The following is a 106,855-nucleotide window of genomic DNA, read 5'->3' as shown; positions in this document are numbered from 1 at the left end:
GGCCAGCACCAGACATCCCACAGAACTTTCAGGGAAGTGGTTACGGCTCCAAGAGCAGCTTTATTGAGGCTGATGCACACAGCTTGGCCGCGGGGCTGTGCTGCAGCTCCAGCCAGCTCCCATGCTATTGACCGACCGAGGATTCAGGGTGGTTTGAACAGGGATGGACATGGGGGTTCCTGGGATGCTGCAGACACCTTGTTGGGGCTGCAGTCAGAGGGTCCTGCAGAGAAATCTCAGAGGAACTTTATCTAGCCTGAAAACCCTGAAAGACAGGGTCAGAGCTGAAGGGCAGTGAGTTTCTCACCACTCATGTGGGGCAGACATGAGTGCTTCTGCAAACTCATGTCTGCCCCACACAACTCTTAGTCACTTCTGTTGCCCCCCCCCATTCAGTCCCTTCATGCCAGACCCACAGTTTCCCCCAGCAGTCGCCTCTTCCATCTGCATCTCTCAGTCACTTCGTCCCTAACGGGCTCCCCTGTCACTTGCAGTTGAAGACAACGAGGAGGGCTGCGAGGTGAACGGACGGGTCTATCGAGACGGGGAGGTTTTCCAGCCCAGCTGCAAACTCCAGTGCCGCTGCCTGGATGGGGGCTTCACATGTGTCCCGCTCTGCCAGGAGGATGTCCGGCTGCCCACCCCAGACTGTCCCTACCCACGGCGCGTGGAGGTCCCAGGGAAGTGCTGCCCTGAGTGGATCTGTGAAGCTCGGGACCAGCACCTCCTCCGGGATGCTGGGGCAGGTAAGATGCAGGACATGCCAGTGAGGGGGTGCCTACACAGGGCATCCATCTGGGGATGGTCCCTTCATCCCAGACCGTGAACATCAGCAGGAGACACCTCACTGCACATTTCTGTGCTGTTCAGGGCTATGCCCGCAGCACCTGCAGGGCACGCTGTACAGCGCCTGGCTCCAACCACCCTTTTTCCCCTCATCTCTTTTCATCCAGCCCCCAGGGCAGCATCCCCACCACTGCCATACCCCTGCCAGGAGTGGAGCACGGAGTGGAGCGCCTGCTCGGTCACCTGTGGCTTGGGCTTTTCTGCCCGTGTCTCCAACCAGAACCGCTACTGCAGGCTGGAGACTCAGAAGCGGCTCTGTATGGCCAGGCCCTGCCCGGCTCTGCCGGCGGCATCCCCGGTGGTAAGTGAGGGCCTCAGTGAAGCTGTGCCTCTGGGCAACAAGTTTGACCAAGAAAGAGAAATGCCAGCCAATGTGAGCCATGGGACCCCCGATTACCTGTGGGCACCCCATCAGCCCTCCTCAGCCATGTGCTGACCATGTCTCAGGGACAGATAAATCATCTCCTGAAGCTTCACTTTGGAAAACAGCTGATGGAAGGTGCAGACCTGAATTTTGGGGTCTCTGGATGTCTGAATCCAAGAGCACTGTGGATTCCACATAACCCTGAGCCACACAGGTGAGCTCAACCTGCCCCTATGGCCAGAGATGCATTTGCAGCTCCTGCCTGGCTCCCTGCGTACACTGGGAGGGGGCTCTGACACCCCCTTCATTACCTAGGTATGGCCCCAGTGCAGGCAGAGTGCATACAGCCGGCCCTTTCTGGAGCCAGGCACTTGCACTGCCACATGCTCCTGCTCCCTAGACATGGGGGACATGCCACCACCCTGCTCCATCTCCTCATCACTCTCTGCTCTGCCTTTCCAGAGGGGAAGAGGAGGTCGCTTGTAGCTGTGCCCACCCCGGTTGCATTCCGGAGCCAACGCCTCATCCCGGCAAAGAGTCTGGCACAAGCCCACAGCACTGTGGTTTTGGTGGAGATGGAGGATGTGTCCCCTGGGAAACTGGGGAAGAACTGATGGACTTTGGCTGCAAAGGAGGGTAGAATGATCCCCGTGTCACCCAGCACCTGCCCCAGGGTTACTGGGCAGCACTCCCAAGTTTCTTAGGCTGAATGAAATGGGGAAGCCCTGCCTCGAGCATGAATCCCCCCGAGAATTGGTCCTTTCCTGGATCAGTGAGGCTTTTGGAGAGGTGATGCTGCTCCTCCACCATGTCACACATGCAGCTCTGCTCTGCGGGGACTGCAAAAGAGACCATCTCCGGCACCTGGAAGCCCAAATGGCCAGGGGGAACTCTCACGTCCTGGCCCCTGGAGAAGGAGCAGGTACATCATGCATGAACTCAGCCATGCCATGATATCCACCCCACAATCCAGCAGCCGCCTTCCTGGGCATGGGCAGAGACATCCTCCTGATGGCAGCTCTAATTCACCTTCCCCGCATCTCTCCAGAATAAACACGAACCTTCCTGCTCTGCCTGGCCTCCTCCTCTCCAAAGCGCTGGCGGTTTGGCAGGGCTTCGGCGAGCCAGGAGCTCAGACGCAGGAGACACCGTTCTACAGCACCAGACATACTGCCTGCCATCCAAGCACATACCCCATGACCCAAGGCCAAAAGAAAAGCAGGAAAAAGAGAAAACAAATTTCAAAGATGAGTCGGGGCCGTCTCCCGACAGGCTGGAGCTGCTCCAGCTATGCAAGAGTTGGCACAGGAGAGCTTCTCAGCAGCTCTGCCTTTACTTTCTCACAGCGATAATCCTTCTGGGTGACTGAAAAATGAAACCCAAATGCCCTCTAATGGCCTCACACAAGTGTGCAGAAGGGATGTGCATTCCACAGTGGGGCGAGAAGGGCAGCTGGAAAGGAGCAGCAGTTTAGGTGACGTGTCCAGGTGAGATATGGACAGTTTAGATGTGTATTTGTGGAACTGAAAATAAAGATGTGCTCGTCTAGGTGTGGAGCTTGTCTGGGCCTGTTTGTGTGGGGTGAGTCCCGCTCCGGTGAGCCCTCAGGAGTCCTGCTGCTCAGGGCCTGCTCAGCTGCTGCAGGAAAGCCCTGACCCAGGATGGGGCAGCTTGGAGGCAGCTTAATTCAGGCTGCTTAGAATAAAAAAAAAAAGGGAAAATAAAGTGAATCAAAGCACTGAAAACATTATTATAGTATATTATATCCTGGGTTAAATTCTACCCCTCTGCTTTTGCCCAGCTGTAAGCTCCATCAGCTCTGCTGATGGGTCCAACCCTGGCCGTGGCGGTGCCCGGGTCTCCATGCACTGCCAGGGCGTGTGGCAGAGCACAGCATGGTGCTGGCTGTGTTACTGCTGCTCTACAGCCCCAGGCACAGACCAGGACATGCCTCTTCTCAGCCTCCCAAAAAACAAAGCCCAAACTCTTCCCCCTGTGATGCATCTCTCTTCCAGCCACCCGACACCTCCTCCACTCACCCTGGACCACGATGTCCCTGGCATCATGCCACCATTGTCACCAGCTGATTGTCCTCCTGACCCAGGCTAATGTGGTACCGGGGCAGATTTGGGGTTTCAGGGGCAAAAGACTGAATGGCAGAGGGAGATCCCCTCTCCTGTCTGGGGAAAATTCTCCCTACAAGCAGCAGGAAAGGCAGCAGGGCCAAGGCAGCTGCTCACCTGTGCCCCGACCCCTGCAAGTGCTGAAAATAAAATTAAAGTCAAGGATTCTTTTCAGTCACCTCTTGGGGGGGAAAAATAAAATAAAAAAGAACTTACTGCCCATGCAGTAAAACATTGTTACAAAGAAAATTATTTACTGACATCATCTGGTGCTCTGCCCAAATACAACTCATTAATTCAGTTTGATACAGGGGCCGTGGTGAACCTCTGGCAGGTGGCAGATTGCAGAATGAACGTGGCCTGGGCTGCAACTTTTGTTGACTGTCTTCACTTCTGCGACGGCCATGCCAAAAAAGCAGTGACATGAGGCTCATGTAGACTTTTAAAACCACAATGTTCCTCGACTGACAGGGATTAGACATGTTCTGTGTACTGAAAATCCTGCTTTAAAGCCAGTTCTTGTTTGAGCATGCTGGGACACGGCCACCAAGGCCATGTGAGCTGCCGGCAGGGAGTGCTGCCACAACTCTCATCCCCTCCCAAATCCTGCCCAGCCACCTCTGGGTGATGGTAAAAATCAAAAGGTCACTTTTTAAGAAGCAACCTGCAATTCTCATCTCAAACAGTAATGACTCAACGCTATAATTTACCTTTTTTTTTCTTTTTTTTTCTGCAAAATGTCATTTCTCCCTGATTCACCAAGCAGAAAACATCTAAATAATTAATTAATTAATCCAAATAAATCAGAATGATTTTTCCCTAAGAACACAGGGAACTCAACTCTTGCAATTTGATGGCCAGTCTCATGATATTTGCTGTTCCCTCTAAAGCCCTGCTACCCTGGAAACACGTGGTTGTTTGAGGATCACGTTTATTGCAGCCCCTGATGCAGCAGGTCCTGGGCTCTGCCTGCTCCCGTCGGGCAGTAGTGTGTGTGCCATCCACAGATTATCTGTAAAGATTAAAAAAACCCCAAACCAGAAGACAACCCACCCCTGTCCTCAAGGCATACTGCCACATCTGCACACATAAATGGCATGGGATTTGACAGCCATATGAACCAGTGGTGAGCAACAGATCATTTCAGCGCAACCGCACGCAGCAGCTGAAGGAGAACCTGTGTACTACTGCATGAGTAAACAACACACATCAGAACTTTTTTCCAAGCCATTCTCATGACTGATGATTTTTAAATGCATGGAGTTGGCTGAGAAAGGGCTGGACGAGTCCCTCATTAAAGCTATACATTTTCAGATACCTCCCTGAGCACAGGAGCGCAGTGCTCAATTAAAAAATAGTAGACCAAGGCCTTTTTTTGCTGTTGGTGAAGAGACTTGAACTGGTTCCCTGAAAGCCCATCTCTCAGGTTATGTGCTTGCTACCCTCAGGAGCAATCCCAGCCCTGTGCTCTCGCACTGCCCTGGACGTGCTGGCAGCAGTAACGCTGCCGGGTGCTGGAGCCAGGCACTGGAGGGGAGCATCCTGATACAGGATTCTTGGGCAGAGCTGGGTGGTAGCACCTCTATTGCGAGTGAAATCATGGATCAAGTGAACACCTTGAACACACATGAGGCAGGAACGGAAGGAGAGCCATGATGTTCTGTGTGTGCCTCCAGCAGGTCCAGGGAGCAGGAGATATGGAGGCCATGGGGCTGCAGGCAGGCATGGACACTGCTCCCTGTGCCCTCTGCTCCTGTCTTCCTGTGGCAGGAGGCACGCAGACCCAAGCCTTCATCCTGGGGACAAAGAAAGTTTTGCCCACACTGCTGAGAGCAGCTTGTGACCCTTCCCATGATTACAGCAGTCCTCCCAGCTAGCTGCTGTCTCTGCCTCAGTTTCCCCAATGGTTGATGCTCTGGGACAAAGGGCACCACTCTCAGCTTGTTTCTCATTTCACTGCACATCTGCCCCTCCATAAAGTTGCTTGGCAGCTGCTTTCCTGAGGGGTGAATCCCCATGGACCCCCTCCTCTGCTGCTGCTGGTACTCCAGGAGCACAAACCCACCAGAGCCTCAAAAAAGCCACATCCTTACCCCACGGAAACAGCTTTTAAGTTTCAATTCTCAGGGCACAGCTGTGGTGATTTTATCACCTAGGGGGGAAATAACATAGAGCCTTTCCCATCACTTATCTGCTCCAGCAAGCACTTTTTGGAGTCAACACACTGATATTCACAACAAGCAGCTACCAGCACCCCATGTGTCTGACCTGAGGTGCCCGAGCATAGTCCAGCTGAGATGTCTGATTGCTCCCAAGGAATAAAGGGCAGTCGGGATGGCTCAGCAGGACTCCCCCCGCCATTCCCTGGTGGCAGATGAGATACCATTCTTTTCCCACTCCCTGCCCTAGATCAAGTTCCAGGAGAGCAGTTGGCCATTGCCCTTTCTGGGCCCAGCCCTTCACCTGAAGTTGTTTTGCCAAGGTCGTTTCTCTATGGCTTGCCAGGGTAAACCTTCTCTCTTCTGATTGCTGGCCTGTTTACTCCTGTGCCTGGAGATGAAGTTATTTCTGGCCTCGTTTATGTAGCAGCAGCTGCTCAGCAATGCACACGGGCTGGCTTTCCTTGGGGGTCCTCTTTGGGATTGCAGTTTTAGCTCTTGCCCCAATCTCACAGTATCTGGGTGTCTTCTGCATGACATCCCCTGGGACAGGGAAGGTAGGAGAGGAGGGTCACAGCCTGTCTCGCATTTCCTCCCCACATGGGTCAAAGCCTCTCAAAGGAGGAGGAGGAGGAGGAGGAAAGAGGATTTCTTTATTCAGGGAGGGACATAGAAGGAAGCAGGGAGCGCAGGTCATCGCTGTGTGCTGTAGGGAAGGTGCAGTGGTTCGCGGGGAGCGGGGCTGCCTGCGCTGGGGGCTGCCAGCCTGGCAGGCCTGGGCCCGCTGGCACTGTCTGCGGCACCGCTGCCTGCTCCCAGGGCTGGCAGCACGGCCCCGTGGCATGCTGCGGGGCTCTGCCTTACTCTGCTCCCAGCGCTGCTGGGTGGACAGCACAGTGTGCGCAGTGCAGCCAGGAGAAAGGCCGGCAGGACTGGGAGTGAGGGGCAGCTCATGGGGTGCAGGCTTCCAGCCCCTGCTCTGGAGGGATGGGGGGCTTCTCACCCCGAGTGGGACAGAACAGAAGCAGGCTGAAAGCTTTGGCCGCCGTCATCAGACATCTTCCACCCACTCCGAGGCAGAGCCCCTCTTTCGCCTCCCTGCTCCCTTCCTCCCGCTCCCTCCAGGCACGCACAGTGTCTGAAATAGCCGGGGCCCTGCGTGTCCCCGGCGCCTGGCTCAAAATATCTCAAGTGGGCTGGCAGCAGGCGCCGAGGGAGCAGCAGAAGCCGCCGGACACCAAGGCTCTCCGCTGAGGCGGCCCTCGACACATCCTCCCCACACTCTGGGGGAGACCCTCGCACCCCAAACCCCCCGGCCGGGGCCCGGCCGGAGCAGGGAGGTGAGGGCAGCCCCAGCCTGTGCCGGGACACGTGGCGGCTGCCGGGGCCGGCTCTGGGCACGGTGCTGCCGCCCCGCCCCTGCCACCGGCGACAGCCACCACTTTGCCCGGCAGCGGCACCTCCGAGCACGGCCACGACCAGCACCGCCCCGGGAGCAGCCACCCCGCCGTGGGCAGGGCTGCTGCAGCACCCCATGGCCATGGAGATTCTTGGCCCACGGCCCGGCAATGGCAGCGGGGCGCTGTGCCCCGTGGACGACGCCTTCACCCAGCGCTTCTTGCCCGCTGTCTACCTGGCGGTGATCCCCCTGGGGCTGGTGGGGAACGGGCTGGGGCTGTGGCACCTCTGCACCGGGCCCCGGCGGGGCGCCCGCCATCCCCTTGGCTTGCTGGTAGGCAACCTGAGCCTGGCCGACCTGCTGTACGTCAGCACGCTGCCCTTCCTTGTCAGCTACTACCTGCGGGGCAGAGTCTGGCTCTTCGGGCACAGCTGGTGCCGGATCACCCGGGGCCTCTTCCACCTCAACCTCTATGCCAGCATCGGCTTCCTCACCTGCATCAGCGTCCTCCGCTACCTGGGCATCGTGCACCCGCTGAGGGCATGGGGCAGGTACCAGGGGACAACCTCTTCGGTGTGGCTCAGCGTGATGGTCTGGGTATGGGTCATTGCGCAGGTAGCTCCCGATTTCGCCTTCAGCAAGATGGATGATATGGGGACACGGTGCCACGACACGACGGGGCATGAGAACCTGGCTGCTTACTTGCCATACACTGCAGCAATCACTGTGACTGGGTTCATCATCCCATTCCTCATCATCATCGGATGCTACTGCCATGTCGTGGTGGTGCTCTGCAGGAATCACACCATGGACCTCAGTCTCAGGAGAAGAAGCATCAGACTGGTGATTCTTGTGATGGTCCTCTTCTCCATCTGCTTCCTTCCCTACCACATCTTCAGAAACCTCAACTTGTTATCTCGAGGCTGGCAGCTGCAAGGGTCCTGCACACAGGCTTTAAAGAACATCTACATTTCCTACCAGGTGACCCGGGGCCTGGCCAGCTTCAACAGCGCTCTCAACCCCCTGCTCTATGTGATGACCAGTGAAGACTGCATGGCACGTATGAGGACCATTCGCCAAAGAGCCAGCCAGTCCCTGCAGTCCACCTCTTGTAAGGCGGATGAGAAGAAGGTGAGCATCATTCTTCGTGAGGAGGAAGCTTCTGATGAGCTTTGAGGTACTCAACACCCCCTCCAAATGCATCATTTCAGTTTGCATTTGGTCCCTTCTTGGGAGCAGCCCCCCTACCTTGATGCCTGGTTTGCAGAGGGATGGTGACTGCAGCATCACTGGCTCCAATCTCACACAAGACAGACAGGACTGCCTGCATCACAGAACAAACTGGGACCAGGTTTTAGAGCAAAGCTACTCAACCCAACCATTTTGCCTACAGTATGGCTGGAGATGGAAAGAGAAGAACATTGTGTTAACTCCAGTCCTGAAGTATTTCTCAGCCTTTCAATGCAGTGGTCTGAGCAGGTTAACATCCCGCTGGCTCCCTGGCTGCTCACTGAGCTCCTCAATGAGTGAGGGATGGGAGTGAATGATGTCTTGTTCCCCCCTGTTGCATCCCCTCTTCCCCACTGGACATGGGTTTGAGACAGGATTCCCTCCTTCACCTAAGGAGAGGGCATCAGTAATTAACTACCTGCATAGCAGGACAGCTGAGAGGGTGAATTTTTGCAGGGGGGGGAAGTGCTTTGGAAATGGAAATCTTTAAAACCTGATATTTTTATGAATATATGACTAAGCTGTGCTAGTTCCTGGGTTAGTTGTTCCTGGGTGACTGAGCTGCTTCAGGCTCTGTGTTATCCTCTACTGCCCACCTCCTTCACAGAAGAAGAAAGAATTTCAGCATTACTCACTCTCTTTTGGAAGAGCATATAGCAGACAACAACAAATTGGCATTTTAAAGTTTCTGGAGGCTGGCTGGGTTTTTTTTTGCAAGGCAAATGACTGCAGTAGCCTGGACCGCTGCTTTCAGCAGGTAAATCCTAGGAGAGTTTTGAAATCTTCAGGTGGGTGGCTGCATCTTACTCTTGCATCCAGCCTTGTGAAGGCATTAGACATGTCTATTAAAAATAAGACATGCAAAAAAAGAGAAGCAATGCTGTTTTGAAAGCTTGTAAAGGCAAGATTCAGTAGTGAGGGCAGTCCACCTGTTGTCACCGGGGGGACCGTGGGGATCTCTGCTTCAGGGGGAGCAGAGACTCCCGTGTGGCATTTTGGTTTTTGCTTTTCGTGATCCCCACCATGAACAGCTTGAACGTTTTGGTTCTTGTGAAAGGAGCAATGTGATTTGTAACAGCAGAGCTTGCAGCTCCGCTGAAGGAAGTGGATCGTGATTTAAAATCAGCCCGGTCTGGGAAAGCGCTGACCCACGGACGCTGCGCACTTTGGACCAAAGCCTGATGTTTATCACATTCAGCTGCTGCTTGCATGGACCCACCTTTGCTGCTGCGGGGTGGGAGCCGCGGCTGGATTTCAGACGGGGTTAATGTATCTAAAGTACAAATAAACACCTAATGCTTTCACTTGTGAGTCGTCTGGCTTCTGTTAAAGCTTTATAGGAACGCAGGAGCCAGCTGGCCTGCGGGCTGGAGCAGGGGCCCGCCTGCTGCAGGGAGTGGTGACAAGATTCCCAGGGCTCTGCAGACAGGGAGCTGCCGGGAGCGCTGCCTGCCTGCGTGGCGAGACTGCAGGCAGCTGGGACAGGGCATCGCTGGGCCAGGCGTGCGCTTCGGTGGGTCCCCAGAGTCTGCCCAGCACCTGGCAGCGATCCAGAAAAGCCCTGAAACTTTCAGTTCCCACCTCATCCAGAGGAAACCCAAAGACAAAGCTTAAATTCCCAAATAAGACTTTCTGTCTCTGTAGTATAAAAGATTTTTGAGACGTTAGAAGCAGGTCCAGCCTCTGCTGCTTGCACACACTCCCCAGATCTGGGCTTCTCCAGCGTTCTGAACTCTTCTCCTTTCCTGAAAAAATACCCATACCTCCAAAAGCTGCTCAGCTGTGTTCATACATGGATCCCATCCGAGGCGCTGCAGCTCTCCACAGAACCATCTTTGGCTCCCCAGAGCCCATGGGAGATGGTTTGAAATAAAGCATCACTGCCCCCCGGGGGAGGGAGTGCTGTGTAGGAAGTGCCAGCAAACTCTGCTCACCCCCTGCATCGCTGTGCCCAACTCTGTCTTCTCCAGTGCCCCCTCATGTCATAGATAATGATGATTTAAAGATCTGTATCCTGAGAAGCATCTCTGAGCCCCGGGGACAGTTGCAGCCATAAATCTGCTCATTTTTCTGTGTTCTGCATCTGTCAAATCAGCAAAAGCCATTAAGGATCTGTTGTGTTGGGTTGATGCCCCTGAGATACTGGGGTTGTTTTGTTGGGATTTTTTTTGTATCTCTTGCTTTGCAGCCCCCTTGATTCTCAAACAATAGTGCTTTCCCCCTATGCATTAAAGGGATGAGCTCCTTCCCTTTATTAGCCATATGTGTAATTAAAGGCCCATTACTGGCACATGAGCCTCCTTGGTTGGCTTTTGCAGCAAAGCAGCCTCCTCCCTCCAGTCCTTGCTGCCAAGAGAGGCTCCTTTCCTTCCACAGAGTAGCCTCTGCTCTCTGCGGACACTGCAGGTGCATGGTCACTGCTGGGGACCTGCTCAAAATGTGTGGGCACTGCTGACCCCTCAAAACCTCCCCAGTGCTCCTTATCCCCTGGGACCAGAGGGGTGGGATTGTCCCTGGAGCAACCAGCCCGGGCAGCTCTTCCTCTGTGCCAGTCCCCACTTGTGGCACGGGGAGGAGAGGACACAGGGCACGTTTGCGAGTGGGTGAGGGGTCAGGGAAGGTGGGGAGCTGCCATATTCCTTCTTCCCCTTCTCCCAGAAGCTCTGCCAGCCGTTGGCAGGGCCATGCACAACCATTTGCTGCTGGCAGGAGGGGGTCAGTGCCCACCAGAGCTGCTGTGCTGTTGCACCCTGAACCAGGCGTCAGCCTCAGCTCCTGGCTGGCAGCAGCACAGGGAGAAGACCCAAGTGGCAGCGGCAGTGCCTGGGTCAGCACCCACCCGCTTGAGGGCTGGCTTTGTATGAGGTCCTTTCCCTCCGCTGCAGAGACCTCCCAGCACTGTCAGGTTCCTCATCTCACGTCACAGGGTGAGGTGTCTCTGCAGGAAGAAATAAATTAGTTTCAACTCTTTCGGGCTCCTGGTTTAAGATGTTCTGAATGTTCCACTTTCCCTGCCTTGGCTAGCTGTTGCTGGACTTGAAGATGCCTAAAATCAGGTGAGAGGAATCCCACCTGTACTGTGCTTTTCCCACAGACTCTGGCACAGCGAAGCAGAGCCATTAACTTGTCTAAAAATCCAACCCAAATGAGGATTTTTAACTCCCTTACCCAGATTAGACCCAACCAACAAACCAAACATGGTGGGAACTTTCCTGCTGACATTAATAGGATTGAGATCAAAATTGTAAATTTGCCAGTGTTTCCTGCTTCATTGAATAAACTCCTCTTGGCTGAAGATTTGTTGCACACACAGTCAAGATTTGTTAAGTGAAAGAGAACTTTTGAGCTGACAGCCTAGGAAAGCCATTCAGGCAGAATTAACAGGCACACGTGCAGATGCACAGATGTAAAACACTTTCTTTTCCTAAAATGTAAAACTGTTTTTCTTGGCATGCAAAACACTCTACAAGAAGAAAATATCGCAATCTGCAGCAACTAAATGCATAGGACTCAATCTGGTTCATTCTTTATTTCACTTTGCACAGGTTTCTAAAAACAGTCACGTTTCCAGGATCTTTGTGTTTCCACGAGGCACCCAGCAAAGCGAGGGGGTGAGAGGCTCCCGTGGGGAGCAGGAGTGAACAGTGAGTGCTGCAGGACCTGCAAAGACTCTTTCAGTTCAGCAAAATGATGGCCAGGCCTTGTTTAACAGCTCTGGGCTGCAGAGATACAAGGTGTAACCCGCTGGAGCAGGAGGATTTGCCCCCAGCGGTGAACAGAGAGTTCAGGGTGTGTGATACATGGCCCCTGGCTGAAATCAGGCACTGCCCGAGCTGCCCACCTCACTTCAGGGGGGTTGGTATGCCCATTAAAGCCCTGTTTGCTGAACAAGGGTGGGTTGGCTGCCCTGTGCTGAAAACATGGGCTTACACTTTTTTATGTCAGAGATTTCCACAGCCTGAGGGAGTGGGAGCTGCTGCTCGGACAAGCCTGGGGGTGCCGGGGACATCACTGTGGGACTGAGATGGTGCACAGGGATCCGCCGTGCACACAGGGCATCTCCATAACGTGGGAGCCCCCAGGCCCAGGCCGAGGTGGCACGTGTGAAGCCGGAGGAGAAGCAGCGTGAGCAGGAGGCTCCTGCAGGTCTCGTCTCCTGTTACACTGGGCACCAGGCAGCGGGACTTTGTAGTGCATCTTTTATGGCATGGTGGGAGGCTGCAGTGCGCACACAAAAAGGGATGAGTCACTCAGGTCACTAATGAAAGGTCACAGCATCCTCAGATTCAGCGAGAGGCATTTATTTCTTCAGCAAAACAATTTCATTGCGAAAGTACCTTTGGCTACAGGGACAACAGACCTGACAGGTTATCTTATTTACCAAGGATATTGATCAGACTGGGGAAGGAATAGTAGATACAATTACTCCAGGTGACTTGAGAAAAAATGGTAAATATACCTGAGACTCGGTGCCACCGGTGAAGATTTTAAGAAAAAAGTCTGAGTCTTTGTCTATGCTATGCATAGTGGTTTGGCATTTGGGAGACCAACAGCTTGTGAAGAAGAGCAAATCACAAAAATAGAAAAACAGTTAGCGTGACTGTGTGAGGCCATCAGTCTAATATTATTTCTGCAGTGCATGCAGTTATAAATAGGTGATGCCATGTAGCGTGGGACCTGGGGAGAGCCAGAGCTAAGGAATGCACTTGCAGCTCGGCGGCAGCGACACTGCTCAGCCTGCAGCTGTAACACACATTTATATGTGCGTTACAGAGCGACTGCGGCTGCATCCTGCAGGCAGGGATTTGTCCTGGAGGACTTGGTGAGCCCAGGATTACTAGAGATGTGCCATGTTTCAGACCATCCCTCTAAATATCCCCCAGCAGCCAGCCCTCCACATACCTTGCCATCAGTTCTGCTCGTTGCTCGAGGCAGGGGTCAGCGCAGCGGGCAGAGCAGCGAGAAACCCCTGGGAGCTGCTCTGTGCACCATGACCTGCGCTGCCTTCTCAGCAACCTGCAAGGAGACTACAGTTTGAATTTTGCCCAACACATCCACTCTGCCCTGACCAGGAGATGCTCAGGTCAGATCGGGCTCCCTAAAGAGCTCTTTGTGCCAGGGCACAGCCCAGCCAGAAATTCTTCTGCTTGTTTGGGCTCATGGCCAAAACATTTACCCTAAGGAGCATCAGAAATCTCCCCAGGCTTCTCAGTAGCACCACAGCTCCTCCTTGGAGAGGCTGCTTCCATGCTGTGCAGAGTACCTCCAAGACAGGAGACAGACTGACTCCATCCTGGCTGCTTTTGCTCTGATGCGGACATGCTGCCCAGCAGAGGTGGGGAAGAAATGTGCACCACAGCTCCCAGTCAGTCCAGACCACCCTGCAACACCACTGTACCTCCGGTCCAGGCCATTTAGGGTGAGAAAGTCCCACGGCAATGGGAAGCTGCTGGCACAAAGGAGAGCTCAGGGGTAATTTTGTTGGTGGTGATACCAAGAGCCAGGCACTCTCACTGAATGAAGTGTTATTTGGTTGTGGAGGCAAAATCTCCTAAAAAAGAGTGTGCAATGCTGGGATGGCAATGCAGTGCTGTGCTGAGAGCCCAGAAGAGCTGGGGATGCAGAGAACCCTTGGGATGCAGCTCATCTGGGTGCCTGGGGCTGTCCAAGACCCCAGTGGGTCTGCAGTACCCAGCAGGAGATGCTGCAGCCTCCCCAGGGCTGCTGGGAGAAAGCATCTTTCTGTGTGCAAAGCAGAACCAACAGTCCCATCACCACAGCCACCACCCCACTGCACTGAGCTGGAAGTTAGGGAAGAGCTCTGGCAGGTTTGCTCCAGGGCCAGCTGCAGAAGAGAGACCAGCAGCACAAGGTGCTGAGTGAAGGAGAGGGGCCCTGTGAGCTGGAATATTAGGGAGAAGTCTGTTTTAACCCAACTGTCCATAAGGATGAGCAGGAGCCATCTCTCCATGCCTGGATTTTGTGGCCACAGCTGGTGATGGGTCTGTGCCTCTTCCCCCTCCTTGCCAGGTCTCCATTTCATAACTCCTCATCCCCAGATTTACTTCCAGTAGCTCTGGTTAGCTCCAATGGGAGCAAACCCAGCAGCACAGAAGGCAAGAGAAGGGTTTATTTTCCTTTCCAGTGCCGCATGGGTGAGGAGCAGAGGGTGGTTCAGAGCTCAGCCTGGCAGTACGGGGCAGCATCCTTTCCCAAAGGCGCAGCACGGGGATGAGTGATGGACTTGCAGTGGCACCAGCACCTGCAGATCCCAGGCTGGGGGCCAGCACGCAGCCCTCAATCATCCTACAGAAAGGGGACCTGTCACATGTGGTTCCCAAGCCAGAAGCCCCAAAATGGCCATGCTCTGGGTCTGTCTCCTGGCCATGTGAGGTGCCCTGGGGGGATACCCAGATAAGCATGACCTCAGCACCACAGTTCCCACCCCAAGACACTCAAACAAAGGACCTAAAAGTTAACTAAATATTTCAGAACCCAGAGAAGCCTCTGTTTTATTTTCCCATTTAGCTCAGGTGGTTTGCCTGCCTCCAGAAAAGCCTAATGTTAATTTGATTCCCTAGAACTGATTCATGGCAGATCTGGCATCCTGATGCCCGGAACAGCTGTGACTCCTGTGCTGCCATTTGCTTTGCCCCAGGGACATCACACAGCCCCCGAGCATGGCTGGAAAGAGGGGGCCAGCGCTGGAGCAGAGGACAAACAGCTGGGCCGGGCGCACACAGGAACATCTTTGCATTTGCAATTCAGAGAGGATGTGTCTCATCTCCCCAATTAATCCTTCCAGAGAAAAGCCTGGAGAGAAGCAGCTGGAAAATCTCTGCATATAAACAAGACTTAGTAAAATCTGCAATTTTGAGGTGGAGGAAGAAATATGTCCTCAACATGGTGCTTTCACCACAAGAGAAAACAAATATTTTCATTTTGTTATAATCATACCCCACCGGGAATCTGCCATGCTCTCAGGCATGGCACAGCTGGGAGCATTTTCACAGGGCATTTCACAGCTCCCTCGGCTGGGAAATCGCTTGTGGCCCCAAAGCTGGACCCGCTCCTGGCCAGTGGAGTCTGGTGGCTGGGACTAGCCTGTGCCAGCAGGGAAAGAAAAATGCATCTTGGTGAAATCAAACACTTCATTGAAATAAGTTGGTGCCTGTCTGGGAAGCTCACTCAGCATCTCAGTGCCAGTTTCCTGAGCTTCAGAGGCAGAACAGGAAAGGACGTCTTGAGTTTGACTAATAAATGCCCTTTTCCCCCGTTAAAGTGCTGGGGCCAATTTGTTTCCTACCAGGTTATTTTTAGCATCGAAACAAGCCATTTGCTGTAAACTGTCTGCCTGGGAAGAGAAGCCCTGGGGCAGCAGACAGGGCTGCTGGAGCTTCCACGCCACGAGGTCACTGTCCCGGCTGTTGGCACGGCCAAGTCTCACCAGGAGCACGGCTCAGCTGGCCGGTGGGATGGGACCCCCGCACCGTTCCTCCCTCAAGCTAGCCCAGACAGGCACATACCTCCTGCCCCCGCTGCCCCGCGGCTGCCCTGTGGGAAGGAGGGTGCCGGGGGACCCGAGGACGTGGGGAATGGACTGACCATGTGGGCAGACACCTTTGACACTGGAGTCACCCGCAGGGCTCCCGGCAGGGGCTGTGGCACTCAGCGGGTGCCACGCAAGTTATGATGTGCTGCACAGCATGCCAGAGCCTGTTGCTCACCATGGGATGTCCCACAGGAACCCTACAGCAGTTCAGGACCTTTCCTGTCCCCACCGTGCAGTGCCGCCATGGCAGGGGCTGCCCTGCAGGACAGGGGTGAAGCTGTCACCGTGGCACCCTCTGAAATTGCTTTGCATATTTGTAATTCATTCCCAGACCCTTTGGCCTCCTGCCCTTGACCTTCCTGGCAACCCCATGGGCTGTGATGCAGAAAAGGAATTTATAGCATCGCGACGCTGCCGTGGTGGGAGCAGAGGCACGCTCAGGATCAGGCCCTGCTTTCCATTTGTCCAAGGGTTTGACGTGACCGTGTTTCTATGGTGAGTCTGCGGTCATGGCCATGGCAGGTCATCTCCAGATTAACCTTCCCAGGGAGTAGGACCCTTCTCCAGACACATTCCCAAAGCCTCATCACTGGGGTCCAGTGGCTCCTCGCAGGGACCAGCCCACCCCCAGCACCAGCCACAGCACCATGGAGCCTCCCACTCCTTAGCCCCAGCCCAAACTGGTTCCAGCTCTGATTTAACAGGCTCTCAGCAAATATTTCCACAAATTATTAAGCAGTGGCATTATTATTTTATCTTATTATTATTAAAGATAAGATCCTCAAACCAAATAAATGAACCAACTAAAATGGCTCAGATCAAGAACTTGCTAAAGCAGAGCAGCACCTTTCCCGTTTGGTTGCAGTCCAGGCACTTTATGGCAGGTACTTTGTGCCTGGCTGATGTTCAACTGACAGCTTTCCAAGCGTATAAAAAACTTATTAGGCTGAAAATAGAGTTTGTGACCATAAACTGTCAAGAGCACTGTCAGCATTTCCAGCCCAGGTCTGCTTCGTGTACAACCACTGGCAGATCAGGCTGCCGGGGGGAGCAGGGGTGGGTAGAATGAGACTCTGCGGCTCCCCACAGGACCCATTTTGGGTAGGAAGGGTGACTGGGGAAGGCTCACTAATGGTCTGGGGGTATCAGGAGGAGGCATGGCCGAGGTTTATCATGACCAGTACTAGGCAAGATGGTTGAAGACATTCATACGTGGAGCTGTGACCACCTGCCCTGGGGTTGGATCCTGAAAGCCACAGCGACCACATGGAGGCAATCTGCATTTGCAACCAGTTTATATCCAGTTCTTCATTAATTCCCTTGTTGAGCTTCTAGATTACAATGCAGAGCGAAGCACCTGCAGCCGTCCAAGCTAAAAAGAGTCAGGGAGGGAGGCAGTGGGGAAATCCCAGAGCCAAGAGAAAGCCGTGAGGTTCCTGAGCCTCCAGTAACCCTGTAGGACAGACACGTTAGCTCTGGCTAGATGGAGGATATTTTACAGGAAGATTTATGGAGTCCTGGGGCAGAAGAAAATGCTGCTATGTCCAGCCTGTATTGAGTAAGGGACTCAGTGGCTGCAGGAGAGGCCATGGCCGTGGCCTGTTGCACAGAGAGGAGGGATCGCTCCCTGTGCCCGGCTCATGGTGCCGCCTGGCCTGGGACAGCCGAGCGGTCCTCGGAGTCCCATCTCATCTGCGCAGCTGCAGCTGGCTGTTATTCATATCTCAGTATCCAATCCTTTCTGGAAATTAACTAATCCGTTGCTTTAAAAATAACCCGTGGCATTGTAACGCCATAATCTTGGTATTAAATGGCACTAAAGCCAGAATAGCTGACGCTTTTACTAAGGCAAAATAAAACATCTACTTGGTCTTTAAAAATAACCAAAAGAAACAGAGCACGCCAGGACAGTCCTCAAGCCCCTGGAGAGTTGGAGCACCTCGCGGCCAAAACCCGGGGAGGGTGCTGACTCCTGCCAGTGCCTGTCCTCAGCCCTGGCTCCTCCCGTGGGTCAGTGGGCAGCGCAGCCGGAGCTGTGACAGCAGCCGGGACTGCATGTCCCACTAACGTTGTCCCCTTTTCTTGGGGACCAGGAGGTGTCTGCACAGAGCGAGGCAGTGTCAATGCCCAAAGAGGCTTAAGCAAAGCTGAGGGGATGCTCCCACCTCTCCCCACATACGTCGGGGCTGTGGGACTGACTCAGACTCACACTGCTGGTTCCTATTTAGCATCTTTTGTCTGAGACTGTTAAGCTGCTTTGCTTATTTCCATCCATTAAAACTAGAAAAGCTTTTTAATAAATTCCTCACCAGCCTGGAATTAGTAAATGTGGCCCAATTACACACATTAATTAGGCACTAGTTTAAATACAGATGAGGTTTGACTTTGTTTACCAACTCTGGAAGGCAGCAGCTTCTCAAAGTTCACCTCCAAAGGACTGAGCAAACAAGGTTCGTTCATTCCCGGTCACAAGCACCTTACAACAGAAACACATCACTTCGACTTCTATTTTATTTTCAGAGCTCTTGCTTTCTCTCTGCCTCCCCATGCAATAAAAATGAGACATTTAATCTCATAACGCAACTTCTCACTGGAAATCAATGATAAAGTACATTATCTTGCCTGGCCTAATCCTGCGGCTCCAACCTGACCTTTCTCAAGCACAGTGAAGTCGGGGGGAAAGACAAAGGTTGAACTGAGGGAGCTTCCCAGTGGGAAAGCATCAAACTTTCATCCTCTGCAGGAGGGACTGCCCTGCACAACAGTGATGTGACACAGTTCGGTCTCGCTCATGCCCCGTGCTCACTGCATGCAGGAAAAAGAAATGAGTGGGCAGTAAGACCACAGAGCAGGCTGATTTCAGCACTGCCTTAATTATGAAGCTTACGACCTCATTCAGGGCACAGGGCTGTGTGCATTACTGCTGCACAGTCCTGGTTTCATCACCACTGGATTTGCTACTGGGGTGTTTCTTATTAAGAGGTGGATCCTGCTACCCTCATTACTTTGGAGAAGCGTTTATTCCACAGGAGCCTGTGACCTGCATGAGGACAAAGCAAGCCCCAAAATGAGAGATTTATGTCCCAATCCCCCATGGGAGTGATCAGCAGTCATTTCATTGTGCCCATTGCTGAATGAGAGCCTCTTCCAACTTTGCTCTACTGATGGCATCCCTGTTTCCAGAAAAAGGATTTGTCGGAATCTCTGTAACTCCCAACGTAGCAAGGCAAGTCCATGCCGAGGTCAGACCTGTGCCACAAGACACTGCCAGGTGAGGATTCTTCTGGGATCAGCAGAGGACCCTGGAGCCAACCAAGGTCAACCCACCCCAAGACCCAAAGAGGACAGTGCGAACAGAAACCACCCTGCTAACAGAAACAACCCTGAGGAAGTGCTAGAGCTGTTCATACTGCAGGGGCAGAGATGCCCCCCTGCCCCAAACGGCCCCAGCCACAGGGAGGGTGAGATCCTATCCAGACCCCGCCCTGTGTAGGCAGAGCTTTGAGAAGGCCGTGCTCTACCATCTCTGCCCAAGCATGGCTGGCTGTTTGGAAACCAACTATGGAGGATTTAGGCAGTCCATCTCTGATGATGCTGCTAACGGAAACTGTGCAAGTAGCTTGTGCCTGTCTTCACCTGTGGCTGGAAAGCATCTCCCAGGGTTTTGCATGCTTGAACCTGCACTGGTATGGTGGCCCAATGTCTGCCCAGCACAGCTGGCTCTGGATAACATGCTCAGCATCAGCTTAATTCTCCAAATATTACCTGGGAACCCCAGAATTTGACCTGAAAAGCACTGAGGCCCCAGAACCCCTTCTAAAAGATGTGTGACAGGCACCCAGTGATGTGATGACAGTAAGATCTTCCTCTGTAATAGAACCAACTCAGTTAGCAGCACTGTGCTCAGTTAGCAGCACTGTGTACTGTCTTCAAGGTGGGATACCACTGCTGACCAGTGGAAAAAATAACCAGCAGCTGGATGGCAGCAAGTGAAGAGTATCTTCTCTAGCAGGTGGCCCCCACATCGCTCTGGGCCCAGAGGTTTGACAGCATCCCAGGCCCCATTAGAAGGGCTGAAACAACACCATGGAGAACATAAACCAGACACATTCCTCTAGTGGAGGCTTTACTCCGTGATGTAGGAGCCTGCAAGTTCTACGATGTCAAACAGCAATCCGCCGACAGCACGTGCTGCTGGTGATGGATGCTGGAGCCTGTATTTTTTCTTCAATAACAACTTTCACTAATGTTGCTGGCACAGAGGCTTGGCAAGGCGGAGGGAAGTGGCAAGTGTCCAGGGTGAAAAACAGTTCACTATTACAGTGGGAAAGGGTACTGTGTCCCTCATACTGGCCATGGAAATGCAGAGGACAGGGCTGGAAGGGGCTCCAGGAGGGCACCAAGTCAACCCTTGCTCCCGGAGAACATCAGCTGTACCCTGAACACTTTCAGCAGACATCCAGACATCTGCTTATCTTATTTTTAAACTCCTTCAGTGACAGGGCTGCCACAAGCTCCCCAAGCAATCTGTTCTGGTGTTTCAGTGTCTTCATGGTTAAAAAGTTTTTCTTATGTCCAATTCAAACCTCCTTTGCCCTAATTAAAGCCCTAAACATCTTGTCCTCTCCAGAGAGAGAAGTGAGATGGATGAAGAGGGATGTGAGCCTGCTTGTTGGTTTGTTTTCCTTGTTTGTTTTATTCCCAGTCAAAAGGAGAGTTTATTTCTTGAAGGAGATGCTATCTTCTGCAACATACAACTCAGAGTAATATCTTTCTATTTTTAAAAGTGAAACATAAGGGTTACATAAAAGCTCAGAAAACCAGCAGTGAGAAACAGGGTCTTCACTGTGAGGGCTCTGCCTCCTACCACAGCTCGTCTCCCTGCACCTTGGAGCTGACCTGGGCTGCCCACAGGCTCCGCTCGCTGCCCCCCATGCTGGCACAGGGCTGGTGGGCCCCGCACCCCCCTGCACCGGCAGCAGCTGATGAATGTGCCAGAGGAATCAGCAGAAACACTGAATCTGGTTAATTTGTTCCTTTCTGCTCTCTTAAAAGAGCACTGGATGCAACAGGCCAGACCATCCGCTCTGGTGACTGGCTGGAAATAGAGATAACACGGCACAGATAGCACGGGTAACACGGCACAGATAGCACAGATAACACGGGTAACACAGATAACACAGGTAACACAGATAACACGGGTAACACAGATAACACGGGTAACACAGCACGGGTGACACAGATAACACGGGTAACACAGACAGCACGGGTAACACAGATAACACGGGTAACACAGATAACGTGGATGATAACACAGATAACCACAGCGTGTTCCTCGCTGCCACGGGTGGGAAGCAGCACCCAGGAGGGCCAGGGCAGGGGCCCGGAGCCAGAGGGGGCAGCGGGGCGAGGGCTGCCCCCAGGGGGTGGCACCGCCGGGCTGCGGGAGCGGGGCCAGCGCGCCCGCCCCAGAGGCCCCGCTGCCGGCCCCGCCGCGGGCACGGGGAGCTGCTGCAGCCGGGGAGGGACCCGCGGCCAGGGGCGACTTCGGGGCCGTTATTAAAGTCACGGGCGCGGGATGAAGCGTGGCCTCGCCTGGGCTCGCCGGCAGGTCCGGGCAGGGCGGGCCCGGGGCGCGAAGGAGCCGGGCGGCTGCGATCGGGAACCGGTACCGGTGCCCGCAGGAGCCGGTGCCCGGGGAGCCGGTGCCCGGCGGAGTTGGCGCCCGGTGCGCAGCGCAGCCGGTGCCCGGGGAGCCGGTGCCCGGTGCCCGCAGGCGCCAGTGCGCGGAGCGGGCGGTGCGCGGGGCGCGCAGGGAGCGGGGCGCGGTGCCGGGGCGCGGGGGGGGCGGCGCGCGGGCGCGCAGGGGGCGGCGCGGCGGGCGCGGGGGATGCGCGGCGGCGCCCGCGGGGGGCGGCGGCGGGCGCGGGGCCATGCGGAGCCCGGGCTGAGGCGCCGCGGCCGCCCCTCGCCATGAAGCGGCAGAACCTGCGCACGGCCGCGCTCATCCTCTGCATCTTCTCCTACCTGCTGGTGGGCGCCGCCGTCTTCGATGCGCTGGAGTCGGAGGCGGAGAGCGGCCGCAAGCGGCTGCTGGAGCAGAAGCGCGGGGAGCTGCGGAGGAAGTACCGCTTCTCCGCCGACGACTACCGGGAGCTGGAGCGGCTGGTGCTGCAGGCCGAGCCGCACCGCGCCGGCCGGCAGTGGAAGTTCGCCGGCTCCTTCTACTTCGCCATCACGGTCATCACCACCATCGGTGAGTGCCGGCACCCCTCCGTCCCCATATCCCGGCGGCCCATCATCCCCACATCCCATCATCGTCCCGCATCCCTCCACCCCCACAACCTCCCACAGCCCCACCACCGCTGGGTGCCCCAGCACAGCCCCGGCGGGGGGGTCACCCTTGCAAAGCTGGGGCATCGCTTCAGGGCACCCTCCTGAGCTGACCCTGTGGGATCCCCAGTTCCCAGCCGTGGGAGAGGTAACCCACGGGCAGGCTGGGGGCCACCCGGTTCCGGGGGGTACCGGGGTGCTGCTATGGCCGGGGCCACAAAACGTGACGTGCACGTTGTCCCAGGGAGGCGGCAGCACGCAGAGCCTCTGCGGACACCTTTGGGGCAGGCAGCTGCAGAAGTTGATGGGGGTGTGGGAGGACAGAGGTGGGAGCCGCGTCCATCCTCTGTGCGGTGTTGTAGCTAGGCTGAAGAGCTGGGCAAGAACTGTTGGCTTCTTTGCCAGCTCAAAACTCTGGATGTTTGGCTGTGTGATATTCAGGGAGCCAAGACAGCCTCCAGACACTGAACCTTGCTCTGCCTGCACGGGAACCTGCAGAGAGATGGGTGTCAGTTAGCTTGGAGGGGAGCGATTGAATCGTGTTAAACCTCTATATAGACACACTTACCCAAACTGGAGCCCAGTGCCTTGGTTTGTCCACTTCAATTTTGCGAGAGAATGAGACTAAATTGAACGAGGGTTGCCTTAATTCTAGGTGAGATGAGTCACGTGAGAGTTGAGCATGGTTTAATTAATCCACTTTTATTAATCCACGTACCCTGAGCATCCCGTGGGGGTAGACAGGCATGGGATCCTGTGCTTGTGTCATTTCCCGTGCTGGGATTTCAGTCTGCAGGCAGGAGCCCTGAGGCCAAATCCTGCCCTCCCACAGCCAGCAGCCACCTCCTCATCTGCGGGACCGGGCTTGGCCTTAACGAGGGGCTTGAGGGGCTGAATGAATAGCCGAAAGCTTCATCCCTCAGGATGAGGGCTGGTGAGATCAACTGCGCTGCGTTACCAGGGGACAAGAGGTGGCGGAGGGGCAGATACCTTGCAGGCCCTGCCCCGGGGGGCTCCGTGTGCCCCCACAGACGTGGGGAGGGTGTTTGTGCAGTTGGCAACGCACATGGCCAGCAAAGAGCAGCGAGTTCAGGGCACAGTTAGCATCAGGCCCCAGCAGGAGGGTAGGACAAATGGCTTCAGTTATAATCTCCCTCATCTCGTGACAGGTTATAGCTTCATTTACATGATTTTTCTGTTGACTGTGACAACCAATTGCCATGCTTATCACACACTCCATGCAATAATTTCAGCCCAGGTGCTGTGTTTCTAAAACACTGACACATCACATCTCTTTATATGGGGCTGTGCTCCAAATCTGTTTTAATGTTAATGTAGCTGTGTTTATTCTTTCTAATTCGCTTTGTCATTTTGAAAGCATCAGTCAAATGTGCAGTCTCTCAGGGTACAACAACTGTTTTTCCAGTTACTGCTCTTCTGGATCATTATATTCACATCCTCATCGCTGCCACTGTATTATCTTACAGCCTAGGACCTGGTACTTGCACTCAGTTATTAAGCTTGGATCTGACTGGAGGTTTTTTGCCACTGCAGTCTCAAGTCTGTTCTGTATTCTGTGAAATGTGGCATGCAGACATTAAGTTTATAATTTTTGATTGGGTGGGTTTATGAACAGACAGAACAATTAGAAACCGGTCCTTTCCTGCCTGCTTGCAGTTTGGAGCACTGCACAGTCAAAGATAATACTGCAGGAGTTTCAAAGATAACATTGCAGGAGTATCCTGGAGCAGGAGGTGTGCTCAGAAGCCTGGGACAATGTGGTTATCACCCTCTGGTCTTCCCATCACTGCGTCCTAACACCTTCCCTAAGAGTCCTGGAAATCCACTGGCAGCAGAGGCAGAGGTGAAGCTTTGAACAAGACTGAGAAATCAGAAGGGGATTTTTTCACCCCATATCTTCATGCAAAAGTCACATGGTTACCTGGAAAAAATGAAAATATAAATAGCTGTTTGCAAACAGCCATGCAGCAGTGTGGGAAAGAGCTGGCATTGTTCTGCAGGTGCCTTCAGAAAGGGAAGTTTCCAACCCTGATAGTTTCTCACAGAAACTCAAAGAAAGGCTTGGATGCTTTTGGATGCCGTTACTCCCCACACTGCATGACTCCCTTGCACTGAGTTAGTTACTCATCCGCTTAGGTCAGAGGCCACCGATTTCCGTTAAGCTTATATAATTGAGGTGGGCGCAGAATCACTGAACTCCGGAAGATTGTGCTGAATACCTCATTACAACTCAGTATAATTGTGCGTGTCCTTGAGTCACGGCTCTGAAACTTGGAGCAAGGTGGGGAAATTAAATCTCAGAAGGCGTTCAGCGAGAACCTTGTCCTCCTTGAGCTCCTTGTCCCTGGGACAAGGGATGACACGGCTTCAGTGGCATAAATACTTCCTGCATTTAAAACAGCACAACCCCTCCAGCAGTGCTTTAGGTCTGAGTCTTAGTGGCACTGGAGTAAATCCAAAGTCGCTCTGCAGAAGTCCTCCTAGACTTAACTGCTCCTGCTGAGGCTGACCCTATAGCGCAGGGGCCCTATAGCTCCTATCCAACGGGCCACACAGCAAACGATCATACAGCCTAGAGTCAAAGACGCACGTGACGCTGGAGGGCTCAGGGGACAGGACTAGGGGACAGGAGGAGGTGGCGATGGCCCTGCAAGGGCAGTTGGACAGGACTGGCTGGGTACGTACCTTCCCGCAGGGTGCCCTGGTGCTGTTGGTCTCAGCATCCCATGGAGCCTCCATCCTCCCTCGCTGTGGGGGTTCAGGTTATGCTGCAGACCTGGCGCTGGCACAGCATCATTGCCTCTAAACTGGTCGTGAGCTGCAGAGGGCTTGCAGACCCCAGCCCAGCTCTGGGGCCCCTCTTAGCTTCCATAATGGTGTACGAGCTCAGGGGCTATCAGGAGGTACCTTCTACCTTTAGAGGCCAAATGAGGTTCTGCCCACATGATACTGTGATGTGCCATCACCCCAAAGGATGTGGCATGCCGTGGCCCCATTAGCATTGCCTGCAGATCTGTTACTGATTCATTTCCCCCCCATTCTCCTACTGGTCCTCTTGGTCCCAGGGCAGCCTTGCTGGAAACGCCAGTGAGGGCTTGATGCCTGCCTTTCCTCTTTCCTTCACAGGCTATGGGCACGCCGCCCCAGGCACAGACGCTGGCAAAGTTTTCTGCATGTTCTACGCCATCCTGGGCATCCCCCTGACACTGGTCATGTTCCAGAGTCTGGGGGAGCGCATGAACACCGTTGTGCGGCTACTGCTCAAGAAGATCAAGAAGTGTCTGGGCATGAGGACAACCAATGTCTCCATGGAGAACATGGTCCTCGTCGGCTTTCTGTCCTGCATGGGGACCCTGTGCATCGGCGCAGCAGCCTTCTCTTATTTTGAGGGCTGGACTTTCTTTCATGCCTATTACTACTGCTTCATAACCTTGACCACTATTGGCTTTGGAGACTTTGTGGCTCTGCAGAAGAATGAGGCTTTGCAAAAGAAGCCCCCGTACGTGGCTTTCAGCTTCATGTACATCCTGGTGGGCCTCACCGTCATCGGCGCCTTCCTCAACCTGGTGGTGCTGCGGTTCCTGACGATGAATTCGGAGGACGAGCGGCGGGACGCCGAAGAGCGAGCCTCACTGAGGAGAGCCCGGAACAACATCCACCTCAAGCCGAAAGAGGACAGCCAGTGCAGCAATGCCATTTTTCTCCCCGTGGAGGACAGGACGAGCCAGATGAACCTCATCCCGCTGATCCAGGAGGACGCAGAGAGGCAGCGGCGCCAGTCGGCCAACTCGGCGGCCGCAGTCCCCTCCTTCTGCACGTGTCTGTGCTACAGACCTCAGCTGTGCAGCAGCCCGGTGCCCTCCCACCCCGAGACCCTGAGCTGCCACACCAACCCTGTCTATTACAACTCCATTTCCTACAAAATCGACGAGGTCTCCCTGAGCACACGGGGTCAGACTGGCTCTTCCCCGGGGAGCACTTTATCATCCAACAGCCCTCGCTGCCGGCAACACCCCCGGCTGCGGAGGAAATCCATCTAGGAGTGCGTGCTGAGCTGTACTCAGTGCTCGAGTCTTACTATGATGATAAATTAAGAACAGAGATGTCAGGTCCTTCTTACTGCTCACATTTCTTCCATTTCTCTCCCCTTTCAGCTGGCAGCCAGCCCCACACAGGGTCCAGCAGGAACCTTTAAAACCCTGTTGAGAAATAATCTTTCCCTTTTGCAGGCACTGAATGACATTGTTAGTTTTTCTTTGCTTTTTTCCTCCCAAGTAGGTTCAAGCATTTGGGTCTGGCAAGAGACTCCCCAATGTGAAGTCCAGCAAGCTGTAGGTTTGCTCTCCCACCTCCCTGCTCCCCCAAGAGAGATATTTCTGCCCTCCCACCCTGCCTGACCTTGGCTGTGGTCACTGCCAGCACATGCCTTTTGCTACATGGGCTAGATTGCACTTGCCGAGAGCATATCAAAAGCAAAGTCCATGCTAGGGAGCCCTGCAGGGTTGGGGATCTTTAAGTTGTCCCCTGATACTGGGTGCAGGTAAGTCGGTGCCAGGCAGCAGGTTTGCAGCTGGTGGATGGGCAGGGAGAGGTGGGCAGGAGGGGACAGGCTGCGGTCCTGCTGCTCAGCACACGGGGACAGCTTCATGGCACTGCATCTCCCATGGCACTGCATCTCCCATGGCCAGCCCTCAAGGTCCCAGCTCAGGCTTGTGGCTGGCTCAGTCCTTTTGGGAGCTGGGGGTCCATACACTCCCCCACATACCCACCAGCACACCTTACCTCACTACTCATAGATCCTCCAGGCTGAGCTGGCTGGTGGGGTGCTGTGTCCCATCTGCAAGGGAAGCTGAACAGCCACAGCTCCAGCCCTCCTCTGTGATGAACCCAACCTGTGCCTAGGGCACAGCCTTGGGGAGAACCTCCCTGAACCCCACAGAGCCACCTGCAAAGGCTTTGGCCCTGATGAGATCATTAGCTAAATTCACCCTTTCCCTCACAACCTTTCTTCCAGCTGACAACCCAGCATGCATGTCTGCTCCTTGCCTCCTCCTGGTCCCTGTGAGCCCATGGGTTTGTGCCGATTGCTGCTGGGGTTATCAGAGGTGGGGTGAGCCCATCTCACTGTATCTCCCTGGGTGGGATGCGGTACCCACACAGCCCCGCCTAGGAGGCTGTTTCCAGCTGGTGTCCCTCATCCATCCTGCCTCATTTCCAAGAAAACAGGACTAGGCTCTGACAGTGGCAGCAGCTCCGTTTCACTTTTTTCCCCCAATAAAGGGACATTTCCACTCTTAGTTCTACATAAAATACCCTCTGAGGGGGTTTTCACAGAGGGAAGTCCCCTTTTCCTGGTGGGGGAGGCATGCATCAGGGTTGGGAAAGCCTCAGGGCAGGCTTTGCTCTCTCCTCTTTGTTCTGGGCAGTTTAATAAAAGGTGAATCCAGCTGGTGGCAGTCGGTTATTTGTCACGAGGGGGAGCAGAGATGTGTCTGAGCCCCAAACCCTGGCCTTGCCCCACTGCAGGGGTATGCCAGGGCTGGCTCCCCTGCCATGGGGGTGTGGGCAGTGATTATATCCAGGGATAATATCCCTGTAGATGTTTGCTGGGATATTTGGGCATCAGAGGGAGCAGGGGGCAGAGTGGCTGTCCAGAGCTGGGAAGCAGCTGGGTCTTGTTGCCCATCGTGGGATGGTGTCTTTGCCCCTGCATGGGGATACCCAGGGCTCCTCCACCCTCCCTGGCCGGTGACCTTCATTTTTCCAACCTTTCCGGGTTCTTGGGCTTCCCTGGAAGCAGCATTGGGCTTTGATGTTACCCCAGATCTGTGCAGGCTTGTTACGACTAGGACTTTCTTGTTCCAGTCTCTAAAATGGCAGGGATTTGGGCTTCCAGACAGGTCCTGCCCAAGCAGGCAAGTGCAGGGATGGGCAGGAGCTCAGATGGGAGGAACTCTGATGGCAGGGCTGGCTGGCAGAAGAGCAGAGCAGCGCTGTCAGGACAGGTCTGCAGTGGGGCTGCTGCGCTGCCTGGGTAGGTGAGGGGGGTTCCTTGCCTGGTGCCTTTATTTGGGGGATGCTCTCTGGCACAGCTGCCTGCTCTGTGCCAGGTTCTCCAGCCCACTGGAGGCAGAGGTGAGACTTTACACCCTTTCTTGGGGTGTGTCATGGCCACAATAGATCCATCCTGCCTGTCCCCAGGCAGCAGGACTCTCACACGAGATGCTCGGCCCTTCCTGGCCTCAGCCCATCCCCTCGTCCCACGTGTAGGCAGGGAAGGGACAGTGACAGAGCCAGGAGCACAGCCCTGGGCCACACAGCCTGGGAGGTTGGTGCAGGCACTGCTGGGCTGGCATGAGGGGTTTGCGAGACCTTCAGCAGGATGTACCCCAAGGCCCTTCGGGGTCTGTGGCATCTTGTGAGCGGCGGGGCAGGGGGCGGAGAGCCTCCCGCCACCAAAGTGCCCTGGCAATGCTTCCCCCCCCACCCCGTGCTCAGCAGCTGCATCACTTTGCACCAGTGGCCTCAAATCTGGACCAGCTGTCTAAGCCTTGGTTTAAATAGAAAGGGGGAGAGGGGGGGAGAAGGCAAGCTGTGAGTGTATTAAACAGACTTGAGGAGGCTTTCATTGGCTCCTCAGCTATTCAGTGGTGTCATTTAATGCTGATCCCACCAGCTCAGCCCCTTTGTTGCCGTGGCCTATCCCTCCCCAGGAGCGTCAGCCAGAGGCTTGGCTGTGCTGTGCTGCCCCTGCCATCAGAGCTGGGCAGCAGACGGACATCTCGCCCTTTTCGTGTTGAACCTGGGACACCCTCCGAGTGGCCAGGCTGGAGCCGGCACCTCTCACCCTCCATCCACCCTTGTGAAAGAAAGCAGCTCCTCAAATCCTGCACAAGTCAGAGCGCACATGGCATCACCCCGGTGAAATCCACCTGGAGCTGGAAGTGAGAGAAGAACCACAACCCAGAGGCTGAGCCAGCCTTGCGCTCTCCCTCTGGCTTCAGTGCAGTGCTGCCAGCGCTTGGTGGCTCTGTGCTTGTGCCGCAGAGCCCGCGATGCGACGGTGCAAAGGCAAAGCCCGGCAGAGGCACCAGGGCTGGTGGTGTGATGTCTGCACCATGGAGCCTTTCGCAGGCAGAGGATGGAGATGGTGATGAGCTGAGGGCACGGAAGCGGGGCACCTGCTCGGGTTTATTGCTGCTTTTGTGCAGTCTGAGCTGCTAAGCAGCGCTGCTGGGGAGTGGAGTTGCTTAGTGACTGCCTGAGCCCCATCCTGCTTTTGGAAGCTGGGGATGGTCTGAGGGTGGGAGGTGCCATTCATCCCCCAGTGCTGGGCTGGGCTCCCCCAACCTCCCAGGCGCTCATGCTGCTGGAGAGATCATACTCCTTCTCCCTCCACCACTGTAGCTGGGGTGAGTGGGTAAGGTCCTGCCCTGAAGACCTGCAGAGGGATTTGGAGGCATGAGAAAAACCTGTAAGAAATTCTCAGTGAACTGAGACTTTGTGATCCCTTGTCACTCGCATGAGAAAAGGGCTCCCCAGGGAATGGTGCCTGCGATCGCCACCTCTCCCGCAGACCCCCGCAGCAGGAGTCACACCAGAGCCCTCAAACGCTCCCCCCCCAAAGGGTCACAGCTCAAGGCCATAGAGGCCCAGGCAGTAGCTGCGCACCCAGTAACACCCATGGGCCTCCTTCCCCAGGGTCCTCCTGCACCCACACTCAGTATTCCCAACAGCCTGGGCCAGGGGTAGCTGCTTCTGCCAGCAGCATCTTCACATCTAAGGTTTCCAAATCAACCTTGAAGGGCCAGTGGTGGCCATGAAGGGTCTTGGGAGAAAGGAGTAGGAGCAGAAGGCAGCGGGGCAGTGAGCAGAGTACAGGCTGGAACCAAGCTTAGCTCTGTGCCTGGAGATGCCCACAGCCAAGTCACACCTAGAAATGGCCCAAGGAAATGCAGGTTTGAAGGTGGGGTTGATTCAGAGAGAACCCTTCCATGGAGAGCACTGGGAAGGAGCCTGGGACAGCGCTGGGACACATCAGGCTGAGCTGCTCACATTCCCTATAGGCACAAGGAGAAGGGAGGGGCCAGCTGAAATCTGTTTGAAGATAATGGTGGTGGCAACAGAAAGGGCAGACACTCCACAAAAATCCTCCAACACACCGTAGGAAAAAAAAAGGTTTTATTATCACCATTATCAACGTTTTCATTAGCTTAACACTGAATTGTAAATCACTCAATCATTACATATTGTCTGAATAAAACCTACAGACAGGAAAAAAGTATAGCAGAATCCTCTCCTGACTACAGACGAGCAGCCGGTGTCCCACCGGCGCTGCCGGGACGGCGTCCCACCTTCCACCCAAGGCAGCCCACGCACCTCACAAACAACTCGCCACAGTGGCAAGCAGGCTGCCTGGCTCCACTGCCTGTGGTCCCTCTGGCTCTGCGGAGATTACCTCTCACTGGATGATGTTAAAAACCTTCAGAAAGTTTTGGAGAGGGTTACAGAGGCCAAAAAGAGCATATCAGCTGCCCCCACTCCTACAAGAAAGGCAAGAGGAGAGGTAGCAACCATGTAGTGCTCCTGCAAAGCTATTGGGAAGCAATTAACGAAGTAAAAAGGTTTAACCCCATGAAAGCAGCTTTCCCTACGGTGGCCAGGCCCCTGGGCAGCGGGGGTACAAGGCAGAGCACCGGCACGCTGGCACGGGGGAGGCAAGAGCGTGGATGGGCTGGGGTGGCTCCATCCCTGAGCAGAGACCAGCTCTGCAGCACTGCCCTGGGGCTCCCAGGGCAGCGCGGGATGGAGGCCTCAGTGCAGAGATGCTGCGGGCAGCCTCGGTCCCCTCGGCATGGAATAAGGCCTCTACCGAGAGGGAAGGGAGAACCCATGCAGGGAGCAGCGGGCGCAGGGGAAAGCAAAGGGAACCTAGGGGAAAGCTCGCTGGGAGCTCCCCTTCTCCCTGGCCAGCACAGAGGCAGTTCCCTCCCTTCTCCCAGCTGTCTGTATGACACATCACCCTGCGAGGGCTGCCGAGCCCCTGCAGAAGACCCCCAGCTCCTACCAAGGATGGGAAAGGAAGGACCCCCTGTGGTCCGAATTCAGGACTGCCACGAAACATGGGCAGGACCCCAGCATCCCAGGTGGGTGGCAGGCCATGGCAGTGCTGTGCAGGGGGGGCTGGGGTGAGGCACTGCATCCACCGGGTGCCCTTTCCATCTGGCACAAGGAGCAGCCTGCAGCTCACTGCAAGAAGGCAAGCCCAGCACCATGAGGCTGAAGGAACGTGCCTTGGATTCACTCTCCAAATCTTGATCTTCCTTTCTCCAAACAAAGCCAAAACCAGCTCCAGGTCAAGGAGATGGAATCACCAAAGCAGAGACCAGTGAGCAGCACTGGGTAAGGAGCAACAGCCCCAGAGAAAGAAGTGCTGCAGGATTTAAAGTTCCAAGCTGGTGTTTAGGGGGATCTGGAGCCCCCGTGGGCAGCTATCCTAATCTGTAGTGCCCAAGCAATTACAAAAACCTAGCTCCTGGAAAGCTTGTGGGCATAGCTTCAGCAGAAGGTGTGTGCCTCGATTCTTTCCTTGGGCTGCTTCTCCCCCATCCCTGCCCAGCGAGCAGAGCTCACTGCTGCCCACACCCTGTGTGTGCCCACACGGCCTCTCTACAGACAAAGCCCTTTCCTTCCCACGCAGGGGGGGTGTCTCAAGCCCACACGAGGTGCCCAGCGTGCAGTGTAAATGCAAAGGCTGTCTACTGACTTGGCAGAGCGGGGTTTAACCATATAGCTTTGGTTGCCATTTTAGCTACTGGAAAGTCACGAAGGGAAAATCGTTAGGTCGTAGCCTCTGTTTGCTGGTGCTGGCTCCTTCTGTTTCAGCTGCTAAAGTGCAAAGAACCAAATGCTACAAGAAACTCTCCCCAGCTTCTCTCCTCTACCTGATGAGAGCAGTGACCACAGGGAAGGGAGGGCAGAAGGGTGTCTACACCTTGAGAGGAGCTTGAGGTTCCCCAGGAACGAGTCTGATGCTGCTGTCATGGGTGAGTGGCTGGGGCTAGGGATGGATGTGCAGCTGCTTGGTCACTGAGACGTTGGTCACCGAGCAGAGGAGTCTGGCAGTGTGAGTTTAAGATCCATTAGCCATATTTTGAGAATACCTAATCACTCACAAACTCCCCAGGGAATTACCAGGTTCACAGAGGCCCGCTGGAAATCCAGCAGACCCTCAAATACACACAGGGCACAGCAGCAGAGCAGCTCCAGGCTCTGCCATGCCAGGTCTCACAAGTGTCCCACGGACTTGGCTGCCGGTTCTTGCGTTGGCAAAGGGCTTGTAAAAGGGAACGAGACACTGACTGCAAAACCAGCCAGCCCCTTTGGAGGGATTTCTCCTCCCTAAGGGAACCTGGCATTTTCCAAAGTGTTACTGTGCGCTGTGTGCCTGCATACATGCGTACAGACACACATATGTGGACATCCACAAACATACACACCTTGGCAGGTGCACGCTGGGGTAAACATGAAAAGGCTTTGACCTATCATCCTGTTTGGCTCAAATTTGGTAGCTGCAATTTCTTTTTAGATGCTTGCTCCACGTCTCAACATGCCCTGGACTTCTCTGCTGATAGCACTTTGCATTTACACATCTCTCTCTTCTCAAAGCATATCACAAAACCCCATGAATTATTTCATCATTCACTGGGGCTCCCACCATCACTGGGCCAGTGACCTGCTGCCTGCATGGCCAGAGGACTGGCAATCTTGAGAACAACATGAAGATTTTTTTCCCATGGGAAATGCTGCGAGAAATCCACAGGCAATGAACTGGGATGCTGTTTTGAAGCTGGTTGATTTTATGCACTGCATCAATGATAGAGCTGATTTAAAATCCAATATCCTCATCTGCCACTTTGGAAAAATCTTTTGGTGAGCCCAGCATTAGCTAACTTCTGAAGAACGGCACAGAACAGCCTGTTCCCGTTTCACACGTTAGTCCCCTGTGATCCTCTGCGAAGGTGCAATTTCTCTGCCTTGGGTGGAATTTTCTAACAAAATGGACAGATACCATCTATGAAATGGACAAAATAACCCACAAAGCCTTTAAAGAAGAGCAGCTCAATCTGCCGCCCTGAAAAAAACCTTCCTTTAGCTTGCTCCTGGTATCTTGAGGAAAATAGGCAGCTGTCAGGCAGAACTCATGCAGCCCCAAAGTGCAAAGGCTTTTTTGCTTAATCAGGGCTACAGTGGCAGTGGGAACCATTCTTGTTGAGTTACAAATACTAGATAGCCTAAGAAAAACAGGGAAATTGAAACAGTCATGAAGTTTATATTGAACCTATTTTCTACCTCTGTAGTATGAATTTACCTACAGCTGTTTCATTCTTCACCTAAGAGATTTCATGTCGATGGGCACATATACTCACAGAGAAGTCTGTAGGATGAATGTATCTCACAAGGCAACAGCCCAGTCTTCGTTTTTTTACAATCAAAGTTAATATGGATCTTTTTCAAAAGTGATGTCATTGAGATTGAAGACAATTATAAACTGTATCAACAATATGTACTACAGCCTGCAAGTCACAATCTGTGCACACCAAATGGAATATATTATTGCTTGTTAGCCTATTAGACTTTCTTTATAAAAAGATTTTTATACAGAGTACAGGATTATGACAAAACTAGCTAAGTAGTTCTCATCTTGAAAATACAACATCAATTCTTTCAACAAAGGCTTGAATAGTAGCTGAGTGTTAATAAACAATAACAAATATTTACCAATAATTTTATGGCCAGTTTGAACAGAATTTCTTATAGGACTCTTCTGGTGTTTATTTACATATGCCTCTTTTCTTTTGGAAAAAAGTTGATAAAATCTAACAAGGAACATAGAAATCAAAAGAATGAGTAAACTTCATACCAAGAACATTAACCATTTTTGAAAACACTAAATTATGTTATCTGTTAAAAAACATACATCATTTTGTCCTTAAAGAAAAATATTTTTCCTGTTTTAAAATATTACCAACAGCATGTAATAAACTAACTTAAAATGAGTTTCATAAAAAAGTTGTCTTGTTGTCTAAACATGACTAAACATGCTTAGGTTGAGATTCTGTTAACTGCCTCAACATCTTAAAAATAGCTCCTTTACAGGAACTTGTGATATTCACACTCCAGAAGACCTGCAAATTTAGAACAGTACATTGATAAAGGATCTGGTAGCTAGAAACAATAAATATATTTTTTCATTCAAAGCAAATAATTCTGAAACGTCCTTTGAAACAATCCATGGCCAGGAAGTGGGGACGCACCTGGCTAAACAATAAAGTCACCTGGCCCTTACCCTGCCCATGGGCACAAACGCCCGTGTGCTCATGTCCCCAGAAGGGATGCTCCACCTGCCCACGTGGCTTCGGCTGCAGGTTGAAGACCATGGATTGAACTGCAGAGTGAGGACCCTGGCTCTGTGGCATCCCATTTGGGCAAAGGGAAAGCAACACCAGGAGACTGGGAAAATATCATGGTTTTTTGCCTGAACAAACCAGGACAACCACAGTCATGGCTGCTTTTTGCTGAGACCACAGAGAGGACAAAGCCACGTGTGAGGCACGGTTCTGATGCTCTGCTCCCCACTGTGTGCTGGGGATTCCCACTGGGGAGAGATCATTCTGCTCTCAGGGATGCTCTCAGCATCAGGATTTCACTGTTTTCCATGCTAATAGTAATGCTGGTAACATTGAGGGACTGGCTCTCCACTTTTTTTTGGCAAGCAATCCTCCCATTACCATTAAAATCGAGTATTTCATGCACAAGGAACAGGGAATCAACCCTGAGCTGGGCAGGTATTTCTGTCTCCTCAATTTCATCCCTCATCCTCACTCACAGACCAAAAGTACTATGATGCCTCTTGGTTTAAGTCTCTTGCTCTTCCTCTCTCTTCCCATCCCTGACTATAACTAACAACTAGACTCAGACACAGGTAAAAACTCAGTCAGGACTTGCAAAGGGGACCAAAGTTTAGTTTTCAGCTACTCATCACTCTAGCAAACTGCTACTTTTTCCACAACCACACTGGTAATCCCAACTGTCATATCACATCATCTTAGACAGAAACTGGAAAGTCAAATTTGAATGGAAAAAAAGATTAGGCTTTATAAAAATAAGCTATTCCAAGCCTGAGACCTGCTTTGAATGCTATACTGAGAGTCTTTAAACTGATGGATAACTAGAAGACTTCTTTTTTAACTATAATACACCACGGTCAGTGCAGGAATCACGGGCACAAGTGAAGCAAGAATTTAGACTGCAGGGTACCGTGCAGCTCTCCTGGCCTCACTCCCCACGGGCACTCCCAGAAGGGCTCCAGTGAGTCTGCTTTACCAAGGAAGATCATCTGCACCTGCCAGTTCATGTGACTTCGCTGTGCGTGGCAGCCAGGGGTTGCAACGTTGGCTTACTGGGGAGAAACAGGACTTGGAAGTGAGTATAAACAAAAGCGAGAACCACTGGACTACAATCAACTACGAAAAAAATGCAGGAGAAAACAGGACAGAGCAGACTTAAAACTGCCTCCAAATTTCAGAATCTGAGACGTTAACAAAAATAACATAACTGGAACTGTAACTTTTTTTGTTACCCTGACAGTGACCTTTTAGCATAATTAAAAACAGACGGAAGATAGTCTTCAGTGTTAAGTAGTCCTATTGTAACTAAACTGATCACCACTGAGCTTGCAGAGCTTTTGGAGGAGTAGGATACAGAGACACATCACATTTGCCAGGCATACAGGAACCGAGGTTTTCAACAGACAGTCATTAAACAAAGTTTTCCAGGGGAATATTTTTGGCATATATAGTCTCCTACTCCCCACTAAAGACTGCAAAAATGTTGCATTCATCTTACTGGACACAGGAAAACCATGATTAACTAGCTATTACTGGTAGATAATGTCCAAACTAAGTACCAATATAAAGTTTTCAGCATAACTTAAGACAGAAGCCCTGTTACTCAGCTGCCAGGTCTGGCACATACCTGGAGCTCCCCATGGTCCTTTTAAAGACATAGTTATTAAAAGATCCAGTGCTACAAACCACTAAATCTACCTAATCTATTCTAGTTCATACACATATTTTACAATATTGCCTAGTACTCACTACATACCAAGAGGAAAAGATGCTGACTTGAATTACAGTAAATGTGCTTTTTTTTAAAAATAAAAATAAAAGAGAGCGCCACAACATAGTTTGACCAGCATGCAACAAACTTTCTTCGGCTAATATATAGAAATTGTCTAATACGATTAGAAAAAATAATTAGTGAGAGGCCAGAGACGTCTTTGATCAAGGAAATTAAGAGATTTATCTGAAATGTTGAGGCTTTTGCCACTGAAGACTCAAAAAACTATTCATTCTATGTCCCTTCTCCTCCTCCCCTCTCCTTTATATGTATTTTTTTTTACAGAGATTATTGTAAGGCCTATTATTTTTGCATCTATCCTGTAATTTATCTCAAAATAATTTAAAATGCCATAGACAAGCTAGGACCAAAAGCAACTGCTTTTACCATCCACTCAACACTCATGCTTTTATTCTAACAAAGCTGAGGTCCACATGCAGAAATAAATGTTCAGTATGCCTCTACGACAGGTCAAGAATCTGCTTACTCCTAAACGTGACATGGGACCTTCACTTTTAAATCACAAAGTAAAACATCTCCAAAAGCTTATTTCTGTGACAGCAGTCATCAAATCCTCATTACGAATTACTACAAAACCTAGCCAAAACAGGCCAATCAACAGAAAATCTTTGGAGATTCTCTGTGATTCTGGAGAGTAAGTTTTTAATTGCCTGAAGGATCCAGCGCACCTCACTCCAGCATGTGACTCTGCTGACAGCACCTGCCCCAGCTCAGCAGCTCAGAGAATGTGCTTTACTGGTTTAATCTACAGACTTGTTTACAGTTAGTGTTGCGCTTTAATTAACAAAATATACATGCTGTGACCACTGCATCTTCAGATTCCTCACCCACTACCTCTCCATACTTTGGGAATTGCATCTCCTCTTTCAGGACACTTGACAATGTTTGTGTACTACTGAGACTGCCTAATGCACCCTTCTCTCCACGGGGAAGGTTACGTGTTCTCCAGCCCCTTCTCGTCAGATGACAAACTGAGGTTTCTTTCTTCTGCACTCCCAGAAACCTCAATCTCCTCTCCCGTGGAAGAATAAACAGTCCTGTTTCAGGTCAGTCCATAGCACAACGGGAAGGGCAGCATCTCCAGCAGATATGTACCAGTACAAACGAGATGGAGGAAAAGCAGGAGATAGAAGACACTGTGACTGAAGGATGCACAGCAACAAGTAAGGGAGTTGCAGAACATTGTATCTGACAATACAAAACATATCTCAAGCTGTAAGTCTGATGTTCAGCTCCCACTTCCAGTGGGTTTTCTTCTGAGCAAAATTGCAGTTAATTAGCCTGCTAAACTCAAACTCTGTTCAAACTGCCTGGTATAAGTAGGCGCTACTTATTCTCCCACCAAGTATGCTTCATCAGCAGTGTTAGACAAGTAATGCGGTAAAGACACTTGCTGGTAATTTGGCACAGTTTGAAAACACAGCAATGACAGTGTTACAGCTAACATGACTCAGTGATAGGAACTGATTCTAAAGAAAGAGTTGCAGGCTTCTTTCTTTTTCTTCCTTTCAAGAAAAAAGACCTTATAAAAAACCTAATGCTTCCTCTTGAACTTTCTGCTCCTGCTCTTTTTAGGTCAGATATTGGCCTCTGAATTTTTCAAGTACTTTCTTGTGAAAGAATACATATTAGAAATTTCTAAGACACACAGCTAAGAATAATTCTTTCCTTACTCCCCAAAATTCTTTCAAGTGCTGCAACTTTCCAGGGTTAATACTGATCTGAAACAAGGGTCTAAGAATGACAGCGAGAGAAGTGAAACAAGAGGTGTATGTCTAATTTGACAACTAGGACTCATGCCCCACGGCACCTCCTCCTTGGACGGAGAGGGCACAGCGCCCTCCCCCTCGTCTTCTGTCTAAGGTCACTGGTTTATCCTCCTCTTCCAGCTCCACAAGAACTGATTGAACATGCATTGCGCTTGAGGTCAGAGTTCCAGCAAACAAAACCTTGACAGCATGTTTAAAAAACAAAAGCAGTTCCCCCTTCCTTACTCACTAAGACCTGTCACAGCAGGGTCCCACTGTGCTCTCCAGGGAAAGCTGTGAGGACTGACGCAGGAGCGGGCCTGTAGTGGGATCTACCATCGAGGAGGTTGGGAAGAGCTTGTACCAGCCGATTGCTAACGTTGACAAATCCAGTTCTTCCAGGAGGACCCTGGCGACTCCCATGAAGTGCTTGCGCTCCATGCGTCCATAGTTTCCCCAGACTATCACCTTAGGAACAAGAGGGGGGGCACAGTTAATCCTCCAACTTGCACACTTGCTTGGGAAGCCCAAGTCTGATGAACTCTTTTTTGCTCATCCAACTTTCTGGGGCTTTACCACAGTCCGAGAAGAGCAGAAAGCTTTACACTACCAACAAGTGACTTGAAGCTCTTGATGATGATTTTACTTTGTTCGTTTAAGCACAGTTTTACAAATCCTGATGTTACTAGCCTCCCCCCCCCGGAAAGAGGTGAATGCTCATGTGGAGGAGACACTGTTCTGCTGTTCAACCTGCTGGGCAGGGGCAGCACGTGCACAAAGTATCCCTGGAACTGCAGCTCCAACACCAGCAGGTAAAAGCTGGTTTTGGCACAGTAATGGGCCTTGGACACAACAAAAGATGGCTTGGGGGAAAAGGGCAGGAAGGACTCCTGATCTGAAAAATAAACCAACAAAAAAATGGTGGGCAACAGCTTGGGTCAAAATCCAACAGTCTGAGGAAAAGAGCATGTCTTAACTTCTGCACTTGGAGCTGGTGACACAGGGCAGATGGAAACCAGGCACAGCTACTCACCTGGAGAAAGGGCAGGAGCTGAGTGTTGGCAAGAGGGACCGGTGACGCAAGGGACACACATGGAGTGGCATGCAGGGGAAGTAGAACAGGGTGTTGGGAAAGGCTTGCAGACGCTGAGGAAGGTCTAATGAGAGAGAGCTGGCAGACGAGCAGGGAAAGCTGAATCACACTTACGACACGATGGAGACCAGTGGGTGGAACAACAGATGTAGTGAGGGTCATGGGCTTAGGCATGCTGGAGGTCTGCACTTGACCAAGCGCCCTACGCAGCTCAAGACAAAGGTGACGACTGACTCCAGAGCGAGTCCATGTTCTGAAGAGAGGATGAGCACAGTGGCTTATGATGGTGAGTAGTGATCTCTGGCTAATCCTGACAGCTTCTTTCCCTAGGCTCTGAATAAGCAGAATATTGCAACTTTCTGTAAGATGAGGCAGGAGAGACAATGAGTGTTAATTAAAAGACAAAAATTAACACTCTAGGTCAACATGAGATGGAGCAAGCCACTGCAGAAAGCTGGTTTGGTGGCATGGCCATTGGCAGAGAGCCAAGCTCCTCATTTTATACTCTTGGAATAAATGCCTTTCCTGGCAGCCAGGCAGCAGGCAAGGAAACCCATGTAAGGCAAGGGCAGACCAAGCCAGGTCTCACTCCATTTCAGTCAAAAATGTGTAGTCACATTGCAACAGGGGGAAAATACAAGGTAACTGAGGAAGAGTTCACTATTGAGAAGGATCCAGCAGGTTAGCTGGCAATTCATATGCCAGTGGAAGTAAGCAATAGAAATTCACAGATTAATACATCAATATTACCAGTAGATTATAGCCAGGCTTTATTGGATAGAAATGACTTAGGTATGAATTAACAATGCAAATCACTCTTTGCTCTGGAAACATAGGCCAGAATTGAAAACAGGAGTATGGCAGAAATGTATGGCAGTAAAAACAAAGAGGCAGAAAACAGTAGGGTATGTGACTGGGTGACGGCCAAAGCAGAGTGCTCTGAATATGTACAAACACAGAAAACAACCTATGCTGCAAGACTGGTTGGCATCTGTAAGTACTACCTACCTCCTAACTGGGCAGAAAAGAAAGAATTAAAAAAATAAAAATCAACCTTCTCCTGGTAGACACTTGTGTTATCTGGCAGGGTGTCAAATAATAATCAGTTTGAGTAGGAAAAAAAGGTTTTCCTTTCCATTTGTCACATTCAGATCAAGTGCATTTGGCTCAATGAAAACACTGGCTTTTTCTCGTCTATGTTAATTGTCCAGATCCCTTGCCAGACTCAGTATCTCCCAGCAGAGGTGGAAGAGAGAGATAGGCAGACCTGAGGCTTGCTCATCTTACCTGTAATACTTTGCCCTGGGGGCTCTCAGGAAACAGTAACACCTGATTGTACAAAGGGTCTAATGATTTGCGAGCCACTTTTGTCTTCTTTTTCGCAATGCACACGCCATTCTCTAGCAGGTAAGCTTTGATGTAAGCAGCTGGAAAAAATAAGTATGGTCAAATATGAAAAAAATCTTCATGCTCACTTTAGAAAAGACAAGAGTGCCATGTCTCAGGTATTTCTAAAGAAGGCATTTACAGCAGTGAAAAGATTTGCTCAACCAGCCTTATTTTCAATACCACATACAGACTGCTTATTCCTGCAGAAGCCAAGCAGAATTAATTTTTTTTCCTATTCACAAGCATCGCAGGAGGCTGGGGCTCAGTGAATTACTTTAGGAGGTCAAAACATACCTGGCAGTGTTTTGGAGCCAGGTTTTGGTGTCAGTCCTCGAGCCTGAATGATATCCACTTCTAGCTGCCCATTTCGCTCTTGCAAGCCGATTTCCACATCCCCTAAACCAAAACGTCAAAACAGACAGAAGACTTTAAAAACAATCCATCTGTGGGCTACTAAAACATTAAAAGAAAAAAAATCTTCATGTCATGCCTGCTATGAACTGTAACAAACTGTAGGCCCTGAGTACCTGAACTCCTCCTGTGTTACTCTGGAGCAGCTCTGCAGTGATTCAAGCCCACATTTTCAAAAGCAATCTCTCCTGTCAGCCCTCTAACATGGCTTTGGTGACTCAGTCTCATACTCTTCAGGGCAGCTAGCCTCTCATCTCTCCCAAACTGGAATACCTAGAGCTGCAGGCTGCTTTGGAAAATGCACTTATGGTGGCCCATAAGAAAATCTTTAGAGCCCTGCGGGCTTTAGAGAGCAAGAAAAATCACGACGATGCACAGGATGCATTTTCAGAATTTCAGCTGTGTTTTACTTAGTCTGTGCCTTTCAGATCTGACGGAGGAAAGCACAAAGCTGGTGCTCTCTTACTAATGCCACGTTTGCAGCAATCAGCAAAACCTTTCAGCCAAGCTTACTTGATTTAACAGAGAAATGGAGCAGGAGAATGGTAGATCAGCAGATGATGAATGCATTATTAGGTGGCTTGTAGGAACGGTCTGTTCAAGATTAAATTAAAGCCACCTAACATCTTTGTGTTCCTTACCCATCGAGGTGGTGGCCAAGGTCTGACGCCCAACAAATTGTGCAGGGCCCATGCTCCCCAGGAAGTCACTAAACTGCCCAGCAGACGCCAGATGGACTCCACTGAAATTCAAGCTGCAAAAGAAACTGATTTTAGCAAGTGGTTAATTTGCACTTTAAAGCAATCCAGTAAATAAAGAACCAGATTTAATATATATCTGAAATGAATGACATCTACAGAAGACTTCTTCCCTTGCAAAACTCACTGATTTTCAAGCAGTTTAGTTATATGGAAGCCATTTAAAATCCCTTTCCTTGTACAAAAACCCAGTGATGGTTACAGTCACCAATTGGTTAATACTTGTTTAACTACAACTGCCTGTAAGGAGAAACTCTGCCATCTCAGGCTCATATGCAGCCTGTCACCTCTTCCAGGTAGCATTATAATCTAAGCAGCTTCCTAGCATAGTTTATAGGATCTCTCTTGGTAGCTGTCCCTTCCTAATCCTCATTTCTGGAGAGGAAATAATTCATCTAGAGCAGTAGTTAAAAGTGAGATGGGGGGTGCTTGCATCAATCCCCTTGGGATTCAATTCCCTATTTATTTATCACACACACACAGAGCAATGCATGTCCTTGACCAGAGGGGCCCATTACCTACTGCTCAACACCAGAAGTGTCCACATCTACTGTGTGGTTTTCATACCTGCTTCCATGACCAGGCCTGAAGCAATCATGAAAGAGGACCTGAACAGTGATGCAAGGCTAAAGGGACAACACCCTCAATCACCAGCAATGCCTCTGCCTCAGTCAGTGCAGCAAAACAAAAGCTGTCAGGGGGACATAACCCCCAGATCTACTCACCAGGCACCTGAGGCTGGTCTGTAGATGGCTACGAGTGCTGGTCACAGCACTGCACATGGGTGGAGCAACACAAAATGGCCAAACACTGTGGTACACTGATACAAACCAAGATTTACCCAACTGTACCCTGATTTATGCAGCTGTTTCAGAGGTTGTGGGAAAACTTGCTGAGAAATGGTAAGGAGGAGGCATGAAGCCACCATCTGACACCTACATTTGTCCTGCAGGCATCTGCCAAATCATGACACAGCTACTGAAACACACGTCAGGAGCTCTGTGCCGGGGTACCCACGCTACCGTGCTGGGCTTCGCACTCTGCCTCCGGGGAAGCTGCTGCACACCGGAGTCAGGCACTATTACAAACCTCCTGCACTTTTCCAAATATCCTTGCAGGGGGACAATTACCCACATAATGACACAGCTCCCTGCTGCCCCAAATTCATTTCTTAGAAAGGATGCCGCAAGGAGGCTGCGTGTTCGGCACAAGTGAAGCCAGAGAGGAACCCTGCCTGCGAGGCGGGCTGGGGACTGCAGGCTCTCACACAGCCTGAGTCAGTCACAAAGATTCATGCTTCCCCTGCAAGCCAGTTACATTTAAAAGACATTTTTTAAAAAAAAATTTTAAGCCCCATTCAGCCAGAAGAGTGTTAATTTCAGGTTGGGATTTCAGCTCTCATTAGCTATTTGCAGACCTGGTCTCAGGCCCATGAGAATATTTATTTATTTATTCAGATGAGGAATGAGGAAGCCAGCACACACACCTCAGCATCTCACCACGCATGGGACTGAAAAGGACATGTCACCAGCACGTGTCCTCATGACAAGTTCACGGGGTGGCTCAGCTCACTGAGACAGGAGCACTGAATTACATAGCCAGACTTTTCCAGAGCACTGCACCTCCCCTCTATGCTGACCTGACTCTTTGAGAAACCTGGTTATTGCTGCTACACAGGGAGCTGCTGAGCCATCAGGATGAAAAAACCTGCCCTTGAGCTCTTTACAAAAGTGACTTTTGTGAAAAGGGATGAGGGAGGAGGGTGTCTTAGCATCCTGGAAGACAGGCTTGGGAGGGGCTGTGCATGGGGTGGATTTTCCCATTTGGTGGTTATTTCACCCTGCGTCCATTGTTTGCACAAACACTCCGGGTGATATTTTGAGATACAACAGAAACAGCAGGATTTATAATGGGCATTAATTGCAGAGAAGGCTTAAGATTTTTCTCAGTTTTCAGTGTCACCGACTCCTCAGAGGTGCATCCCCAGTGCTACCGTCCATCCTGGGGCCGCACTCTGCTCCCTGTGCACCCAGCCAGCCCCAGCAGGACAGCCCTCTCCGGGGATCAGCACCCCGAGCACAGGACAACGCAACGATGCTGGATCTGTAGCCAGGCTCCTGAGGACAGACTGTGCACAGAGACATCCCCAAGGCTGGTAAATCTGCAGGGATGGGGACATGTGATAGGGAAAGCAGGAGAAGGGGGAGCCTGGAGCCAGACAGGCTTTATCAGGCTCATGATTTGCCCATACAAGGAGGGAAGAAGTGAGTCCTGGTGTACATGAGGACCTCCTTGAGGCTGCTGGCTCAGGCGTTCTGAGCTGCCCACAGAGTCAAAAAAGGATGAAAACTAGTGCTTAGAGAACCCAAAATAGTTCAAGAAAAAGGAGACCTTACAGAGGAAGACATAAGAGTCAGCAGGAGATGAATGGACCATCAGCCAGAGGTAAATGTTTTCTTTATTCTCAACTCATGGAAGATAAATGGGCCGAGCTCGGGTCTCACTTCTACCCTGGGGAGTATGTGACCTGAACGAGCACATAAATAACAAGCTGGCAAGACAACTCACAACTGTTCAGGGAAATGTTCACTGCCATGCTCAAAACAGATGCTTGGGCTCATTAGCAAGATGCCAAGGACCAGGATAGCAGAGGGGAAGCCCAAGACTGAGCGAAGCATACCCAGAACCAGGTCTTAGAGCAATCCCTCTCTGAGGTGAAGTCTGACCATGTTACTGATGCAGGGACACAAAACTGCGAGAAGGCCACCCCCAGAAACTGCACATGCTGCAGGACAGGAAAGAGACCCTTCTGGCCCCTGAATACTCAAAATGATTCGTGAAATGTGCCACAGAAGACCACTTCCCCTTACTTGCTAGGGAGAGAACTACATTGAAGGCTGGTGCCAAGTATCTGTCTGCACTTGATGCATGTGTGGAGAGAAATCACCCATGCTCTCTCAAAGCAGCTCACCCCTCCTTTGGGCAGCACTGCTCCCAAAGGCTCTGCCTGGCAGCTAGGGCAGCTCAGGACAAATAAAAGCACCTGCTAATGGAGCAGCTGATGCTGCAGACCACATTAATGATATTCTGATGTAAAGCAAAATATAATAGCAAGAAAGCATGAAGAACAGTGTTAAAAAGCACAAGAACGAGAGCTGTTGGGCTAAAGGTGAACCAACAGCAACTGGAAGTGTTTACAGCAAAGCAAATGTTGCTGTTATCTCCACACAGATGCAGAAGTCGGAAGGCTCAGGATGACCTCGAAACGATGAACACTCCTCAGTGCAAATAACAGCAAGAGAGCAGGACATTGCTGCAGGGACACCAGGGCTGTGCCACAAGTGTGGACCCTCACAAGGAGGGCAGTCAAGCTGCTGCTCGAAGGAAGCTGCTGCTGCTTTGTAGCACCGAGGCTGATCTTGAGAGGAAGGAACATCAAAAGCCCACTTAAAAACACAGGCCAAGGTCAAAGCTCCAGCAGTTTGGGTAACAGCCTCAGTTAATAGGTTTGCTAGCACTGTGTGAAACTCAGTATTAAGTTAGACAGTTAATGTTCTCCACTGTCGTTATATTGGGCTGGGAAGGGAAGATGTAGGGAATTAATTCTTTAATAGATTATGCCAATAGCTGGTGGGACTGGCTGCTATGTTGCACAGACACTGACCTTTTGCAGTGCTGCTTTCTTAGACATTATAAGCAGCAGCTCTAAATCAAGCTCCTTGGCTTTGACCAATTCCTGGACATATATTTGAGTATTGCCAATAACCCTGGAATGGAAACAATTTCTGTCTGGAAAAATCATAAGCTACCTCCAAGAAAGTCATTGCTTCTCCCTTGAGAGGAGAGGGAAAGGGAAAATAAAACTGCAGAATTTTAGTATGAATGTGAATTAAAAACAGCAGGAACCACTTAGCTGCATCGGCTAAATTTAGGATGCTCAAATCCAGCTCAGTGAGTTCTGTCTGTCAAGTGCTCAGACAGAAGCTGTGAGGGGGTCGTACGGTGTGATTCTGAGATTGGTAGGACAGACCTTCCCCACTCACTTGCTTTTCCTGCAGCTGAAGCAGGGAGAAAAACAGCTCCAGAGACCACCATGACTTCATTAAACACAACCCTGATGCACCCAAGAGCCCTCCCTTGCCACTGCCACATGCTGCACACTCAGCAGACCTCTCCTGCCTGACCTCTGAAGAAACCAAGCTGTTTCTCACCTGCCCTTGATCCAGCAACCTGCTCTCCAGCTGAACCACAACATACTGAATGTGCTGGCAGGGAGATGTGCTCCCAAAGGGATCCGCCACAGGTGACAGTGGTGGCTCCACCTTGGGTGACAGCCAGCAGATGGGTTTCACATATGCTGGAGCAACTCTGGAAAGCCCTTCCCCTCCCATTGCCAAACATCCCTTTCCCTTAAGGGGAGAAATTGCTACAACCTGGTTATCACCAATACGAAATGGGTTTTTTTATTGCAATCTAAAAAGAAATGCTAAAAATATCTGGAGGAATAAAGAAGGAGCATTTTGCAGCTGACTTGCAAATAGCAACTGTCATAACCAGCAGGGCCCTGGGGCCTGGGGCTGCGGCAGGACCATCTCGTGCTGACAAAGAGCAGCACACAGAGAAGATTACAGGTGACACTTGTCAGCCTTTTGTCTAAAGGGCACAAACCCTCCACTGAGTGAGGGCAGTGCAGCATTTTGAACAAGAAAGAAAAATTAATTATCTCTTCTCTGGCCCTCTGCTTTCACTAATCATGATTCATGGGCTCTGCTTTGCCACAGCTGAATGAGAATGATTTTAATGAAGTTAAAGATTATGGGTTTTGCTGTAGAATTGGTTGTAAATCAAATGCGACTCTGTTATTGACCTGAAGGCACAAGGAGAGCGCAGGGAGGTCAGTGACACCTCTAGGGTGTCAAGGACAAATGAAGGACATTTTGCCAGAGAACCCGTGAACAGGGCCCTAGGCTGCAGGTAAGGAGGCAGAGCAGGGGCAGCAGCAGGGTAACACTGGGGATACTATCAATCCCGGGGTCTCCGAGCCCACCAACGCAGAGCAGCACCAGCAGAAACCTGCGCAAACATTAATTTTGTTTGCACTGGTACCAGCAAAAAGTTCAGCACCGGCTGCAAACCCCATTTCAGACCATGAATAAAATAACCCTTTCTAAGCCCAAGCTGCCGCTGGCACAGCAGCCAGCTAGCCCAGATGCCTCCACACCACGCTGAGGGTATCGCAGCAGGGACATACCTCGGGACCGCAGGGGACAACTGCTCTTCTTGCAGTCGTGTGGACACCCACGAGAGGGAGACAAGACCACGCAGACACCGGCCAGCAAGGCTAGCCGGGCAGGCAGAGCCCCGAGCCAGCCCCGCATGCAATCCCCATGCAGAACGTGCACCCAATCACCCCTCCCGACTTTATGAAAAAGGCGACAGCATAAACAATTCGGGGTTTTTGTGACACGTTTATATGCGGAATAGAACAGTGCATTCACTCAACCTTAGGAACCGTGTGCTCAAACTGGGGCTGTGATTGCCTACATGTTCTTTAAAACACAGCATTCATAATCCTGATTATTTAGGAAATCTGTGCAGCAGTCTCTGAAGACTGTGCTCCTGCGTTGCACGCTGTAGGTCAGGGCGTGTGAAATCTGTCCTCTGTAGTGTAATTTAAGAGTGGCTTAAAGGCTCTTTGCCAGCAGCATCATCTCCTGACCGACCCATTGCAAAGATCTGTGCCCTTCCTCTCCGCATGCAAAGCATCATGCAGTTGATTCCATCACAGCAAGGCTGCTGCTCTTCATATATATTCAGATGTAGAACTAGCTTTTCAAAGTTTGCTTGTGAACTGATCAGAATTTGAATGCTGAGACAGACAATGCTGATTTCAATACAAAATGGTCTAAAGAAAATTCAGAGCACCTGTGCTGATCCCTCCCTTACCGCATATGTGGCTCTGCTCAGTCTCGCCTGCACCCCCACCCGTCGTTTGCTGTGCATCAGCATGCAGAGTGCATAACAGCACAGACACATTTAGGGAAAATGTATCATTAATTTCTTTTCCTGTCCATGCAGAGTTTGTCTGACCTCTTTTCTAAATCTATTTTTAAATTGCTTCTGAGATTCTGTATGCCAGGTATACCATTATGCTGCTGCAAGCGCCTGCACAATCAGCTTGTCAAAACCTTGCAAAACTCGCAGGAAATATGGTGAGAAGGCATCTCCACAGGTCAACCCATCCACACCCAGGTCTCAAGGCCAGAGCAGCTTTATATACATCATTCATGACAGCTACCTGTCTAACATGTTCTTGAAATCCCTCCCTAGATAATTTATTCCTGTGCTTTGCTTTATCTTTTTCTTCCAAATCTTTTTCCAGTCCTTCCTCTTTGCACATCAGTCCTCAACACTATTCATGAGTTACTGATTTGAAGCACAGACCAGTATATTCCCTTACTTTTACCCTCGATACAGTACTTTTCAATTCTATCTTACAAGATTTTGGGACTGGTCTTGATTGTACCAGCTTGCAACGGCCACACACTAGCTGCTGCACCTCTGCAGAGCGAGGTGTTCATCTGCTCCCTTCCCAGGCTGGGTGTAACACCCTTTTGTCAAACAGCTCTGTCAAGAGGAGGGGTATTCTGAGAAGACTTTGTGTGTTCCCCACTTGGACCAAATCCCCATTACTGCCTCTCTATTACACTTGCAAATGTTGACTTTTGCAGAGCTGCACTGCTCCGCTGCTGTGGGTTCAGCCAGGTGGGGTAGTGGTGAAGCCAGAGAGCTTCAACACAGCCACCCCCCAGCACACTCCGAGAGCAGCTATTTACAGAAAGTAACATTCTGGTTTGTGCTTTTCATGGATTTATTCATACTATCCACACAACCGCCTATTTGCCATCAATTCAAACCTTTAGAAACAATATAATCTCAAAGAGCCGCTCCACTGGGTCCAGTATATACATAGGATGCGTTTGGGCCCAGGGTTCAGAAATTACTGTTCCATTCTCAAATATTTTCTAAAAGAACTTTTTTTGTCCTCTTCAGGCATAAAGTTGCAATTAATAAGAAACTTGCCTAAACACAGCTATGCAAATGAATGGTTTGACTGGATTAACTAAGGTCTACATCTAACGCATAGGTGAAGATCTTCAGCTCTGCCTTTAAAATCCAGGGACAGCATCACATACTTCCTTCATCCAGAAGAAAGGGGGAGGGGGAATTCTCCTCTGAGACTGATAACATATTTGACAGTTATTTTATTTGAGCATAAAAAAATCCCATCAGAACTCCAATTTCAGGGAGCAGTAATGTACTGTATAACAATCACACTCATCCATATTGCATGTTAAGGTCTTTTAAATTGCATCTTATGCACAGAAGCCAAGTAGGTATCTATCAGCTAAGGAGGAAGGCAGAACTGGTTACTTTAATGTCCTCTGCCTCATCTTTAAAATATTTATGGTGCATATAAGGAATTATTAATGCAATACGCATCTGACTACATTGTCAGGGGATTGGGCACATGGGCCCTTACCCTGCTGAAGTCGATGTGAATGCTGCAGGAGCCTTCACTTCGGCTAGAAAGGATTTCTGTGAGAATCTATCCCTGCAGGACCCAAACCCAGCCTGACCCCACACCTCTCCTCTGCCAGGCAATATGCCCGTTTCTGCCTCTCAACAAGCCCCGCTTCTCTCCTGGCCACTCCACTTTCTGTAACGTTTTTAGCACTGTGACATGCTGTCTTATGTGCTGTAACATGCTGTACTCCGCTTGTGTATCCGATTCCTTCTGCTGTATGAATTCTGCCACCTAAACGGTGCTATAAAAACTATGCAGTGAATTATGTACGAAGACCTCCCCCATTCCCTTCCCCACCTTATCAGGCTAGCTCCATTTTTAGCAATTGCAAGTCATCTCAGACGCACTGAATAAAAGATAGCTACCTGCTTTCAGAGAGCAATTCTGCCTGTTCCCAAGAGGTTGCTGAAGGTGGGATTCACTCTATTTACTGCTGTAAGTACAGCTCTCAAGGTCACATCCTCTCTGAGCTGTGCTGGTCAAGCTTAACAGCACAAAAAGATGTGCTGTTGCTGAACAGGCTGACTAATTTTTTGGCGTATTGCATTCTCCACGCGTTTCCAGTCTTCAAAGGCCTTGATTTCTTACAGCCTGATCTGTATTAACAACATATATCATTATATTTTTTTAAAAGGACTTAGATAAAAGGAGAGCCCTAAAGATAATTTGCCATAAAAGAGTCTAGAAGTCCCCTGGCTTTGGGTACCAAAAAACAAGCATTCAGTGAATAGATATGACATGAATTGCTTGGATGGTGCATTTAGGAATCAAGTCTTCTGATAATTCTTGAATGATGATGGATAATTTTTGGTGAAGGAAAGTGAATTTTCACATGGCCATACAATCACAAGCCAGGCCAGTATTTTCTCCAGCTTCCTTTTAGTTACTGCTCCATAGCGAAGCAGAGAAGAGCAGGTAGCTCTCCTTGCCTAAGCCCCAGCACTGGTTCACACCAGCCCTGTATGCACAGATGGGAAAACCAGGGCAAGTCATAGTTTGCAGGAACAGCTCGAGACAGAACAAAGCCGAGAGGTGTAAGATGCCCATGCCAGTGGCATGCCCGCCAGGCTGCATTCTGCCTCCAGCCCTTGTCATGATGGTGGCTTCACATGGGACTCAGGCTTGTGCTGCCCTCATGATGGGAAAAAGATAACATGGCTAACAACAAGATCCTTCCTTGCTGGACAGGCAGACTCATCTCAGATAATACAAGAACACTCCCCTAAGTTTTGGCTAGTCATCACCTGCTGTGCTTTTCTAAGGTAAAAATCACCTTGGCTCTCCATAACTTAATCATCTCAGCAGTAGCCAACAAGAACAAAAAAGCCACGAACACCATTTATTAGGGACTACAGCAGCTAACAGTCTTTTGTTCCAGCTCCATTTTTGTCCTTCTGCTCCATTTTCGGAAAGAAAAGTGGTTGGCAGTAATAAGTTATACACAAGTCCAGAATCTATTGCTTTCTGAGTGTTGTACATGGTCTCGCGCAGCTGCAGCAAAACCCAGCCAAAACAAGATGTACGTTGTGCAAGAGCCAGGATGGAGCTGGAGATCTCTGCTATATCTCAGGGGTTTGTTTGTGAATTATTCCTATATGCAGAATTTTATGCTTGCAGTAATCTTGGTGCCCTGAGACTACCTGGTAGGCACTTGCTACAGCAGGTAACTGTCTTCTCATACAGATTTTTAAGTCCATACATAGAAGAAAATACTCCTGTAGAGATTTATAACCCATGCTAAGATTGGTCTTGATGAATTATGAATGAAAACATCTATGTGGGCAAAAGCAGAATCAATCTGTCAGCAGAAGACCTGTCCTCTGATGACAGAAGGAGGACAACAAGGTGGGAGAGCACATAATGTCCATAGCCTGTCTGAAGGCAGACTGTAGCCATAAGGATCCCGCAAATGAAGAAACAAGGAAAAAAGGTAGCAGCACTGCTTAAGATCTATGGAGGCCAAAGAAAGCAAGGCCTTGAGGTGAAAGAACACCCCATAATAACAGGGAAGTTCTAGGAAGCGTAAAAAAATCCCCCAACAGTCCAAAAGCCCGTCCGTTGTGAAGAACAACTCAGAAGACGTAGCGAGGGCTTGACAGATGGTGTCCCTGGTCCTCCCTGCTGCTCACAACCAAGCCTGGCTACAGCACCTGGATGCACAAGGCATGGTGCCTGCACGGGGCAATGAGAGCGTGAGTGAGTGAAGCCTAGAGATGCGAATGACTGAAAACACTTTTGTTTAGAATAAATATCACCTTCCCCTTCTGTAAGGTCTCACATTGGGTTTTATTATATTGATTTCCTACACTAGTGCACAACCACTGTGCACTATAAAAGCCGGGTAATATGGCTGGGGGACTTTTTTTATGACAAAAAATTAAATGGAGCAGTGTGTTGACATTGTCAGCACTTTCTGGCATGCTGTATGAGCTTAAATTCCAGGAGACACATCCTTTAGACCAGCTAATCTCCACTATACTTCATCTACTGGTAAAACCCTAAAGGGAGTATTTTCTTGAAGAAGGGTCTAGCATATCTGAGAAGTATATCCCTATATAATAAGCTTCTCCATAAAAACATCTGGATTTCATGCACTCTAGTATTCACACAAAAAGGAGCATTGCTCAAAATCATGCACTACAGAAAATTCTTCGACTGCGATACTTTGCACTGGCACAGAGCAGTGGTAGCTAGTTGCAGCCAGCTCGCCACAACAAACATAAAAGCAGTCAATCAGCATCACTTTTTAAAAGCGCAGTTGTATGACTGAGAGCAGGCATTTAAGGCCTTCTGCAGCAAAGTTTCACCAAATCTTTGATCATTTCAGTGTGCCACCTTTGGAAGTTGTCCTTTTTGTCCTTAAACTGAAGAGGATTATGAAAACATAGTGAACTTAGGAAACAAGCCCAAGCTCTTGGAAGAGGGTTTTGAATCTGTTTTCTTGCCTGTGTGAACATATCGAAGAGATGCGTGGGTAGGAAGATCTAGGGTAACCTCGTCTTGCTGAAAACTGAGTTTTTGACAGTCAGTGGTGAAAACTGTCTCCGACCTAGGAGTATCTGCAACACTCAGATGCAGATAGCTCAAGCTATCCCCAGCATTAAAAAAAGAAAACAAACTTGCCACAGCTAATGCAGTCCTATGAATCTTCGTTTTGCCTCCCTGGGAACAAAGCTACAGCCAAAAAGAGAGGTCAAGAGAAATCTGATTTAGGAGAATACATCTCTGTTCCTCAAAGCTATTCCCCAAACAATTCCTTTCTTTGCCACAGGTAAAGAAAGCAGAGAAAACCCCTCCCACCATGTTTCAAGAGAATAGAGCCCTCTTAGCTCTTTGTACTCTCAGCCCTGTTTGCTTATCACTAGCAGCTCAGACAGATAGCAGCAATTCCCACTGCCTTTCCAGAGATCAATTATCCCACCTAGGAACAAAGCATCCAGGAACCACTTATCACACTTTTCAGAGAAGTAAGAGGAGAAACCATCCCATCCCTGGCAGAGGGGCTGGCGAGGATGTTCTGCCGGCATTTGAGGCTGGAATACCAAATGTTAGACTTGTTCTAATAAAGACATTTAGATTGCAAGACAGGATTTTTCTTTCTTTGTTTAGCTGATAGCTACATGCTGTCTGTCTTCAGGGTAAAACAGCACTTGTATGGGTGCAATATTTTGTTGGCAGAAATATTCTCTCTCCAGGAAAGCCCAATCAAAGCAGCCAGGGTATGCAATGATAGGACACAGACCCTTCAAAGAATTATACCCCTTCCCAGGAGGGTAAGCTATGTAAATATAAAAAGGAAATAATTCTACTCTGCACAAAAACAGATTCTTGCCCTGCATTGCCAAGGGACTGAACTTAATCACTAATCCTCTACATCTCGTAGTGGAGGCAGAACTCCAAGCCACAGGACTATGCTGGTGTAGCAGGAATATTTCCCTGGAGACAGCAGCTCACAGAAGAGATAAGGTACATCACAGCTTTGGAGTGACAAGATTGCTATCGCAGCCTGTGCCTCATTACTATTTCCAACCTTCAGCACAGATCTATGATGCCTTTCCAGGATTAGCCTACTTCTAAAGCTAAAGAAAGTCTATCTTAATTTACAGTCTGTTTCTTATTTAACACCAGAATCACATTAATTGAGAGCGCCTTTGGACTATCCCAGCATTTTAGAGGTACAGTGTAGTTGGACTATCATGTTGGACTAGAGGGAGTGTACAGAGCAATGCCAAGGGTGGTACTTGGCTTAAGAGCACGTTTTAGGCATTTGGCCTCATACCTAGAAGCATGGAATCTGATGGTACATACTGCCTCCTTTTTTAAATACTGTTTTTTTTCACCTCCAAAGATTCCCATGAATGGTCATCTTAACAAAATTATTATAATCTCCTATATGGCTTCAAATAATGGAAATATAAAAAACAGAACTGAAAACAAGTCAGGCCCTAAAGTTCTGGCCTAAGGATCCCCTGCTTTGCATTCTGGTATAAAGCCTAAATGCAACCAAATGTGTTGTAACTTTTTCTGAAGTCAAAACCCATTTCTAAAACACGTTCTTTTAGGACCTTGTAACTCAGATGAAACAAAAGAAAGTTTGTTACCAAAAGTACACACAGGCTTCTAAATATGTATTTTGATATCAGAATGATTATTTTGCTACTTGCATCCTTTTCATCACCTTGGCACCTCCCTCCTTGCCTAAACCAAAAGGCCATTTTGAAACAGGGGAGATGGCAACTATTGTGCAACATTAAAAACTACTGGCTTATAATTTATTACCTGTAATGAGCCTCAGCTATTCACCCTGAATTATTCTTCTAAAGGTAAAGTGGTTAAAAGTAATGGGTATCTGCTTCAGCTCAGAATAATGAAGACACTAAAAAAGTATATAAACAGCTAAAGTATGTGCCAGCTATGCAGGCAGAGATCCGCTCTAATTGAATGGGCAGTACACCTGCAGTGTAGGCAAGTCTGAAAAACACCTCATCTATCATGCTGGAGGAAAATTAATAGGTATCAGAAGAACAGTGCATCCCAGAAGTGATTACCCAGCTCCCTTTCAATGACTTACTTTCCCTCTGATCCATAGCTGTTCATGCTGTCCTCAATGGACTCATGGCTGGCTTGACGGACAGTCCGGCTGGGCATTTCAACAGCCAGCCCAGTTTCTGTGCTCCTTTGGATGGCTCCTTTCAGTCTCCGACCATCCCCATCTAGGAACAAAAGGGGACAAAAGACAGTTGGCTATTGCTAACACAGCCTTTTGCAACGACAGTCAAGGAGAAGCAGAGAAGGTCTTTCAGAAGACCAGCCTGGCATCTGGCAGCCAGGCAGCACTTTTGTTACTCAGCCCTGCTTCATCAGCAGCTCCCAGTCAGCTTTGGAACAAACCCAGTGCTCCAGCAAGCCAGGGCTCAGCAGAAACTCAAAACATACATACCACCCTACCTACTCCAACCATTTGTATCAATTAATTATGCATCGAGTGCAGATGCATACAGGCACACAAGCTGGCTATATGCAGAAGTACCCAATTTGGGAACACAGCAGCAGTAACCATGGGCAGGGCTGAGGTGTAACACCTCATTCCTAAATCCCATACTGCTGCCTCAGATTGTCCAGAGCAGCAAAGAGCCACAACTCCTGGTGAGCACCAAGGGAGAAGTCAAGAGGAAAAGAGCAGGCAGCACCAGAGGTGCTGTGAAGGAACGAACCCTCCCAGGCGGGCCACAGAGGAATAGCTGGGCAGGGCCAAAATGTTCCCTGGTGGCACATGGAAAGGCAGCAGCAGTGGAAAACCCTGGAGAGGACTGTTTCCCTTCATACATACCCTCGGCCACAGCGCAAGGGGAATTAAGTAGGTTCTGGTTTCTCCTGGGTACGATCTTTAGAGGTTCAGAGCCCTCTGAAATTAACAGCTGCTATTTTCATCCTCCATCTCTAACAGTCTGTTTCTCAGAACAAACCATGTTATGTAATGAATATGTAATGAATACCATTACTATTAATTGCTTTAGCTGGTGTTAGGAAGCTCCAGATTTCATCCCACATACAGCATTCATCCTGAAACACATCTGCTGCAAGTCTTCTGAACAAAGCAGAAATATCTAAATCCTTTGAAGATGCCTGCCTGTTAACCTGAATTCAGACAACCTTTGACCCACGGTGCTCTCAGAAACCCACCAGCTTTTTTGAGTACCACCCCTGGAGAAGAAATGACCCAGCTACTGAGTCTAGAGATCTCAGGATCCCCAAATAGTAAAGAAAACAAGTCTTTCCCAACTACTTTGAAAATATGAGGATATCTGTAAGAACCTGTCTAAAATACACAGAGCTTTGTTATTTGTGTAGAAAGCTGCTTGACCTAAAATACTTTTCTTTAGATCTTGGTGTGAACAGGCACTTAAAAAAAAAAGAATGGTAAGATATCAGAAATGCTTCCTATCCTACTTCTCAAATTATACCTATACTGAAATGTAAAGACAAAAATCCTCCTATAAATACAGCTCTAAAGTCCTTTTTCCTCTGGTATCATGAGGTTTCCAACTGGGTAATCATGTTGGCCCCAGGGCTTTGCACCAGCTGCTGTCCCCACAAACAGTGCAGCATGTGTATGCATGTCCCTATGGGCTAAGAGGATAGAATATGCATGTTCTGGGTTAACATTAACTACAGTTTGTATTGTTTGTGTGCCTAAAGCAATGTATGAAGCACATTGTATAAATCAGGAAGTTACACAAACGTAAAACATATTTTTAATGTGCTTTCAAAATCCAAACCTTCAGGCAAGAATAACAATACAGGCACTAATAAAAGCAAAGCCTCATGAAACGGCCTTACCTACTTCCCCAACCACTGCAGAACAGTTCCCTTTGATGCACCCACCTCCTACCAGCCTTGTACAACTCGCTGGATCCTCTGATGGGGTTTGTGGGTTCCTTTCAGAGCATCCCACAGCCTTGCAGGCAGACTTGATGGTCCATTTAATTTGCCTCACATTCATCTCCACAAACAATCTTTTAATCATCTACATCCATCAATGCCCATCCCTCCTTCACATGCACTCTCTCAGAGCACTCAACCTTCTGCACTTTCAGGCTAGAGCCTTGGCAGGCAACTGCAGTCAAAGAGGCAAATGACAAAAATGTAGGAAACAAAAATACCCCATTGCCCAACTATGAAACATCTGTTTTAAAAACATCTCTTCTTTCCCCATTCTAATGAGACATGCCTGGAGACATGCATACTTAGAAGACTGCATCCATATCTGACAACAAACAAGAGGCTTGGGACAGAGCAAGGCTTTAGAGCAACACAAGGTGCTTTCTATTAGCCACCTCTCCATTCAAAGCTAATGGCATAGAGCAGAAGGGCCCAAAGAGAAGACAAGGCAGCACTGTGGAAGACAGGCAGTACCAGACAGGATTCAGCTGGTATGGGTCAAGTTCAGCTGTAGCACCACATGCACAGCTTTACACTGCTGGCTTTCTATAAGTGGGTGATTTTCTAGTATTCTTGATTGTTTTTACAGCTATGACACATGGATATTAAAAAAAAAAAAAAAAAGAAAAAAGATATAATGGAGAAACTTTGGAAAACAAGAAGACGAAGATTGCAAGACTCCTTTGTTCCTCCCTCCTCTTCCAGAGATGCAGAGTGACTCTGGCATTTCACAGACTATCTCCCATCATTCTGGAAAAAGGTTCCTCCAGCCTTTCTCCCCTCCAGTCTCTTTTTGCCACAAGTTTCCCTTGAACAGAAGGGGAATAATCAGTTTTGCCAAAAGCTCCCAAACCACTGCGGCTGGAGTCAAGACTAAAACAGGGTAAGAGATCAGCCTAAGCACCAGAGACAGCATCAGAAATGGCATATAGGTTCCTAAACTACCCACATAAACCCTTTAGTCAAACTTTACCTGTATTCAGCATGTAAGAAATATACAGTGTTTTAACACCCTCACTTGGGAGGGATCAGGAACAGCACACCTGAAAAGGGTCAGCACAGAAAGGGAATAAACGTAGACAAAGCTGCACTGCTTGTCTGTGGACCAAAAATACTTCACAAGCAACAGCCACCTAGCAGCAACCTTCTCTAGTCAGTGTGGAGCATGACACAGGGGCTCTATCTCCTCCCTTACCTGAAAAATCTTGTGCTTCAACACCTTTGCAAATCAAGAAGGTAGTAAATGACATGTGTCTGTGGGTGTTGCCTGGCAAAAACACTTGTCTTAATTTAATTGTTAGAGGTATCTGGAACAAGTAAGAGTAGTATCGATATTTTCTGCAGTGTCACCAGATTTATTCCCTGCACCTTTTTCAATTAAGCAATAAACGATGAAGGTTAAGCAGCCAGTCAAGACTGCAGTGCAACATGCAGCTGAAAAGCAGATCCTGCTTCAGAATGACCTTGGGAAGAATAAATTTTTTGCTCAAATATCCAGGATGAAGATACACAGCACCTCACAGACGCCAGGAACCAGAAGGGACCAGCAGACACTTTGCCAAGTTCTCTGTGTTGACAGGCACTTAGATTTTGTTCTGTTCAGCCAAAAAAAAATTATGTTTGGCTAAAGAATATCTTCTAAAAAGCTAACCAGTCTCGATTTGAAGATACCGAGAGATGAAGAATCTGCCATTTGCCTGTGCAGTTTATTTTACTACCTGACATTTAGAGATGCGACTTAAGTTTGTCTGGCTTCAGCTTTCACCCATCAGTTTTTTTAATGCCCTTCTTCACTGCGAGGGCTGCTTTGTGTTCTCGCTATAAAGACTTTCTGCAGTGTAATCAAGTCATCTCTCAATCTTCTTTGACAAGTTAAACAGACTGAGCTCTTTATATTTCTCACGCTCTGCTGTTTTTTTCTCCTGCCCTTGAATCTCTTTAATGACCTCCCCAGGTTTCAAACACCCTTTTGAAGACATGCACAGCAGAACTGGAGACTGCATTTTAGTGCAAAAACACATACAGTGGTAAAAATCATCTTGTACTCTCACCTTTACTGCTTCTCCTTCCATCTCCCAAGACCACAGTAACCTCTTGGTATAGCATCACACCTCACTTGGATGCTCTGCAGTCCCTGCCTGTCCTGGTGGTATGACCTTGTAGAACTTTATATTAAGAAATATGTAAGAAAACACATTTTACTCGAAAGGAGACAGCAAAAAGTCCAGATGGCTCTGTACAACTCTCCCACCCTCAATACTATTTATTATCCTGCTAAGGTGCATATTGCCTGTGAATTTAGTGAGGTTTAAACTCATGCTTGCTTCAAATCAAATGAAAATGATAAGACCAGGCCTTCAAAAGAGCCTCCTGCTTTTGAGGCTTTTCCTTGACAACGGCTTTGAGATCTGAAGTAAGTTTTTAATCAATTTACCACTATCACATTTTTTAGGGTCATGTTGTTCTAGGACAAAACCCTTACATACTTATCACATTTACCCAGATAGCTGCTTCTACTAAAACTCAAATAAAAAAAAATGTCCAAGAAGACCCATTTTCCCTAAATCCTTCTTGACTGGTATTAATTATATTCCTATAATTTTGTCCTTTATTAATTGGATCTCATTATCATGTTTCCCCTAATTCTGTCTGTGAGCGACATCAGACCAACTAACCAAAAGTTCCCTCCAGATAACCCAGTAATGAACGAGGAGGAGTATGGTGACCATGAAGGTACCCTGTGTAGAGTAGAGCATCCTGTGGAGAGTTCCCTTACTTAAATATATTTTCAGCTGTCAACTGCATCAAGAAGCAGCTCTTCTCAGATGGCAGAACTGACTGCCACCAAGAATTGTATTTACCTTAATATTAGGGGTGGGAAGTAAATAAGTAAGAGTGGCATCGTCCCCTTCTCTCCCCCAAGGAAAGAGTCACTGTTTCCCACATCCTTCTATGTCAATCTAATGCACAACTCTTCGAAGCCCTTCCTCTCTGCTGTTGACAGATCTCTCCATGCTCAGAAGCTATCAGGTTTTGAAAAATCTATGTGAATTCTGCAGTAGCTCATCACAAGGTCATGATTATATAATTATTACTCCTACACAGAATTACTCTGTGATAGATGTTTACTGAGTTGATGTTTCTGAGGGACAGAGTGTGTCCCTTTCACTGTTATTCTTACAGTACCTCCTCTCTTGCCACTTCCTTTTCCCCCACTGAGGTACTTGGTACCTTCCCTCTCTTTTTCTTTTTGTTTTCAATTTTCTCCTCCATGTTTGCTCAGTCTGCTGGATGCTACCACCACAAAAGGAAAACAGCATGATGCAAGTGCTATGGACCCTCCCATACTTTAGAATTAATTGATATTGATTTAACCCCGAGATTAGGAATTGACTGAATTTCAACTCAACTAGCTTTGCTCCTAAATTAACCAACTACACAGAACTCATTGGTACCCAAAGCACATGGCCAGGCAGCACCAACACAGGCCACCCAATACATACCAAGGGTTTGGCAAAACAGCCTGGTTACCTTTTTTCCTTCCTGAACTTCACCTTGGGGTGCAAGGTGGAAAGGAAGGGAAATAATTTGGGTGCTTGCTTTCAGTTTGCATTTGTTCCCACTGCAAAGTTCTGGACAAAATAACATTTTATATTTTTCAGGAAGAACTAGTCCAAGCCTAAGCAAAGAGACTGCATTTCTATTGCTTTTCTTACCCAAGGCAAGCAGCATGCATCGATTTGCATCCATACATGCTGCAGGGTATCGACCTAGGCACACTCTGCTCTCCGGCTTCATACCTGGGTTCCTCAGCAGGTGCATTATCTGCTTTGCTCCAAAATGAGGCCCAGGTATAAACTATGAAGCACGGAGAATTGACAACCCAAGCAGGGAAACAGAGAAAAACTCATCTGACAGAGTCAGCACACCCTTTGGAGCATGTGGCAGATCATGCAGAAGCAGAGAGGAGATGAGATGAGGGGGATGAACGTCTGCAACAGTATCACACATCTGGCGTCAGCATCCAGGGCTACCAGGGGCATGTGGCCAGGTGGGACAGGACCTGACTGCCTGCAAAGGAGATATGCTCCAAGCTATGCAGCTGTTTACACCAAAGCTGCCTGTTCTATCCTTGGCTCAAACGTGGTCTCATAAGTCCTTTCAGTTCTCACGGTCATGAACTTCACTCTTAAGGTCAAAAACAAACCGTTGATTCTTGCTCTTCTCCATGAAGATCTGCCCCAGAGAAAAGATGACATATGTCAGTTTGGGTCTGAAAATGAAGAAGGGAAAACACCAAGCACCTATCTGGATATTATCACTTGCTGAGATGAAGAAGAAGGTCCCCAAGCCCAAGAACTGGTCTTTGGCATGTCTGTGGGCAAAAAGCAGCAGTGGGAGTCTCAGCTCAGCACCCTGTGAGACTGATGAAGCATTGACCATTTTACCTAGTTCTTATTTTTGAATACTCTCAGAAAAGAGCCAACGCATTAGCTTCTCCACTTCAAACTTTGTCACTGCATTGTTGTTCCTAATGGGTTTAAAAATAAAAGATTGTTTTCTGTTTAGTCAGATGCTGAATCCCTACAGACATGTGCTAAGATTTGTGTGCCATGAATCAATTCTGAGATGAATAAAAGAAATCCATTGTTCAGCTTCAAAGGGAAAAAAATAAAAGTCTTCCCACAGCCTTGCATGAATATCCAACACCTGCGACTGCCTGGCACATGCTGAGCAGAGCGGCTGTCAGGGTGGGCACTGCAGGCCCTTTTATATCAGTATCTGTGTTCAGAGGAAGCCATGCTGCCCTCCTAAGGGGATGCTACTGTTGAGGGGGGAAAAATAAATATATAAATACCGGATTGTCACTTCAGAATGCAGTTTAACAAGATGAACTCAATCTCATCATGCCTGGCAAGCTCTGACATCCTGCCAAGTATTCCCTACATCGACATCCTAATGGAGTGTGAATTATGAGCACCTAAAGTGAGGCAGTTTGTACTGTGCTCCAGAACATGCCAGGCTATCATCACAGCCTGAATAATCCACCAGAAATGACAGAAAATGGCTGGGGATAAGCAGGGGCACTAATCAGGCTGTTCGCTTCGTTCCCCTTGTCCTAGTTTCAGACACTAATAAAATCACACCCTTTCTTTCCAAATTAAGCAGAAAATCTTCTGTGGGATGGGGAAAAAAAAAAAGTCAACATGTTAATTCTTAATCTGTGCAGATTAAGTACATCCACAGGGCTGGGACAGGTCATTAAACTCTTCTTGTGAGAGCCAGAGAACGGTAAAATTAGCAACTATTTGTACTGCTGTGACAGCTACAGACCCCAGCTGAAGGCAGAGCAGGTCCAGGACACCCACCTCCGCAGGCAGCCTAGGAAGATGCCAGCAAGACACCTCCTCCGAACTCCCACCTGTAGCGTAGTCACCAACACATCCCACTGCTCCTGGGCCACTATGGTATTTTAGCACAAGAAAGCTTTCTCTCATTCTAACATTCAACCCTGCCTTTCCTCACCCACACCTGTGCCCAGATGCGCACACATCAAACTCTCCCCTCAACACGTAATTTTTTTCTTTTTCCTCCTCACCTTTAAAAGAAGACCAAAAGTCCTTCACAGTTATTTTTGTGAAGTAGGCACCTGGCAGCAGTCCCAAGAGGCTGCCTTCCCTTCTTTACCCACTGAACTTGAGACGCACAACAGAAAACTTCCTCTGGTCTGCAGAAGGGCGACCCATTCCGTAGCTGCGCACAGCACAGGAGCTCTGCGAGTCTTCATAAAACAACAGCCCTATTTTTAAAGCCCAACTGTAGTTTAATTTAGGTAGGACAAAGCTAACCTCCTTCTTCCTCTTCCTTCCTATAAATGCAAAAAATGGAACACAGATCTGATGCATCCCTGCACAGCCTGTCCCTCCCTTCCCACCACCCCAGCGACCACCCTGGGAGAAGAGCATTTCACCCTCTATGCCTCTCCCACCCCAGCGGTGTGGGCAGGGGAAGCACCAAGCCCTCCCCCATTAGCTTTTAGGCTTGCCTAGAGTTCCTAGCAACCCCACAACCCAGCCCAGATCCCCAACTCCTCAGCCACTTTCAAGCAACATTTTCTCCTCCAAGCTAGTCTGAGCTGCAGTTTGTTTTAAATCCAGCCGTGTCTGTATTTAAGCAGGTCTCCACCCCAGTAGGACGTTATCACCTCCTGTAGGTTGGGCGGAGTACTGGTAAAGCATTGATTTTGCTTCCTATCTTCACAAGATCCATTTTCGTATTTTAAACTAAGAAAGTGTGATATATTTCTTTCTGCTCCTTTTGCGGTTAAAAACAACTGGTTCCCATGATACTATTTTTAATTTTGACCTTTTTGGTAATTCATCTATATAAAAAATTTAAATGGTCAAAATTTTCATTTAAAAATGTCTAAAAAAAAAGTTCTGCAACTAACATGCAGCCAGGAAAATTACTTTGAGATTTCTTCCTTCACTGACAAAAGAGAAAGCTAACAAACCAAAAGGTAAAGATATATATTCCACTGTCAATGACTTTTAAACACATTTTTTTTTACTATCATAAAAAATTGTTTAGCTTTTCACCATAAAAAAAGCTACAGTACCATAACACTAACAAAAACGTTTATTTCTTTCAGAGTATTTCATGGGAACTGCTTCATAGCTAGATTCAGCTCTTCAGAATTCTTTCCATGTCTCTATTTTGTTTGTGGCAGCAGGATCCAAATAGCTTCATCTGATGGCTGCTTCTGCATTTTTATTTTTGTAAGAAAATGGAACACACTGCCCCCTTCTCTTTCCCCAATCTGCCATACTTTGCAGGAGAGTCTGATTAAATGCAATGTCCATATGCATACAGAAAATTCACTGCTGTGAGAGTTCTTCAGCAGCCTAGCAAGGAAACCAGAACACTGCCTCATCAGCAGGCCCAGGTCTCTGGGGACAGACAAGCTGATGCTGTACCAGTCGTCCCTGGAAGAGCTGCATGTCTGAGACAACACATCCCAGGTCTTTCTCCACCTTCTGCTATTTTTTGTGCTTGGGCAAGGGCTGATGACTTAAAAAAAAGGTCAATCTTACTATGATATTTATAATGCAATAAACCACACATATATATACACACATACATTCTGATCGCACAGCAATGAGGGAATCCAATCTTTCCACTTCTTGGACTTTGTGGTTTAAGCCTCACTAAGAGTTAAACTCCTCCTCCTTTGACATTTGCCCACCTGGGAGGCTCCGGGGGTCTGCTATCTGAGCCTATGCCAAGCCAAGGGAAGTTTAGCTGATGGGCTCAGAGAACAGGTACATTTGGCACAGCCACAGGCAATTAATAACACTAAATAACATAAAACTACTGCATTTATTCCCTAGAAAGCTGGGTGAAATGTCAGACATAGTACTAACAACCAGCAGTGCTTTAAGACAAAATGTTCTTAATTCTGAACTCTTAAAACTTTGCTAACTATGAAGAGCTGGGCACCAGGAAAACATGAAAAGCCAAAAGGTGGTTGGCTAGTTTGTCTGCCAGGGCCATTCCAGGGCCGCCTTATTGTTATTTCACAATGAGGACCAGAGGGGGAGCTGATTTGTGTCCTTGTGGCTGGAAGTCCTCCAGCTGACCAACATAAGTTATGAAGGCCATGTCAGGATCTCTACTTAATTACAAGTGAGAAAAAAAAAAAAAGAGTGCTCTGTCCTAATTCTGCTGTCCATCTCACACTATTAATAACTCGGAGGATGTTGCTTACGTCCAGGATCTGAAATATGAATGATCCTGAGCCGCAGAAAACCTCTCAATTTAGAAGAGGATCACAAAAATGAGGTGACTTCACAAAAATAAAGCAGCTAGAAAGCGTCATTGTAAGAGAAGGATGGCATGAGATGAAAGAGTGCCCTGCCCACGCTTCACTAAGCCAGGAAGCTTTGCACGAAGCTTCTGTGCCCTTCTGGAGCCCACTGGACCAGCCTGCTTGCTAACTATACCTCCTGAAAGGGCCCAGCGTCCTGCTTTTCACTCAGTAACTCTTGGGAAGAAAGCAGTGGGCAAAATAACTGAAGCAGCCTGTTTGCAAGCTGTGTTTTCCTGTTGCAGAAAAGGAGTCAGGTCATGAACCTCCTGAAGCCACCAAAACTTTTCAGAGATGCTGACACACTCCATCCAAGGGATTTATAACGCTCAACTCTAGTGTTTTGCTTTCACTCAGAATGTTACTTTTAAGCTGAGACTATATATCAGATCTTTTCTTCTGGGGGCACTAGTTTGGGTCTTTCTCTCTACCCAAAGCCATCTTTTCAAAGCATTTGTAGAGTCTTAATATCTTTCATCTCTTTACCAGATCTGGCTGCAACTGGAAAGCATGTGCTACATAAGAATGATGAAGACAGGGGGTGAGAACTGGGCTCTGGCTTAAGTATTGAAGAAATAATTGCACCCCTCAAATTCACAGCTAAGCAGGTAAAGTTTAGTTTTGGTACAGACAAAATTCAGAGGGAAAGAGCTGACAAGGCCAGATTTATTAAGATAGTTCCCATTTCTTCTGTCCCACCGATGCTCTTTTAGGAGCAAGCAGCTTTGTCAAGACCATGTGTGTGAACACAAAAAGTGAGCATCAGTCTTGGCACAGTGAATGAGTCATGCGACCTTTTGTTCATTTGTTACAAATACAATTAAAAAAACAGTCACATTTCTTAAACAGGCATGAAGCCACAGAACCCTGGAGTCATTCATAAGCTAGAATCATGGTGCAGAATCGTGCTTAGAATAGCATTTGATTTGTGTTTAGCTTGGGTTGTAATTACTTCATCATATTTTCCTTAAGGAAATGAATGATCAAATTCACAAGGAGTTGACTTTAATTATACACACTGCTTAATAACTTGCGTCCATTTGGAAGCAATTATTTGATCCACTGTGGAAGCAGAGAGGGGGAGATGATGGTCTCATTTCTAGAGAAGTCAAACAATTCCAAGCAATTTCACCAGATGATACAACTATCTGTGCCAGGCTTCACCAAAGGTGCTTTTGCGTAATACCTGCTGCAAATGCTAAAGGAAACAAGCAAGCCAGCACATTTTTCCCCCTTAATTCTCCACATTGCTTTGACTCACACAGAGACATCCTTTGACAGGTTCACAGTCGCGCAGTGCTTGTAGTGTCAGGCAACTACCACATCCCACCACAGATGCACAGAAAAGGGAACCATTTTCTTCCCAAGTGGTACAAAGAACAGTTCAAAGACCTCTGCTTGCAGCGTGCCTGCAACACTGAAGCAGCAAGCACGGAGGGTGGCTGTGTTTCCCAAAAGCCCAGGGAAGAGCCAAACGCTTTCTGGCAGGTGGAGAGAGTATCTAGCACAGCAGCAGCCCAACTTCCTCACCGGTTCTTCCAACCCACGAACAAGAGCTCTGGTCTTGCAAATGGATCCACTGCACTCCTACTGGTTCTCTCACACAGATTCCTTTTCAGGATCCAGGATCACTTTAATATAGCACAAGTGCCTGGTTCTGCTTGGGTGAGGGGAGTGAAAGGAGAGCATCCTGCCCTTTATGACTGTGATCATTTTGGTTGCAGGCATCTCTGGACAGCTGGAAGAGAGGGTCAGGCTTCAGTGCCCAGAAGCAGGACAGAAGCAGCAGCATCTTATGATGTAAAGTGAGTCACAGTGACTAAGAAATCAAAGCGGTCAAAACACTCCATTTCATCTCGTAGGAAACAGCCCTGCCAATCATACATCAGAAACATCTTCAACTGGTGACAAGTTGAGCCATTAAACATGGAAAACACCATCCAATACAAAAAACAGAGGCGCTTAAATTTAACTAGCAGCCTCCTAAGAAAAAAAAAAACCCCTCAAGCAACATTTTCACAGCCCAAACCCTGAAGAGATGCCTGCAGACTCTCATCTTAGCAATAAACTCTCCCACAGACAAACATGGCAGACACATAACCGTCTTCTACATCTGTTTTCTGCATGCACAAAAGCAGCACTCAGATACAAAATCACCCCAAATTATTTGAAGTCCATTGGGAAATTCAGTTCACTGTTTATCTAAGCAGAGTATTGAGTTTCCAATAGAGGAAAAAAAGCCCTTTAGCCAGAACTGGAAAACAGATGTAACATCTTCATCTCTGCTGAAAGATACTGGAGAACGTGGGAAACCAACCAAAATGATCACGCCTGTCTGAAGATTACTGAGGGTTAAAGAAAAAGGCCATCAATGCAGCAGATTAATACGTTTTAGGAACATTACCAAGATCTAGTTTTCTCAATTACCAACCACTAGATGCAGGAAGAATCCGTCCTTTGTCAAGAAGAGACACACTATGGTGTTCAATATTGTACTGAATGGAATTTGTGTTAATCACTCACAGTGTAAAACAGCCATGTACCAGCACAGCTTCATGACAGGTAGATGTCATGACAGGTACATGGCAGCAAGTTCACCAAAATCCCATGATTTGTGCAAAGTATTTTGAAATACATTTTGTAGAAGCAGCAAGAATGAACAAAACGCTTTAGAGCCCTTGCCAATTTCTCTCTCTCTCTCTACGAGAGCAGAAAAGAGATGAAGAAGAAAGAAATGAGAAGTACGAGCTTGTGACACAGCCAGTATCAGTGTTGCAGTCAACACTGCCAGTTCAGGAAGATCATGCATTACAGAGCAGTAGGTATTTATTTAGGAGTGAAAAAATAAGTTTTAACTAACAAAAAAATAAGTTTGATGGGAACCTCTTTATAAGATGTGCCAGCAATGACTGGCCAACAGTAATAAAACAAGGTCAGAAGAGGACACTGTGCATGAATCTTGCTTATAACACACCTGCATTTGCATAACTTGCTTCCTTCTTATGCCTGCAGTTAACTTTTACATTTCTGTTCTCATACTTAAAGACTGGGCTGATGCAAGGAGACTTCAGGATTTCTTGAGCTGGTACTGGCAAGGTCAGAGAAGTTCATTTCAGATGCAGCACAATCCCCTTCCATCACCGACTGGATTCCAAGCGCTCTGCTTCACTCAGCTACGTACAAAAACTGCGCTAGTGACCTGCGTGCGTACAACCACCTACCCCACGTTACTGGTACCAGGGTGGAGCTGTGCCAGCAGGCTCCGGCCTTCACATTTATTTCAGCTAACATGGAAACAAACGTCAGGAGGCAGGACACACAGTTTTGAGAGTGAACTTTAGAGAGAGACCCTCAGTCCCAACCCATTCATGGTCAATGATCATGAGTCAAAATTACAAAGCAAGCTCTGGAGTGAAATAACGTCCTTTCCTCCTCCTGCCTGCAGAGCCAGGAGTTCAGGGCTCTGTCTCCTTGGCAACAAAAAAAGAGCATCACAACAGCCTCCTCGCTAGCAAATGGCATACGAAAATGTGTCATTTTTTAATCTCCAGTATCTTTTATCAGTAGGGAGTAAGCCTGAACTCAGAACTCACCACTCAGCAAAGATTGGAATAGATACCCATTATTGCTATTTAAAAATGTAAGTATCTTTAAAGTCTTTAAGCCTGTCCAGAGATAGGCAGCAAGTAAGTGATTTTAATTTATTAAGTTAAAAACCCAACCTTGCTGAAGTTCACCTTTAAAGACAAATTACAGAACTTGAGGAGTTTGGGGAAAAAAATGCAGCTCATAAATTTAATATCTGTATTTTAGATTCTGTTAATATTCACTTTTGAAAAGCATTAGAAATGAAGATTCCAAATTTAATAATGTAACACATGGGAGGAATTATCCTCCTCCCCATATAAAATGGCAACTTGTTCTTGCCTACAAATTGACTTTCTATTACTGTCATTAAACCAGCGTAATGTGCTAAAATTAGGGTTTGCCCCACCACAGCTCTGTGGCAACCGACAGCCAAGAACTCATCACGCCAACAACTGAGAATACATCCTAATGAGGCAAGAGGAGCAACGGACACTGCTTCCTGCCAAAGAGCAGACACGTCCTCACTGCAGGACTTTGTGGTGCTGCTGGTCATTAACAAGGGTTCAAAAAGCAACTGGACAAAATGAATGAGGAAAAAGAGTCAGGAGCAGAGGAAGTCCCTAAGCCACGAGTCAGTGGAGGCCGGGCCAGCATCCTGAAGAAGAATCCCAATAAATCCGGTCAGCTACTACTCGCAGCATTACAAGGTGGGCACTCATAAAAGAAGTCAAACTCATGGCTGGCAGAAGCGGGGCTGTCTGGGAAGAAGCCACGCTCCTGCTTTCAGGTTTCACCATCCCCCATTTAGCTGTGCATTACACAGGGACACAGTTATCAGGAGGTCAGGCTGATGCCTTGTCCCAGCACTCATCCCCCTTATGGGTTTCCTCCACGGTGTTGGACTCTCTTGCCATCTCCCTGACTTTCTTTAGACACAGAAACCTCTTACTCCTTCCATTTTGCCACAACACAGAGCAGTGAGATCACAGTCCTCAGACTGCAGTAGCCTCTCATTCACTTCCTAAACTGCTTCCAAGGTTCTCTCGTCTGAAGCTTGTGACATCGGTTTAATGGCTCTCCCGCATGGTCCCCCCGCTCCATCTGTGCCCTTTCCTACCCCCAGAGCATCCACTCCTCCCTTTTCATTCAACATGCTCACATCTAACTCCACACATCCCTGGACCATCAGGGATGACGCTGCAATGCCCACATGAGAACTTCCCTAGTAGCACCAGCATTAAAACCAATATTCAGTGGTTTCCCCAAACAGGTAACTACTTATAAATGGCTCCACTGAAAGAACATTAAAATTGTACTATCAGATCTTTACTGTCCCATGTCCCACAGCTCTTCTCCTGTCTTGAAGTTACTGATGGGTTATGACACATTTCAATAATAAAAGAAACCTCTCTGCCACTTCTCAGCACTGGCACCATTCCTCCCTTTCACCAGTAACATACTTAGGCAGCTGCACAGTAATTCCACCATTTGCCTTTTTTTAAAATGTTAAACATGTTTCACCCATACTTATGCAGCAGGCAGGTGGAAGACTTGCTCACATCTTTGTTATTTCTAGAGGAAATCTAAGCAACTAGCACTGGGAAGTGAGTTTATAGCATCTGCTGATGGTTCTCAGCCCTTCTTTGCCCATGAATTGTCCCAAGATTATGAAAGAGTAACATTGGTCAGCACAGCCAGAAGGTGCCTTGTTTCTGAGCAGGCAGGCTGGCATGCCAGGCCAGCACAGGACCTTCAAGCACTAATGCAATCTTTGACGAGATGTGTCCTTCACTCCATGACAGGTCAGTTCTGACGCCTAAGTGCAGTCATCAGTATTTGCTTAAGAACTTCTCATTTACCCAAACAGTCATTCAAAGAAGCTTAATGGTTGGAAATGAAGATGAAGGGGACTTGTGATAACCAAAGTGAATCCATTTGCAAGTCTGACACATGGCCACAAAGCACTTTGCAGTCTCCACCGAAGTCTGGCTTTAGCCTCCCTGCTGAAGCAGATTCTAGGTCATAACATGTGCAGATGTTTAGAGGTCTGCGCTTTGTCCTTGGCCTAATTTGGAGAATGACATTATGTTTTGCTTCTGCTCTGACTGCACATTTCAATCAGACTAAACCATAAGGCCACACTTGATTTTGAAGTCACTACTAAATTTTAGTCCTCTGGATCCATGAATGACTAGTATGTCTTTCTGGTATCCTTTAAGCCATACTCCTCAAAGTGTTCTGTTTTATCCCTTCTCCTTAGAAATTTCACTTTATCAAGCATGACTTGGCCCTTCTGAATGTTATACAACATTTGTCTTTTTCATGTATTTTCTGCTACAGATATGTGACTTTTCCCCCTGTTGTATAAAACAGGTTTACTGTTGTATAAAACAGGTTTCCCTTTCAACAGTCTCCCCTGCTTTGCACAGCTGCTTAATGAATTCAAAGTGTGACATTTTGTTTTCCACAGTGAGGTATAAGAGAAGCTGTAAACCATCACTGTGAGATGAACTAGAAAACACAGAAGGCAGCAAGCCCTTCCCACCAGTCAGCCACAGTTCCCTCAACAGCACCCACTACACATTGCAAGGCTCAACTTGTACTCAACTAATCAACAAACTTCACTAAACAAATCAAAATGTCAACTTTAAGAAATATATACCAGCTTCTATACACAATACTGTTTCACAAGCACCAAAGAGATTCTCTGCTTATTTCTGATACTCAATGTGCTACCCCTACCAGACCACTTCGATGCTTCTCTCAAAAACCAGTTCCAGGATCCAAGTGGATTTAAAGTGTAGAAAGACTTTGCAGAGCACTGCACAAATTCCTCTGATGTCACCCACACAGGAGGCTACAAATTGGCACCAGTAGTTGTCAACATTTTGTTTTGATCTTTTGGCAAACAAATCCACCCTCTGAAATGTTTGCAGGATGCAGAGATAAAAAGCAGTAACGAATAAAGACCAAAGAAGTTTGAAGGGTTTATTTTTACCAAGTAATCAATACCTTCTGGCAGTCTTCCTCCAGCTCTAAAAATACCAGCGAGGACAATAACCCTTGGCAGGTTTTGTACAGTGCTCTACAAGCATTATCTAATTAACCATCACAATCCACTTCTGAAAAAAAGAAAGCATGATCTTAAGTTCTTCTACAGCAAGACAGAGACAAAGAAAAGATGAGTGCTGGGAAGGGATACTGATGGAGAAACCAAGGTTAGAGTTTAGGAGCTCCAGTTCTTGCAGCCTGACCTACTAACCACACTGTGCCTCTGGGGCCAGCCACAGGGAAATGGTGTATCGTTCACACAGTATGTGCAAGTGTTCGCAATCAGTGCTTAGTGCAACCCTTAGTTTCACTTTGCTGTGATAAAGCATTAGGACAGCTGTCCAAGCCAATTCATTAATAAATCAAATGACAATAAAGCAAAGCAGTTGGAGGGAGATAAATTATTGAACTCAAAGCCATTTAGTGCTCAGAGAAAAAAAAATACACTCTATAAGCTGGGAGATACTGAACAAAGAGCCTGATTTCCCTTGAAACAGTTTTACCAACATGCTGTAGACTGAGTCCAATGGAAACCTCAAAGAAGAAACACCATCTCACCTCTCGTTAAAACATGGCAAGCAATGGCAGCAATCTTCTCAATGAAGTACTCTCTCTTCTCAATGACTTTGGATACTTTTATACAACTGCTTCCCCATCTTCACTCCACTGGAGCCCAGAGGGGGATCCATCCCTGAAGCGCTAAGCAGCGAGCCGTGCGGGGCTAACATGAAGTGCCTGTGGAGGAGCTGTATCACCCTGTTCTTGCAGAGGTGGTGGTGTCTCTGCCCTAGCACCCGGTCATAGCATGGCATTTGTGGCATATCTCTACTTTCCAAGTGCAGCCTTAGCAACCTGGTTTCAAGTTCAGGAGGTTGGACCTCCTCCCCCTGATATCATAGATCTGTGGTCTTATCAGCTTGTTTTTACTTTATGCTGCCCACTTCTTAGAACATCCCAGATCAGCAGGAAGCGTTCTCAAAATGGGGAGCAAAAGTCCACCTGCAACACTGTGTGACCTCCTCTGCAGGTAAGCCAGGACATGGGAAGATAAAACTAGTAATAAATCACAAGTCTCACTGGAGGACTCTCACTAGTCTTCTGGACATCACTAGCTGATTAACCTCTGATGCCCAGCAGATGATGGGCAGATGACAGTAACTCTTTTCCATCCCAACTCAATTTATATGACTAGTCCTGCATAACAGTCAGCTGAAATTTCCTATAATATGATCTAGTCCTTGGGATCTGTTCTTCTCCTTTCACAGCTGGCTATTCCCATTAACTCCCATTGCAATGCAGCACATGCACATATATCCAGGAGAGAACTGAACTCTTCTGAATCCTACCTGCTAAAATCAAAAGCACCCTGCACAGACTGTTACACTGCAATGGCAAGATTTTCCTGCTGAAAGCATTATAAATAAAACAGCAATTGCATTATTTTTTCTTCCACATTTCTGCCCAACAAACACAGAACTACATTCAAAGATCCCAGTTATAAAGCAGTGTATAATATAAATCCATTTCTCACATCGTCCTTTGTCCCACAGTGACAGAATATGTTTCATACTGATACATTCTATACAGATGGTTTTATCTTTGAAGGTTAACAGATCCCTAATATACACCTCTAATAATGACTTCTCTGACAAGAAGTCACCCCAGATGTTTCATTAATTATTTACTGCAGCTTTAGATTACTTGCACTTCGCACACCAGGCCTCTGACTCCGAGAAAGGTCTGGAGCTCTCTGAGGTCCACAGAGACTTTGCTGCTGGATTCCCACCGTGGCAGGCGAGGAGGGCTCAGCCTGCCTGCGGCCCCTTGTGCCTTGCAGGGAGGGTGCACAAGCTGCCTAGCACAAAATTACATCCCCCAGCCTCTCATCACTCACATGTGAAAGCCAAATTCTTAAGGATGTTTAGTCTCTTGACAACATAGATAGTGGATTGGTGGGAACTGGCTTGTGAAGCACTCTGAAGCTCTGGGGGCTCTTTAGGTGTCAAAAGACCTTTGCAAATCTGACCCTTGCTCTAAGCACACAACCCAGGAGCAGTAGTTTCCCACTCTGGAGAGCAAAGAAAACCTTTTCAACAGAGCTGCCTCTGGAAACAAGACTTGCCTCTCCTCTTTTTCCATCCTTCATGACTTCTGAACCTTTCAGCTACACTGGACAGGGAGGTCAGGTTTCAGAGGTAGCATGTTCCCAAAGATTCATGGAAACTAGTACCCACGGACAGATAGAGATTTGAATTAATGTCACCACCAAAGGAAACGCCCATTACAATTTAGCCTCTTGTCCGTCACAAGAATAAAGAGCCAGGTGACCCGTGAGGTCAAATTCACCAGCTATGCCCAAACTGCAACCTGCACACCCAAACAGGCCATGGATGATGTCTGGGAAGGAGAGGTGTAACTAGTTCAGCTATGCCTGCAACCATCCTTGAAAGGTGGGGAGGAGCACCAATTGAAATGTAAACTTCCAAAAATGAGTCAAAAGCAGTTTGGAGTCCTAAATATGTTCCCTTCCCACTCTCACATTATTCCAGTTTCTGTGATTTCAGTCAGATTTACCTATTTGAAAAAGTTTTGGTCTTTTCTCTCAACACAGCACAAAAGCCCCAAACAAAGTGGGAGGAGTTTCTCACCTGCAAATTTTCTGCAGGGAAACAGAAGTGGAGTGTTCTTCTGCTAAAGAGATTTTTAAGAATTATATACCATTACTTATGTCCAACTCTGTTGTCAAAAACAAGTAGTAACAGGAAAAATGTTACTTTTGACAGTAATGAGATTTTTGTTTAAGAAAACCAAAACCCCAAAGAAACCCAACAAAAAAAGAGACTGCTTCCTCCCAACGTTGGCTGCACCCTTTGCCACAAGGGACAGCAAATGCTGTCCATAGCTCCCTATCCTCAGGGAAGCATACACACCACAAATCAAAGGCTACAGAATAATTTCACTGGGGTTCCATACTGCAATATTAACAGCAAATGTTCATGATAGCCAAAACCATCCACTCAGCTGCATTCAAAATTTCCCTATCCTGCAGCTCTGCTTCAGTGCTCACAAAGGAAAAATGTCAACCACAAATTTTTGGTCAAAGCTTCTCAATATTAGGGTGGCACTTTCACTTCTGTTGGCTTTTATCAGTCTGAGACAAATTTTGAACTTTAAAACACATTAATATACAACTTTGTTTCCTCTAATGCACAGGAGAGCAGATCTGAGAATGGCTGTAGGCCCAGACTGAAGGCAAAACATGGCTAGGAACAATGCAAACACTGATCCTAAACCAGCAGAGATACAGAGATACTGCAGAAAAGAGAAAATCCAGAGTTTGCCCGAAGTCCTCAATGGTATATTTACTAAACACATAGTTCAGTACCTCCTTGAAAATTAGTATTTAAGATGCAGTGATAAGAAATGAGAGATAAAATCCAGTCCCACATTAGGCATTATATAAAAGGCATGACAAAGTTGGGATTAAGACAAAGAGTGACACCCAGCAACTCCATGTTATCGACAGCAACTCCTACTTACTCCTCTAAGTACTGTGGAAGTTGCACCCTCTGCAGATTTTTTTTTTTTTGCATACACAAACCAGTTTTGTAGCACTAAAAAACCCAGTTCCAGTACAGATATAATTTCCATTAATACCAGACAAAGAGCCACCAATTCCCTATGTGACTCCAGAGAGTTTTGATAATCCCACCTGTACCAAGGTTCAGAAGAACAAATTCTCACACAGCATTTCAGTCGGGTACCTGACATTTTGATGCTGATCATGAATATTAAAGATGGAAGATGAATCTCAGGTCATCATGTCAACCAGGAAAGCATCTCAAGGGGTGCTCACCCTGCTCTAAGCCAAGTCTAAGAAACAGGTCTAAACCTTGAGTCAGCATATGTATCAATGTAAATCCAGTTCTGGAGTCTTCCGAACAAACTATTTTCTATTACTTTGGGGCAGCCATTACAGAGTCACAATATTTAGTCAACCTTACTTCTACAGTCGTTAATCATGCACCATTTAACTACTGGTTTGTCATTTACTCTCCTAAACCTTTTCAAATCCTTCTCCTTATTTTCACATCTTTTTTCAATCCCATTCTATGTGTCTTACTAATTACACTCCTTCACTGTCATAGGCTGTTTCAACACAGACATGCTGAGCCAAAGGTGGTTTGATCACTTGCTGTGTTATACACCCAATGAATCGTTTGCTATTGTGACATCTAAAATATGAACAGTGTTACTGGAAGATGATCAACCGTACTTAAGTATCTGGAAAGCTGCTTATAACTGTAGGGGAGGAAGGGTGGAATGACCATTTGGCAGTACGCTTGAAAACAAGAACAATGTAAAAAAGAACAATGAGAAGGGGAAGAAAAGCCCAGGATTTCCATCTTCTCAAAATAAGGAATTTTGTTTCCTTGCTGGACAGTACTGTTTTCAAAGGACTGTTATCTGCAATTTTGCTGTGTCCTGACCCAGCCATCCCTGTCAGTCTCAGGAGAGTCTCTGTCTCCAGAAGTCAGCACACAATGCCAGCCTAAGAGTTGCAGGTCAACAAAAGCAAAGTCACATCCAAATGACAGATGCCAAAAATGGGTGATAGATGAATGAGACAAAGCAGACATCACCTGAAAAACACAACTGAATTATTCATGGCCAAAAGGAAGGGAAGAGGCACTGTGATGTGGACGAGAGAAAGAAGGAAGCGAGGGAAGTAGACGGCTGGCAGTAGTAAGGCGCAATGGGCTAGCTCTCAGAGGTACCCAGAGCATCAGAAATCTCAGCCCAAATGTACACATCCACAGATTTACTCCCAGCGACAAGTCTGACTACACAACTTGACACTGAGCTAAAGCCATCCTGAACACTTCCTCTCTTGAATTGCAGTTTTCATTTCACTTCTACAACATCCTGATCTATCGTGACAGCGATGCAAACCTTAATGCCACACATACATAATGCAGAGATGACATTACTAAGAGCCTGGAAGAATAACTGACTCAGTCACCCCAGAGGACAGTTAGCAGAGGCTAGTGAGGACCAGTTATATGCCACCATCATTAGCTACTAATTCAGCATCTTTAAAGAAGATGGTAGGAAGAAATGAACACTTCCACCTCCTCCATGCCAATCTCCTTAGAGGTGGCTAGCAGCCCACACCGAGGAAAGCGTGCAAAGCTCAAAGGAGAGCTGAACTCGGTGCACTCAGTATAGTTTGAAGAGTGCCGTCTAGACATGGTTTGTCACAACAACACTTCTCATTGAAGTCAAAACTTTCAACTAAAATAAAATGAAGGACCAAACACCTCTCAAAACAACATCAGCACTATGCAGAATTGGTTGGATAGCTTCCACTTCCCAAGAAAAAAAACCTGTGGACGCAGTAACTCCCAGATACACTTGAGTCGTGCAACCCCATTAGATCAACAGCTTCTAATTCATTTAGAGTGTGGATCAGTCCTCAAACACCTTTTGCTATCAGTAAGACCTACTGAAAGTGATGAAGAGGAATCATTATGCATAACACCCTCAAGAACTTGCTGTAAACACATTTGGCAGCACAGGGAGGTTCCTTTATGGCATAATCCATTTTTATATACACCTAATATTTTCAGGTTTTCAGCCGATTGTCAGCGTGTTTGTAGAGGCTGTTAATGAATCTCATTGCTAAAAGCAGTTACAATTCTGTAGCTATTAATACAACGTGACATCAGTTATGTCAGCTTCCGAGTGAATCACAGTTGCAAACTTGTAGGTGTTCGATAGCTGGTTGTCAAGTCGAAATAGAACACTGTTAAATATAATCCAAGTCTGTCCTAGTTTTGCAGCTCTTTCCCCCTTTCTGCACTGCAGCCTTAGTGGACTGAACACCTGCAGGTCTGAAGAGATAAGCATTGGAATATCAAGGGGAAAAACAGGTCAACTATTAGACCACTTAGACAAGCAAATTTTAAAATGTTTGCCTTTGACTGCAATTTCGTCTCAAGTCTGATCACTGTAAGAGCTTAAGAGAGCAGGTCACTATATCTTTCACAATGTCTAAACCTTGTACGATGTACTCATAGCAAGATGTTAAGCTTTTTTTCCCTCCCTTATAAAATGAAACAAAAGGCTGAGAATCTTCCCTGACATGGTAGTTTAGCTTTAGAGCAGGCAAAATCCAGGTTCCAAACCATTTACTGAATATCAGAGGCCAAATGCTGCTTTAATCGGCATTACTGACACTTGCAGAACACTTCTGTATTGGTCAACTTGTACATAAAGATACGTTCTTAACAAAACTGACAGAAGCCTGGGAAATTATTAATAAATATTTTGATCAGTGAAACATTTTCAGGTCACCATGCTGTCACCACTTCAGGATTCACTAACCCTCATCCCCAACATTTTTCATGCAGTTAATATATCCTGTACAGGTGATCTTTGGAAACCCAGTCTTCAGGCTCTAGAGTAAAGGTGTTTTAGGAAATAAACAGTTTTCTAGATTTCAGGAAATTAAACAAAATTATGACCTGAAATAAGATTTCCTGATTTTCACAGTCAATCTGTCCTACAAGCTTGCTGTCTCTCTGCAGCAGATGGCTGCAGTGAACAGACTCTGAAAACAGAGAGTCAAATTCACCAACTAAAATGGACTGTGGATAATTTGCCTGGTATTATTCCTAGAGCAGCAAGCCAAATTTCACCTCAACTGACCATGCAATATTTCATAGAGCTCTCTAGTAGGTAAGCCAGGCAGTACTGAGACAGAAATAGAAAAATACTGAAATCGAGCTGATGTGATGCCAGGTTTAGAGGCACTTGGCTTGGGTTGGGTCTTGGGAAAAACTGAGTTTAAGACAGAGTAGGTGCCTTTTGTCCAGGGGCAGTGAGTGTTTCTGCAGAGACAGAGTAGACAGGTCACAGGAACAGACCTACTCTTGTTACCAGGCAGAGGCTAGGAATGAAGTGGAAACAGATGAAAAACAAGTTTATAGGAAGATAACCTGGGACTCTGACATGACTCAACACAGAGCCCTGGGCAAAAAGGAAGAGCTGAGAATGATTGTAGTGAAACAATCCAGAAGTGGGTCCGGAGGAAAAGATATGATCAAAAGTCAAGTTCTACTGCTTCCCCTAGTCTTCCCAACCTGTATTTTCACAAGTCTTGCATTTATCCTCTCAGTCCCTTCAAGTGAAATACTTCAGACCAGCTGTTAAAGTCACAAGCACTGGGTTTTATCATACATGATCCGTTTACACTACAGCATGACTGCGTGAGAAATAGCCTTGCTGTGCATCCACATACCCCTAGACCGCACATCCCTAGCTTATGCATATTGGGTAGGCAGATAGTTAAATGACTGTCTCTTTACTCACGCAATTTTCAGAACCTATGCATACACAATAACTAAACCATGATCTATCCACTGCTCTTACACAGTACCAAGCAAAAGTGAAAAATGCGTGCTGCAGCAGGGTCATGGGCTGCCATACAGAAAACATCTGTACCTTTATTATTTCTTGCCAAATCTCTAGCTTATCAATAGAATACTGAAAACAGTTTTCTCTATTTCAAGGGAAAAGAGCCAGTGAACAAGTGTTGCCTGTACATTGAGAAAAACCACATGATGCTAATTTTGGAATACACCTTGTGGAAATATAGAAATACAGAAAGAGAAGGGAAAAAAACACAAGGGGAATACTGAAAATCCTAGCAGGACATTGTTACTGCAGATGTAGCAGCAGGAATTGTAATATTTATAGGCAGGCAAAAGCACTGATCAAGACATGAATGAAACCAGGAGCTAGCCATGGATGAATCTCTACCCAAAGACCTCAGGCTGCTGTCCCAAACCACCCCATGGTCAGCAAAGTCTGGAGCAGCTGAGGGCTCCTGCAGAAGAAGGGGAGGAGAGAGCAGAGCGCTGTTGGGCTGCAGATGGACATCAGCAATAAGCCTCCTCTGGGCTGAATGGAGCAGACCCAAAACAAGACTGGAGTGTCTTCGGGAACTGAGCGATCTTGGAGCCGCCTGACAAAGAGCTGCACAACAGGAGTGCGGGTGCCTCTGATACCAGGTACGAACCAGCTATTGCAGTGAGCTGTCTGATCACAGAGGGAAAGCTGCTTTTTAGTGCGGCAGAAAGCAAAACCAGGTGCTTTTAAGCTGAATTATGCGAGAGCTGCTATGCTAAAAGAAGGAATACTTGCCTTATTTCAGACACCCAAAAGCACGGAGAGAGCACCTCTTCCACCCTCAGCCCCATAACTACGAGCAGTCACTGAAGAAATCCGTATGATCGGTACCACGGCATTCCTAAGGCCCCAGATGGAGGAAGAAAGTACAACGATGACAGCATGCACTGACACCGTAGTACAAGAACGGGTGTCATGGGATGCTAACGTTACCATGGAAATGTCCTCATACCGCGTAACATTTTGACACTGTCTGTTTTCTGAGAAGCAGCAACGATGTGGCAGCCTGCAAAGCCTGCACGAAACGGCTGTTAGAGTTTCGCCATGGTTATTACTGCAGCCAGCAGCCAATTCAAACTGTCTGGGTATTGGATTTTGACCAATCTGGCAGCTCCATTTTCTAAAGTGCACGAGGAAGCTTTTAACAGAAACAGTTCCATAAATCACCCTAATTTAATATGCACTGTCTGCCAGGCTGAGCACTAGCCTGCACGCCCACTTTCAGCACTGCTTGCCCCGCTTTCCAGACCAGCGTTTTCAATGTTCCTTCATCAAGTTATTTGAATTGGACAACCCAATGGAGAGTCTGTTCCTCTGCTCAAGCTGGCTTTGCACGATGAAAGCTGCAGTCTCAGCCCCACTTTTGCAGGGCTGCAGGATGATTTTCTGAACTGCTACAGACAGGTACGGCCCGAATCCCATTCACTTTCAACAAATACTAGAGACGAAAACTGACAGGCATTTTTAAAAATGCCCAACTTCACATATTTAATATTTAAAACAAGCACACACACTTCTTGTCAAAACTATGCTCACTGCAGAAAGCTTGTTTTTATCTCAAGACACATCAGGTAATACTACCTAACCTTTCCCTGTTTACTTACATTGAAACAAAAATCCCAAATCTGGAGAGAATGCAACAGCGGACTGTATGATTCACAAAGGCAGACGTATGGCGATCAACTTGCACAAAAATGTGTGTTTCTTTGACAAACGTACCAAAATCACCATTGAAATATAACACTGGGCTGTGACAGCAATTCCTGCAATTCCTTCTGGTTTGGGGGGAACTGATGGAAAGCAGAATACTGTCAAGCCTCAAAAGTTAGTCTGGACCACTATTCACCTTTATTGTAAGTTTAATTAAAGGTGAAAGGGCTCTGCAGAACTGCTGTAGAGCAACTGCTCTAATCCCACAGCCCCTGGTGAGATTTCATGGCAACTAAGAGCCGAGTCCAGCATGAATCGAACGTAAGAGACAAAGAAAGCTACTGGATCTGATTTGTCATGATACTGCCATCCAGAAATGAACCAACTACAGTAGCTGGAAGTCTAACAGGCATTAGAAAGAGTAAAAGCCTTCTCGTTTATTTTCCTGACAATCTGATTAAAACCCAAATATGGATATAAATCAGCAACCTTAAAATCGTGAATCAAATTTCTCTAACTTTTCACTAGTGCTGTAATGTCATGCATCAAATACAAGAAAGGAAAGGTAAATAGTAAAATAAAAGAAAAAAACACCCACACAATCCTTCCAGGATGCTGAGAAGTGCTAAACAGGGAGCTGGATTTGCAACAAAAAAAATATCTTAATCTTCTTAGACATCTTGGCTGCAACACAATTAACATGTTTTGCATCCACGTGGCAGGATACATTCCCCGCTAACTGTAAATACGCATACTGCTGGTGGGCAGCTGGCAGAAGTCCCACACCACTGGGAAACTGTCACCACTGGGAAAAGTCAGCCTCATCCATACTGTCCCTGGAGCCGAGTGAGGGGCAGGCTGTGCCCATACACTCCTGTCTACTGGTGACCCTGCCGTCTCCTTGCCAAGGTGGGTCATTCTGCAGGTCTGACCCCACCAACAGCTGAGCTGTTCACCTAAGAGGATGGTCAGCTCCAGAGAGGGACAAAATCACATGCTCCTTGAGGAGGGAGACTACAACCTCTTAAATCAGATCTGTCACCAATGCGAGGTACCATTAATTACAATTACCTTTATTCTAGCTACTAACTGTGAATGACACCTCAACAGTCCCTTGAATCGAGCACTGCAAAATGAGGCAATGAGAAGGTGCCTCAAAAAAAAAAGGCCACTCCGGATGCACTGAAAGCAAAGTTTTTCAAGGATGTTGCACTTCACCCATGGATCCTCAGTTACAAAGGATCTTCTCCAACTGCCAAATCATCCACAAAATGGTGCAGTATTCCTGGAGTCTGAAGAACAAGGCACCTTATCACAGCCATTTACCCCACCTCCTAGTCCCATAAACATCCCAGCAGCACGGGTCTTGCTAAACAACAGATACAGAATGCAGACCGATACCTATGGGACAAGATAGCTCAGCCCCCCAAATCAACACAAGGGAATTCAAGAAAGGCCCATGTAAAAAGTAGTCACTTCAGAACACTGAAAAAATAAATGCACAAACACCAGAAAGGGAATAAAGCAGCAAGGCAGCAATCCTGCAGAGAATGATCTGGAAGGTGTCAGGGATCATACCCCAGATGTGAGCCAGGAGTGGGGACACCCTTGCAAAGCACTGTGTGTATTTACAGGTATACTGCACCCAAACTGTGGGGAGACCGCAATTCCTCCCTGCTAGGAGCCAGACAACAGCCAGAGCATTGTCCATACTGCTCCTTCTGCAAGATCCTGAGCCCAGCAACAAGGCCAACATAACGCCTGGAAAACTGCAAAACAATTCAATGAGGCTTCTTTGGTCCAAAAAGCAAAAGGAAGGGGGGGATGCCAGGCAGTGATGGTTTGATTACAGTAATTTCCTGGTTTGGGATTATCAGCACAGGGAAGAACAGTTTTGTCAGTTGAAGAGTTGCTCTAAAGACAGAAGCAATCAATTGTTTCCTGTGTTGCTGGGAACAAGACAATAGTAATCTTCTTAAATTTCCATGGATATTTAGGCTGAATTTTAGAGTAAACTGTCCTTCTAATTAGGAATAGGCTAGTTACTTAGGGAGCAGATACAAAGTGACTCCTTAGGACCTCAGGACTCCTCCTCCTTCTACCTCTACATTCGTAAGAATAAAGACACACAAGACACAAGCATGAGTTCCTTAGTCACAAAAGCGTTTTGAGAAAAATGTGACATTTACCTCTGTACACACTGTACTCCCCAAACTGTTGAGCACTCAGACATTTCAGACTGGCTTCTGCAAGGCTGTATGAGTTCTTTGTGTATTGGACAAAGGTGGTAAAACACTCTAATGGCACAAAGCTGAAATGTTATCCACCACAGTGATTTAACCGTGACTGGATTTGGTTAAAACATAGGTCTGCTAAGCTTTGCTGTATTCCTACACGAAGATAGGCTACACCAGGACTTCCTTTACATGTGTGCTGTTTTGCAAAAGCAAAGCCAAAGATAAAGCTTAAATGCAGATCCCAAGACAAGTATAGTTTGACAGCAAAAGCAGAGCATGCCTAATTTGTGCATGTCATCAGCAGATGATTTAAGCAACATCATTTGTGTTGCAGGTTCCCAATCATGACACAAGTTCCTATACAGTATAGCATGGTTTTCATACCCTCTCCCAGAAAATAAAACCAGACCTCAGAGGAACATCATTTAGATAGATGGATATTTCAGTTGCACTGAGCAGCTATGCAGAAAACCAGAAATCCTTATTCAAATATGCTAACGGTGCTTCATGACAGATGTCTGTGGGGAAGAGGAGGCAGGGCTGAGAACGCTGTGTGAGCCAGGTCTCACTGCCCTATTAAAACACATTAGCAATTTGCAGACCGCTTCCTAAATTAAAATGTTCACATTTCTAATCTAACTGAGGGTACTCAAATATGAGCGGATAGTGCTTCAGAAAATAATTGCACAGATAAATTATTCCTCAAAACAACTACTCCAATCAAACTTAATTCTTCCCTACACAAAGCAGATATATACATTCTGTCAAACAGAAATGTTGAGGCAAAGTAGTTACAGCATTTCACAACTTGTCCTGATGTAGGAATGTGACAGAGTAAAGATAATTTTTTTTAGCCTGGAGAACTGAGTGCTTTTGAATTAATAAATGTTGCATTAGAATTAACTTCACATGAAATAGAAGCAGTAAGGAAACAGTCTCTCCTAGACAGAAAGCTTTCCAGGGACAGTCTTCTATTTTAAGTCAACTGACAGCAAAATAAGAGGAGATATCCTTTCCTGTGGCTGGCAGGGGTCACATATATCCAGCCCTCTACAACTCCTGCACACATGGCTGGAATGTAGTATCATCTTTGGAACAGCTGTAACGTACATCAGGCCAGACACAGTCACCTTGGAGGGAAGGAGACAATACTGTGCCATCCCATGACTGCAAGTGTGTGCTGCAATCAGTAGTGCTAAGGGGACAGCCCAGTGCTCTGCTCATCATGGAACCTCAACACCCTATTATTAACCTACATGCACTTGACACTTGGCAACTCAGTCCTTGGCAGCTCGGTCCCTTCCAACATGTCGCCACACGAATACCAGCATACTGAACAGCTGATTCCAGCCGAGACCAAGCGTATGGCAGATCCTCAGGGAAGCCAAGATTTGTGTTCACATTGTTAGAAATAAGGCACTGATTTAAGGCTCACATTTCCAGAAATGTGCCCAGTGCCACCACAAAGAAGCCCATGACCCACACCCAGATGGACCAAGGAAATGTCTGCGCAGCACACTGTGGCATACTGCTTGAGATCCCAGGGCTGGCTGCTACCTCTCTTCTCCCCATCCTGCACCATTTAAAACAATTCCTCTACCTACACCAGCACGAGGCACAGGTGGATGGTCCAGGCTTGGGTGTGCTGGACTCTGCCGGGGCACCCCATGGGTGACAGGAGCGGGCTGCAGCTGGTGCCCCAGGAAGGCCGACTGACACCACGTCACCGTCCCCCTGCGCTCTCCCATCTGTCTGACCGTACCCATCTGTTGGGTTTTGCTCTGTAAGCTCTCTGGGACAGAGAGTGCCATTTTGTTTTGCATTTCTACAGGCACAGAGTGAACTTGGCTGAGGACTGCGGCTCTCATGTGCGGCTGCAACACCAAGAGCAACACAAATGAGGACAAGGTTTCAAATCTCTTGTTCCCAGTGCTGACTCACTCACAGGGCACCTGCTCTCACATGGCCACAGAAGACAAAACCATCCTCTATAATTGCAGTCTACAGATCATACATGTGGGCAACAGACCCAGAGAGCAGAAAGCTGTCTTTAGTGCACAGGGGATGTAAGGAACAGCACAACTTGTTCAGCTCTGCACCAGCTAGGCACATCTGCTGTGTAAGAGTCAGTCACTGCATCTGTGATCTGGATTAACTCATAACCGGGTGTGAGATCACCAACCTCTGCAGGTATTATCTGCAGCAACTTCTTCTGGGCTACTAGTCCATTTCATAGCTTTTCCCCTGATGAAGGACTGATTTGACAGCAGCCCTTCTAAAATTGTTCTCATTTTTTATTTCATTTTAATCCATCTTTGAAACAAACATCTGCTTACCTAGAGCTAGAATGTGGCCAGCAGGGAGAGAGGCATTCCTTACAACCACTACGATAACCTGTGGCCAAGGATACACCCCTTACTGTGCAAGAAGAGGGAAAAGCCATGGCTTTGCTGCCTCCTGCACCAGCCAAGACAGCTGGCTAGGTGCACAGTAGGGATCAGGCCGCAGGCAAACTCTCTATGTACCTGTATATTCCAAGACTGATTCAGATTTGTCCCGCAGCGTCCCTAGAGTATACATTGCCACATGAGCCCTAGTCTGTGTCTTTGCAGTGTTACAGAGATGAATTATTATTTCATTTGGAAAAGATTGGTAAGAAAAGATTTAACATTCCAGATGTGCAAATAATTTCCCTTGTCCCCTATAAGTTTGCCATGTGAACATGGTTACCTACCTAACAAAACTGGTGAGAGGCTTACAAAACTTCAAAGGTAACTCTGGATGAAGCAAAAACAAACTAAAGACCAAAAGGTCTTAACATGCTTGATACATATGCATTTAAAAAATATAGAAATGGACTAGTTAAAAGACTTGAACCATCATTTTCTTTAAAAGTCATATGTACCCCAATCCAATACAGTGCTGCAATTGAGGAATATCCATGACAACGTGAAAACACACATAGGGGCTCTATTAAATAACTTTGTGATGCTTTAATGTTTAAAATTAGAGAAGTTCAATGTTTAAATTTACAGAGACATTCAATAGATAAAACCTGGACAAGAGAGTATTCTAAACTAAACTACACATCCACAGCACATTTTTCCACCCCAACATTTTAAATGTTTTTATCAATCCAACAAATTAATATTTCACATAGCTTCTCTTCAAAGCAACTGATCGTAACACAGTACATCTGCCAGTACTTGATAGTGTGTAAATGCAGCGCCTAGGCTGAATTTTCTCTCTTACTCAACTCTTTTCTGAACAAGCAGCTGACACGAGGAAGGCTTACCATCAGTATCTAGGAGACATTTTGACTTTGGAAACCATTTTCTCTCTGTCAGACACTTGGTTCCAGCTGGCTGAGTCGACACAATTTGATTCTGCCATCTTGTAGCCAGGGCAGAGGTTTGCCAAGCTGGACAGTCCTTGTGTTGGGGTCATGACCTGTTGGAACCCCTACATGTCCCTTGCAGCTATTCTGTACCTTCCCCCATTTCCTGATCAAAGCCTCTCTGCTCTTTACACTTTACAAGGTCCCTGTAACAAACACGAGTTCCCCTTGTGCAGATGCTGAAGTTGTATCTGGACTTCAGGGTTGCTGCTGTTCTCTACCAAAACCTCACTTTCTGTTCTGCGTTAGCCAGCTTTCCACACTCCATGCTCTGCACATGGAGCAAGCTGGTTCTCCTCCACGCCAGCAAGCACATCTCCTTTAGCCTTAAGGACGTTCCTCATCCTGGACTGGGCAGAGCTGTGCTAAGGTCACTGTCAGTCCAAGGTAGATTTTATACACCCCATTCCACAATCTGCAGTTTTAATTGCAAACTGCACCCAGGACTCACAAGCTGCCTACAAGACAGGTCCCCACACTCATCATGGAACCTCAACACCCTATTATTAACCTACACACACTTGCCACTTGGCAGCTTGGTCCCTTCCGACATGTTGCCACGCGAATACCAGCATACTGAACAGCTGATTCCAGCCGAGACCAAGCGTATGGCAGATCCTCAGGGAAGCCAAGATTTGTGTTCACACTGTTAGAAATAGGCACTGATTTAAGGCTCACATTTCTAGAAATGTGCCCACAAAGAATGCATGATCGACTTTTACCTCTTTTTAGTCTACTACTCCATAACTGAAAAATTATCAGAGTTCGGGATAGATACTCGCATAAATTAAACCGACAATTATGGTGATAATAACTGCAGTTTAAAGATCCTCAACTTCACTGACATTGCTGGGGACTTCAGTGGAGAGAAGACAGTGGCACTCAGGCAGTGGGAAGGACGGCAACATTACTGTGCTGGAATCAAAAGAGTTATTAACCTAGAGTCCTTACGCTACTGAGTGCAGACAGTAATTTCTTTTATTTCAAAGCCCCACTGCAGCTTACTGGTGAACAGAGCTCAGTGCATCCTCTTTGCAGCTGAGGAATGAAAAAGGGTGTGACAACACAGGAGTGCAAGTCCACGTCTACCTCTTTGGAGAGGCAGGCACATGGCCTTCTTTGCCACAGGACACATCTGAAACTCAATCACCCTCATGCTCTGGAAGTATTCAGAAGTGAACCAGTTTCTTGCTCCAAATCCTGTCGCTACCCTGCCTACACTGGCTGCTTGCTTCTGTGCACTAAGAGATAAGCAGGTATCATCTGCAACCAACTCACTGCTGAGAACTCCAGACACACGGGTGGCGTGGCAGGCAGAAGAGCTGTGGAAGATGAGACAAGCCTTCCTACCTAATGTCCAGAAGGTGGACAGCAAAGAACAACAGAAGGGCCATGACAGAAAAGGAAATATTCTATAAGTAAGAGCATTTTTCAAAAGCAGAGCCATTTTTCGAGACTAGCAGTGGGAGATACTAGAACCCAGAGGTATTGTTACAATTGGCCACATGTGACTAGCTATGTTTCCACATGGCCATGCTCCCAGCATAGACACTCCTGCAATTTCCTTTTACACTCCTTTAATATGACCCACCCCTAGTAACTTGAAGCACCTCAAGAATTTTTCTTGTTTGTAGATTTGAGCTCTCATTAGGCTGTTTCCCCTTTTCAGAGGAAAACATCGTTTCCTTTAAACTTGGCAATTTATCAGCTTCTCTCCTTTTTCTGTAGGATGACTATTCTCTTAAAGATGTGGTTCTCAGCTTCAGACAAAATGGATGATGTGTCTGTTTGAAATAGGATTGTTTACCCTGTCAATGCTCGTGGGATCAATTTTTTTTTTTCTGCCATCTCCTGTGGAGAACATCTTGCCAAGTGCAGTATTCCTCTCCCTGAATGAGCTATCATGATCTATTTTTTTGACAGAAATCACACTGCAACCAAAACGGGTCAGAATCTCTCTCAATTTCAGAAGCATGCATGGGTATGATTAACACAGAATCTTGTCTGGCACAATTTTGGCATTTCTTTTATCATTTATCTTTCACGACATTTATTTTCTTTGGAAAATTACATGATTGTAGTTTTAACGCAAAAAATACAAAGCAGAACACGTTCCTTCTTGCAGTTTGCTCATAACGTGTCTGAATATAGACTCACAGGCACAAAATAGAGGAGCAATACTGCAATGTCCTCACTGTACTGAATGTTACCCCAAGCAGCTTTACTAACGAGACTAACTCAGGCAGGCGAGATCCACTAACAAGCTGCTGGAGAATGAGGTCTTAATTGTAGATTTGTTTAATTCAGAGACAAGTACTTCTGCTGTATTAAAAGCAGCCTATTAACATTCATGCATGAGCATCCAGTAAGTGTGAATAAATACAATCTAGTGCAAAACCATTTTTCTAAGCACTGGAAGAGGAAGCATTCGCTTAAACTGTCACCGTGCTCAGAGCAAGAGGGGTCGGACACCAGGGAATGAAACACTGTTCAAGGAATTGTGTTGGGTTCTCGTACTCGAGCATGTCTCACTATCACTCATTTCTGAAGCAACAGCACCGAGACTTCCCAAAGCTCCTGTTATTGCCTTGTACTCTCCCCAGCATCCAAACCAAACGCAAAGTGCAAATAAATCATCAGCACAATTTTGAGAACAAAATTTTTTAAAATACATCTGTTGGAAGATACAATCTTCTGCCTGACACCCCTGCATGATGCCGATGACAATCCTGGGTTAATCACACAGATGATGAATTTATTCTTACGTCAATTCCTTTAAAAACAATGTTACAGGTGTAGCAGCTAGGAGGCTGATTTGCCCATATATTCCTGCTGGCATCTGCACATCTTGGGATGAGCCACCAGACAAAGGAGCATGCCGGCATTTTGAGGGATGCAACCATGACAGCCAGTGTTAAAATACACCTTAGTTACCAACTTTCATTATTTGCCGCTCAGAAGATTTACTTACAGGTTCAGTCTCTGGTGTAGCGTGTACTGTGAAAAACATCCCTCATTTATAAGTGAGCCGCTGAGAAGAGGCAAAGTGGTTATAAACCGCTCTCCATCCACTCCCTCGTATGTCCGTCTGCTCTACCCACGCAGCTGCTGTGCTGCCCTCTACTCCCAGCACCTTCTCCAGCACCCAGTGTCCTTCCTTTCCCGTTCAACCCCTTTCTTTCTACTTTTCCTTACCAATGGCTCTCTTTTTGAAGCTTGGTCTTATTTCATGACCACCGCCAATTCTCTGAGGCCACAAAGGTCTCTATGAATCAGGCAAAAATCACTGCACCCGTTCCGGAAGGTTTCTGTACATGTTTTGCGATCTACTTTGCTCTTGTTTAAACGGAATCCCTTCTATTCCCCTCTCCGAAAGCAGCATGGTGTATTGTGCTGACCACCCCTCAGAACAATCGGGCCGAGAGTTCCTCGTGTGTAAATCGGCGGCAGACTGGACGCCTTCCCCCGAGCGCTGCCCTTCGCCTCTTCACGCAGGCCGGCACAAGCGCAGGACCGGAGCACAAGCCGCTCCATGTGCGGCGCCCCGGGTTTGCTGCGGGTGCCAAGAGGGACCACGACCCGCCCTCACGGATAAATCTCTCCTGTAACCTCCGCAGGCACACGCTCCCCTGCACAAACCCCTCAGCGCCCAGCCGCACCCACACCCCCCGCCGAACACCCGCCGGGCGGCAGAGAGGGACCCCTTACACCCCAAACCCACACCGCGACGCCGCCCCCCCTGCTCCCACGGCACCCGCGGGTGGATACACACACACGCGCTGGATGGAAACCGGCCCCCCCGAGTCACCCCTCCTTCGGGCGCCCTCCACACCCCACAGGCCGCAGCCCCACTCGCAACCGAGACCCCCCCCAAGCTGGCTGCAGCCCCCCCGTACCCGCGTCCTCCTCGTCGAAGCTGTTCATGCAGGGGAAGTAGATGGCCAGGGCCTCGAAGGAGGCGGAGAGGCTGAGGCGGCTCTGCGACCGCTCCATGAAGAGCCCGGGTCCGGGGGCGCCGCCGGGGGCCTCGCCCGCCGCGGCCGGCGGCTTGGCCAGCTTCGCCGCCCCATTCTTCACTCGGAGCACGGCCCGCGGCGTCTTGGCTGCGGCGGGGGCCGCGGCGAGGCGGCGGGGCGAGGCGAGGCGGGAGCGCGGCGCGGAGCGGAGCGGAGCCACCTGCTGCCGCCGGCGCTGTGGGCGCCGCCCCGCCCCGCCGCCCCGCCCCACGGCCGCCGGCGCCGCCGCCAATCGCCGCCCGGAGGGGCGGGCCGGGCCGCGGCGGGGGGGCCGGGGGGCGGCCGGGGGCTGCGCGCCCCCGCGGCCATCTTCGCGGCGGGGGCGCGGAAGCGGGACGGGCCTTCCCCCGCCCCGCACCGGGCCCGGTGGCTCCTCACACGCCGCCCCGGCCCCGTGCGTGCCCCCCAAAATAAGCTGGAGGCTTTCAGGAGGTTTCTTCCTAAAGGGGGGGGGAGATAAAAGACAGTTTAAGGAGCCCCTCGGCTCCCCCGCCCACAAACGGCCAGCCCGGGGGGCGGCCGCTTCCCTGAGGCGGGCAGTGGGTGAGGGGGCCCTCGGGCAGCCGCGGGGAGATCCGTCTCTCCCGCTCCTGGAGGGGTGTTTGTTCAGCCGTTGCCCCTCTCAGAAGACCCTCTGTCTCCCCAGAGAAGGCTGCTCCCAACCAGGACGCGATAGCATTTAATTCCATGCATTAAACTTTCTCCCATTTCCTCCACCCCCATCCCAGGGCTCATTGTCAGCAGCCCCCACCAGCAGAACAGTCTTTCCCGACCTAACTCTTCAAGCACCAAAAAAAACCCCACCAAAACACCAAAAGCCACTGTTTAGGAGTATACCAGCTCCCAGGCAGAAAGCATCTAAAACAAGAGGTTTTCCTTGGTGGGTGATCAGAGGGTTAAATTAATTTGGAAGACTGTCTTTAAACCAGTTCTGCAGCACAGCACTGGGTAGATGCTGGTGGGAACTTCAGTACTCGGTGTAGAGAGGGAATTTTAGATCCTTCCCAAAGGCTCGCTTCTTGTATTCTTTTCTGACAAGCCTAATGGATAATCACTGGCCCAAAAGTGCCAGCTGTCCACAGGTGCTGTCTTATGACAGACATCACAGTATCCCCCATTCCACCTTGGGAAAGGAAACCCACCATATCATCATTTATTCAGTGCAACAAAGCCTGGGATGGGATGAGACAGAGCGAGCATGTTTTCTGACTGCAGCTTGGTCTCCCCAGCAAGGATGCTGTCCCCTCAGAGTTGTTCACAAAGTTGTTCCTCGTGCACTTGATCTGTCCACCCATCATGATAACCAAATGCCATCCCACTGAACACAGGAAGCAACAGGCCTGTTAGTGCTGTTCCAAAAACACAGATTAGAGCCCAACATCTCCATAAGGAAAGTGTGGCTAAAACTACAGTACACCAAATGCTGCCTGAAGTGAAGAAGTGTTTTTCCTCCTCCAGTGCTAGAGCCCAGCTGCAGACAACCAGAAGATGACCAGGCTGGGCATCCTGGGGTCAGCACTTGGCTCAGCCCCACTTGAGCTTCAGAGTTATAATAGAGCTAGAGACCTCATACTTAGAAATACTGCTTTTGTTTTTATTTCCATGTACAGTAAACAAGAATTATAGCCCATAGTATTACATGTACTCTTCTCTCAAACAGTTAATAAATCAATCCATTAAGTGTCTTCCATCTACTGAAAATCCTCCCCGAGCTGTAGTGTGCTTGTGGCTGCCACTGTCAGGAAGCAGCAGGAGCCGGGCTGCTCCCAGGAAAGGGGAGCCAGGAGCAGCCCCAGCACAGGGCAGGAACAACCCCTCTGATCAGGCACAGTCCCGTGCCACAGGAGGTGGAGCAGGGCAGTGATGGCAATGGGTCCTATCAACACAGCAGCTCCAAAGTCAACCAAGGAAAGCCAAAGAGCAGTTCAGGAACAGCCGTGAAAGAGGCTCACCCACAACATGGCCCAGGCAAGAACTGAAGGTTCCTGGAGTTGGATGTTAAATGGAGCTCCTGGCAGAGAGGGTGAATGTGAGCCCCAGACGAGACTCATCGGGGCAATTAAGGCCTATTAGTGACCTCCCAGCCCTGACATCCAGAGTCTTATTACTGGTGATGCATCCAGAATGGCCAAGATCATTTGAATATCAGATACCAAGATCAGTCTGCAGGGCTTCCCAATAGAAAATACAGTTTTTAATTCAAAAACTAATCAAAACTTGCTCAGGACTTAGTGAGTTACATGAATTCCTTCATCAAAGCTAGGCTGGACAGGCAGTAAAGCACAAAGAACAGAATGAATTTATTAGAGACAATGACGACTCCAGGTCTAAGTTTTGAAAGGCAAGGTCATCAGTGAGGAATGTATTACCATATGTTTAAGAAGAGATTTCAATAGCACCGATCAAGGCATTAGCAGCAGCTACAGGGACAAATCCAAGTGCATTAAAGCTGTTAAGATAGCTTCTCTCTACCAGTCCTGGCAGCACATTTGATTGGAGGAGCAAGAGGCATCTGTGAATCACAATCTGCTTCCAGGTTTCCAGGCAGAGGAGCTACCTAGAAGTGCTGAGAGGTGCTTTCTATTCATTTAAAGCATGCGAGGAAAAATTTACATGGGGAATAGAAATTTAATCTCAACTTTATGCTGTGGTCATCTAAATGTCTCTTGTTTCACTACATCTTGAAAGCGTAGTGATGGCAGAGGTAGCAGTGCCTGACAGACAGCACAGGCCTGTGGTTTGGATAACTGATCTCTATCCACAACGCTCTTCTCAGTCCTTTGCTTTCTTCACCAGTTCACCAGGACTGAAGATCCTTCTGCTTTGAGTGCTTTGAGATCTACCTTTGAGGTGCTGAGAAAGACCATCACTGTCACCCATATCACCTTTCTCCATGCTCCATCCATCTGCTGGCCTCCTCTCCCTCTGCAGGTGCAGTCCAAACCCCTTGTCTCTGCACAGCTTCTCAGCACCACTTGATCACATCTTCTCAATGCTTCTTCAGTGCATATTTTTCCAAGCTGTCTCACACCTCCCTCTTTACCGTACCCATGGGACCAGCCATGCTAGAGTCCTTTCCTGCACCCTTCTACTACAGAGGGGCTTGGGCTCAGCACTCAGCATCATCCCTTAGCTTTGCTGTCATCTGCCTCCATTTGCCTGCTACATTTTGCTCCTCAGAGCAGGGGCCTGCCTAATTCATGTACTGCAGGGCTCTTTGATTACTGGTTAGGTCAGAACATCCTAAACCAAAACCATTTGCCTTAAAGTGACACAAAATGCATTGACAGCTAGAAATCAGACGGACGGTTAAAGGTGTAATGCCCTCCAGATGCCTGGAGGAAACGGTTTGTTTTGGCTGCCTGTTTAAGGGAAATAAGGATTTGCAGTGAAGCTGGAAACTGTTAGTGCATAAGTGTTCTTCTTCACTGATCATCATGGACAGAAAGATCCTCGGGAGAAACTTAAGAGAAGTGAGGATAAGCAAGGAGGAAGATTCTTGTGATGTTGTAAATAAAGCTACCGAGAACAAATAAACTCAAAGATTTACTACCTCCAGAATAGCACATCTGTGGCTGCTCTAGTGGAAGTGGTTAATTGATTGTTTCCCCAGTGAAGCAGGCTCTGACTGATTGAACCATGGAAAGCTCTGATAGATTTTTCCTGCTGGCTCTTTCTCTTCCCACTAGTCACGTAGCTTAAATTTTTGCCTTGAGTCTTAGGTGTCTGGTTAGTTTTTAGATACTGCAGTGAGAGGACATGCTGCCCTCTCCCTCTCATACTCCCCTACGGTTCTGTGTATGCCTGTTTGGAAATAAAACCAAACTCCCCGGTTTGTGTATGTTACTGTCTTTGCCCTGTCTGCCCACTGCTTGCTCAAAAAAGAGTCCACATGCTGGGAGCTCAAACGCAGCAGGAAAACAAACCCTGCTAGTGAGAACAGATCTCATGTGTACATCTGCTCAGAGTAAATACAGCATCCCTAAGGGTAAGGAGAGTTGAGCTCCTCCCTGTCTCATACTACCCCTTCCCTCCCCAGGGTAAAGCTGATGCTAGAGACAGGCAGTTCATAGTTGGTAGGATGCAGTGTCCTCCAGCTTCTCAAAGCAAATGCAAACCTGATCATCCCTGCTCTCCAGGGCTCTAATTGATTCCCTGACCTGATTTGAGTTCCTCTTGGTCTTTCTGGGCAGGCTGGAGGGCAGGAGGTGCTGAGCGTGGGTACACATAACCAGTGAACAGACACTGCAGAATGGCCTGGCGTTGCCACCTCCGGCCTTGGGGCACTGGATCAATACGGAGTGATGCTGAGAGACACTGACTCATGTGCCCAGCTACGCCAAGTACCACCGTTTCACTGGGCTTAGTTGTTGTACACTTGTGTAACAACATGTATTTTAACTTATTTATTATTTCTTGTTATTTATGTTGAGGGAATATTGCAGGCTGATGCCCTGAAGAACCAAGCACAGTATAAACACAGAGTGAAAGCCTTCTCTTCCCCAGGTGCTCACTGTCTAAGTAGTCAAGACAAAGAACAGAAAGCAGTATCATTTTTCTTATACAAGTTCAGGTTATGAAACATGGGAGTTTTACTTGGCTTGCCCAAGACCACATAAAGAAGATCTCTGTTGGAGCTAGGAGATGAATGCATATTTCCCACCTTAATCTCAAGACTACCTTCTGCTTTTCACTAATACAAGCAATATTCTAACCTTATCAAAATAGCATTGTAAGCAGGCGAGCTTTTATACCATCCTTTGCTGGTTGGAATCCAGGCAAGCCAGGAGTTCTCTTGTTGGTTTGTAGCCCATCCACATGCATGCCCTGCTCTGGCATGGCAAGTGCTGCCCTAAAGAGCTAGCCAGGACACTATGCTGTGTGCCTAGTGTAGTTCAAAATACACTGCGCTTATTAAAACCTGAGACCCCATCTAGAAGCAGATTTGTTTTCAGTCTTGCTGTTCTTCTACCCTTCTCTCCTAATAATCCTGTTGTCTTAGAGTCACATCTCTCTCCCTCTTTAGCTATCAAAAACAAGCCCACAAAGGTGCTAAACCACAAGTGAGACAGAGCTGAGAGGATGAGTAATGAGATGCTGAGCTGTCAGCCTTGGGTCCCTTGCTAGCCTTGCTTCTTCCCACATTTGTCTAGCCAGCTTTTTCCTGAGGGTTAAGAGAACTCGAGGTCACACAGCACATGCCACGCTGTTTTTACTGCTGGCTTCTGCTAAATCTGGACAGATGCAGCCCATTCAGTGGATTTCAACCCCTGGAAGCAGGGGAATGGGTTGGGCAATGCCATGGGGTATAACTCAGCAGACGATCTTCTGCTTCACTGTGCCTTCCCAAATGTTGGGGTTTTGGTTGGGGTTTTTTGGTTCAGACAGCCAGAATGGGTAAGTGGATGTTAAATCAGGCTGATTCTTCTCTGATGACTAAAATGTGGACCCAGACTGATGAAGTGCAGGGTAACAGTGATTTGCAGACACATGTTGTCTGTTGCAATATTCAGCCACAGTAAAAAGGGAAGAGGAAACACCTGAATGTAGAAAATGCTGTTAAAAGCAGGTACTTGTTTATCCATTTCCCTGATTTATCATAAACATACCGCCTCCCCAGGGACTGTGGTATTCCCCAGCTCTCTAGGCTGGGAAATGCTAGGCACAGTGAGGAAAAGCTTGAGAGTCTGGAAAAGCAAAAGCAAGAAGGAGGCCAAAAATGCTGAACTGGTGAAGGCACGAGAGGAGAAGGAAAGGACTGGGAGGTTGATCGGTCAAAAGAAGTTTTGAAGCCACAGGCGAGTTCAAGAGAGCTAGAGAAATGGACTTGGAGCACAACCTATAGCCAGGAGCAAAAGTGAGACACTAAGTAGGAGCTACTTTAAAAAGCTTCATGAGAGAAAAGCCCACCTGGAAACTCAATCAATAGTCAGAAGCATCTGTATATTAAAGCAGCAGGTTGACTAGCCACAAATAATGGAGGGCTGCAGCTCAGGCAGGTGGGTGTCTGTCCCGCATGGGTGTGAAAATGAAGAGTCTGCTTTTGAAAACCTGAACCACAGCGTCTTCATTCTACAAAGCATCCTGTAGAGCAGACATTTTGTGGAAAATATGTCGAGGATTTGGGAGAGGGGGTTTAGCAGGTTGTAGCAGAATGAAAGCATGGAATAGTGCAAACAAACCACTTCCTTCAGTCCTTTCATTCATACCCGCTCATGGCATTGGCATTGTCACAAGCGGAGGCGATGCTGGGAATGACAGGTGGAATTTAGTGCATTTGAATTTTAATCAGCAATTATTGTAAAACACAATAATGCTTCAACTGGTGGGTAATTTAGCTCCAATTCCAAAAATATAGACTCATCCACTCTAGCTGTAAATTTCCAACCTCTTTCTTCCAAGCAAACTAGCATATAGAAATGTATGAATGATAACCAGGCAAAGTGATGATGGCTGGAGAATTGAGATGGCTCAGAACTATCCAGCCAAATTACATAGAAATAGTATGGCACTCATCCCAGGTCATGCTTAGAAAGATTCGGGCTTGCTTCTCTCAATGATATTAAAAGGACTGTGCCTCCACCCGATTCCCCTGTGCACACACACAGGCATATGTTTGTGTGTGTGAAAGGAGAGTAAATGTTTAAATACTGTTGTAACGTCAACATTCAGTGCCAAGACTGGGAAGTTCTGCAACCTGTGCAACTAGACCATTTCCTGGAAAGAATACAGAAAATAGACATCTCATCTTTCTCCTATTAGCTTCTGAGTTTGAAAATGTGAATCTAGCTAGAAAGCTAGGTTCAGGTTGCACTCGTGAGCCACTCCACGTGTGGGAGTTTGGCAGCCCGCAGTGCAGAACACCACCCAACCACCCCCGGGAAGTGTCCCGTCACGGGGACCACCCCGCGCCCTGGGCAGCCCCAAGGCACCAAGCCAGCTTTGCAGGGCTTGGCTAGCTCAGCCCCCCATCAGGAGGGCAAGAAACCCAGCAAATAACGGCATGTGAGCACTGTGCTGCAGCAACTGGCGTGCTGCTGGCACTCGAGCTAACTGGGAGCTGATTTTGTTTGGATTTTCCTGCAGTCGGTGGCATAAACTCTCCCTTAGAGCAGATACCTCTCAGCAGCTCAAGTGAACGGTAATTTAATTAAGATTTAATGTTAGGATTTGGGTCCTGTAGTAGCCAGAACATATTATCATGTGGACAAAATATTCATCACTGCAGCATGCCTCATCTCAGCATCTCTCCTCCCTCTGCAGGAGTGGCACATTGGGGTCATCGATGCTGCCAAAGTTGGTGGCTTTCAGACTACTGTCCGCTCTGCACACATGCTGTCAGCCTGGGAGCCAACAGGCTTCTGAAATATCTTCTTAAAATTAGTCTTCTGAGTCTGTAATAAGAAGAGGACAGAAAAAATCCTGTGAGTGGTTTCCTACAGATGGGCTTTAGGACTTGTAAAACTTGTAGCAAATGGGTTTGCTCTGGGCTTAGGTAGACACTGACAGGTTTATAGAATGAGGGATGATGCAACATAACAGCTACAGCAAAGCTGCATTTTGGATGGAGAAATCACTGCAAGCACTTGAGCCAGATGTGTTGCCATCTTGTGCCTGGGACTGTGCTGCGGCTGGTCTCAGCCAAAAATGGCTTTTGTGTCCCACAGTGTGGGGCAAGACCCTAGAAGCCAATGGGGAAAGGGAAAAATGCTTTTGATTTAATCTCTAACGCCAGCAACAGTTTGGTAAAATGCGTTTGTATTTTTATGGTACTGCCACAAAGGCTGCTTTTACCCTTTTTCTTGTTTTGTCTTGCTGTTTCTCTCCCTCCTTCCTTCAGGCTGCTCTAACCATGTTCCAAAATGAAAGAAAGATTCACTTGCCTGCAGTTACCAAAGGGGCTGAATTTGTTATACATTATGCACATTTTTCACGATGCAGCATTTTTTGCTGAACTTGAGAGGAATAATGTTACATAAAAAACCCCTAACAGATTGTTTATAGAAGACTATACAAGACAAATAATTTGAAGCTGTGACTCAAACTGTGTAACTACAAACTGAAGGCAAGACCAGTTATGATCAACCAAGTGATAACAGAAGTTTTATCATAATACCCTAAAACATTGCATCAACCTGAAAATAAACAGAGCGCTCAATAACCTGCTGTAGTCTTCACCAGCAAGCTCACATTCAGCTTCACAAGTCTCTTCTGTCTTCTGACATAACTGGCCCTAAAACCAAAAATAATGTGCTTTACCTTTCAAAATGCTCTACCTATCTATGCCATCAACAGTCTGCTCTTTCAAGTGTTGTAACTCCTCTCTTAATTCTCTAAGTATAGAAGACTATAGAAGGAAATGTAAGGGATTTTGTACTGGGAAGAATGTTTATCTTCTGAAAGTTTAAAATTAAGGGAGCATATGGTAAAATTCACTATGAACATATCCTGGAAATATATTTTGACATTGACTGCTGTAGTCATCTCAGAGCTATTATATTTCTTATCATCTGTCTATAAAGATACATTGGTTCTGGTAGTACCAGTAAAAACCCAGATAATGTTTTCGTGTTTTTATGGAGACTGTATTTCACACCAAGTACTTGAATATATCACTCCATTTCTTATCTCTTCAGTCTTATTTTTATTCCCCTCTTCACATTTAATTTCAGCTTTTTTTTTTTACATTTGCAAACTCATCAAATCAATCACCTTTGTCAGTCTTTTTGAGGGCATCATTGTCAACATTGTTAATGAAATTCAGACTGGGTTTCACATTTTTTGCTAAGAATTCTTCAAGTTCATCCAAATTGCTTCCAATCTTCAAAATATTAGGCCCACTCATTCAAAGTAGTTTTACACTACTTTCACTCATACTCAGTGAAAGTAGTGTAAAAACAGTTTACCATATTTTTTTTCTTTTGCTGCCAAAAAGACTCCCTCACTTTCAAGTTCAACTATTAAAGTGTTTATCATTATTGCCTGGAAACCTGCCCTTCTTTTACTTCAATTCTTACCATTAAAGGCTTGATGTTCCCCAATGCACAAAGGTACCGTCTTCAATTTTCTTGACTCTTGACTAACCATTCTTATCTCAACCCACAAATTTTACTTATTTTTCAATTCTGCTCCCATCCCACTGGGAGGAGGGAGGAGTGAGCGAGTGGCTTCGTGGTGCTTGGGTGCTGCCTGGGGTTAAACCATGACAAGTGGAAAACATCTTCAGTTTGCTTTTGACAAAATGGAGTTGCAGCAGTGATTCAGGACTGCTGAAAAACTGCTTTAATAAAATAGGCCACTTGTCATATGAAAGAAAATATAGTTTGAACACATCTTAGAGATCAATAAATCTGCTGCTGGCTGGCTGTAGAGATAACTACCTTGTCTTACAAGGTCCAAGAATTGCTTTTAGTTTATTTCAGTAAAACTGTGGGGGATGTAGAAATAGGGGAAGGAGGTATTCACCACTGATTATGCATCAGCATGTATTGTACCAGCTGTCCTTTGGATCCCTTGTGGACTGGGTGGACAGTACAATCCCCATCCTGGAGGTTCAGGTTTAGGGGTTTTTTTTTAGTTTTGTAAACACCGTGTTTGTTTCTCTCCCTCCTGCCTGTCTAAACTTCCTATCACTAAAGAAGGCAGGAATTTTATTTATCCAGCAGCATCTGCCCAAGATCTTAGTGGACTGGTGACATGCTTCTCAGCATATGTACCAGCTCACTGTGGGGATCCAGTGACTTGAATCTACTTTCATTTTTTCATGAACAAAGTGCCTAATTAAACTTGCACATGTCCTGATCGTATGTGTCAGCTCTGACAGAGATGTACCCCATGCCACTCGACCCCAGGAAATCTCATGTTTCCCAGGGCAGGTGCATTGACTGTGTGCTGGTTCCCATGCAACACCCCTGCACCCCTGACTGCTCCAGTTTTAGCTTGAGCACAGAAGAGCTCTTTCTCCAGCACATGCATTGCTGCTCTGGGGCAGCTCACTTTGTGGAGTAGTGGCTTATTTTTGCTTTTCAAGGCAAAATACACTCAGCACTGGAGCCCTGGACAGACTCTGGAGGAGGTGCTCCCCTAGTACACACTTCCCTCAGTCCCCAACTGATGGCTCTGTGGGCATCTGCCCAGCTTCTCTGTGCCAGCGGCCCTACTCCCTATCAAGGTCGCTTTCCATAACACCAGCGAGAGTTAAGAGTGGCCTTATACATCCAAACGTTTGAAGGAAATGTGAAATGCTGACATACGAAGAGAAAGATGTTTGGGTAATTGAGGACCAGGCTTAAGCGCAGAGCCCCGAATTCCCTGAAAACTTTCCTGTAATGAACTTTGCAGCAGAAACCTGTGCACCCTGTGAGCTGTACCCCAGCCCCGTGGGGTTTGCTCCCATTGCTCGGCTGCTGGGGGAGCTGCAGGGTGCTACAGGACTCAGCTCTGTGGTCCCCACCTTGCTGGGATGGGGCCTTGGCACACGCAGTGCGGGAGCACTCCTGTCCCCGGGTACGTGCCATGGGTGTTACGGGCATTGATGCGACGGCCTCACGCAGGAGACAGAGGCAGGGGTTGTCTCTAAGACATCTGCTCTTGTCAAATCTTGAGTCCTCTTTGTCCCTCTTTGGTGCACAACTTTATTCTGGAGGTTGGTCCTTTCCCTGATTTTGCCTGGTTTTCCCAGGTTTTAGCTAGCCCTGGGCTACCTCCCTGCTCTCTGCTGTCCCCGCCATGCACACACAGGGAGCCGGAGGAGAGCAGTGCTGTACCAGCGCTGTACTGGCTGGGATGCCCAGAGTGGCACTGCCCCCCTTGGCTGCCAGTCAGAGAAAAATCTGGAAATTGGATCCATCTCCAAAAGACTTTGATTTTTTAATTTGCTTTCTGCTTGATTTAGCTATTTTCTGAAACAATCTCAGCAGTGAAAAGCCTTTTCAGAATAGAACAGGAAGGTTTTCTTTCTCCTGAAAACGCTGAAACAAGATGTTTTGATGCTGCCAGATCTTTTTGTTTGTTTGTTTCATTTCAAAACAAAATTCCAGTGAAATGCCGTCAATTTTGTGAAGTACTTTGATTTTGGTGGGTCCGTGTATGCTGGCTTAAATATTTTTCCGGCTATCTTCATTTGGGAGAAGCAGGAGGGAAGACAGACCAGATGTCACACAGTGCGTTGCAGAACTGGAGATCTGGCACCCATCTGACAAACAGCCTTAGGAAGTGTGGGAACACGGTGTGGGTGCATCCAGGGCTCGGGAAGGGACATGCTATAGAAGAGGGAGAGTCATGGAAACCTGTCTGATGGCAGCTCCATGCAAACCACTGGTCCTGGCTCTGGTACCTACTGGCTTTCCAAGTGGCCTCAAGCAAATGTCTGTGGCCCAGTGACCTGTAAGAAGGCAATTAGAGAGACCACTCAGACCACCCTGTTTGCTGAGAATTTGGACATTTTAGGGCTGTGACACCATTTTATGTTGTTATTTTGAACAGCAGCTTGAACAACGCAGCCCTCATATAGGTTGCAGGCGCTTTCCTCTGTGCAAAGCAAGCAAGAACGGTAATTGCCTGGACCTGTGAGTTTTTGTTAAGACAAGCAGTGGCAGAAGAATTTAAATGCAGATCCCAGCATCCTGCAGATGCAAAAAGAAATCCAGGCTTTGCAAAGTCAAAGAGAAGCAGTTTTGTCCTCCTGGGAGCTACAAAATAGGTTGGGATGCCAAAAATAACCTGCTACTAGTTATAGATGCTCCAGCTCTTTTACCGAGACATGAAAACTCGAGCTGGGTTTAATACAAGATACTTGTTTAGAGTCACTGTGACCTTCTGCAGATTTCCCACCCCAGCTCTAACCAAATTACAGCTGAATCCATCCTGTCACCTTGTTGCTTTATTTTGGCTCTTGTGCTGAGCTGGACTTATACTGCAAAGCTTCCTCAGTGAGATTCAACTCGGTTTTGTAACAGCTCTGTTTCCTCTGCAAATTCATTTGCATGAAAACCAGGTTCCCAAGTGATTGTTCCATGTCATCAGGGAATGGAGAGAAATTTGGGCTCCAGTTCTCAGAAACATCCAAATGAAATGGGAGCTTCTCACAGGTGGTTTCGGGACTTGGGGTTGCTGCTGCTATTGATTTAGGGTCAGAGACCCAGCTGACTTGGGATGTTTAACAGTTTCACACCTGCATCGACAAAGCAGCAAGCCATGCCAAATTTCAGAGGGAAGATATTTGGCCCTCCTAAGAGAGTTATGGCCCAAGATTTTTTTTCTAAGGGAAATTATCTAAACTGCAAATCAAGCTGGCAAATTCCTCCTCTAGAGACCATTCTGTTGGACACAGAAAACAGCAGGGCCACAGAAGTGGCATCACTCTGGGGGCATTCAGGTGCCTGTAGTGCTGGGGCTTGGGGTACTGGAGTGAAGTGGGGAGCATCCACACAGTGTCTTGCAGCCAGTCCCAAGCCCAGCTCTTCTCACCCAGCACCCAGCCAGCAGTAGCCAAGCAGGCTTAAAGCCTGGCTTAGTCCCCTGGGAGTCAGCTCGAGCCAAGCCAAGGTGGAGCATCCACCTGTCTGTCCATCCCAGAATGTACCTCTGGCCCTCAGCAGGAAGGTGGTGCCTCCACATCCCTGTCACCAAGCACACACAGGCCTTCCTGTGCAAGCACAGGGAGCAGCCCCAAGCTCTCTACATGGAGGTGAAGGATGAGACATGGAGGTTGGTCCTTCTCCTCCCCACCTTTCTCGTTTCAGCTAGTATGTATTTCTCATGCTCCTTTCTAGTCTCTGGAGTGCCAGACCCTGCTCTGTGTTCTGGAGAAGCCGTGAACTGGACTGAGGCAGGGTTTCAGCTGGGGACTGGATGGCTTGCAGGAAAGATCAACAGTCTAATAGTCAGGGCTGGGAATGATCATGGCTCCTGCTCCCTCTACCTTTGCTCCTGCAGCACCCAAGCGAAGGTGAGAGGAGAGGCAGCAAAGCGGGTCACTGGAACAAGGAGAGATAAACAAAGGATAATCTTTCAGGCAAAAATTCATCATTTAAAGCCAAAGCAGAGAAACAATTTCCCAGATAGCACAACATTGAACAGATGGACTAAACCACTTCCGAGGCAAGCAGGTGTCTTGGGGCTCAGAAAACCCATCCATCCATGGCCACAGGGCGATTATCCCGGACAACTCAGGTGTTTCCAAACACAGACAGCCAAATCCCTCACTGTAGCCACAGCTTTTACTGATGTATTTATTTGCATAAAGGCCCAGCGATGCCTCTGGAGGATGCCTGCAGTGGTACAGCCCCTGCCTGAGGAACAGATGCTCTCCTGGTGAACCATTACCATTTGTAAGATCTCACATCAAGAGAGCAAACATGAGCCATTCGTGCTGCTTTTGCCCCAGCCTCCTCCTCTGCCTTCAACTCTGCCCTGGCCTTGCCACTACCAGAACTACTATATTGTTTCAGTGGCAAAGCATGCAATACCTGGTTTAGTCTCCTGCTGATTTGCCTGGTTTGCCTCAGGCAGAGCTTCATCCAAGTCATGTCAGTGATACAGAAGCTGGCAAGGGGAGAGGGAAGGCCCAGGAAGTGGTTAGCGTTGCAGTCTGGCACTTAGCACATTCATGAATTTTCTCAAGCCAGAGAAGGGACCATGGAACACTTTGTTGGGAAAAATCCCCAGTTTGAAGGAGTGCAAGGGGTTTGCATTGTGCCTGGAAGGTTCTGGGAGAGGGAGGTGGCTCTGGGCACATTGCCCTGCCTGTGTCAGGATGTCTCCATCAGGGGGGTACAACAGCTCCATAGCCATGTGGCATCCAGTAAGCATGAAAGCATCTGTTCTTTCCTCCTCCACCCAAGGGTTCATGGGCAGCGGGCAGGTCGGTGCTGGGGAAGCCTGCTTGTCTGTTCTTGTCTGCTCTGAAACCCTGGTGAGGAGGAGGAGGAGAGCTCAGAGCTACCCAGAGGTGGCTGATGCTTCTGTTGCCATTGGCAAGCTGTCATTCCGACACCTTGATGCGCAGAGATCTGACGTCAGATGCCTCTGACAAACTTTGCTGTCAGTCAAAAGCCTTTTCACAAACAGAGACACTGACAGTTTGCAATGCAAGTGCCAGTCCTTGACTGGCCTCTTTCCCTTCTATTCTGTTTTAGGCACATAGATTTAAATTTTAAATTGCTGGTCCATTAATGACCTCCTGAGTGAATGAACCTTCCCATGGTCTATAGTGTTGTGTCCTTCCTCTGCCCACCCCCTGCCCACTGCCACAGCCCTCGGGACTAGCACTGGCCCTGGTGATCCTCCCTGCCTCAAGCGAGAGCCCAAAGCCTTGGCTCCGCCAACACCACAAACTTCTCAGGAGCCAGGAGTGTGGGAGATGGTGACCGGAACAAAATCCTCCATCTCCCAGGGCTGGTCATGCTTAGCCAAGGTTCTGCGAAGGCTCATTCCCCCTTCCCCTACCATTTATACTTCTTTCCTTTTCTTCCTTTCCTCTTCACTGGAGGAACTGAGTCTGGCCCTGCTTTGGAGATCCTGGATCCTGCAGTCTGAGACTCTGGTGGAAGACAGAGATCACCAGGGTTTAGGCATCTGCGCAGGGAGGCAGCACAGGCAGGGAGTGCAGCCGTGCTGGTACCCTTTTCTCCTCCATCCTGGATCCCAGGAAGTGTAATAGTTGCTTGAACATGTCAGTAAATCCCCCCTGTGCTACAGGAGGTCACCTTCCCTAATCTACAATGTCCAATTGCGTAACTGAGATGCTGAACAAATAGCTTAAATTTAATCTTTGTTTTCTTCCATCTCAAGCGTGGCAAATCAATTCCTGAGCAAGCACAGTTTCAGCACAGCGCTGGGAACACACACTGGTCATGTTAACCTCCAAAAGAGCAGAAAAAATTAGATAAGTAAACCAAGTGAGGTTTTACTGCCTGTTGCAGCCCCATCACTGCAGGGCTGGGGTTTCAATGCCTCCAGCAGATTTGCAGCAGAGGCCAAGCCTTGCTGCTCACCACAGCACTGGAGTGCAAGTCTGTGTTCAGGTGAGTCTCTGGGGCAAAGGCAGGAGATGTTGCTCCGGATGTCAGCACATTGATACAGTTCTGAGCAGCCTCGTGTCAGTGTGGTGAGGCACCAGCTCTCATATTCCCTGAAACCCTCCCACTCTGTCCAGCACTGATGGGAGCATGGCTCCCCTGGGCAGGTTAAAGACAGCAGAAAAAGGCACGGGACAAGGGGCAGCAGGGCTCAGCACTGCTTGGAAGGTGTCCTGGTGGCAGTGCAGGTGACAGGAGGCAGAGAGGGATGCGGTTGTCCTGTTTCCCTCCGCGCTCATTTTATTTTGTTTAAATAATGACCTTTCATACAACAGTGGAGATATTAATAGGATGCTTCAATTCAAAGTGTCTCCATCTCCCCTCTCTGCTCCTCCTCCTCCCCCCCTTTCTGGCATTCTGACAGCTTCCTTTGCATTAAATAAAACAAATAACAAGCTTATACATTTCATCAGGGTAATTCAGAAACTAAACACACTAGACATCTATTGCCCCAGTCACTGCAGACAGAGCAAAACCAGCTCTTTTCTCCCTGCCATAGTTTCTCCCTCTCCCTGTTGGAATAAAGATGTGTTTTAAATGTCTCTTCTCAGCCAAACATCACAGTGGGCAGGAACTTCTGTGCCTCTAAGCACCTGCTGGGTCCTGCCTGCTTTGCTTCCCTGCCCTGAACTGCTCTGGCTAGTGTCAAGCCCGTGTCATGAGCTGTCACTGTTCTCTGCACGGCACGGATGTCCCAGGCACTTTGAACCCTGGCGAGCACTGCCACACTCTCTCCAGCACAGCTCGGGGCTGCATCTACCCCAGCTCTGCAGCAATATCTCACTTATTGCCTCTGGTATCCATTTCCCAGGGCAAGGGAAGGATAAATAGTACCTGGCACACTGCTGTTTGCAGCTAGTCCTGAAATACAGCCTGCCGCTGAGCCCCTCCGTGTCTGGGGCTGCAGCTCAGCCCTTCGCAAGGCAAACACAGTGGAGGTCTCATTGCTGATTATGGCTTTTTTCAGGCACCAAAATTCAACAGCAAACTCATGTTGCCTGCTCCCTTAGTAAAGTGTCTTAGTGTGGGCTCCCCTCAGAGAGCATGGGGGTGTCTGGGGGCTCAGACCACTCTTGTGGATGGGAAATAGATTCCAAGCAGCTGGGGTTTGCATGGGCACACATGTGGCAGGAAAGTACCTCCATGGCTCCAAATCTGGTGCTGCCAGGAGGCAACAAGAGTGGCCAGCATGGGTTTCTGCGGGAAAGACTGCAGAAATTGGGTGAGAAGGAACACATACTCCTCTCTCCAGGAGGCACCAAATCTCTGCCCTGAAGGCAGCCAGGGAGCAGGGGGCTGCTCCCCACCTCACAGAGCATCTTCTGCACATAAATTAAAAGTGTTAGCCTCAAATCTCCTAATTTACCTTGAGTTTTTCTCTTTAATAGTATTCACAGTGGGAGCCATCTGGACTGGGTACATTATTAGCTTAGAATAATTCAGCTGCTTTGTTAATCTCATCCCATTTCACAGGGTTCGCTCTAGTTTCCTTGTGGTGAAGCCTGGGACAGGGCAGCAGTGCTTCCCTCACTCTGCTGGCTGATGGCTGTCCCATCACCCAGGGACCCACAATGGGGCAGCCACCTCCGTGCAGGTCCCATCCCTCCAAACACAGGACCACAGGTTTTTTTAATGTCTCTGACTCTCTTAGCGGGCAGTTGGAGGGTACTGAATCCACTGGGGTTTCTCACTGGCGAAGGGGAGGACAGCAGTGGGTCTCTGTAGGCCCTCACAAAGCCTCCCTGACCCCTGGCAGGGGCAGAGTGTGTCCGTCCTCAGTGGCCCAACTGTCCAGCACCACATCCCACATTGGGGGCCTTTCCCAGCCCCCCAGGAGCCCAGCAAACAAGGCTGTTCCTTGGCCACAGCAGCTGCTTGCTGCCCCAAATGCTGGCCTTGTTGCAAAGCCATAATTGAGCCCTTATCAGCCTAAATGATTAAATTGCCCTCTATTGAGAGAAACCAATTTGCCAGCAAATTTCCTTCTGCTCTGCCTGTCGCACTAAGTGGTCTGCAGGCTGGTGCTGAGCTTCGTGAGCATTCACAGAGAGTGATGGCTCTCATGGACATCATGTTCCTCTCCTCCTCTCCTCTCCCCTCATCGCCTCTCTTTCCCTCTCTCCCCCTTCCCTCCGCTCTGCCGGAGAAATAGCAGGAACCACGTGAATGAGATCATCTGCTCCAAAATTACTCACACTGAATTAATCACCCAGAACGGCAGCAACCGCAGTGGGAGTGAACCAGGGTCACTGGGGAAGGAGCTGGTGGCTTGGGGAGGGTGAAGCAGCCTTGCAGCAGTGATGGTGCTGCCTGGAAAAGGTGCTGGAGGGAACGGCCC

At 48.0% G+C, this 106,855-nt stretch overlaps 4 protein-coding genes across 6 annotated transcripts in view; 3 read left to right on the top strand and 1 right to left on the bottom strand.

Annotated features, from left to right (window-relative positions):
* CCN5 (cellular communication network factor 5) overlaps positions 1-2,903 on the top strand; it is a 5,704-nt gene extending 2,801 nt beyond the window's left edge. Inside the window, exons 3-5 of one of the 2 annotated variants that reach the window (XM_074920248.1) lie at positions 495-746; positions 954-1,147; positions 1,673-1,829. In XM_074920248.1, the coding sequence (XP_074776349.1) occupies positions 495-746; positions 954-1,147; positions 1,673-1,696 (470 nt within the window). In that variant the 3' untranslated portion in view covers positions 1,697-1,829. Of the gene's footprint in view, positions 1-494; positions 747-953; positions 1,148-1,672 lie in introns of both variants that reach the window. The other variant, XM_074920249.1, reaches the window with a different exon arrangement.
* A 4,084-nt stretch (positions 2,904-6,987) lies between these two features.
* LOC141967115 (P2Y purinoceptor 1-like) lies at positions 6,988-8,199 on the top strand. Its single transcript, XM_074920509.1, has one exon. The coding sequence runs from the start codon at positions 7,027-7,029 to the stop codon at positions 8,065-8,067; it is 1,041 nt and encodes a 346-aa protein (XP_074776610.1). The 5' UTR covers positions 6,988-7,026; the 3' UTR covers positions 8,068-8,199.
* Positions 8,200-21,603: 13,404 nt separating this feature from the next.
* Positions 21,604-27,590, top strand: KCNK15 (potassium two pore domain channel subfamily K member 15). Its single transcript, XM_074920220.1, has 2 exons — positions 21,604-21,929; positions 25,154-27,590. Exons 1-2 carry the CDS (start codon positions 21,647-21,649, stop codon positions 26,065-26,067), a joined length of 1,197 nt encoding a protein of 398 aa, XP_074776321.1. The 5' UTR covers positions 21,604-21,646; the 3' UTR covers positions 26,068-27,590.
* A 2,612-nt stretch (positions 27,591-30,202) lies between these two features.
* Positions 30,203-89,588, bottom strand: RIMS4 (regulating synaptic membrane exocytosis 4). Of its 2 annotated transcripts, none has more exons than XM_074920090.1 (6): positions 89,318-89,588; positions 54,288-54,429; positions 41,512-41,624; positions 40,754-40,855; positions 40,358-40,497; positions 30,203-38,445 (listed from the first exon to the last, which is right to left on the bottom strand). In XM_074920090.1, exons 1-6 carry the CDS (start codon positions 89,412-89,414, stop codon positions 38,227-38,229), a joined length of 813 nt encoding a protein of 270 aa, XP_074776191.1. In that variant the 5' UTR covers positions 89,415-89,588; the 3' UTR covers positions 30,203-38,226. The 2 variants fall into 2 exon arrangements, with proteins under 2 accessions (XP_074776191.1, XP_074776192.1); XM_074920091.1 differs by lacking the exon at positions 89,318-89,588 and adding an exon at positions 88,393-88,497.
* Positions 89,589-106,855: the final 17,267 nt, after the last annotated feature.

This window comes from Athene noctua, chromosome 16 (assembly GCF_965140245.1).
Source record: "Athene noctua chromosome 16, bAthNoc1.hap1.1, whole genome shotgun sequence".
Classification (NCBI taxonomy): domain Eukaryota; kingdom Metazoa; phylum Chordata; class Aves; order Strigiformes; family Strigidae; genus Athene; species Athene noctua.
This window is presented reverse-complemented; position numbering and strand designations above follow the sequence as displayed.

Excerpts from the sequence above, each read along its gene's own strand:
- LOC141967115 (XM_074920509.1), top strand. The coding sequence starts at position 7,027 with ATGGCCATGGAGATTCTTGGCCCACGGCCCGGCAATGGCAGCGGGGCG.
- KCNK15 (XM_074920220.1), top strand. The coding sequence starts at position 21,647 with ATGAAGCGGCAGAACCTGCGCACGGCCGCGCTCATCCTCTGCATCTTC. Across the intron at positions 21,930-25,153 it reads CACGGTCATCACCACCATCG|GCTATGGGCACGCCGCCCCA; the intron begins GTGAGTGCCGGC and ends TTTCCTTCACAG.
- RIMS4 (XM_074920090.1), bottom strand. The coding sequence starts at position 89,414 with ATGGAGCGGTCGCAGAGCCGCCTCAGCCTCTCCGCCTCCTTCGAGGCC. Across the intron at positions 54,430-89,317 it reads CTTCGACGAGGAGGACGCGG|ATGGGGATGGTCGGAGACTG; the intron begins GTACGGGGGGGC and ends TTTTGTTCCTAG. Across the intron at positions 40,498-40,753 it reads TGGCTCCAAAACACTGCCAG|CTGCTTACATCAAAGCTTAC; the intron begins GTATGTTTTGAC and ends TATTTTTTCCAG.